This window comes from Sorex fumeus, unplaced genomic scaffold (assembly GCF_029834395.1).
Source record: "Sorex fumeus unplaced genomic scaffold, SorFum_2.1 ptg000058l, whole genome shotgun sequence".
In the NCBI taxonomy this organism is placed as follows: Eukaryota; Metazoa; Chordata; class Mammalia; order Eulipotyphla; family Soricidae; genus Sorex; species Sorex fumeus.
The window spans coordinates 18,379,741-18,523,919 of record NW_026606115.1 but is presented as its reverse complement, the minus strand read 5'-3'; the positions used below and the strand labels follow the sequence as shown (position 1 = coordinate 18,523,919).

Sequence of the window (144,179 nt, the reverse complement as noted above, 5' to 3'; positions counted from 1 at the left end):
AACACTCCCAGATTTCTGTGTTCTTTCAGCCCTGCCTTTGTCTCCGATGTGCTCTCTTCACCTGTTTAGCTCACATAGCTCGTTCACATCTCCTTTTTGAAAGAACAAGACATCTTGTATGCCTGCTCCCTTCCTGGTAGCCTGGTGCCAACTCTTTGTTGAGAATCACGACTCTGACTGCTGTGCCCCTCGTTTTGTATGTCCTGTTCTCCCTGCTGACCCTCCTCCTCATCACATTGTCAAATGGCTCAGTCAGAACACCAATCACCCCCTTCCTCAGGCCAGCAACAGGTTTCAAACCCAGGGTTTCTGGGTGGGGTTCTCATGGGGCAACACCAGTTTATGGACTCCCTGCCTACCCATCAGGATGGAGGCCTGTTGGCTCTTTGTGCTGCAAAGAAACATGTGCTAGCTGGGCAGCGAAGGTGTCAGTGGTTCTGAGTCTCCACGTGGGATTTCTGTGATGTCCACCCTCCAGCCTGTGCAAAGTCAAGTGCCCACCAACACCCTCTTCCTCCTCTCAGGGCTGCAAGGGAGGGGGCTCATAGAATTCCAGGAATAGCGCATAGAAACCTGATAGGATGTGTGTAAGTGGGAGGCAGGTTAGTCCTAGGAATTGCTGAGCTCTTCAGGCTATGTTTACAATGCCTTTTCCCCTAGATCCCAGGTACTGGTAAATTTAACCTGAAGCTAACTATCCAACACAGCATTGCTGGGGGATTGGGGGCCTCAGGTTTAGTCCAGTGCTGAGCCCTCCACAGAGAGGAAGTGACGGGGGAGGGCAGTGGAGTGGCTGGGGAGGGAACTGTGATCTGTACCTAGACCTCTCCACTTTAAAAGACAGCCCAGCATCTTCTCAGCTGAAACCCTTCAAATGAGGACTAGGAGAAGCCCTTGAATCAAAACGAATGTGAATGGGAACAGCTAAGCATTTTCTCTCTCCGCCTCCACCCTCCTCTCCAAATCCCAGAGCTGAAGGATCCAGACAGTGGAAGAAGGGGTGGGGAGAAAAAGCAGGCCTGCCATCCATCTCAGTGGCCCTGACAGTTTCATCATTGCTGGCTCCAGCTGGTTTCCCTGGGGCAAGGGGGCTGGGAGACTGGGTGTGGATTTTGGCCTGCTTAGGAAGGGTGGGGGAAAGCATTCCTTAGTCGTAGGTCTTAAGAGATAGAATGAGAGCCAGGACAGAAGGCTGGGGGTGGGGGCTGCTGAGAACCTCAGAAAGCCTGGATTCTTTAGGGAACAAACAGACGCATTTAACTCCAAAGGTAGATGGACAGAGAGCCCCACTTCAGACCCCTTCCTGCTTCTCCCTAGAACAGAAGATGCCAGTCTGGTTTTCGGTTTCCCATGGGCCTTCCTCACCACCAGCAACCACTCCTCACTTCTCACAGTTCACCCAGATTCCTGAGAAGTGGGTGCAAATCCCAAAAGACACAGTTGACTGTGGGACAAACCAGAGCTCTTGGTGATCCAAGATCGGGGGTTCTAAATGGGTGGTCAGCCCAGATTTCAGTTGCTTCTCAACAATGTCTGCTTCCCAGTTCTTTAAACTCTCTATTTTTTCTTTTTTGGGTCACACTCAGCGATGCTCAGGGGTTGGTCCTGGTTCTGCACTCTGGAATTAATCCTGGCGGTGCTCGGGGTAACATACGGGATGCCAGGAATCGAACCCAGGTCAGCCATGTGCAAGGCAAATGCCCTACCCACTGTACTATTGCCCCAGCCCCCTTTAAACTCTCTTAAAAATAACTACAGCTCAAAGAATGTTCCAGATTAGTCAAACCACTTGGCTAATCCAGTCAGATAATTTGGAGAGGAGGAAGGAAAAGGGAGGCCCCAATGGAAGGGAAGCACTTCTTGGGCTGTGGAACTTGGGTTCCTCTACTGGTGAGACAGTTCTTCAGGGATCTGGTTTCAGGCTGGCGGGTCTTTGCAGGGATTTAGGACTTTATTTAGGGTGATGGAATAGCTGAAGGAGCAGAGGGATGGGTAAAAGCAGAGGAGTGAGTTCCCACACAAGCCACCTCCCACTTCTTCTGCCCTCAGAGAATGACTTCTGGACCAAAATGAAATGTTTAGTTCTGCTCTGATGTGACTATTTAAATTTGGTTCAATAATGTTGGGAAATATGTAGGTGTCTTCCGGGGTTTAATTGGTTTGCAAGGTCTTAAAAAGCACCCTCACTCTGTTTTCAATAAGAAAGGATTGTTGAGTTCTGTGAAGAAAGGGTACAGCAAATTAACAGGTTCAATTTGGATTTCAAATTTGCAGTCTGCTCATTTCAAGCTCCCGCCCTAGATTAAGCTATCTTGGGAAACAGAAGCTGGTTAAGGGGCTATGACCACTGCCCACTGGTCGCTTTTATTGCTCTAAAGATTCAACTATGTCATCCTGTTCAATCAGGCTTTTGCCTCAGTCCTAACCAGTTAATCAACACCAGCACCTGGAGGAAAGGAGGAATGGAAGCAGGAAGGGAGGAATGAAGAAAATGGAACAGGGGAAAGAGAAGGACCCCTCATTGGGTCCATTCTGCTAAATGGTTTTGCCACTGAGCTCTCACGTGTTCCATTTAGCTTCAGAAGGTGTGTCTGGATGACTCACCCCCTCAAACATGGTCCTTATAGAGTTAGATTTGGAGAGGGATGTCTCCCAAGCAGTGCTCAGGAATCCCTTCCCTCTCTATGATTCTAGGCCTACTAGGCCAACAGTTTAATGCAAAGGCCCTAGAAGACAGTACAGCACAAGTATTGGAGTGCTGGGAATCCCCATGCCACTCTACCAGGCCTCCTGGCCTCCAGGGCAAAATCCAGCCTGCACAGAGAACATGTGATGCTGTGGATCAAACAAGAGTTAGTGATACCAGGCGTACACCTTAATCCTTGCACTCCCTTTCCAGCCTCCTAGAGGTTTTTGGTTTTTATCTCTTTTTTGGCGGGGGGTTCTTGAGCCACAGTGGATGATGCTCAGGGATTATTCCCGGCTCTACACTCAGTAAATTACTCCTGGTGGTGCTCAGGGGACCATATGGGGTGTTTGGGATTGAATCCAGGTTAGTCTCCTGTAATATTATCTCTCTGGCCCCTCCTAGAGTTTTGGGGTTTTTTTTTTGTTTTTATTTTTTAATAAAAACCAAAGGTACCTGAAGGCTGTCATTCTCTACATTTGCCTCCTCTGGCTGCCGCTGAAGTGCTGAGTCCTGACTTGTCCATGAGTTTTTATTTTATTTTATTTGCATTTTTTGGTCACAGCTGGCAATGCACTGGGGTTACTCCTGGCTTTGCACTCAGGAATTACTGCTAGCAGTACTCAGGGGACCATATGGGACGCTGGGAATTGAACCTAGGTCCGCTGTGTGTAAGGCAAACGCCCTACCCACTGTACTATTGCTCCAGTCCCTTTCCATGAGTTCTTAGCAGAAAAGCTTGGCCGTGAAGTTTTTTGGATTGGAATCTGTATAAGACACTGGCCAGGGAAAGAGGTAGGTGGGTGGGTGTAAGAGTGAGGAATAAGAACCAACAACTGGATGTACAAAGAGCCTTTCTTGGGCACCATCTTCTATAGGGTGCTACTCCGAAGAATGGGCATGTTCACCCAGAGATTTCTCAAGACAGGGACCTTCCATAATCAGCTTCTGGCATAGCCATCTACCCACAGGGCATGTTTTCTGTGTTTTGCCATCTTCCCTGAAAATTATAGCTGTGGGTCAAAGCATTGTCCCCTAAAGACCCTTGTTAAAATGTATGTTTGTTTCGCCTGAGAAAAGTTTTCATAAATCACGTTCTCTGGCTTTTGCCTGTCCACAGCAGATTCACAAATAAGTGGCAGATAGAAAGAGGAGAGGATATTTTTGCAACAAGGAGAAGAAGTATAATGGGCAGGCTAATTTGAAAGTCCTAATTGTTTGGGCATGGAGGGAGGACAGGCAGGACAGAAGTCAGGGATAAGTGACAATAATTACTATGTAATCCCTGTGTCCCTGGATCTCCTCCAGCCCACAGATGGAAATAAGATTCCTTCAGGTTTCCTCCCCTCTTAGACCTCTGTGTGTCCAGGAAAGGTTTCGTTTCTAAGACCTCATCCCAGGCTGCCAGCTCTTGGTTCTCCTAAAAGAACTCCATCTAGACCAGTAGTTCTAAACTTTGGCTGTGTGTCAGAATCACTCAGGAAGCTTTAAGAAGTTCTGGTGCCAGGCCTCATCTCAGACTAATTACATTAGTATCTCTAGAGGGAAAGGTCCCGGGACATCTCAGGGTTTTAAAGGCTACCCACAGTGATTCTAATATTATGTAACCAGCTTAAAGTAGTAGCTGCTTAGACTTGCTTCTTTTTGCCCCTCCCCCCAAGCCCCCTGACAACCAAAGAGTGATGGACCTTGGCTCTCTTCCTTAATCCCACCTCAATCACCATTCACCCCAGGAACTGGGGAGATCCAGTGATTTTCTCCACAGCAACATAAACAACTGAGTTCTGTACCTACAAAGTCTGTGATTGTTTCCCAGTGCTAGCCTCCCCTCATCTTCCTTAGTTTCCCTTTCTCCATCTACTCCTTTTCCATCCACTTCCCCCACAACCATACAGATCTGTTCTTTTTCACCACCCAGCACTTGGCTCCTGCCTCCCCAGGCTGCCAAGACAAGCAGCTTAGCAAAATCTTTTCCTAAGGACGGCAGCAGTTCTCTCCTTAAGAGGGATTCTGCTGCCAGTTGGTGAAATGATTGAAATTTCACCCCAAATCCACGTGGTTTTGACAAGGATCCTAAACGACCACAATGATATCTCTCTACTGGCTCCAAGAACCAGCACAGACACAGGCAGACACAGGATTCTGCTATTTCCATCCAAGGAAACAGAGCCCAGAAGTCTTGCTGGGGAGGTCCGAAGTTGACAGAGAATATGGAGAGCAACAACCTGTACATGCACCTGAGGGAGTCTGTATCTTTGTGGCCAATAGTCAGATTTGGCCCATTTGCAGACTGACATGACTTTATCAAGTGCAGAGAAAAATGCTGATACATGATATAAAAATATAGAGAGATGCTTTTGCCACTAAAGAGTTCTGAGATGAAAATATGTTTTATTCAGTGGATATTTATTGGGTACTACTGTATGCCAGCCATATATGCTATATATGCTTTAAATTTGGGTGCTGAACAAACCTGTGTGCCTAGTACTGAGAGTCTAGTAGGTTTTAGTCATTCTTTTAAAGAAACACTTCCTCTTAAATTGAAAAGCACTATTGTGGCAGTAGGAGGGGGTGCGGAGAGTAACCCATACACTTTTAAGTTCTAAACATTCCTCTGCACTGGAAATTCTCCTTGGTGTTTTGTCTATAGACCTGGACATCATATTTCCTTTCTGTGCATGAACTGGTAATACTTGAGAAGGCATATGACGAGGCTTTGTTTGTTTTTTTTTTCTTTTTCTCGTGCTTGAGGGGTAGGATTGGGTAGCTACTCCTGGCTCTGTGTTCGGTGATGCACCCTGCAGTGCTCGGAAGATCATGTGGTGCTGGGGATTGAACCCACACCTCCTGCTTATAAAGTATGTGCTCAGCCTAGTGAGTTATCTTTATGTTACATGTGGTTATTATTTTGGGGGGAGTGGAGGGCTTCGAAGCACTGCTCAGAAGACATAAGGGCCAAAACCACAGTGCAGTGAAGGCCCTGCAGTGCTATAGCTCAGAGAACTTTTTGGAGCTGATAAAACCAGCGATTAAACTAAGGACTGCTGTGTGCAAATCATGCACCTTCACCCCTGTACTATCTCGCTCGCCTGTAGTGTTTTTGAAGCCTTTGTTGGACCTGTCTGTAATTCTCTGACTAGACTGTGTGGGTTTGCTGACTCCTGACACATTGCTTTCCAGAGCTCTCAAGTTCTCAAATACTGGATGACTAGCTAGCTGGCTAACAGCAGTTGAGGCTTTCAGTATGCCAGTAGGCAATGGACTTGCTACTCTACATGTACCGTTTTGTTTCACTCTTGTGACAGTGAGGGAAGTAGACTTATTTTTTCAATTATATATTTTTATTGGAGCACTGTGAGATACACAGGTATAAAGTTGTTCATAATTGAGTTTCAGTCATATAGTATTCCAACACCCATCCCTACACCGGTTCACATTGGAAGTAGACTTATTGTCCTCATTTCACAACTGGGAAAACTGCTCACATATTGTTTAGTAGCAGAGTCCAGATTCCAGGCCAGGAGTCTCTGATCCGAGAGCCTTTCAAAGCTCTCCACCTCCTGATGTCAACCACTGAAGCAGGGAAAGCGAACTTCCTCCTCGTCAATAACAACATTATCACTGTCATCATTGCCACAGTCATGGTCACTGTCATTGTGTTGTCATTTCAGTGATCATATTTCAAGAACTTCCCTTGTACCAAGCAACTGCATGAAAATACCTTTAAGATAATAACAATAAAGAGCAATTCTCATAGTTTTTAACAATTACTAAATTCCTATATGTTGAGACACTCTCCTAACCATCCTCTGAGAATGACCCTAATCATTCCTCACCATGTTGCTATGAGATAGATCCTAGGCGTAATATTATTTTATTCCCCAACCCCTTAATCTTATTTTAGAAAGGAGAAAACTGAGTTATAGACAGGCTCATTTACCTTCATGACCTCAATGCTACTAAGGCTAGCTAGTAGCTCTGCAGAGACAAAGACATGCCAAGACTGTGCATTGCCATTGGATACTGTGAGTAGCAGAGCTAGGGTACTGTCTTCTAGCTGAATTGAGGACCTGAACCCCTAGGCTAAACAGCCTCTCACATCAGAGCTACCCATATCTCTGCCCCTTTTCCCCCTTTTCCAGTATGGGAGTACTGTCTGCCACTGGCTTCTGGTCCCAAAGTACTATGTGAGAGCCATCTGCCAAGTGGCAGACTAGTGTGGGCATGAGCAGATGCCTTCCTACATGAACTGATAGCCCAGACTCTTTCCAGCTAGACAATAGGAAGTGCTCAGAGAGGGCCTCCAGGCCAAACCATTTGTACAGCAGAACCTTTGGGAAATATGTAGCTGAGTCCTCGACAAGCAGAGATCAGTTAAATAAGATGACTCTTCCCTTTGCCATTTCTTCCTTCTCATTCTATAGGGTAGAAATTTATAGAGCAAATATTCTCTTTCCATGGCACCTCCATGACACCCTGCCTACAATCTTCTCTTGCCAATGCCTCCCGCTGCCTCCTTGCCCCAGCTCACCCTGAGTCCCTTATCCCATATCTGCTATTAGTGTCATTTGCTCATCATCTCATTTTAGTTCTCTTGCCTGCTCCTCTCTGTCCCAAATCTCTTCACTTTTCCCTGCTTTCACTTCACATTAAGGTTGTAAAGCACTTTGGAAAGTAGTGAGAATGGCAGGATGGTAAATAGAGTTTTATGGCATTTTGCTATCATTGAGCTTTAGAGGAGTCTTTGCAAACCAATGGCAATGCACAGTCTTGGCATGCCTTTGTCTCTGCAGAGCTACTAGCTAGCCTTAGATACAGTATATGGCCGTGTCGAAAATGTATTCTTCACAGATGATGCGAAGTCACTCCGGGTAGAGCAGTATTCACTTCAATAGCAGTTCCCAAATTGGCTTCCACAGTATTCTGAGTAGGAGGGATTAATAGGAACCATGGGGAGAAAAAGATTTCTGGGCACAAATGAATTTGACAAATGCTGGGTTCAGTAAGCTAAACTTTACTTAAGGGTTTCACAGAGTCCTTAACATACTAATTAGAAGCATGAATCTCCAAGAAACTATTTAGAGTTTGGCCTTTCAAATTATGGTCAGAAGATTGGTATTAAGAAGCATCACTTAGCAGCTTACAGGGAATGCAGAACCTCAGGCCTCTCCACTCCAGACTTTTATTTAGAATCAGTAGCCACATCCTTTGGGAAGTACCCAAGCTAGAATACCCTTCTTGGGAATGTCTCCTTGTTCCAAAACTATATAGAAAGACTACAAGTCAACATTTATTTAGAAGTTGGCAATGGATTCATCATACATTACCCAAATATTCACTGGGTAGGATGTTCAGGCCTCTAAATCTTAAGTCACTCGAAAGTCTTCCCATATCCAAGCTCTCCAATTAGCTCATTTCCTGGGGGAATTTCTAAGAAGTGCTGCCTGTGTGCTGCTTGCTCTGTTCTTTGGCCCAGATCAACCTGTTCATTTCTTAATCCCAGCAGCTTCTCCAGAGTACCAGCTAAAGATCTGTGCCTCTAAAGAATGTTTCCTGGTCCCCTGCTGTATAAAATTAGAAAGGCAATTTTCTCGAAGCTGGGCAACTTTTCAGTCCGGTGTGTTCTGTTCAGTTAAGCTGTTGTTGTTTTTCTTTTAGGCCTTTAATCTATTGTGCCAAACATCAAAATAACACTTGCTACTTGGTATTCAGATCTTGAGGCTCATTTGGGGACATTGTTAATATTTGATAAGAAAATGCTCATTTTTTCCATTCACATTTGTGATTTTCAAGTGTGTTGCTGCATTGCATTCATAAACATGATTTTTATTAAGTCTCAAGGCCCCATTTTTTTCTCCCTGGAGAAATACATCTCCAATTAGATATCTAAACGTTAAACAGAAAATGGGCTTTGATAGGTAAGAAACTTGCCCAGAATGCAATCATTCTGAATCAAAGGTGCTGCCAGGCCTTACCTCTGGTAAGGACACAGGCAGAGCTCTCCGCAAGTCTTCTTTGAGATTTGTTACAAGGCATCTTCACAATGACCTCTTCCTTGTTTTGGTTTGATTTGGGGTCCACCCTGTCTGTGCTCAGGAGTCACTCCCAGGAGTGCTCAGAGGTTCACATGATATCAGGGATTGAATCCAGGCATCCTCCATGCAAGTATGTGTTCAGCTCTTTTAAGGCATCTCCTCGGCCCTCTGGGATCCCTTTCTGTGGTTGTCTGGTATTGTCTATTCAGATTGCTAAAAAGGACTGGTGATAGCAGTAGCAGGATGCTACTAAAAGAAACATGAAACTGAAAAAGACAGACCAGCATTAGGCCCCTCAGGCTGAGAGGTTGCCCACTCTGGACTTTGCACACAGTCATATCAGAGCTGGAGTTTCAGTAAAGGGGAAAGAGCCTATGGGAACATCTCTGCATGCTGAGCCTGAAAATCCCAGGTTTCATTATAAGCCTGCTTCATGATGCTATTCTTTGGAGCACCATCAGTTTAAAGCTAAAGGCGAACTAACTTTAGAAAAGTAACTATTGAACCAGTGAGACAGTACAGCTGGGAAGGCAGGAGCTTTGTATGTGGTCAACCCAGGTTCTGTCCCTAGCACCTCAAGCACCGTCAGGAATGATCCTTGAACACAGCTAGGAGTACACCGTGAGCATAGTTGAGTGTATCCCCTCACAACAAAACAAAGAGAAAAAAGGTAACCATAGATAACAATGGCTCCTAACCTTCTCAGTATCAATATTTATTTGTAATGTTAAAAAACATGATACTTCTCTACTGGAATATATTTTTGATCTACTGATAACCCACCATTTAGCTTTTCAAGAATTTTGCCTGCAAAAGATCCATTTTTTTCTTTCCTGGACCCCAAGGCACAAACATTTTCTCTATAGATTTTACTTGCATGGGAATGCATAATGGCAGCTTCCATTTCTTGACCATTTACTGGACACAAATCACAGGATTCAGCAATTCCCATGCATTGTTTCATTTATTCCTCCCAATACCTTATTATCTTCTTCTTAAAGGTTAAAGAAATTGGAACTCAAAGATGCCGGTGATTTACCCATAGAAAGTCACACAGCATGCGAGTAAGACACAAAACCAGGAGGCAAGTCCAGAACCATGAGGCTCCCAGGCTGAGGGACTGACATTCATCCATGAGCACATTAGCTAGATGCTGAATTCTGTGGAGGCAAAAGGAAGGATGAGTGGTTAAGAAGAAGTGGCAGACATGTATGTCTGCCTCATCACTTTGCTTAGCACTAATCATAAATCAGCGGTAAGGTGTGTAAGGCCAGGGTGTAGCTCAGTGACAAAGCAGTTGCCTTGCAAGTGTGAGACCCTAAGTTTGGTTTCCTGCACCACCCAAAACATGTTTAGGCATCATAATATTTTGGGGGGAAAATAGTTACGGTGACCTTCAGGATCCACTTAAAGATCCAGTGCCAGAATCTCCATCTGAACTGACCTCTCTACACACAGCCTTTTGTGTACATTCTAATGGTCATGCTGTTCCAACCATGTCACCCCTTCAAAATCCTTGGCCACCCCAGGCACACCCACTCTGAGGCCTTTCCCCATGCTATTCCTTATACCTGACAGACCCTTCATCCGAACACTTACAGTTATAGGGATTCTTCATTCCCACCAGGTCTTTGCTCATTTGTCACCTTTCTAATGAGACCTTTCCCAACCATCCTGTTTAATATGACAAGCCACTGATCCTCAAAGCTGCATCCTTTTCATGGCTTTATTTTCCCTCAGAGTATTTACAATTCTTAAAAACATCCTACCATATTGTACCTGTTTAGAGGATGCAAACCTCTAAACCTCTAGACCATTAGAGGATGTAAACTCCATGAAGGTAGTGTTGTTTGTTTGTTTGTTTGTTTGTTGCAGTACTGGGAATCAAACCTAGGGGACCACAAAAGCAATGCATATACTCTACGTATCTCCAGTCCTGAGGACAAGGAGGTTTTGGTTTGTTCACTAAGGTATCACTGGAGTCTAGAATTATGTCTGGCAACATAGTAGGAGCTCAGTAAGTATTTAATGAATATGCAGATTTCTTTATATGCACTGTGTATTCCTGTCATATTTATAGATACACAGTTCCTTCAAGATGAATGAGCATATTTATAGATGATAGGACATGAAGCAGGAGTGATCCATATGTAAAATCCCCCCATTTGTCAATCTGGCTAATATCAAGGACCCATGTTTGGGACTCTTGTTGACAGCATTTTCACATTTTGGTATCCATTACTTGAGAATCACAATGACCATAAGCTAATATGAATAAATGAATTTTATTCATCATTCTAATGGCAGCTCCCTAACATTTGGAAAATAGTGCTACATACATGTGTGAGATCTTTTAGGATTGCTTAAATGCTATCTCTAGCATCTGTCAGCCAAGGTTTGATTTGTGACATTGCCAATTACTGTCTGTGTGATGTTGAGTAAGTTGTTTAAACCTTTGCCTCAATGTCCTCATCCTTTTTTTGGGGGGTGGGGGACATACCCTGTGGTTCTCAGGTGCTGTTCCTGGCTTTGTGCTCAGAGTGATCCCTGGCCATGCTTAGGGGGCCATGATATCATAGGTATCAGGGATTGAACCAGGGTTGGCAGCATATAAGGCAAGTGCCTTACCTCTTTTATTATCTCTCGGGCCTCAATCTTGGTAGTGTTATTTGGAGCTCTCAAGCTCACAATTTTGTTTAAAAGATTCTGTGAGAAATATCAGATCAAGAATTTGGAAAGCATATGCCATGTAGTTAAAAACTCCTTAAATAGGAGCCACTATCATCACCACCATTGTCATCATTATTATGATGGTGGGTTATTGATTGACATCAATAGGTCATGTGTTGGATGATATGGATGTGCATCCCTTTTGCAATCTGCTGAAGTCCCCAGGGTTATGAGGTCCCTGGCCAGTGAAGTAGGTACTGTGTATTTGGGACAGTCAAAGAAGAGAGGTTAGTGGCTGGATGAAAATGAGTGGACATGGTGAGGAGAAGCTAGACAAGACCAAGTGACCACAAGTTTTTTAGATTGTAGCTCTATGTATGCATTGAGAGAGGAAGCAAGAAGCTACAAGGAGGCCTTCCAATGCTTCTGAAATCCTGACTTCCCGGAAAGTTGCTCAGGAGGACAGATGAAGATTGTTTTTACCAACTGGCCCTGGTTTAAGTGTTTTATCACCTCTGCATGTTAGTTCTTGGAGTATGATGAGGTGGCTGTGATCCTTCTGTCAGGTCTGTCATTTCAGTGAATTCTGAGCTTCAGGTGGTTAGTTCCCTAGTGCCAGGTTAGGTCTGGGTGACCCAGACAGATTCTGTAAGGTGTTTCCCTGCTCACCACACCCACATCCCACCTGGGGGCTGCCAAAAGCTGCTCTTGGAATAGTCTGTGGGTCTGTAGCATAAAAACAGCTTAAGTCCTGGAGAAAGATGAGCTGGGAGCAACAGAGCATAGCCAGTGGGCAAGAACACCCTCCTCTGTAGCACATCATGGCTGTGCCCTATAGACCAAGAATTGATTGACTGGGGGGGTGGTGGTGGGGTGGTGGTCAGTGAGCCTAGCTGGTTCAAGAGATCAAGCAACAAGGTAAATGATGGAGTGGCATCAAGGTAAATGATGGTGGGTAGTAATAGTCAACCCCTGGAGTTAAACATTATTAGACAGAAACCTGTCTACCCGTAGAGAGAGCATGCAAGCTGTGCCCATGATCTGATTGATTTGATGAGGGAGTTGAGTATCTTTTGTGTTTTTTCGTTCAAAATAGGCAATAGAGCCAATTAAACTTCACCTTCCCAGAAAAGAAATAGGGTAACCCACCTTTGGATTTTATTTTAGGAACTGATCTTTCTGGAAAGATTTTTGAAAAAGGAAAAAACAACAACTCAGTGACACTTGGCAACATGCCAAAAGGAGGATTCTTTCTGACCTTCAGTCAGAAAGCACAAAGTCTTGTGCAAGTTAGAAATTTGTGTATTCAAACCAAGCATCTTAAAAACGATAGCTCTGTCAGTCCTGTGCAAATTGGTTTGGGCTCCTTCCTCCATTGCTCCTGGAAGCCTTGACTCCATCCTTGACACCATGGAAGTGGACCATTTGTAACTGTCCAGTCCCTTTCTGGTTCTTATGGGGAGTTCTGCTTTTGAACCTCATTTGCATCAACAAATGCAGACTGGCATCTGTCAGTGCAGCACCTTATGCCAAAGTGCAGGAGCTGCGATGGGCAACTTTATAGGCAAATACCCTGGATATTGGATTCAAAAATGACAGTGTCAAATTGGGGCTAATTTGCATAGGCTTATCAGGTTAATTACTACAATGTCTCCAGGAACTTGAAAATCCTTGAATTCTTATGCAACCAGAATGCTCAAAGTCTGTTGCTATGAAACTTGGAGTGTAAATTACCATGAATACCATTAATCTGTTCACTAGGAGGTTAATTTGCAATTTGTTGGCAAATCACATGTGGGTCTTATAGCAAGAGTGTGGGTGGTATTTTTGTTCCAACGTGTGGCCCTGCCTGCATGTCTGGATATGTGTGTGTGTTTCTGTGTGTGGACACACACACGTGGATGCACACACTTGCAGTTTTAGCATCAGGTTGGCACTCTGTCGGAGCTCACATCCTGGGTTTTATTACTGTTCTTCCTATCTCACCTGGCTCTTCTGGCACACCCTGTGTCCTAGGGCATGTGTTTTCAGTGTTGGAGGGTTGCTGTGTTGAGTAGTTTGCAGCTCAGTGCCAACTTAGGAGATATTAGTTCCTCCTGAGATAGGATCACAAAGGTGTCCATTAGTGCTTTAGAATCATCTTGTTTTCCCAAAAGGTGCTCTTTTGCATTAATGGTTGTCATGTTGTTTTTTGATTTTGTTTTTAAATTGGGGGCTCCACCTGCCGGTGCTTCTGTTTCTGTGCCTAGAGATTACTCCTGACAGGATGCGGAAGACCATAGGTGGTGTCAGGGATCAAAGCCAGGTCGACAGCATGCAAGGAGAGCACCTTACCTGCTGCACTAGCTCTCTGGCCCTCAAATTTGTTTTTCTGTAGACAGGTTTCTCCTTGTCACCTGGAACTCAAATTCATCTAGAGGAGGCAGGGCCTGGTAGCTGCACCAGGGTAGAAGATGATGACAAAACCATCTTGGGTGTGAGGGAATGGAGGAAAACTATGGTTTCGTGGAGAAGGGGTAGGGAAACAGGGTGCTTCCATGACTGCCCTGTGGTACGGCTCATAGAGAGCAGCAGGAACGATAGAATTCTCAGCACCACGGAATTACCCTCCCCTTCCCCCCATAAATGACTTGCACAATAAAGAAAAATCCCTTCCTGAATCAGGGGACAAACTCTGGGGTGTAACTGAAGGGGTGCTTAGATCCCACTCAAATAGCTCCTCAGGAGCTTTCCGAGGCTCAGAATTTTTTCAACAGTGGCATTGGAAATTCAAATATATTGTCTAGGAAGGAAGAACCAGTGGAGAGCAGGGCCAGAAGCAAATGGGGACATGAAATCTCCCCACTTTGATGTTAAGGATAGATTTCCCCCACCCCATCTTCAATATTTTTGGCGGGATACCCTGGACAGTCTGGAAGATGAAAGCACAGGGGTGTATCCCAGCGGGGCAGGGACTGTTCAGTGCCATCATGGCATGCTGGAAGTTTGGAAAGGTTTTCCAAACAGTTGCAGTCACCTACCCTATAAGCAAGCCTTAGAATAGGCCTGGGAGGGGCACACAAACATGATGCTTGTTTGAAGAACTGGTGTGGGAGGAGAAATGGTACACAGAAGCTGGTTGAGCAGGTTTCCTGGAATCCAGAAAGCTCCAGAAAACATAGCTTCTAAGATTTTTTTTTCAACCTTCCCTTTACATCCCTCACTTCAGTTTCACTCAACCAGCATTTACTCAGTACCTGTTCTTCTGCATGGCATGGGGATATGGTTTACAAGACAAAATGCCCTGTCTTAACCTTATTGAGCTCACAGTTTAATGGGGGGTTAGCATGGGGTACATAACCTTTTCAGTAAACCCTACCTGGGAAGGTGGGAAGGCAGATGAAGCTCAGAGAGATCTCCCTAAGAAGACAATATGAGTTGAGTCCAGAGGTATGTGGGAGGGTTTGCATGGCAAACAGCATTCTGATAATGAAAGTGTTTAATCCCTGTGAACAAGTAAAGTCTGCCTTCTCTGTAGAGGAGGAAATGGCATCTTCCCTATGTGGCACTCACAAGGTTCATTATTGGCCCTAAAAGAAAACCAATTCTGTGGGAAGAAGCATATATGAGTCACTATTTCCTGTTATATTGACCCATGCCAGGGGTTCTGTAATGCTTCACAATTTTGTTTAGGTCAGGCTGACATTTTCAGATAAAGCCATATGTTAAAAGCTTGGAGATAACAAAAGGGAAACTAAAGTCGAAGATAATAATAACTAACATTTGTTGAGTATTTCCTCTGACCCAGGTGCTATTTTAGATATACACTCATTCAGTGCTCGTAATAAGCCCATGAATTGAGCACCATACTATTATCATCATCATGCCTATTTAACAGTCGATGACCAGGAAACTAGACTAGATGGTGGCCCTTAGAAGGCAGTACTTAGTCATCTTTACCTTTGGGGGGCCATTAGGACCCCATTCCTCCTTTCCAACTCCTAACCTCCTACAGAAAGGAAGACTAGTCCAAGTCGTTGTGTCCAGCTGTTCCTCTACCCAGATACCCACCACCCCTGAATAGGGACTCTGCTCCCTGGCTCCAGCTGGACATTTTAGGGTAGGAAACAAAGATTCCGGGTTGCCAGATATGATTTTTGAGAGAAAATAGGAATTAAGATTCTTAGAGCAAATTGATAAATTTTCAATGTTAGCAATGAATTAAAACTGGGGGATCTTCCCCAGAAGTACTTGGCTGGGATCATTCCAGGTAAGAATCACCCACAGTATGGGCCTACTGTCTCAGTATTAGTGCCTGGTGATGCACTGCTCAGGGGTCACCAGAGCTACTGGCAGGATCTGAGGACCAGGCAGTATCAGGGATTGAACTTGTTGCCTCAAGTTAAATCCCTACATATAAAGCCCTTTGGGCTATCTCCCTTATCCCAAATTAAAATTTTTGTGAGGGGGCAGGAGATAGAGTTTGGAAGTAGAGCGCTTTGGGGCCCGAGAGATAGTTCAATGGGTAAGGCATTTGCTTTGCACACAGTTGACCCAGGTTTGATCCCTGGCTTGCCACATGGTCCTTTGAGCCCCTCCAAAAGTGATCTCTGCGCAAAAGCCAGGAGTAAGTCCTGAGGACTACTAGATGTGTCCCCCAAGCTAAACCAAATCAAACAAACAGAAATAGAGCACTTCCCTTGCACATGTGAAGTCCTGGGTTCAATACCCAGCACTGCAAAGAAAATATTTTAAAAATGTTGATGCTGGGGAGCTAAATTCAAATGGTAGAACACATGCCTAACATATACAAAGTCCTGAGTTTGATTCCCAACACCACATGACCCCCAGCACTTATATAGAGTATTGTCCTGGTAGCTCTCCAAGCACAGACAGGCCCACTCAAGAAGTAGCCCTGGACTCCCGCTGCCCAGCACCTCTGAGTGTGGCCCATGTGAATACATGCATATATTTTTGCATAATCAATTTTAAAAATAAGATTTTTTTTGAAAGCACAGCACACTTACTAGATGGACAACCTTTGAGTAATTTAACCTTTTAACTGTCAATTTCCTAAGATGTAAAATGGAGAGAATGCTAGTCACTATCTTAGAGGGTGCATCTCATGAGGATGGAAGATGAGGGAAATGCCTGTCACCAAGGAAGTGATTCTTACACAATAGGAATTAGAATGATGGTTATTCCTCATAGGAGTTCCAGAATCTTAACCCAAAGAGCAAGTCTTTCTAGATAATTGACAGGAAAGTCTCTACCCTTCACTTTCAGAGACCATACCTTACCCAGGGGAATTCAGCACCACCTTTGCCACTGCAGATACTGCAGCCACCACTTATGTTACACCTACCATTTGTATGGCAATAGTCCAGCATGTACGCAGGGAGGTGGGGTATATCTTTCTGCAGCCCACTTTACTCAGCAAACTCACCACCAGCTGACTTTCAAAGCTATTCAGGTCTGGTGAGGAGCTGAAAATACTTAGGGGAATTACTTCAGGTAACGAGAAACTATAGCAGGGAAGTTAGGCTATAGTTCACCTCCCATTATATCTTCAGTTATTCCTGGAATTTCTAAGGTTTTGGTTTTGGGTCCACACCCAGGAGTTTTTGGGAGCTACCCCTGGCTATGCCCTTGGGTTCACTCCCAGTGATGCCTGGGGACCTTATAGTAGCAGGGATCAAGCCCAGGCCTTTCTGAGTGCCTGAGCTCAGCGCATTGAACTATCACTCTCTCTCCAGTCCTTGTGCTGTGCTCAAGGCTTACTCTTGGCTCTGCATAGGGTTAACTCCTGACATTGCTCAAGGGACCATGTGTGGTGTCTGGGATCAAACTGGGCTCAACTTTGTGCAAGGCCAGCACTTACCCTTTGTACTGTCCTTCTGGGCCTAGTCCCCAAGGTTTTGAAGCAGGCTCTTGGCACTAAAAAGTTCACACATGGCTTTGCATCTTTGTTTTAAGCTGTGGTTCTTGACCCTCGCTGAACATTAGAATCACCTGGACAGTTTTTTTTTAAACTTTGCACTCAAAGTCTGACCTTCAGAGGCCCGTGACCCCTTGTCACCACTGTAAACAAAATTACTTCCGAGTATTGATACTTGCACATTTCAGGGTACCAGCTTGGGGCCTCAGAGAGCCATGCCTTAAGTGAATGACATAAGCTTGTGGAATATGATGGGAAAGACTGTGGTCCTAGGCCCGCTGGGCTGTCACAGTGTCTGACCATGCAGGACAGGCCTTCTCACCTCATGGAGCCTAAGTCTCCTCAGCAGTCCCACAGGGATCTGTAATCGCGCCCTCTTTGTTTCCTGTGGGGTTGTGAGGATGCACAGGCTGATTAAACCTACCGAGAAAGGGTGTGGGAAAAGCCCAACCCCCCTCTCCACAGGGAAGGGACAATTATTACACAGTTAGGGAGGGGGTGGGAGGGGAGGTAACAGGCAGTGGGAGCAGTGCTGCACATCCAGAAAAGGCCAGGCATTGTTAACAAAGCAGCTCGCAAATGAGAGCAAATTAATACAGGACCCGGTGAGAACAGAACATTCGCACCGCAGGGGCAAAGCACCCATTGGAGCAGCCAGGCCCTGACAGGGAGAAGGAAGTGCACAGGGAGAGGGAGGGAAGATAAGGGCCAAGCGAGGGGGGTTTCAAGGCTAGGGATGCTTGCAGTGGCTAAGAGCAGAAGGGAAGGAAAGGGGTGACCCTGAAAGGGGGAGAGAAGGTAAGCCTGGAGAGCAGACAGTCTGAAAACCTCTATTTCAGAGGGGTGCCCCACTGAGGAGTAAAGAATCAGCACAGAATTCCGATAATAGCTCCTGGTGCTTCTCCGACCGCAATCCAGTTGGCCTCATCTTCTGGTCACTGCATCGAGAGCATAGCAAGCAGGTTGGTCACCAGGGCAGCAACTAGGAAGCAAGCATAGAGCCAGCCTCTCCTGCTCTATACCCTGCTGCTTTCCTTTTCTTCTTGAAACACCCCGCAACCACCCCACTCAGACTGAGGGAGGAATACAGACCTCAATTCAGAAAGCCCTGGAAGGCTGGGGAGATAGTGCAAAGACTGAATACATGCTGTTGATCCTGACACCGCATCCTCCGCCCCCCCACACACACCGTGAGCACAGCCAGGAGAGACCCCTAGCCCCTAGAAGTAGGCCCTGAGTACCACTGTGTGTGGTCCCCAAACAGGCAAAAAAATCAGAAAGCCCTTGACAAATCTTCCCCCAAACAGGGCCAAGCAGAGGGCATTCGACAAGATTGAAATTCTAGGCTGAGAAAACTAAAAATATTATGTGACCTTTGTGGCTCAGGCTGAGCATTGAGTGAGTACTGAGTGAACAGTCACCCCAGAGTACAGCAATAGTTTGGAGGGGCCCTGACTGGGTCCAGGATTAACCCTGTAGTTGCTGCATTGGATGCAGAACTGGAAACACAACACATGGCATGTTGGGATAGCAGCTGTGTCCTTATCTAAGTGTCAGGAATGGAAGGTCTGAATGCCTGTGACGGTGGCATAAATATTCACCAATGGAAGGTTTGGCCTGACCTTAGAGATGCTGGAATCAGTCACTGAAAGGCATAGGAAATTCACAGGAACCTTGAAGAGCAGGAAGGGTCCTTCCTACACGGCAGGTTTGGGAGCAGTGGACAAAATAACCCTTTCCTCCCTAACAAAATCGGATCAGACACTGGGTGCACTGTTGGCTAGCAGTGCCAGTCCCATGCCCATATATGGTCCCAATTCTTATCCTTTGTGGCTCCCAGGTATATTCAGTGCCATGCTCAGTGTTCCCAAATCGAAGACCACTCTGAATGGAACATTTATTTCAGTGCCAGTTAGCTCTGAATCTGAGCTTGTTAAAGAGGAAGGGGCCCTGGAAGCCAGTTTCATCCCACAGTCTCTTTTGATATGAGGGAAATTGAGGCCAAGACAAAGAAAGCAGAGGATCAAACTATGAATGCCTCATTAAAGCCAGAGCTACGGTAAGCAACGCAATGTCCCTGTTCCTAATGTGGTAGATTTTCTATGCCTTTGCTTTTATTCCAAGTCTTCATTATAGTCAAGGGAAATTGCCAGAATATCCTCCAGGCCAACCTTACACATAGGTAAACATGATGTGATCAAATATGTTTCTTCAATTGCCTGTCATTGTGCCTGAAATTTCACCATGGGTGATTCATTCCTTTGGATCCTGAAGCGTTCTGTTCCTTTATGGGGGGACAGGGAAAGAAGGGGAATTTATCGACAATCACCAAGAGAAAAGCTTTGCAAATTGGAGTCAGACTCTACTGGTGGGAGTGTGGGGAGAGGTGGGGGGGGTTGTGGGAAGCAGCAGCAGCAGCTGGTTCAAGAAAGAAAATGCAGCCTGAGGGAGGACTGGGGACTTGGAGTCCCGAATCTGAATCCAGAGCTTGGCCCTGAGAGGAAAGGAGAGAGTATTGGATACCTCCACACCCATAATTTCCATGGCTCACTGACTTGGGCACTCAGGAAGCATTTGTCCAGGAGACTGCTGTGATTTGGGAGGCTTGAATCACTGCCTTGTGCCCCCTCCCCCCCCCCGAAGAAGGGCGGGAGAGTGAAGGATAACATCACACTGTCTGGAGTGGCCGCAGGGGAACTTTATTAAGAGAAGCAGCCTGGTGAGATGAATGTGACAAGAGAATCTATGAAGACGCTGAGAGGAGCCTCAACCACAAGAGGGTTGGGCGCTGAGCCTGTCAAGGAAGCTGGGTATGGAGTATGTTGGGTATGTTGGTTATTCACCACCGGGGGGGGGGGGGGGGGGGAGGGGACCTGCTGGCTGATGCTGCCTCAACCCAGGCTAGGCTTCCTTTGGTTACTGCCTCTTATTCCAGTTCTCTTTCCACCACAGAGCTGTGCTATACTAGCTCTGGGCATGGCTGGCTGCCCTGCCCAACCTTCTAAGTGCTTCTCATTCCACATGGGTCCAAGCACTTTTATATGGAAGGGAATTCTGAGTGACGGTCCTAGTGGGCAGAAACAGAAGGAGGAAGGGGGCTATCCAATTTGTCTGGGGAAAAAAGCCATGCCCCCCATTTCCTTAGAGTATGTGTTTAGGGTTTTGAGTTTGGGTTTGGGGGAACACACCTAGTTGTGCTAGGGGAGCATGCAGTGCTTGGGATGGAAGTCAGGCCTCATGTACATGTGCCCAGCCCGTTGAGTTAACTCTCCATCCTCATAGTGTGTGGTTTGCACAAGAGAGGAGAGTGTGGTTTGCACAGAGGTCAGGGAGAGTGCTTCTGAAAAGGTGAGAATTTGCCTTGAAACTGCATGTGTGGAGCAAGTGCAATGCCTAAGGTTGGAGGTATATTGGAGGTGGTGTGCAGGGCTGAGCTGAGCAACCTGAAGACCCTCCCAGAGCCTCCACTAGTTCTACTGTTGATAAGCTATGATAAAGAAAAAAAACACTAAAGGGGCCAGAGAGAGAGAATATTGCAGGTAAGGCACTTGCCTTGCATGCTGCCTGCCTGAGTTCAATCCCCAGCACCACATAGGATCTCTCGAGCACTGCCAGGAGCAATTCTTGAGCACGGAGTCCAGAGTAAGTCCCAAACACTACCAAGTGTGGCTTCAAAATAAGACAAAAATCTAAAACAAATCCCCCAGAAAACAATAGAAAAGGCTACCATAAAACCACCTTCTGCTCCCTGACACAACCCAGGCAAAGGAAGTACCTGTGGGCGTCAAGTGTTTTCCAGCCAGAAACATTTACCATGGACGTTATTGTTCCAGGAATTAGAGTGTCAAAGCCAAGAGTAGCTGCTGGTCCACTCAAGCCCCCTGCACAATCACCCGGTTTAAGGCAAGGTCATCACTAACCGAGGTGTCACAGGCACTGATGAGAGGAAGATATTTCACCAACCAGAGGCTCTTGTCCAGGTGTGGGATCAGTGATTCAGGGAAGATGGAATTCAGTGCAATCAATTTGGGAGAGTCAGCCAGGATTTCTCTGAAGCTTTACTTCCTGACAGCCCCCTCCCACTTCGGAGACAGACTAATCCCTGACATTTGTCTAGTAGACTTTATACTTTTCAAAGCTCCTTCCCATCCATTACCTTCCATTGAGCTTTGCAAACACCCTCGTCAGGTAGGATGACGCGCTGTTCTGATCCCTATTTGACCAACAAAAAAACTCAGGTCCTAAAAGGACAGATGACTCAGCCAGGGTCACACAGCTGTTGAATCAAGGAATGAGAACTCACAGTGTGTTTCTGAGCTTCCAGCCATGTGTTCTTTCCACCTCCCAGGTGAGCTCCCCCAGAGAAGCACACACAGTGCCGAACACAGAGGAGAGATAATTAAATCTTTGTACAATCAATGACTGAGGGGCTGAGTGAGACAGATGATTGAGTTGAGCACAGATTTTGCATGCAGGAGGCCCAGGAATGATCCCCACCACAGCACTTCTGGGATCAACCTCTCAACACAGCCCTCGAAGTAACGTAACCACCACTGAGTGTAAACCCCTCTCAAAACTGACTGCTCTCTGCAAGTTACTGTTCCCTATGTGCCAGCCAGTGGCTCTCCAGCTTTTGCCATGGAAATGGTATCTGAAAACATTGTTCTTGTAGAGTGTCTGGATCTCGTACATTAGAACCTTCTAGAATAGCCCCACAGGCTCAGTTCTGGCCTCTGGGATTGCTCCTGGAGACAGACACCTATTGCTGCTTCTGTCTCCTGTAACAGGCATTTTCTGGGTTCTTCAAGGGGAGAGTGTTTATAATCTCCCCTTGAAAACCTTGACTCCCCAGCACATGGCACTCCACTGCACTCACAACTAACTGACCTGGAGTTAACACTGCTCCCCTGTCCCAATCAGCAAAGAGGGGACCAGAACTGTATGGCGTGAGCACCAAGTGACTCAGAAGGCAGGCAATTCTGAATAAAAGAACGCTGGGTTTGGAACCTTAGCTCCACCACGTATTACTAGCTTGGCCATCTGGAGTGCTTTGCTTTGGTCCTCTGAGCCCCAGTTTTATTTTCTGTGCAATGGGAAGGAAGCTGGAATGAGCAAATAGATGTGAAGCCCAGTGCCTGGCACGGAGGAAGCACTCACCAGGGGCAGCTGGATTATCCGAAGGTCTCTGTACTTCGAGCCTGCCCTCTGGCTCCCCCACAGGGATCGGTCCAAGGTAGAGGGCTGCAGGGAGGGGGGCCTCCGCTGTGGATTGCGGGCGGGCGGGTGCGAGGCAGCAGGCGCCGTGTTTACCAGCTGCCTCGCTAGTCCTCCACCTCGGCCGGCCGCGGCTCTGGGGCCGAGCCAGTTACCTCCTTCTTTAAGATTCTAATCACAGCCGGCTTTCCACGGCAGGCGTGATCTTTTTCTTCCTCTGGAGCCCGCAGCCGCTGTTGCCGCTGCCGTCGGGTGCTGAGCACCGCCAGGGACCGCGCAAGCCGGATGTGAGGGGGTGCCTGGGGGTGTTGTAGTCGGCAGGTGCCCAGCCCTTACCGGAGACCACCACCCCACCCTTCCGGACAGTAAGTACCGAGCTCGGAGTAGCTAGCCGCTGGATGGGGGGCTCCACTAGGCAAGGGTCAGAAAGGCGGGCACCTGAGTCTGCAGGGGGCGGGGGAGGGGCTTCGGCAGCCCAGCGCTAAGACACTCTCAGACCCCTCATTAGTGACTCGAGGTGGCTCTGGCAGAGGCGCTCTCTGTGTCCCTCTGTGCTCCCTCTCGTGCGCTGAGCGCCTGCAGTCAATGGATGGAGTTGGCGCGGCTGGCGCGGCATTAGGATCTGACTTCCCACCCCCCACCCCGAACACCCAAAGTGCCGTTCGGGTTATTGGGCAGCTCACGAGTCCCTTCGCAGAGATGCCCAGTGAAGACATTGGAAGGCAAGGCACATGGGGTTTGGGATTCGGGGCGCCGGTGGCAAAGTGGCGGCGGGAACCGTGAGCGGGAAGTTTTCTTCTGGAGGTTGTGGGGGAGGAAGAGAAGGAGTGAGGAGAGGGAGAATGCGGGGTGAGGTGGGGGGGTTGAGGGGGGGAGCAGCAGCAATCGGGAATCTTCTAGGGTCTCTAACCCACTCTCCAATCCCAAATTCTGTCCCAAGTGCAGCCCGCGGCAGAGCCTCTAGGTGCCAAGCTCTTCAGCCTCCCTTCCACCTATAATACCCCAAGAGCTGGGACACCCTGGATGTTCTGCCCTCGCTTAGTTCCCCTGGACGCTTCGGGGGCGGAGGGGAGGGTGTCTGGGCAACAAGCCTACCATAGGAGATCACTTGTAAAAATCTTGACTAGCAGCAATGCGCGAGCGCACATCTGTCACTTTCTAAGGCTGTATAAGATTCAGGAGGGGGTCTGAGATCACACCTTGAAGTTTAGTTATGTAACAAGAGACACTTAATCCCCTTCCAAGACCTCCCTTCTGCTCCTCTGCCCCTAATCACTCATCTCTACTGAGCCATCTGGTGATCACAGGAGTTCCCATGATTATGTGCCTGGGTTTGTGCTCAGTTCTTTAGTAGTAACAATAATCTTTGTCTAGTTGGAACAGTACCTTTGCAGGAGGAGGAAGGGACCAGGCATGGTTTTTAACTGCTTTTTTTTTATCTACTACATTATTTAATTTTCAAAACAACCCTATGAGGTAGATGCTAATATCCCCATTTACCAAATTGAAAACCAGTGAAGTAGACAAGCCTTAAATCTAACAGCCTTAAAAATCAAAAATCACAGAGGACAATGCTGGGATTTCCATCCAGTCTTACTTCAGCATCCCACATTGTTAATTCATCTCTAGTAAAGTAGCATGGTAAGTTTGCTGTAAGGAAACAGTAAAATATAATTTGTTTCCCCGATAGTAAAACGTGGTTGTTCCTTGTTCTGTAAATCTGAAGTCAGGGTCCAAGGTCCCATAAAATTTGAATCAACTTTCAAATTATGCCCAGCATGTTCTCTGGAGAAAGGCAAATCATATAGGCTATGACAGAATCACAGCATCTATTAGTAGGTGCCTCTAAATAGCGATCATAGTAATAACAATAATGATAATAATTACTAATAGCTATTTTTAAAATTTCCCCCTTAATTTATAAGGGCTATTCCCCAAATGATAAGAATACAGTATTGGAGAGTGAACTCAGGGCCTTAGCAAATGTGGGACATCTGCTTTACCATTTGTGCAATCTCCCTGGCCTCACTTAATAGGTATTGTTTATTTATCTTTTGGCTTGGGGGCCATGTTTTGCAGTGCTTCGAGGCTGCTCTCACAGCTTGGTTACAGAGGGACCCTGTTGCAACAAGGACCCAGGACTCTGACATGCAAAGCATGAGCTCTAGCCCTTTGCATCATCTTCCCAACCTTCTAGATATTATTGCTTGAGCACACACTTCATGCCAGCATTTTATGTATATTTCAACTTCATGTAGAAACTACAGGAAGTTGGTGATAACATGTTGGACTACCATGAGCCCTACTCTGTAAATGAGGAAGCTGAGGCTCAAAAGGTCAGATAACTTACTACCAGATTGTGATTCTAGATTCACTGAATCCAGGGCCCAGGTTGAAGGATCTGGAGATAGCTCAACAGGCTGAGTGCATGCTTTCTGTACAGGAGGCTCCAGTTCGATCCCTGCTACTGCACAGTCCCAAGAGCACTGCTTGGTATGGTCCAAACCATCCCTATCCCCCAAATAAAAGTCAATAACAAACCCAAAGACCCTAAACGCCCAGGTTGGAACTAACTTTTGGTGGCTTTGTGCTAAATGCAGAGATCCCCCACATGGCTTTCCCCAGTTCATATATCCTTGATCTATTCCCTCCCCATCCTAGTCATTTGCCTAGAGATCTGCCCTGTGCTTCCTGACCACAGCACTCCTGTCTGCATAAATGAAGGGATTGTACCAGTTGGCAGTGATATGACTTCCTAGAGAATATGGAGTGTTCTGCATGGATTTGGGTTTTGTTGTTGTGCTAAGTGACGTGCCCGTAACATCAATAAGTTGTTATGCTTTATAAGTTTTATTAATTAGACAAGCGTCTGGACTGCTAGCTTGCAGTTGTTAATCTGACATTATGGCTCTATCCGAATATACCTCTGTGAGGAATTATTTTCAAAGAAAGTTTGTAGAGTCTCACTTGCAGTGCTGAACAAAATTATCTTCCCAGTTCCTGGGGAGTGGTGGTGTGGGGGTGAGTTCTCTTTCTTGGTCCATGACATCAATAACAGGAGCTGCAGACCCTCCTGGATAGTAGTATCCCAGTGCCTATTGATTTCCTCCCTCCAGCCCCAAACAACCCCTGTGAGCTGAATGGGAGTGTCGGCAGGTTCAGACTATATTGACTCAGACCCTGAAGTGGAAGGAGGGGTGGTTTTTAACTTTCCACTCTTAACAGCCCTGGCTTAATGATAGAGCCCACTTCATAGAGATCCTATAGCATCTTCTGAGTACAGGGGCCTGAGAGATCCTCTCTCATTTCCTAAAACCAGCAGTGGAAGGGTCTGTAGTACCTGAACTTGATCAATGATTTCTTCACTTAGTTGCAGTCGCTTGACTATCTAGAGGTTCCCTCTCTTACCTGAATCATCCTTATCCCTTTGCTCTCATGCTTGACATTATTTTCCTGGAATGCCATTCCCTGACTGTCTATCTACTGGACTCCTATTTGACTTCACCATCTAGCCAGTGAGTCCAGAGGGAGCTGTGGGGAGGGGCGCTCCTCTGCACGCCTATTGTATTCTTTGCTGCCCCTCGTGGTACCAGGTAAACAAGATTTTATATTTGTTTATATACCTGACCCCAGCTCCCAGCTCAACCTCCCTAAAGGGAAAGACTCAGCCTAATTGATCTCTAGGACCCAGCACGGTGCCAGTAAATGTCGGTTTCCTTACATGAATGAATGCATGAACGAACACTATCTAAATGCTGGTGGAGGGAGCCTCTGAATCCCAGTAAGGGACTCTGCTATTGTTCCCTTATTAAAAGGGGGGTGGGGCAGAACTTGTGTTATTTAACAACGAAATCTAAACTCTGTGGATTTTAATCACTGATTTAAAACAGTATCACAGTAGTGCCAAAACTGAATGCTTGGGGAAGGGCTTATCTGGTTAATAGAGTACTCTGGGTAATGGAGTTAGAAAAAAAAATAATTTCCTTACCCTTTATGGTTCTTTCTCCAATGCCAAATTCTGTTTTTTTTTTTCACCTTGGTCATAAATGGTGTGTCCATTATCAAACCACTGTTACTCCATTGCCTGTGGGTTCCCAAGATTCCTCAATTCTGGCTCCCTCAAGCCTGTTTACCAAGTAAGGAGCAATCTGCTTGTCAACCACACCAAAAGACAAGCCCACAGGTTCTTTGAGGTTTGCTGTTTTACTGCCCTTCACCTCCAGAAAATGGGGATTCCAGCTGGCATCCTGGAGGAGACCCAGTGTGTGGTGCTAAGTTCTACCCTGTGAAATAGTAACTCTGTCGGCTCTTGCCCTGGGCCCTCATCATTATGTGAAAGGTTCGCTAATCTTGTTCCCCCCTTTTCTGGTCTCAGGGGATCTTTCCTTTAGGAAAGACCTTTTCATTCCTTCCTCTCAGCAGGAAGAGACAATTAGGCAGAAGAAAAGGTGTCTCATTGTCCCGAGGCTCTACTTGGCATCTCTGGACACCTTTTGATGGTGTGATGTGAGTTTACCAGGCCTTGCGCACGTAACCTCCTTTGTGAGTCGCTTCTTGGCCTGATTTCAGCCCTGCCTCCACCCTGCACTGGTGGATGGATAGCTTGGAGATGCTATACAGGGGGAAGCCGGGCAGTGCTCCGGTTTGCTCCTTCCCTGGAGGTCAGCCTGGTGCCTACTGGGCATGGAGCCCGAGTTCCAAATAACCACCTGCGTCACATCAAGCAGGCAGGGGCCAGATGAACATCTAGGCAAAGCAGTGGCATAGCTGTGTCTTTCTCTGTCCAGCAAGATGACTAGATGAATCTGCCCAGCTCATCCTAGGCTCCCCAGGGGGGCTGCTAAGAAGAGAACCTTGGGGCCCAGCAGAGCCAGACGTGAGGGAGGGTGGCTTTGTCAGCAGAGAGGGAGGAGACTTTGTCATGGTACCTGCTTGGGCTCCGGCTGCTGACTTCTCAGCTGTGATCTCCCTGCCTTCTGCTCAGACCTCCCGCTGCCTGCTGCCACTGGGCTTCATCTCTGTGCAATCTATGTTCGTCATTCAGCCCCTACTATCATACTGGGTGCTGTCTTCTTTTGAAAGCCTTCCTCATGGCCTTAAGAAATCAGAAGAGGTAAATCCAGGACAAAGGGCCTTGCCATCATTTATATCTCAGGCTGTTTGACTACAGTCAGAGGTTAGAGGCAATTCAGGCTGGGTGGGTGCCGGGCATTTGCGGAAAAGGCACTTTCATTGCCCAACCATGCCACAGAGAGGAAGGAGCCTGCAGCCAGGGCAATTCAGTTTTTCTTTGTCTTCAGGATATTTCACCTGCCCCAGGTGCCTGTGTCACCTTGGAGGTGGTCAGGGCAGGCACTGTTTGAGCCCCAGTTTGTTGGGTGCTGTTGGCAGTTCCTCGTTGGCACATTCTCCATAGCTTCTGCCCACACCTGCTCCCCATCTCTGAACCCACCCCACCCCCCCGCAAGCTCTGTTTACAGTTGAGAAATTGTTAGAAATGGGAGCTCAGATCCCAGTGCTGAGAGAGTTCTGTGTAACCTAGCTTAGTATTCCATGCCAGAGTGTAAGCCCAGCAGGGCCTCAAGAGATATATGTGCCAGGGGATGGAATTTCGAGCTGCTGGTCCCTTCACTAACAATTCCACTTTCCACATCATGCCCACGCTTTGTGGAATTCTCCCCTCTTCCTGCTTTCTTCCTCTTTGATCTCATTCTCTTTCACGAGAAAAATACAGCCTCTCGTGGCTGGGGAATTAGCCCAAGGCAGCCAGTATTCTGGGGCTTGTGTTCATAACCCTCCTTCAGATTGGTGCCCTTGCTCATCACATCGCATCTGGAAAATGGGGAGGGCGTCCAAATGCTGTCAGTATGGGTGCTAATAGCAGGGCCCCCACCGGAAGAATTGCATTCTCCCCACTAAGTCTGAGACCAGAAGGCTCTCATTAGCATGTGGCCCTTTCACAGCAGTGGGAACCCTGAAGACAGAGCTGGGGCAGCTCAAGGACATTTCAAGTGTGGGCAGCCCTGGAGAGGGGCCTTGGAGGAGGACAGCTAACAGTTTGTGAGCTGTTCTCTAGAGGGCCTGCCAGCCTCCTCCAGGCCTGTCCTTTCTCCATCACTGTCTCCGCGGCCCTCCTCGTCTCATTTCTTTTCTGTCAGATTTTCTCTGCCTCTTATCACCCCTCCCTCCTGGCTCGGCCTGGCCCCTTTCCTGCTTCTCTGTCTTCCCATCCGTTACTCATCTGTCAATCTCTGTGTCTGCTTTTCTTAGAAAGACTTGGGGTAGGACATGGAAGGTGGAGACTGGGGTGTCCAGAGCTTTTTTTGAGTGACAGGACAACGCCTTCAAATTCCTGTGAATATTTCATCCCTCTCTTTTGTCCTCCATGCCTTTGCCAGTGACAGGTGAGTGAAGAGGGGGGATGAAACAAGGATAACCCCCACTAATTCTGCCACAACTCCGTGGCAGCAGCTTCAGACCTGGTGACCCACCGTGCCAGATGGCATCAGACTTACATCTGGCACAGCCCTCACATCTGTCACCAGGCTGGCAGCCCCAGCAGAGAGTGTTAGGGAGCATGTCTGGGCCTATTAGACAATATGTCTGAGTCTATTGGATGTATATCTTTAGGAGGGATGGGGAGGAGTTGGAGCACTGGCACAGGAGGTCCTCCGCGGTGTCCGATCACAGGCATTATAGAGTAGGTCATTTCTGAGGCAACTCCCAGCTATTTGGGGGGAAATCAAATGGCCTTGGTCTCTCTCACTCTACTCCATCATGACCTACTAGAACTGGGAACAGGTGGCTCCACTCCAGCCTACTATGGGGAAAGCAGCTCTTCAAACCACCAGAGAAAGAATCCAAGAACCAGCAGTTTTTTCCAGAAGCTGCCCATCTGGGCTCAGCTGAAGAGGAAATGGGAGGGTTGTGAAGATCTGGAGGGAAAGGAGGCAACCCTTGAAATAAGAGCAGAGTGTCTTTCTGCCTGAGGAGTGGAAAGGACCAGCCAGAATCATCCTGTCTACCCCGCACCCTGACCATCTGAAAGAAAAGTTATTGGCCTTTTACAGAAATCTTGAGTCCTGAAAAAAGGGAGTGGTCATTAGACTTCTGGTCCGAGTGCCCCCAAAGAACTAGAGTCTGGTGGCTCCTCCTCTTAGATTATCTAGACTTCCTTGTACTCTTCCTTTCTCTCCATTCTCTTCCAACCTTTGTCTTTCTCCAGAGATGTTGAGGGGTTTCTTCTAAATGGTCCTGATTTGCTATCCAGAAACCTATCTTTCATGGGGTAAGATAGAGCCACTAGGTATTTGATAATGAGTTGTGTATAATGGCCCAAGGATGTGAATTTGTATGCCTCATATTCATTCCTTTCTAAGTATTAAATTCACTTAGAAAGTTTTTTTTTCTTTTCTTTCTTACTTTTTTATTTGGGGTCCATACATGAAAGTGTTCAGGGCTTACTCCTGGCTCCATGCCCAGGGATTACAATCCTGGCAGCCCTTCCCACTATCTCTGCAGCCACAGAAGGTAATTATTTTATTTTTTATTGTTATTTTTTATTTTATTGGAGGGAAGAGGGGTTGGACCATGCATAGTGATGCTTAGGGGTCATTCCCGGTGGTATTCAGGGGACCTTATGTGGTGTTGGAGATTGAACCTGCATTGGCTTGGTACTAGCTCTACAGTCCAAAAACTACTTACTAATTACCTAATATATGCCAAGTAATGAAGATAGCCTTTGGACAAAAGAGTCGGTCTCTGCTTTCCTGAGATTTATGGATAGATAACCTGTAAGTTTATATTTAATGACAAAGCACAGTGAATCTTGTGAAGGAACCAAACAGGTGACTGAAACCATGTGTTCTGCTTATTTCTGCAACAAGGGACATTGTGAAAGCAATCTTGTAGGAGGATGGGGACTAGTAGAGAGTAAGATATCAACAGACATTGAGAGGATAGCATAATACCTGAGGATGACTCAAAATCTAGGTGTGGCAGTGGTGTGAGTGGCTGAGGGAATTGAAGGAAGCAGTGGTGGGAGGCCTCCTCTGCCTACCGCATGAATGTTGCCATGAGTTGGAGTGAGCACACCCATTGTGATTGTTATTAGCAAAATAATGGAAAATATTTTCAAACAAAAACAATCTCAAGTTCTACAAGAAAGTGGACAAATCAAAACCCTGGGACATTGTGTTTTAAAAATACAAAATGGGATGGGGTGGTGAGAGATAGTACAGCTGGTTAGGGTGCTTGCCTTGCATGAAGTGGACTGGGTTTGATCCTCAGCACCTTGTCCAGTGCGTTGAGCCTGCTAGGAGTGATCCCTAAGCATAGAACTAGGAGTAAGCCCCGAGTACAGCCAAGTGTGACCCATACAACAAAACAAAACAGCAACAACAAAAAGAATGTGAAATGGGGACTGAAGCAATAGCACAGTAGGCAGGACATTTGTCTTGCCTGTGGCTGACCTGGGTTCAATCCATAGCACCACATACAAGTCCCTGAGCCCTGCCATGTGTGATACCTCACCACAGAGCCAGAAGTAAGCCCTGAGCACTGCCAGGTGTGTCCCGTACCCCACCACCAAAATAATATGAAATGGGAGCCAGGAGATAGTACATCATCAGGGTGCATGCGTGACCCTGTTCCCCGTATCATAGGGTCCCCCAAGCACCTGGGCCAAGTACTATGGCCCAGGTATCCCAAGCACTGCAGATAAAACAGCATCACATACTTAGACTCTTGCTCTGAAGTGGCAGCAGAGAATCACAAAGAGGCCCCCAGACCTCCTGAGCACAACTTGCGTATCACATCTCCCAAAAAAGAATGTAAAATGATGAAAGCACTGTGAAAAATCATATCATGGTCCCTCATCACTTAAACTTTAGAATTGTTAGGGAATCCAACAGTGTACTTCTGGGTATCTACCCCGAGGCAGAGAAAGTAGGGACTCAGACAGATATTTGACATGCATGCTCATAAGATTTGTCACTACAGCCCCAAAGTAGTAACCCCAAAGTGTCCATAGAGAACTGAAGAAAATTTGTTATACAGACAACGAAATGCTATTCAGATTTTAAAATAAAGGAAATTCTGATGCATGCTATAACATGGATGGACCTTGATGACATTTGGCTCAGTGAAGTAAGCCAGCCAGGAAAGGGCAAATATATGATTTTATTTATGAGGTTCCTAGAATAAAAATACATCACCACAGGAAGTAGAATGGTGGTTGCTAGGAACTGGGGGGGGGGGGGGGGAGGGAAGGGAGAGGAGGAGTTCATGTTTAATGGGTCTAGAGCTTCAGTCTGGGGAGATGAAAGGTTACAGAGAAGTACTCTGGGGATGGCTGCAGAACAGTGAGAATACTCTTAATGCCACTTAATTATACACTTAAAATGGTGGAGATGGTAGCTTTTCTTTTCTGTATCTTTTGGGGGGGGTGGAGGAGTGGGGAAACACTCAGTGATATTCAGGACTTATTCCTGCTCAGAAGCGATCCCTGGTTGTGCTCAGGGGATCATGAACCAGAATCTCAGCAGATGCAGCGACATACAAGGCAAGTGCCTTCCCTCCTAGAATATCTCTCCAGCACTGGCACGTGCCTTTCATCATAAGCAAAGCAAGATTGGGAGTGGAGGGGAAGATAGCACTGTATCACTGTCCTCCCATTGTTCATCCATTTGCTCAAGCAGGCACCAGTAACATCTCCATTGTGAGACTTGTTACTGTTTTTGGCATATCAAATACGCCACGGGGAGCTTGCCAGGCTCTGCCGTGTAGGCGGGATACTCTCGGTAGCTTGCCGGGCTCTCTAAGAGGGATGGAGGAATCAAACCTAGGTTGACCGCATGCAAACGCCCTACCCGCTGTTCTAGGGAAGTTAACAAGGACCTAAAATCCTCATTAACTGGAACATCTACAAGGGAAGCAACAGCTGGCAACAAGGAAGGACAAAGAAGGAGATAGGTGGGCTTTTGGTCTGGGTTTTTGGACTATACTCAGTGGCTTCTTCTTTTGACTCTGCTCAGGAGTGGCTCCTAGAAGCACTGGGGGTAGAGGTGACTGTCCAGTGCTTGGGCTGGAACCTGGATCTCCTGCACTAAACCCTTTGAAGCATATCCTCAGCCCCAAGAAGCAGGATCTTTTGTAGCAGGAAGGAGGAGAAAAGACTGGAGGTGGCCTTGGCAAGCAAGGACAAAACTTACTCGCAGGTCCTAAAGATAGTGAGGTTTGAAAGGAAAGGGCCACAAACAGCTTTCACTAAAAGGAGCTGATGGTCAAGATCTGTGCTCCAGGAATAACACAGAACTTTATCCCCTGGAAAAGAAGGGTGAAGAGCGTGTTGAGGGAATACATTGGGGATCAGGGGAAGGTAGCTATTGACTGGGACTTCCAGAGGGCACAAGTGGAAGTTGGAAGGGAGGAAAGGGCAGGAGTAGGGTCCAAACAGAGCTCTGTGAGATGAGTCAAAGGGCTCTGTAAGATGACTAGATGCCAGCATGCTTCCTCCTGTGGGTTCCGAAGTGAACTGGCATGTGGAGCCTTGTGGGCTGCATCTCTGATATCGAAGGGTGGGCCTCGAAGCACAAAGTATACCAGTTTAAGGGCAGGGTTGCCTGTCCTGTCCCTTCTGGTGTGGTGGCTTCCAGAGAGGCTGCGCTGACAAACAAAACTGGAGCAACTGTCTACTTCCTCATGGAAAATCCTTGTACTAACTACTCCCTGCAGGATGAACTTACCACCTCCTGGGTAGCAGCTGAGCCCACAGTGACTTGGCAGAAACTAGGTGGGAAAATTGATTCTGGGTTCTGACAGAGCTGGCTAACCCTTGCCCAGTGTAGACAGGTATATATCCTACAAGCAAGTGGCTTAATGTCTCTTCCAAACCCTGTTTTCTGATCTGTAAAATGGAGATGATGCTGAACAGCTCAGAATGGCTGTGGGCCCAAGGTTATGAGAATCTGTGGAAGGCATAGCCTCTGGAAGTGGCATCTTTTTTGCATTATTCTCAGAGGTGAAGCGTCCTGGGTTTGGGGTAGTAATACAGCCGGTAAGATGCTTGACTTCCACGTGGCCAACCTGGGTCCCTGGCACCCAGTATGGTCCCTCAAGCCCCATCAGAAGTGATCTCTGCTGGCCCACATTCAAAAGAGCAAAAGCAACCGATGCTGGCGTGGATGTGGCGAGAAAGGGACACTCCTTCACTGTTGGTGGTAATGTCGACTGGTTCAGCCCTTCTGGAAAACAGTATGGACGATTCTCAAAAAATTAGAAATTGAGCTCCCATTTGACCCAGCAATACCACTCCTGGGAATATATCCCAGAGAGGCAAAAATGTATAGTTGAAGTGACATCTGCACTTGTTTGTTCATTGCAGCACTCTTTACAATAGCCAGAAACTGGAAGAAACCTGAATGCCCAAGAACAGATGACTGGTTAAAGAAACTTTGGTACATCTACACAATGGAGCACTATGTAGCTGTTAGAAAAGATGAAGTCATGAAATTTACATACAAGTGGTACAATATGGAAAGTATCATGCTAAGCGAAATGAGTCAGAAAGAGAGGGATAGACATAGAAAGATTGCATTCATCTGGGGGATATAAAGTAACAAAGTATGGGATTAATACCCAAGAATAGCTGAGATCAGCACCAGGAGGATTACTCCATAACTTAGAGGCCAGCCGTGTATCCTAGAGGAAAGGGCAGTTCAGATAGAGAAGGGAGCACCAAATAAAGGGTGTTTGGAGGATCCTCCCAGGAGGGGAGATGCATGTCGAAAGTAGACTATGGACTGAACATGTTTGCCACTCAATGCCTCTTTTGCAGACCACAACACCCAAAAGGAGAGAGAGAGCACAGGGGATTGCCCTGCCACAGAGGCAGGGGGGATGGGGGGATGGGGGTGGGAGGGATATTATCCATGGTGGTGGAAAATGGGCACTGGTGAAGGGATGGGTATCTGATCATTGTATAATCGAAACCCAAGCACAAAAAATTGTAAATCTACAACTGTAATAAAAAAAAAACAAAAACAGAAGTGATCTCTGAGTGCAGAGTCAGGAGTAAGCCCTGAGCCCCACCAATTGTGTCAGCAACAATAACCAAATAGTCCTTAGGATGTTCTTTGGTTGATGAAGCTCTTCAGTTAGGGATAACCAGTTCCCCCATCTATCCAGACCTATTTTTCTCCTTCTCCTAACCTTGCTGCCTTGCTTCACAGACATTTTGAGCCCTCCTAATCTCTATTGGAGTAAATCTAATTCTTTTGTTTGCAAGAATCTATGTGTCCTTTCTCCAAGAGAGCATTTGTATTTTAGCCGGGTCCTTCAATGCAATAACACAGCTAAATAAAAAGCACCCTACTCCTCCCACCTGCCCTCACTCTCCCATTGTCTGAGAATAGCGTTCATTTAGACCCTGGCTTTTCAGAATGTGTTCTGTGAGCCAGCAGCATGGTACTGGCTCAGGATTGTGTTAGAAACTCAGACCTACTCCAGACCTACGGCATCAGAATGATTTTTGCAGCCCCCCTGAGTGATGTATGCACATTCAAGTTGACAGCTCACTCAAATGAGGGCACTTTTTATAGAAAGAAGGATTTATTTCAAAGCCCAGAGGACTGAATCGATAGTACAGGGGACAAGGCACACAGCTTTGCACACAGCTGACCCAGGTCCTATTTCCAGTACCAAAGAGTGTTTCATGTAATCACCACCAGAGTGATCTTTGAGCGTAGAGCTAGAAGGCCTGAGAGCAATGCCAAGTGTGGACCTCCCCCTCAAAAGGGGGGGGGGGAACATCTGGCAAAGCTGCTCCCAAGTCCTGGGGGTGGGACTCCCATTTCTGCCACCAGAGGAAAATGACATCTCCTGGGGCCCCATCCACCATGCTACATCTCTGGAACTTCCTGGAAAGTCAGGCTCCTGTTATTATTTCATTCAGAGGGCTAATTAGCCCCACAAGGCTCCAGATTGTGCCAATTGTGAGGGTAGTGACAAGATTCCCCCAAGGAGCCAACCAAATGCAATGAAAAAGGAGCCATGGGCATGGAAGGATGGAGAAGCAAAAATGAATGCTGGAAGTCTAGCTGTTACCTTTCAGTCTTCCTGCCCCAATATGCAAGGGCCAGAGCAGCAGCTCTGATGGCATCCATCTCCTGCTCAGCTCCTTTTTCCTTTGACCTCCTTCTGCCTAGCAATAGTTGCTAGCAGGAATGCCAGCCCCTTCTGAGAGTAAGGAGCAAAGATCCATTTAGCCCACAGAAGCTCTGGAGCCAGGCATTCACAGGTAGCCATGGTATCTGATGATAGTTGCATTGGGGCAGGAGGTTTCCTGAAAAGTCAGGGGACAGAGCAAATGTTGGGGTCTGCCTCTCTAATGGAAGGAGTTAGTAGGGGGAGGTCCTGAGTGGGATGAAGTGAATGGAATTGAGCTCTGATATTCTGGCAACCCCAAATAATGCTATCCATCATATTGCCACCACTGCACCTGCCTGACACACATCACCTCATAAAATGTTCCTGAGGCCATGATCTCCTTTCTCTCACCTAACAATGCAACAGTGTGGAAGCTCCTAATAAGGTAGGATCAAATACAGGCTTATTAGGAAGGGGGTGGGACATTCTGGCTCGGGATCAAGGTCTGGAGTGTTGCTGTGATGCAAATGGAAAGGCCAAGAAGGTCCAGGATCCCAAAGGAGAGAGAGGTGGATGTGCTGAGATGGGGGTCCAGCCTGAGATGTAGCTCCAGTGGGACCCCTCATGTCTTAGCTTCTCTGGGGTTCCACTTCTCTCTTGCCATTCTCGGAGGCTGGGATGGAGGAGGAGCGGTAGCCTTGCTGCTTCAGCAGGACAGGTAGAAGCAGTTAGAAAAGAGAAAATGTGAAAGCACCTTTGTTTAGGTGAGGAACCAGATATAAAACTGAAAAGAAACATGAGGTTCCAAGTGTTGTTCTAATTAGGCAGAGATGAGACCTTTGCCTGGAGCCCAGACTAGATTAAGTTGCCAGGGTGAGGAGTTCCCTGTGGGAGTCTTAGGTAGGCAGGGGGCAGAATTAAGGTATGATATGTTGTGGGGAGAACAACAGAACACAATCAGCAGGTTCCAGAAATGCAACTGTGGGAAAGCGGCAAAAGGCACGTAAGCTCTGGCTGCCTCATAATTTTGTTCATTGTTGCCTTGGTGGAAGGGACCAGAAACCAAACATCTCTCAAAGTCAAATTGTCTATTTCCCCCAGGAGGGCAGTCACATGGCCTATGGACAGCTGAGCTCCTGCCATCCATCACCACTTGCCTTCAGTGGCAGTCCCAAATCTGTAGGCACTTAGCAAATTGCAGAGGGACTGGGCTATAGTCATGGGAAGATGAAAACCCCAGGAGGAAAGGGACCACCTCCATTTGCATTGTAAACTGACTTTCTTCTCTGCGAAGTGTTAGGAAGAGCATCCTTCTTTGCTCATAGAGGCCTGGGAAGGCCTAGGTGGTAGGAGAGAAGGGCTGCTTACAGAATTCAGAGAGGATCTAGTGAGGGACCATTAATATGACTACTCTGGGGACAGCCTGGGGAACAATGTGTTTCAAACATACGTGGAGATGTGACTTCATTCAGGAGAGAAATAAATGAGTCCCACACTTGAGAAAAGTGGAAGGGAAAGGTCTCTACCATGGATAGGATAAAAATGGTTTCTTAATTCTTTGTGATGCCCTCCTTTATTTTTTTAACTTTTTTTGGTTGATTGAGGTGCTGTGATTTATAATACTGTTAATGATGGTTTCCCATGAATATAATTTGAACATCACCATCACCAGCTTACTCACCTCCCTCCTCAAGAACCCAAGTGCTACTCCCTTTCAAACCCTGCTCCCACCAACTCAATTTGTGGCTCAGTTCTCCCATTGTGTTTCCTTTGTCCTTTGTTGCTACCTTGCTGTGTATCTTTAAGTTCCACATATGAGTGATATTATTCTGCATCTATCCTTTTCTTTCTGACTCATTTCACTCAGCGCAATATTCTCCAGTTCCAGCAGTCACAGCAAATTACCTTATTTTGTTCTTTCTTAGAGCTGCATAGTATTCCATTAGTATATATACCATTACATTTTGATCCATTTATCCATAGTTGGGCATTTGGGTTGTTTCCATATCTTGACTATTGTATAAGTAAATAAATAGGGTCAGCGATGACAGGAAAATTTACATTACATTTCAGAAATACCAAGAAAACCATAAGAGGTTACTATAAACAACTTTATGCCACCAAGCTCGAGAACCTAAAAGAAATGGAAGAATTCTTAGAATCATACAAACTCCCAAGATTGGACCAAGAGGAAACAGAAAACCTGAATAGACCAATATCAAGTAAAGAAATTGAAACCATAATTAAAAATCACCCCCAAAACAAAAAGCCAGAACTGGGCTTCTTTCTCACTTCCCATCACCTCCCTGTCTGGGCCAGTCAGTCAGTTACCCACTTCCTCCAGGGCCCTCTCCAGGTCCTTCATGCCTTTTTCTGTATGCCTCCCTCCAATTTGGCCCTTACACATGGACTTCCTGTACTAGTCTAATTCTCTTGTTCAATGTCCACCTATCTTTCCTTCCACTACTAGACTGGAAGGAGGCAGAATCTGTCACCACTCTTGGATGCCCCAAATCTCTAACTGTGTGAGTAGGCAGTCAATAAATACTTGTGGATGGCTTCACATGCATCCAAGCAGGAAAGCAAACCTCTCATGTCTTGAAAGGCTCTTAGCTCGTTGATATCTCTGGCTCCAGGAGTGTCTCTTTTCATCAGGATTGGTGGTGCCTGAAAGCCCAGTGGAGACTGAAGCGTCCCCATCTTCGGAAACAGAAAAGGACGACGAAGCTGAGGCTGTCATAGCCAGGAGGCGCTGAGTGCAGGACAGTGTGCGCCTGGACCTGCCTTGCCCATGCCCACAGGCTTCGCAGCCTGCCTGACTCTCCTCCAGCCTGCTCTGGCTGGTACCCATGTCGTAAATCAACCGATGTCATCCCAGGAAGAGGCCCTTTGGGGGGCTGAGCCGGAAGCCGAGGGCTCATTTTGGAAGCAGCCCCAGGGGGGAGGTGAGACGGCAGCTGCCAGAATCTTCTCTGGTACCCTCCAAATCTGAGCGCCTGCCTGCCCCCAGCTGCAGAAATGAGAGAGAAAACAAATGAAAATCAAAAAAGGTAAATGAGAGAGGCACCCGCCTGTGGCCAGCCTCATTGCACCCCTGATCTGAGAGGGGCCCTGTTCAGGACATCAGCTTCCAGCTTCTGAGTGACTTCCTCTTGACCAATTATTTTAGAGGAGGGGAGGGGAGGAATCAGCTTCTGAGTTAGGGGAGAATTTACCTTCAGGAGACTTGAGCTCATCCTAGCAGCCCCTTCCTAAGGGGACATACACAGGCCCAGCGCTGACTGGATGCAGCCAGGGCTGACGTGACTCCATTCCCGTTGGCTATGGTCTGTCTGCCTTCCTGAGCTCCATGACAAACAAGCCCAGGACTCTGAATTCTTTCATATAATTACTCTAAATCTCTCCCCACCACACACATAAATAGTCCTACAGCGCCTCTCTAATTACTGAATTTGTGTCCTGATAAACAACCTAATTGCTTGAAACCATTTGCTACTGAGGAATTTGGTATTCGTAGCTAGTCAACATTTTCATCGTGTCAGAGCCTCCAACTTCTTGTACAAAACAAGGACTAGTTCAACAAATTAGCTCCTGGCCTTCTGGCCCTCGTTCAGAAGGGCCCTGCCTAGAACGATGGCTTCTGAGAACATACATGCTGAGTTTATAGAATAAGCCCCATTTATTAGGCCTGGAATCTTAGGGGGGGCAAGGCGTGCCAAGTAAGGGCACTATAAGCCCTGTTCTTTTGATTGTAGCTCCCCCTCCTCTACATGCTCTCTCTTACCCACTGGCCACTCATTCCACAATTTACCTCCTACCCTGCCCCTGGCACCTGGTGACCTCATAAGGCCAAGGGTCCCCACGACCTTGCCCCTTAGGGATCTTAATTCAAATGCTGAGCTCAGGTGTATCCTTGCGGGCAGTCAACCTCCTGCCTGCCTCTTACTGTGACACTTTTATAAAGTCTTTGTGTCATTCCAGAATTTGAGTAACTCAGATTGTGGGCACCAGGAGAACCAGTATCTGCTCTCTCTCTCTCCCAGGTGTTGCTGCAGTGATTTGTCTTCTCTCAGCTCATCTGAGGTTCAGGTCTACTGGCAGCCATAGGACCCAACTCCCCTTCTTGCCCACAGGAGCCATTTCCCAGTTGTGCCATTAACCCAGAGGATATGGCAGGCATTGCATACAATTGTATAAGGTAATGGCCCTCAGCATTAGCACATTTGTTTATATATACCATCTAAATAGTTTGTTTTTATATCTAACCTAAGGGATATTAAAGTCTAAAATTGCACAAAGACTTCACAAAGATGCTCCATATTCTGAAACGACTTCACATTCCTTCCCCATTTACTCGCCTGTTTTGTGGTCGGTTTCTTCAACGTTTGGGTTTCCCTTAGGGAGTTAATAGTCAATTCAACGGGCGATGCTAATTAACCATCAGAATAACCCATTTGCATTATTCCTTCTAGAGTCCCCAATATCTCTGAGGAAAAGACTGACTCTGTCTAATGTCAGGCTTCCTCTGTAGATGAGTGGCTTCTCCTTTCTAGAACCTTCTTTTTCCAATATGAAATGCAAGGTGATCTTTGCCTCTGTCTCTTCCTGAGGCTAAAGGAAGTTAAGCATAGGAGCTCCCGGGTGCGATGGCCAGTACCCTATTCAGTGTCCCTCCCAACTCATTCTGAGGCTTAGTTGCCTTTGCATCTTGTTTTGCTCTCATCTTCCCCTCCCCTCAGTCATGTGATGCCGGAAGAAAGTGAAAATGCTATGGATTGTGAACAGCTGCCAGCAAAGACACTTCGACAAGTGACCATTCAACGAGATCCTATATATGGCTTTGGCTTCGTGGCCGGAAGTGAGAGGCCTGTGGTGGTGCGATCTGTGAGGCCAGGTAGGTGCCCCTCAGAGTGTCCCCCCAGCCCTGGCACCTACCCCCTCAAGACCCACACATCTTCCCCAAGAGCAGAGCTCCCAAGCACAATGTACGGCCCAGGAATTTATGAATCTATGAAGAGTGGGTGAAGACTTGTCAACTGTATGAGGGAATTCGTCCTTAACATGGACCAACAGAAACTCTGCAGCTACTTGGGGCCAAGACACAGGCCACATTGGATGGTTTAGTATGGTCTGGGGCTTCCCTTTTCATAGAACCTTCATAGATGAGCCATATGGCCTCGAATGAAAAAATGCCTATCCAGTTCAATTCAACAAGTATTTATAGATTGCCTACTCTAAGCCCAGTAAGGTGATAGAGAAGCGTGAGACACAATTTCTTCCTATCCCCAAGAATCAAACCATCAGGGAGTGGAGACTGCGCATGATCATGAAAAAGGTCAGCCACTGAAGACTGGATTCAGGATACAGACCGGGGGTGGGAGAGAACGGGAGAGGAGAATGAACTCTCCGAAGGCCACAGTGGCAACAACAATACCATTAAGTACCTACTGTGCACTTTCCATCATCTTGTTTAATCTCTTTTCCCACCCCACCCTTTGCCAACCAAGATACAAGGTGAGTGATAGCATTCCCATGTGACATGTGAGGAAACTGAGGAATAGAGGGAGGGAAATGACTTGTCCAGTGTCATTCAGGTAGGAATCAGCAGAGTCAGGATTGGCACCAGAGCCTGTCTGATGCCACACCAGGAAAAACAGAGATTGAACAGGACCTTAGCCCAGACTCAAGTTAGCCCCTGGTCCAGGAAGTACCATCATGAATGAAGTGGGGAAAGGCTTAAGCACTGTTTTGTTCCCTATCTGCTAGGCATTGACAGTAAAAAACAGACAGCAAGGAGCTTTATTCCTGACTTGCTGGGCCTGAGGCTTTAGATGTTTACAACAGTTTCTCGCTCAGTCAAGAGGAGCAGCCGGAGTACAAACTGGTCTTGCAGAAATTTGATGAATTTTGCAATCCTCCAAGGAGAATAAAAAGAGCTTTTGTGAGCTCTCTCTTCAACTAGAGGGCATAGAGAAAACAACAATTCAGTACAGGCATTCGTGGCTGACCTAAGGCTCTGAGTCAGTCATGCAGTTTGGCAAAGGGCTTTTTTGAGTCTCTGATCAGAAATCAAATTTGTTTCAGAAAGGAGGGACTAGCTAAAACTTAGTAATATTAAGTTTGTAATTTCAAAGGAAACTGAATTCACAGGGCAAAAGAAAGCCCTCAGTCCTTGTCAAACTGGTCAGCTGCACGAGGTGTGAGGACAGAGGGAAGAGTTGGAAAAGAGAAAAGTCAAAGAAAGCCAGGAGACTGGCAGGTACATCTATGCAGAGACAGGCCATATTATAGGGCTGCTTCCAGCCCAGGTGACTCCCCAAGGCAGAGGGCATACTGAGTTCCCTATTTAAGACCATAGGAAAAGAGAAGAAAAAACCTATTACAGAGACCAGAGATATGTGCAAAAGGTAAGGATATTTTTCATTAAATGACATGGTGGAAGGAAGGAATTGGTGAAAGACTGACATTTTGGGGGCTGTATAGAGAGATCAGGGACAAAGGTACATGCCTTGTTATACGACTGAGCCAGGTTCCATCTCTGGTACCACGTAGTCCTCCGAGCATTGCTGGGAGCAGCCCCAGTGGCACCTGAGGAACAAAGGGCCTGAATAGCACCACATCCTGGGCCATAGCACTGAATTGCCTGCCAGGGTGGCCAAGAATGGCCTGGGAGGCCAATCACTACAACTGACATTTTGGGCAGAATGAGATAGAAGGAATTAAATAAGGTGAAGGAACTTGTCCCATTTATCCAATTCCTGCCCATATGAATCAGCTGTTTTAAGAGTTGCCCATGTGCTAACTCGTTTATCCTCCCAACATTTTATGATGGAGAGGTGCCATTATTTCCCCCATTTTACAGAGGAGGCAGCAGAGATACTCAGAGAAATGAAATTTCTTGTCCAAAGTCGCGTTAACCAAGCAAATTTGCAGTTTGGATCAGAGTGAGTCCAGAACTGTTTAGTGGTGAAGAGTGGCCCTTAACCACTGTGTTGTTGGCTCCTGAAGTCACTGTGCTATCAGAAAACTTAAATGTATAGGTTAAGGGCCATTTTTCACTTACGGTGTCTAATCCTGCTGATTGAGCATAGTCATCGCAGAGCCCAGGCCCCATACTCCAGAGTCAATGAGTTGCATATGGGCAACACAGTTGCTTTAAGGGTTCATGGTTTGGGGAATTGGGCAGCATGCTTCTTTGAAGAGAGAGGGGGCAGTTGGGATCTGGCCCTTTAAATGAGCACAAACAAGAGCTAAGGCTGGTCTGAGATGGGGAGCCTTTATGAAACATTTCTTTCTGGTTTGATTTAGGCTGAGAAGCCTTTCTCTGAGAAGCTTTTCTCCAAGAAAATCTTTGCCAAATCCTAAAGGCAGCCCAGCTCCATAGCACTCCGCTACCCCACCACCCTGACCCTAGTCAGGAAAGTAGGGCCCTCAGACACGTCTGCTTGCTTAATCTCAACTATAGCTATGGTAAGGAGAGAAAGTGAGTTTCTGACTGCCCATGATTTATTTAGGGTCTGTGCTTGTTCTTCACATGTATTAGAGAGTGGCCTCTTTCGGTGTTGAAAGAAAATGAAACTCTGGATCTTTTAGTCTATCCCCGTCTCCAGGCAGGTGAATGCCTATATCATTCCAGGACAGCGTGTATGAGTAATGTTCAGGTAAGAAGAATCGTTCCTCCCCTTTCATCCCCTGTAACACCTCCTGAAGTCTGGAAGTCATTCCTTGTGCCTAAACTGATCCTACCAAAAAAGTCCATATTCCTCTGTAAAACCAACCAATAAAGCACTTACAAACCTCACCAAGGACAGATTTGGGCCCTTTTGCTAGCACACCACTTCCAGCCAAAAGGAGTATTCTCTGTTTAAGTTCTTAAGTTCTCAGACTTCTACTAGCCACAGGTGGCAGCAGCAAAATGTTCCAATAGTGCTCCTGTCCTGGTACCACTCTGCCTGCACCATGTTTTGTAGGCTCCAGTGCTTCCGCTCCCTCAGGCACTGCTGAATTCTTGCCCAGACCTGGCCTTTTCCAGCAGTGGCCCTGAGCCCTCACGCCTCTCTTTCTCCTCTACAGGAGGCCCCTCTGAGAACAAGCTCCTGGCTGGTGACCAGATTGTGGCTATTAATGAGGAAGACGTGAGTGAAGCCCCCAGGGAGAGGTTCATAGAGCTCATCAGGTAATGGGGACCTCTTGAGCCTTAGCAAGAACTGAGCAGTGCCCCCTCCTCTATTCCATCAGTGGCATAATAGGGCCAATACTGTCCTCCCTAGATCGGAAAGAGTAGCCTTCCCAAGCAGAACAGCCCAAGTAAGAACTCCTAGCTACCCAGAACTTTAGGTTCGAGCTCTTCAGGATCCTCAGGGACTCTCAACCTCCGTGTTTGTCAACATGTTTCTTATAATGACCCCCTTCTGAACTTGTTTCCTTCTGGTGCCCTCCAGTTATGAAATTTTCACTGGTAACCCCATTGGAATATCTTGGGGGCTCACACAGGGGCCTATGACCTCCAGATGAGAAATGCTGCTCTAGGTGAGCCTTTTACAAAATTGTGAAAAAATTTGCAAAGAACAACCTTCTGTGATAGCTTCACTTTGCCTCCTTCTCCTCAACTACTCCCCTCACCCAAGTCCATCCCCTTTCTTGTTTTGTTTTGCCTGGGGGGGGGGCACACCGGGCAGTGCTCAGAGCTTACTCCTGGCTCTGAGCTCAGGAATGACTCCTGGTGGGCCCAGGGTATCATATGGGGTGCTGTTGATAGAACTGGGATTGGTCACATGCAAGGCAAGAGCCCTACCCTGTGTACTATCTCTCCAGCTCCACCAAGCTCCTTTTCTTTTGAATTACCATGCAGTGGGACAGACCAAATGAGCAGTGAGAACCACACAAACCATAAGAGGAACACATGGAGGAGCTGGAGAGGTAGTGAGCATGGGGCTTGCCTTACATGAGACCAACCCGAGTTTGTTCCCCAGCAACTAATAGGCTTCCCCAAGCACCACCAGTAGTGATCCATGATCACAGAGCCAGGAAGAAGCCCTGGGCACTCCTGGATATGTCCCTAAACCAAACAAAATCAGAACACATGGAGCTTGGCACTTTGTAAGCAGGTCTTATTTCCTGTTTCTCTTCTCCTGCCAACCTCCAAAGTCTGAGAAGAAATTCCAAATTCCTAGCCAGAAGGTTAAAGAAAGGAACTTTTCATTCTGGAAAGTTTCTTTTTGTGCATGATATATATATATATATATATATATATATATATATATAAACTCTCAGTGCCCTTTCCAGATGGGTAATGCTTAAAAAAAGGATATCAGGGAGACCACCATCATCTGTACATGTAAATAATCATACTGACTGTGCCCCTCCTTCCCCTACACTCCCCAGACCATCGATACCTGTGCGAGACATACACACCATGTATAATACATATGCCATGCACAACATATGGGGACCATTCAACACCAGGCATACCATATACTAAGCACACACACCACACACACCATGCATACTGCTTACCATATACAGTACATATTGCACCACATACTCAGCATCACACCATACATTCACACCCCCCACATGCCTACACTCACATGTGTGACATACACACATGCTCCTACTCACACTCTTGTCACATGCACAAACACCCCTCCTCACTCTCTTACCATATGTCCTTGCACATGTGCCTGTACACACACACACACACACACACACTTTTGACACATATCCTTGACTAGATTTGTTGAGAAGAAATAAGGAGGAAGGTGAAGGCTACTAAACTTCACAGGTTAACCTCCATTTTGACAGCCTTGGTAATTCAACTCTCTCTCTGTCTCCCTCTGTCTGACTCTGGCAACTCCACTTGGTTTGTAGTGTTTGCATCCCATTCATCTTTCTTCTATGCCCCAAAGTCCACCTGCTTCCAGAGCCCCACATATGCCCTTCCAAGATAGATTCAACACTTATACTTACATGGGGTAGTATCTTCTGCCAGCTCAGGAGGGTTTTAGAAATACTCCCTCCTGAAATCCAGAAGGTCTTTCTTCATATCCTCCCTCCAGCATAGTATCAGGAAGTGTCTGGTTTCTGGTGACCTTTTTTTTTTTTTATCTCATCTCCAAGTTTAATTGTTGACTACATTCCCCCACCCTTCACCTTTTATCTTTCAACACCACACAAATATTGGGTGAATTCTTAATTACTCAGAAGAATTTTTTTTCAGCCCAATTGCTCAGAAACCTTTTCTGTGCTTTTAGTGGATGTCTCCGCACCCTGTAATAAAGTCACTGCATCTTTTGAGGGAATCCACATCTCCTTTAGAGTCAAGACAGGAGAGAGTACTTTGTTAACTCAGAGGCCAGTAGATCATTCACTTATTTTTAAATCAATTATTATTATAGTTTCTCCTACATAGCAGGCACATTTCTAGGCACTGAATATGTAGCAGTCACTAAGTCATACAAGAACCAATGCCATTGGAATTTATGTCCTAGTAGAAGACACGCTATAAGCTATTGCATGTGGTGAAAGTGAAGATGTAGTATACTAGAAGTTGATGACTGTATTCAAGTATAAAAAATGAAGTAGAGGACTAGAGAGATAGTATGATGAGTAGGGCACTTGCCTTGCACGCAACTTACCCACTACCCATGTTCAATCCCAGACATCCTATATGGTCCCCTGAACTCCTCCAGGAGTATTTCCTGAGTGAAGGGACAGGAGTAACCACTGAGAATTGCCAGGTGTGCCCCACCCCTAAAAAAAAAGCAAAAAAGAAAGTGAAGTAAAGTAAATAAGCTTAAAAGTACTGAGCAGAGTGGATGGATGCAGAGTACAACTTTAGTGTGCCTTGTGTGGGCTCAACTGACAAGGTGACAAAGAATGACTTAAAGGAGGCAAAGATACTGGGAAAAAAAGATAAGAGCCAGTGCAAAGATCTGAAGGCAGGATTAAGGCTGATATGTTCAGGGAGGAGGGGAGAAGCCAGTGTGTGGAACAGAGTAGAAAAAGGGGGAAAGTTGTAATTATTGTGAGAACTTTGAATTATAAGTCATGTAATCTAATTTACTCTCATCCCCTGCCCTGTTCAGGAGTCAGGTTTTCCCCAAGTGTTTTCCCTGGAACACAGCTCGCTCTTCTCCAGGGAACTTCTTAGTCCCTGAAGCTGATTCAACCCTGGACTTTGCTTCACTGAATATGGGAAATGTTCCAAGTCCTTGAGCAGGGGCCTTGCCTTTCTCAAATAATCAGAATCAAGGGCATTTTTGACGCTTCTTGAATACCTTTGTTCCCAGCAACATTTGAAAAAGACCTGCAGAAAGGGGAGCTCCTTCAAGGCAAACTCTTTCCAATTCTTTTAATTCTTGTAAAGGCCTATGTATTCCTGAGAGGGAAATCTTATACCTCACAGCCTATTTGATCATTGACAGAATTCTTGTCAGAAGAGTTTCAGATTCTTCATCCTTTTGAATATTTGCTATCTGAAGAGTCTTGGTTTCCATCTGTTGGTCCCCGGCTCTCATTTTTTTGGTCCTTCAATTACAACAAATCTGCTGAGTATGAGTCATGATGACCAAATGACCTCCTTTGGGTTTTTCCTTTGAATTTCTCTTCTTGCTTAAATACCAAATTGCCAATAATCATGGTACATGGTTCCCAAGTCTTTGACGGTATGCCCTTTGAGTTCCATAATTCAAGCTGTTGGTTTTCCTTGAGAATTTTCTAGTCTACAGATAAAATTTCTCCTAAGGTTTAGGGATTTCTATGAAGAGAATGTGAGGAAGAGCATTTAATTAAAAATACCTGAAAAATAATAACCCCAGAGGTAATGGTAATTTCATCTTCAGCTGCCTGTGTGAACTTTTCTCAATGTTTTATGTCAGCCACCACAAATGATGGGAGGTGAGGCCACCATGCAGATATTCAGATTGCCCTCTGTCCTAATTCATATACCCAAATACAGCCCATGGGAAAGTTCTGGCATTGCTTCTTGTGCTGGATGAATAGAAAAAAAACTTGTACATGATACACTGCTGTTCTCTTCCCTCTTCTCTCTCTAGGAGTGCTAAGGAATTCGTTGTTCTTACAGTTCTGCACATTCACCCGGTGAGTGAACCTTTTTGCCACCTGCCCTCCCTTCTGACTAAGATGAGAGAATACCATGTTGGACAGTGACAGAGACGGGAGGGGGGAGAAACTAGCACCAACATGTCAAGGAGCCAGGACTGAATTAGAATAACTCCAGGGGCTGTAGATATAGTGCAGTGTGTAAGGCACTTGTCTTGTATGCAGTCAACCTGTGTCCAATTTCCCATACCTCACATGGTCCCCCAAGCTCCACCAGGAGTAACCCCTGAGCACAGAGTCAGGAGTAAATTATGGGTAGGGCCCCAAAACTAAAGCAAATGAATTCAATCTTTTTGAAAAATAATAACTTCTGAACACCTTGCATCCTCTTAAGTTCAAGGCTAGAGGATTTTGAGGGTCTTTAGAGTACTATGTTTGGACCTGTACCCTCTGCTTTACCCATTCCTGCTGCCCATTGTGCAGTTCCAGACATACATTCTAACTCTTTCTAACTCTTACCCATCAAAAGTTATCTTCCAGTATGCACCTTCTGTAATTCTTGCAGATTGTGGTCTCTGATCCCATTTATCCCCTCATATAGTTATTTAGCAAATTGTGTACAATGGTTCAGAATCAGTACTCTATGTGTGGGATTTAATATAAAGTTGGAAGACAAACAGGTTTATCTTTGTCCTGGTAGAGTCACAAAATGGTTGTGTTTCTATGGTAAGTCAGATCCCTTTCCTGAACCTGTTTCCTCACCTCAGCAGTAAATTAGGGGGCTTAAACTAGAACTGTGTTTCCTAAATCTGCTTCTGTAAGAGTCACTTATTAAAACCTTCTCCTCAAGAGTTGGGTTCAGGAGTCCCAGTTGATTGAACTCTCCCCCTGGTGGTTACTTAACAGCACTCTTAATTCATATACAACCCCCCATGCAAAAACTTCATGTGCAATATCTGGAGCATTCATTCCGTCTCCAACCTGGCTGCCCCTTCCCAAGATTCCCAACACTGTCCTGCACACCAGTATAATGTCCTACTCCCATCCTATTGCCACAGGATGTGTCCTATCTTTTTTTTTTCTTTTTTAAAAATTTTATTTGATCACTGTGAGATAGTTACAAGCTTTCATGTTTGGGTTACAATCACATAATGATCAAACACCCATCCCTCCACCAGTGCACATTCCCCACCACCAATATCCCCAGTATACCCCCCTTTCCCACCCTCCCCCCTGCCTCCATGGCAGACAATATTCCCCATACTCTCTCTCTCTACTTTTGGGCATTATGGTTTGCAATGCAGATACTGAGAGGTTATCATGTTTGGTCCATTATCTACTTTCAGCACACATCTCTCATCCCAACAGGTTCCTCAAGCTATTAATTTTCTTAGTGATCCCTTCTCTATTCCAGCTGCATTCTTCCCTTTGCTCATGAGGCAGGCTTCTAGCTATGGAGCAATCTTCCTGTCCCATGTATTTACCATCCTTAAGTGTCAGCCTCATGTTATGTTGTTTTATACTCCACAAATGAGTGCAGTCCTTCTATGTCTGTCCCTCTCTTTCTGACTCATTTCACTTAGCATGATATTCTCCATGTCTATCCATTTATAACCAAAGTTCATGACTTCATCTTTCCTGACAGCTGCATAGTATTCCATTGTGTAGATGTACCAAAGTTTCTTTAACCAGTCATCTGTTCTAGGGCACTTGGGTTGTCTCCAGGTTTTGGCTCTTGTTCAGTGCTGCAATGTTCATATAGGTACAAATGTCATTCCTTGTTGGAGATCACAAAGATGAAATGGGGGGGGGCTTCATAAAGAGGTCTGCACTTGTGTGTACCTTGAGGGCGAGAGCAGGCTTTCTAAGGCTGAGATGGAGAGGAAGATTTCCCAAAGATGCACAGTATTTCTCTACAGAGGCAGGGAGATGCTACATTGGTTACGGTACATGCCTAGCATGCATCCAACCTAAGTTTGATTGCCAACACCACATGGTTTCCCCAAGAAGCCCTGGAGGACCCCAGAACTGCCAGGTGTGTCTCTGAAGGCTCCTGAACCAGGGTGGCCCAGGCTATCACCAGTGCTTCAGGGACAGAACAGCCCCCCAACCTCAAGCCCTTGCACCAAACCGCTATACCAGTTGTCCAAGAGTCACTGGTGGGGACCCCAGACATCCCGAGCACCATTTTGGAGGCTCCCCAATACAAAAATAATATATATATATATACATATTGGTTGTGTATAGGTGTGGAACATAGATTCCCCCATTAGAGAGAGGGGCTTCCTATCAAGCGGTATCCTTAACTGCCTTTTCCCACATTCCAAAGCCAATTTCTGTGTCAGATCTCATGCTCAGACATACACAGATTCTCTTTCACACACATACACACATATACACTACACACAGATACACATTAGCATCTGTACCTCAGTTGTAATTCTCAGTTGCTAGTCTCTGTCTCTGGGCAGGCAAATTCTGCCCCCTTATTGAGTGTTATCAACTTGTTTCTCTCAGCACCTTTACTGCCCCCATCCTTTAGGCAGTGGGTAGTTAGCCCTGACTTCCCAATCACTTCTCATGAAAACAGCTTCCAGATCTCTTGTCAAAACATACTTGTGTGGTTTGAATTCCCCACTCTGTTCAGAGCCCCACCGTGGTTATTTTTTATGTCAGTTCTCTTTGAATCTCACTTTATTTTGGAGTCTTTCCACTATTACCTGAGAGAGCACTGACATGTCATTATTGCCAGCTACTGCTTCATTATTTCATCAGATCTTAAATAGGCTTTTATCCTTCTATTTTCAAATAATTGTGCATTCTCGGGAAGTTATAAAGCTGGTAGAGATGCCCCGGGTAATTTTTGGCCCTATTTCTTCCAGTGGTTACCTCTTACATAGCAAAAAATATCTTACCATATCAAACCAAGACACTGACATAAATTCAGTGTTTATATAAGATTCATTACCAGTCTATCCCATATGTGGATTCATATATCTACCAACACAGTCAAGAAACTGGACAGTTGTATCACTAAAAGGCATCACATATCGATCTTTTAACATCATGCACATTTCCCTCTAACCCCAATTTCTGTCAAGTGCAATTCATTCTCCATTTTAGTAGTTTGATCATTTCAAGAATATTGGGCTAGAGACAAAAATACAGGGATTAAGGCTCTTAATTTACACTCAGATGGCCCCAATATAATCCCCAGAAACACATATGGTCTCTCCAAGAACCACCAAGAGTGATCTCTGAACACAGAACCAAGAATTAGTCCTGAGAATTACCAGATATGCCTTCAAAACAAAACAAAAATAAAGACTTATATTAATGAAATAAGACATGTATGTAACCTGTTGGGTTTTTGCTTTTAGGTTTTTGTGGGGGTTTTTTGTTTGTATTTTGCTTAGTATAGTGCCCTTGATATTAATCCAAGTTGTTGGATATATCCATAGCTTATAGCTTAGTGGTATTCCATTGTGTTCCACAATTTGAATGTACCACAGTTTCATTTTCACATATTGAAGGATATCTCAGTTGCTTCCATTTGGGGGCTAGTATCAAGTAAGTTGCTACAAATATTTCATGGTCACGATCCTCCTATTGTTCATCGATTTACTCGAGTGGGCCCAGTAACGTTGTGAGACTTGTTACTGTGTTTGGCATATCAAATACGTCACAGGTAGCTTGCCAGACTTTGCCGTGCGGGTGAGATAACTCTCGGTAGCTTGTGGGCTCTCCGAGAGGGGCGGAGGAATCGAACTCGGGTTGGCCATGTTGGCTGAGTGTAAGGCAAACGCCCTATCTGCTGTGCTATCACTCCAGCCCACAAACATTTATGCTCAAGAATTTTTTAAAATTTTTTTATTAGTTAAACACCACGACGTACAGTTATAGACTTACAAATTTTTGTGCTTGGGTTTCAGTTATACAATGATCAAGTACCCATCCCTCCACCAGCGCCCATCCTCTATCACCACAGGTCCCAGCATTCCTCCCACCCCCCATCCCGCCATCCCACCCTGCCTCTGTGGCAGGGCATTCCCTTTTGTTCAAGAATTTTATGAATATATGTTTTGATTTTTTTCTGGAACAAGTGCAATTGCTGGCTCATCTGTTATTAAGTGTGGATTTAATTGAATTACTATTGTCCAGAGTGACTATAGAATCTTACATTCCCATGAAATATTATATTGAGATGATTTTTGGCTTGTTTTGGGGCCACACCGAGTGATTCTCAGGGCTTATTCCTTGTTCTACACTCAGAAGTTACTCCTGGTGGTGCTCAAGGACAATATGGGATGCCATGGATTGAACCCGGGTTGGCTCTGTACAAGACAAATGAACACAGTACTATCACTCCAGTCTCACTACATACTGAGGTTTTTTAATTATCTATATCTCTGATTGCAATGCAGCTCCATGAGTGTAGGGGACTGCTTTTTTCGCACTGCTGTATCCCCAACTCTTGGGACCTAGTGGCACTTGATAAATATTTGTTAATGAAATGAGGGAAACCCAACTTCCAGCCATCAGAGCATCCTAAACTAAACTCAAGTATCCAAACTTAGAATGAAGAACCTAATACTTTCTCCTTCTCTGTCTCAATTCTTCCATCCCAGTGCCACAAACATTCCCTTGCCCCAATTCGCATTCTGATGGCTCCATATGTCCCATCCATGGCCCCTCTGCCACAGCCAAGCTGCTTTCCTTTCCCCCATTGTAAATTTTTTAGCTCTTGCCACTCTGTGTCCCTGCACTTCTTCTAATACATGTCTGTTTCCTTAAATCCTGACTTGAGACTCATGTCTTCCTAACACCTCAGGCTAAGTTATCTCAATAAAAGTATACTTTAGTCATCCACTCATCAACATTTATTGAATTCCTACTCTTATAGGTAGTCTTCTAGGATGGGTAGATAGCAGTGCATAGGGCAGACAGGGTTCCTACCCTCATAGTTTACATTCTGCTTATTGGCCTTCTACTCTCTAAACTCTTGAAGCAAAGAAGCAGGTAAGCACATACGCTCAGGTTTGATAATGAAAACAATGAACAGCCTGTATAGTAGCATCCATCTATTCAAATTGTGAGCCTCTCATAGGTGCAGGATCAGAGTCTTAGAAAGCACTTTCATGTGCCCAGTTTTAATGCTCCAGATGATCATTTACAAGGAGGTCCTGGAGGAACAATCAGGTCAGTGGAACCCAGGAAGCTTAAGGCAGTGGCTCCTCACCAGTCACTATGAAAGTATCCCTCATCATTTTTATAACATGTGGGGATACAGTTCATCCCAACTGAATGTCAGCCTTATTTCCATGTAGAGTTGACCTTTATTATTTACGGATTCCATGTTTGCAAATTTGCCTACTGCCTGAAATTTATTTGTAACACAAAAATCAATACACACAGCACTTCCCTGCTCATTTGCAGACATGCATTGAGAGTGAAAAATTTGAGTTACCCAATGCACACATGCCCAACTCAGGCCGTACCATCTCTGCCTTCTCAGTTCAGCTGTCATACTAGGGGGCAAAGCACCAGGACAGCAGGGGGCAGTACAGCTTTATACAAGAAGCTCTGACACTGGACCCAGTCCCCACTCTGGCCCCTGTTATTGTAATGACCTCAGGCAAGTCACTTAATACCTTAATACTGCAGAACCTCATTTTCTCCCAGTGAAATAAAGAAAACAGAATACACCTTGATGCGTTGTTTTAGAATTTAAGTGATTATAATATCTATGTGAGATACACACAGATCACTCCTGGGGACAAGGGTTCAGGATTCAGTGAGTATAAAGTTCAGGTATACAGTATAAAGTATACAGTTCAGGATACAGTGAGTATAAAGTAACTTTGTAGAATCTGCCTACTCTGAATAACAAGAGTCAACTAAAGAACAAGAGTCAACTAAAGAACCATTCTTTCTCAAGCTGAATGAAAGCTGTTTGAGGAGTCCTTGCATATGTTTAGTGTTATGTTTCCTGCACCACAGAGCAAAGTCCTGTGGCCACAGTGGGCACCTGGCATCTTATTTGGTGTATGGAGACTGCTCCCTCCTCTCCACTCTCAGCATGTTAAAGTTTCATTACCCCTTCTTCCAGAGGGCAATCTCCTATAGGTGGAGACTACAGCCCAGGAATCTGATTATTAATAAGAGCTACAATTTATTGTGAGAATACCCATGAGGAACATGAAACCAAATCATCTTGAAGGATCCTTCCAGCTCTTACATCCTGTAACTGATATAATATGGAGTGGTTTTATATGATATATATGATATAATATAGAGTGGTTGTATCATATTATATAATATAGAGTGGTTATGTTATATATTACATAGTGGTTCTCAACCCTGCTTATATATTAGAACCACTTGAGAAGAGTTATTCAAAGTTAAGGAGCAAAAAGCTTTGTAGTTCAGTGATAAAGAATATACATCTATGAGGCCCTAGGTTCAATCTCTGGCATAGAAAAAAATGTTAGCAACACTTAGGGATGGCACCTGTGAATTGGTCTTTTATTTATTTGTTTAGAGACCATATTTTGAAGGTATGTGGTGGTGGCAGTAATCAAACCTGGGTCTGGGTTTCCACCATGTAAAGCATGTACACCAACCTGTTTAGCTATCTCTCCAGCCCATGGATTGGTCTTTTTAAAAGGTTCCTTGATGATCCAATGTCACCAACATAATTATAAACATGTAATCTCTTTCACAGAGCACTTTACTTCCTGCGGTATGGGCTTAGTGAGCCTGATAGTTCACACCTAGTGGTGCTTTGAACCACTAGGTGATCAAACTCAAGTCTTTTGCTCCACAACTTGAGCTACACCCTGAACACAGGTGTTCCTGTAGCTGATCTTTGAGTGACCAACAATTCCCTATGACTAAATGAATACCCTGGGACCTTGGCACACAGTATGTCCTTAATAAATATTTTTAAACAGATGAAGGACCATGTTGTTGCATAAATGATGCCTCTAAGCAAGCAGTAATTTCCAGCAAGCAAGTAACTTTAGATGAAACCCTAGATTCTGAAATTCTAGTCTATACCCCCAAAACCTGAATTTCTTCTGCGTATAGCCATCTACTGTATAAAATAGTAACCACTGCAGAAGAATAGTTTTCCAATGAGCTTCTTAGGTATAGTGCTTGATAATTGGTAAGTACTCAAACCATATTTGCCAAGTTGATGAGTCACTGCATTACTACAGAGTACCATCTCTCCTGTTTGAGCCTGATTGGAGGAATGAGGGACACCACTGTGGATTAAGAAGGAGGCCTGTGGGAACTTGTAGTGGTGGGGGAGAGATGGAGAGGATTCAGGATCGATTTTGAGATTGGCATTCAGAGATGCCATTTCACTGAGCCAGTGTGTCTCTTGGGGTCCAAAGAAAGTACCCGATGGTGACAAGACAGCATGAGGTGGGCACAGAATTGGGAAGGAGGCCAGTGTGTCTAAGGAGCTGCTAGCTGGTAGATAAGGAATGAAGGTTGTGTGTGGCCGGGAGCCCAAGGCAGGTGTAGGAAGGGGGACTTGGAAGTTAGGGAAAGCACATCTTTGCCTCTGGACAGCCCTGAGTATGGGAAAGAATACCCTCTAGGGAGACTTATCTGTTTTCTGATGACATCATTATGGCCCTGCAGTGTGTCAGGCTCCCACAGTGGTTGCTGTGGGAATTGTTTATAAGCAGGCGAGGTGTCAAAGACAGCAGGCCAACAGAAAGTAGAACAGGTATCCAAGTCTCATCTTAATATCCTTTCACCATTATCCTAGTGGGGTTCTACTATGAACTCAGTGTTTGGCCATCTGTATGATTCTAGCCTAACTCTGAGTGAACACAGCACTGGAATCTGCACTAATAGAGCCATCAAATTTTAAAATGATCTAAGAATCCCCAGCTCCTGAATTCAGTCATGAAGGTGAGCTAGACTCTCTATTGCTTATTCTTCCCCACTGCTGGTTCCATATTTGCTTTAAGGAGCTTGAAGGGACCCCAGAGGCACTTAGCAATTCTAGTCCAAAATTCATTTTAGCCAGAAAGGGTGACTTTTGTATAATGAGACGCCCAGCTGCTTGAAGGAAAAATGGGGTCAATGAAGATCTTAGATGTCCCAACGTTGAGGTACTCAATCTCTGCTTAATTTGTTAGGACATTTTCAATAATATCAGTTCCTGAACTCTACCCTCATAGTATGCTGTGGACCTGGAAATTTGTTGTTTTAACAAGTATTCCCAGGTGATTCTTACCAGTCAAGTGTTAGAAAAACTCACTGTAAGTTTATGCTAAAAGGTTAGTGCAGGAGTCAGCAAACTGTTTCCATGAAGGACCATATAGTAAGTTCTTTGGGCTTTGTAGGAATATGGGTGGTAGTAGAAAAACAACCATAGGGAAGTTCTTAAAGACAGATCACTGTTGTGATCCAAAGTTATATTGACAAAAACAGGAGGTAGATAATATTTGGCCCATGAAGGTCCATAGTCTGCTAGCCCCTGGGAGTGTGTTGGTTATTTTTCAACATTCACATGTTAACCAGGGCCTTCCAGTTCTCAGTATCTTTATTCAGTTGGGTCAGCCTACTATTAAGAACTTCAGGCATACAACTGGTTCAGGCTTTTTGAGAAATATGAACATTCCTAAACTATAAATTGAGTTTCCATATGACCCAGAAATACCGCTCTCAGCAGTGCCCACCTAGTAGCCCAAAAACACAATGCAGAAAAGTCATCTGCACTCCTATGTTCATTGCAGCACTATTCACAATAGCCAGAATATAGAAACAAGTGCTGGAGAACAAATGACTGGATAAAAAAAAACTGTGGTACATCTATACAATGGAATATTATGCAGCCATTCAGAAAATAAAGTTATGAAATTTGCTTATACATGGGTATACATGGAGAGTATCATGCCAAGTGAAATGAGTTGGAGGGAGAGAGACAGACATAGAATGATTGCACTCATTTGTGGGATATAAAATAACATGGTATGGAAATAAAACCCAAAGACAGTTAAAATGAGAACCAGGAGGACTGGTCTATGGTAGGAAGCTTGCATTTGAGGGAATGCAGTTAGTACAGAGAATGGACTACTGTGACAATGATAGTTGGAAATAATCATTCTGGACAGAAACTGAGTACTGAAAGGAGATAAAGTAATACGCTTGGTAACCTCTCAGTAATATTATTACAAACCACAGTGCCTAAAGGAGAGAGAGAGAGAGAGAGAGAGAGAGAGAGAGAGAGAGAGAGAAAGAGAGAGAAGTGTCTGCTATAGAGGCAGAGAGACGAGTGGACAGGAAGAAAACTGGGGACACTGGTGGCAGAAAGTGTACATTGATGAAGGGATGGGTGTTGTTGGAACATCGTATGACTGAAATCGAACCATGAATAACTTTGTAACTGTATACACACTGATTTGACTTATAAAAGAACTTCAAGTATAGCTGAGGTTTGAAGATTCTTTGGGGCGGGGAGATCTTTGAGAATCCTTGGATCACATTGCGAAGCTGGAGTCACCTGTGTCTAAAGCATAAGGCTAGCCATGACTCGGTGACATGTAGCAGAGACCAGCTGTTAATGAATGAGTCACCATCAGCAATAAAGGCTGAAGTCTGAGAATCTGATGGCGTCTTAGAGACCAGCAGGACAAGGGTCAATGAGGAATGAAGTGCAGACAAGCTGAAAATAGCTCTAAATCAGACACCGGAAATTATTTTAATCCCTGGAAATATTGGCAATTCTGGTTTCTCCTTTATGACTTTGCTCCTATAAATATCTGAATCTTTTGTTTACTGTGGTATCTCTAGGACAAGATCGTATCTGGGACTTTGGGTAGTGAGAAAAAGGCACTGTCGCCCTCTGTAGGTAAATGCAGGAAAGGATACCTGTTGGGAGTGCTTCCTGCGTTCAAAACCATTCAATAAGCTGAGGCAGAACCCGAACCAGTGGTTGAAAGGTTGAGAATGGATTCCCGACTTTAGCCTGCTGAGTGGAATAATGGCTAATCTAGGTCACAGAATATCTGCGTTCTGGTTTCAGCTCCAGTACCCAATGTATTGAGACTTGGAATAAACCCTCTCCTCTTCCTTGGCCTCTATGTCATGTGTATAAATGGAGCACATACTAAATGGCACTTTCAGGTCTCTAGAGCTGCTTTGTTACACACTGAACATGGGAGCATCATCCACTGGCAGATAATGTCAGAGAAAGGAGGGTCACCCTTAGTAGAAGAAAGATTTCAATCTGCCTTATGTTTGTGGCACTTGGCATGGACTGCTATGAAGATGGAGTCAGGTGGGACTGACTGACTATAGCTGCAAATCATTCTATCTTATTCCTTTCCTCTGCTTCTGCCACAGCCTTCTGTCCCCCACCCCCAGGATTTGAGCACTGGGCTGTGCAATACACAAAGGCATTTCTTGACTTCCATGAACAATCAATACTGTAATCACTCTCTGCAACAATCTCCAGCCCGAATTTCACTGTGCTCTAACATCTGCTGCCAACAAATTGTCCCTGTGGCTCAGGATGAGAAATCTACGATTCCTTTAACTCAACTCTTCCCAACCATGACAGCAATTTCAAATCAAACTGATTGCCAAAACAAAACAAAATCAGTCTTTGGGGGCCGAAGATATAGCACAGTGGCTAGGGCACTTGCTTTGCACATGGGCGGTCTGGGTTTGATCTCCAGCACCCTATATTGTCCCTTGAGCACCACCAGGTGTGATCTCTGAGCACTTTGGATTGTGATAAAAAATGAGCCTTTGTAGGCTCAAGAGAAAGCTCAACAGGCTGGAACATAAGCTAGAATGCATAGGGGAGATCAAGATTTGATCCTGTATGCCTCATGGTTCCCTCATCAGTGAGCTGGGAGTAGCCCTTGATTGCCACCAGGTGTGGCCCCCCAAAAAATCAGACAAAAATCATTTATTTTTTAAAATTCTGTACCCAGTCCCACTCCCAGGAATTCAGGTATCATTGGTCTGGGATGGATCCGGGGCTTCTGTGCTTTTACTTAATTTATGCATTTGGTATTTTTTGTCTTTTTCAAGGAGGGTTGGGCAAGAATAGCCGAGATAAGTACCAGGAGGTTCACTCCATGCCTTGGAGGCCAGCCCCACATGCTGGGGGAGAAGGCAGCTCAGATAGAGAGAGGAACACCAAGTAAAGGGTGTTGGGAGGATCCTCCCAGGATGCGAGATGCATGCTGAAAATAGACTATAGACCGAACATGATTGCCACTCAATGCCTCTTTTGTAAACCTCAGCACCCAAAAGGAGATAAATAACAAAAGGGAATGCCCTGCCACAGGGGTGGGGTGGGATGGGGGGTTGGAGGGTGAGAGGGATGCTGGGAGCATTGGATGTGGGGAATGAGCACTGGTGGAGGGATGGGTACTCAATCATTGCATAACTGAAGCCCAAGCACAAAAATTTGTAAGTCTACAACTGTACCTCATGGTGTTTCACTAATAAAATTTTTTAAAAATTCAAGGAGGGTTGGGGACCTCACCTAGTAGTGCTAGGGGTCTACTCCTGATTTGATGTTTATGCGTCACTGCTACTGGGGCTTGGGCACCTGGGGTGCTGGGCTTCAACACTGGGCCTCCCACATACAAAGTATGTGCTTCAGTCCAGTGAGCCATGTCTTATATAAGCAGACCTTCCCTTCCCATAGTTATGTATCTATTTACTTTTTTGTTTGTCATCTTTATTTTTGATATTTTTAATTTAAGAATCACGACTTAAAATACTGTTAATTTCTCAGGAAGGCAATATCTTGGCTAGCATGAAAAGCACTGCAATGAACATAGGCATGCCAATATCTCTTCCAATCAATGTTTTAAGACTCTTAGGTTGGATACCAAGAAGTGGAATTGCTGGATCTTATGAAAGCTCAATTCTTCCTTTTTTCCCCTTGTTTTTTGGCCACACCTGGCTATTCTCAGGGCTTACTTCTGGCTCTGCACTTAGGGATCCATCCTAGTGACACCCAAGGACCCTATGGGGTGCTGGGGATCAAACCCGGGTCAGCAGTGTGTAAGGCAAGTACCCTACTTACTGTACTATTTTTCCAGCCCACAATTCTTTATATTTTTGAGAAGCCTCTATACTGTTCTTTGTAAGGGTTGCATAAGACAACATTTTCACCAACAGTAAATGAAGGCTGTTTTGTATATTGTTTTGTTTTAAAGGGTTCTCCAGGGATCTGGGATAGAGCTCACAGAATTGGAGTGAATTCCTGGCATGCAAGAGGCCCTGAGTTCAATTCTTGGCACTTCATGCCCTCTTTGCATCAGCCCTGGTCACCCCCAAAACCTCCTTTCCTGAGTGTCACAGCCCATAGCCCTGGGCTCAGTATGATTGGGAGCAGACCTCTAACCACCACTAGAGAGGCCTGCAAAAGTAGAAGGAAGTTTCTGCCAGGTAGTCAGGACCAAGACCTACTGCCTGAAATCCTGCACCACAGTGCACCACAGTGGAACAGGTGGCTATTGCAGTCTGCCCTCTTTGGGGAAGGCACTAGCTAGCCCAATTGGACCTATGGGCCAAGACCTGATGAGGATGTTTGTTTCTGATGTGTCTTTATCTTAGAGCCCTACTCTCCTGTGGCTGATCTGGTAAATGAATCTCAACTGCAGTGTTAATGGCAGAAAATAGCTTAATGTATTGCCTTCCCAGCAAGCAGGGACCTTCGGGAGCTTACCACAAAGGCCTTTTTATTGTAGACCTCACAGACTCTGTGCCAAAGCTGGTAGGGGACAGTTTGAACAGGCCTCAGAGTCCTGATTCCACACAACCCCCGCCTTTTCCAATTCTTTCTTATCTCAGACACCCCCAACTTCTCTTTTTCTCATGCCCCACATTTCAATCCATCCACATAGTATCTTGGTTCTATCTTCAGAGCTCTTCTGAATTCTGTCACTCAGCATCTCTAGATGCCCATCCTAGCCCAAGCTCTTAATGCCATGCTACTGCTGTAGATTTCTCGCTGGTCTCCCTCCTTTGGCCTTTATCCCTCCTTTGGCCTTTACCCATCTGTACTCTTCTTTTTTCAGTCATGAATATTTTTATTTCAACTGACTTTGTTTCAGACTATTTTTAATATATGACCACTGTTATAAGAAAAAATTCACAAGTTCACTATCAAATTAACAGTCTCAAATTACCCTTTCATTTATAAGATTTAGTCCTCCGGTGTCAGTACTCTGGCAAAGGAACAAAATTTTCTAAACTTAATCTTACCTTTTTAAAAAAAAATTTGGTTTGGTTTTGGGTCAAGTTTTTGAGCTACTCATACCTCTGTGCTCAGGGGTCACTCATGGTGGTGCTCAGTGGCCCATATGTGGTGCCTGGGATAGAACTGGGATCGGCCATATGCAAAGCAAGCATCTTAACTCCTGCACTATCCAGCCCCTAACATAGGATATAAAGCTCTATAAAGAACTCACAGTGCTTTAGTGAAGTCCATCAACTCAATGGTAATAAACAACTATGATATAATATGAAAATATTCTGCAGAATACCCTCCTGGACTTTTTGCCACACGTCAGACCTGGTCTGCTCCAAACCCTCCAGTGGAGTAAAATGCAAAGCTCTTGCAATGGCTTGCAAGGTTTCATGTGATGCAGCTCCCAGCTGGCTCTTCTAAGCACAAGCTCCCTCTTTGATTGTTCTACTTTCGCTTTGGACTTCCTGCCTCTTTCTCACACAGCCCAGTCCTCCTCCCATTGTTTCTTCCATAAAGGCTCTTTCACACTTCTTTCATGTCTGCTTATTTTTTGTGTGTTTTTTGTATTTTTATTTTTTGGGTCACACCCAGCAATGCTCAGGGATTACTCCTGGCTTTGCACTCAGAAATTACTCCCGTCGGTGCTCGGGGGACCATATGCGATGCTGGGAATCGAACCCTGGCCAGCTGCGTGCAAGACAAATGCCCTACCTGCTGTGCTATCACTCCAGCCCCTATTTTTTACTTTATTTTATTCATGTTTTGGTTTGGAGTCAGACACAGTGCTGCTCAGTGTCTACTCCTGGCTCAGTGCTTAGGGGACCAAGCAGTGCCAGGGATGGAACCCAAGGCTCCTACATGCAAAGCCTGCACTCAGCCTTTTGAGCCATTTCCCTGAACTGAGGTCTCTGCTTAAATGTTGCCACCTTGGAGCTGTCTTCCCTGAATATCCTGTCTCTAAAAGAAGCTTCCCATCACTCCCACCCTCTTTCAAACTAACTCTCCCGGGCATTCTCTTACCCTATTCAAATTGTCCTAAGAGTTATAATTTTTTTTGCTAAAAGTAATTGTTTGCTGTGAATATGCCCCTGTAAATCAGGCACTACACAGACCAGTTGTTTGTTTGTTTATTCAGACCTTGAGATACTCAAGTCTTAGTCCTGGCTCTGAGCTCAGGGATCACTCATGGCAAGTAAGATTCAGGACCCATGGCCAAGGTGCCAGGGATCGAACCCAAGTTGGTTGAGTAAAAGGCAAGTGCTTTAACCCCTGTACTATCTCTCTGACCCCAAGGCTGGGGAATTTTGTCTGAATTCTTGGCTTTATCTCTTTTCACCTAGAACAGTGCCTGCCTCTTATATTACCTCTGCATATTTCTTAGCCTGGTGAATGAACACCCCTGAAGGCATGAGGGCGAGGGCTCCCCTCCCCGGGACTTCTACATTTCCTGGCTGCTGAACTTCAATCCAAAGAGTCCCCAAACTAAAGCTTGTTTGCAGTGTTTTGCTAACCAGGAGTCCTGCTGAGTTGGTGATGGGGGCCAGTGGTAAGAACTAAAGAGCCTAGCTGATTCTTGGAGCATTTCCTGTAGAACTAGAAAAACATAGTGATGGAGAGCCTATAATTAGAAAGTCAGGGCACCTGGATAAAATCCCCAAAGCCAGGGACCAGGAGATAATTCAATAGTTAGTGCATATGCCTAGCCAGCAAGTGACCCACTTTGATTCTTGTTACTACCTGGTCCTCTAAGCACTACCAGGTGTGGCCCTGCAGGTCCCTAGCTCTGTCAATGTGGCCCAGAGAATCCCTAGCACCAAAGAGTCTGAGCAACATCACATCCTCATGCCTTTACATTGAACCACTGGCCAAACTGACTGAGAATCACCAGTTGGATCTCCGAACCTTCTAAGCTCCACTTGGGAGCCCCCCGAATCAAATCAAATCAAATCAAATCCCCAATGTCTCTATTCCCCAGCAGTGTAGAAATTGTGACTGAATTTTTTGCAGTAGTAAGTTTCCTTTCTCCCACATCTAAAATACTATTTTATGAGCTTCTCTCCTAGGGGCAGGGCCTATCTCTGACATGAATAAGATCATACCCATAAATCCTTTGAGATACTTATATTTGAATGTAATAAAAACCTCCATTTAGGTTTATCTCACATTTTTTTACAAAGCCAAACATATAAAATTTCACTGTATGTTATTACTAAAGAATTTTTGCCAACTCCCCTAGGCCTAAAGCATTAATAATGGGATTCAGTTTATCCAAATTTGATTCATGCCTGGCTTTTTCAGAGCTTATCAATCAGCAAAGGATGTACTTAGCATAGCCTTACACCTGCAAGGGCACCAACACTGATTTAGCGACTCATGGATCAGCCGGGAGCATGTCCCCGTTCTGAGAACTCAGAACTCCAAAGTGGCAATAGCCAGGTTATTCCCAGAACTTGATAATTAACCAGCCTTCTGTTCTTTTTCTAGTCCCCCAAGTCTGCGTTCATCAGTGCTGCAAAGAAGGCCAAGCTGAGATCTCATCCAGCAAAGGTCCGATTTTCTGAGCAGGTAGCAGTTGGAGAAACAGATGTGGTAGGTATAGTTTCAGCTCTCTCTCTCCTTTCCCGTTGGTCAGATGGGTCTGACCATGGAGGCCTCTCTCTGGAGGGCCATCATTCATCTGCTGCTCCTCACAGTGGATAGCATTATGAGGGGGGACGTAGAAGGAGAACCTTGAGGCTCTGAGTGAGTAGTGAGAAAGGGGTGATGGTGCCCAGAGACACCCTGGGCATAGTGCAGAGAAGGAATACAGGTCAGTTCCCTCACTACCCTGTGTTACTCTGTGAAATGTAGATCCCTTGTACAGTAGCCTACACCTAGCACAAATGCTCCATAATCATCGGTTGACCACTTAATAGACACAGAAAGGAAGTAGTGATTTTTCTGAAGAGCTGGAGAAAAAAGCAAGAGTGGCTGGTGAAATTGAGTACTGTTCACATTGAAGAAGTCCTGAAACTTGAGACTAGCAATGGGTGAAGCGGCTGTAGAGACATGTGTTCTTATTAAGATCGCAATGCTGGAAAAATAGTACAGCGAATAAAGTGCTTGCCTTATACCAACTGATCTGGGTTCCAGCCCCATCCTGCCTAGGGTCCCACAAGCCCCGCCAGGAATTATACCTGAGCTCAGAGCCATGAGTAAAACTGAGCACAGCTGGGTCTGGCCCAAAAACCCAAGAAAGAAGAAAAAGAACATTTAGTAAGCATCTGTGGTGTTCTCCAGAATATAGGGAAGGAAATAAATTCCTCCTCCCTGCCACTGGATATTGGGGGAATGTTATCTCAAAGAGAGATAACACAAAACACACAGCTGGGGGACATAGTTTTGAGAAGCCCTTGCCATTGTAGCACCCTGTAGGTGGCAGGTGTGGGGTGGGGTGGGGGCAGGGAGTTCAAGTCCCACAGGCTTTCTCACTGCTTTGTGGGGATTATGTGAGCTAAGCTGTCTGCTCTAGAGGAGCGAATGACAAGAGGTGGATGGAAAGTCAAAAGCTATGTGTTTTACTGTCATGGATTATGGTCAGAGTCCCCCAAGAATCTTGTGAAGTTGGTGATATTGCTAAGGGATTCGTTGGGGGGGGGGGGAGGTGGAGCTAACAGGCATCTGTGAGCTTTTTGTGGGCTGTCACTGGAGGCCTGTGGCTTTCGTGTACTGAGGCACAGCTGCAGTCAACAGAAACTAGCAGTCCCCCTCCATCAGTAGAGACACCAGTGGAGTGCTGGGCCCTTTTATCTTTCTTTGATGCAGAACCAATCAGAAGAGATGGAGGACACAATTGTTCTCTCTATTTCCTGCTTCTCAATCTTAGCCCATGCTCTCTTCCAGCTGGTTCCTTCTAAAAGGCTGCAAAGCCCAGAGGGTGACTGAGTCCCACTGGTTAAGTGATCTGCATCATTAAGGGTTGGGGTCCTTCAGAAATGTTGGAGAGAAGCAAGGAGTTGGGGAGCAGAGAGAGAAAGGAGCACTATGGTGTCCCTGCATATCAGGTGAAGCAGACCCTGAGGGTCAAGTCACGAAGCATACATTTGTGTCCCAAATTCTTATTTTATTTATTTATTTTTTAAAAATGTTAGTCACTGGGGGATAAAAAAATTACAAAGCTGATCATGACTGGGTTTCAGTCACACAGTGTTTCAACACCAATCCCTCCACCAGTGTCCCCAGTTTCCCTACCACCACCTCCTCCCAGCCTGTTTCTATGGCAGGGATTTTCCTTCTTTCTCTGTCTCTGTCAGTCTGTCTGTATGCTTTCATCTCTGTCTGTCTCCATCTCTCTCTCTCTCTCTCTCTCTCTCTCTCCCTCTCCCTCTCCCTCTCCCTCTCCCTCTCCTTCTCCCTCTCCCTCTCCTTCTCCCTCTCCCTTGCTTCTCCCTCTATTTCTCCCTCTCCCTCCATCTTGAATTTGTAAAGCCCAGATAAATGCATTCTATGGTGAGTCAGCATTAGAGAATCTTCTAGCAAGTCCCACCTCTCCCCCAAGAAGCCCCTCCTCCCTGTCTTGCCTCTCCTTTCCCCTCTCTCTTCCCCACTCTCCCCTTCCTCCTGTATGACTCTCCATGCCTCACAGCTAGCCTTGGGCAGAATCCAGCCCTCACAGAACAAACTGAATGATAATGCCAGAGTAGGAGTAGCTAGGACTCCCCCAGGGTTCCTTCCCTTGCTCCCAGACAGGCCACTAGCCATAGAATGAAGCTCTTGGAAAGAGACAACTTCAATCCTCCCACTCTAGTTGTGTTCTGAAAATTGCCGGATGTTATAGCAGCATCTACCCCCATCCCTCACCACTGTCACCACCACTACCATGGCCACCCTTGTGGACTAGGACAGCCTTCCTCAGGTTTGGAGGCACCTGGGGGAATCCAGGCCCAGGTGACCCTAGGCTATCTTCTCATTCCTCTCCCTTTGTTTGCCAGAGCTTTATTAAGCAGTCAGCACAAAAATAAATCCTGTGGGCGTTCCTTGCCAACTCTATTTTTAAGCAAAATCAATTAAGTAATTATCTGCGTCCAACCCAGTGTGCTAAATAAAACCTGCCACTGCTGAGCGTCATCAGCCTGGGGATCCAGGGCCTCTGGGCTTGGCACGAGAGAGATCTCAGAATCAGAGAGAGTACCAAGGAGTTGCACTGTTCCAACTTCATAATCTATCCATTTCCACGGGAGCTTGACTGCTGGCTCCCTATTACTGCCAACCACACCCCAACCTAGGAAGACTTGGGTACTCATTTTCATATTTTGTCACAATCTCAAGATTTTCTCTTCTGGCCTCTGTAACAGTGTTTTTCAACCTTATTATGTTTCTGTGCTCCCTGACCCTGCCCTGCAGGTTGGCCCCTTATCTTGTGTCGTGTCACACTATTTACACCGTTTTTACCTGGAGACACAATTTGGAATGTCCTGGAGGACTACAGAGAGCCATATGGCCCCAGTTGAGAGACACTGGTCTATGCCCATCATCTTCAAAATCAAAATCAAATTTGCCTTCTCTAGGACCTAGCTTCTTGAACTGTGTCTTGCAGACCCATGTAAAGTCATATAACTGAACGTAAGGGTCATTTTAAAAGAATTTTTTATGACTTATTGCAAGTGTTCCATTCATGTATCTATTTTCTATGCCTGAATAGCCAAGGTCACATTTCTCAAGCCAAAAGGGTTTGCAAGCAAAAGCTTATAAAGCCCTTTTCTAGGAAACATTAGATACCCTTTGTATGTTTTTTTTAAAATGAAGCAGCATTACATTAAAACAACATGTAACTTTCAGTGGCCAGAGAAATAGTACAGCAGGTAAGGTTCTTTCCTTTTGTGCATTGACAGAGGTTCAATACCTGAGCACCACCCAAAGTGATATCTGAGCACATAGTCAGGAGTACGTCCTGAGCACAGCCAAATATGGCTCAAAACACATATGTGTGTATGTGTATGTATGTATGTATATATATATTCATTTATATATTTTTAGGTGTACATCATTAAAAATCAACATGTTGGGCCAAAGAGATAGCTCAATGGGCTAAGCACATACTTTGCATGCAGGAGGCCTGGATGTGATCCGCAACATTATATGATCACCAAGCACTGCCAGAAGTAACTCTCTTTCCCTCCACAGAACCTCTGGATGTCATGCATAATGAAAAGTAAATAATACCAATATATATGTATACATATTCATACATATACACTGAAAGTTCCATTCTGTCCTTTACCTCTTTTACCTGAAACCTTTACTATCTTATAACTCTTGGTTTGTTTTGAATTTTTGTTCTTTAGTGAATTGTTTGTGTGTACGCATGAGTCACTGTGATAATAGTATGAGATGATAGCCAACTTTTCCATTTTTGCCTCACCCTCTTGGGGCTTACTTAGCACTAGACATACAGGAAACATATAGTGAGTGGCCCTTGAATGAATGAAAGAATCTGGCCATTTCTTGCAGCTGCTCAGTTCCTATGGACCCAATCAGGGATATAGTTGGGTTTTCCTGGTAAATCTAATCTTTCAAGTAAGCATGCATTAAATACCATTTAGCGAGTAGCTATTTATTGAGTTACAAATATGTGCCCAGATTTCTACTCAATGTCAGGACTATAAAGATTGATTCATACTTGACCTTTATGCTAAGTAGATTGTCTAAGACATTCTTCAAAATATGATAGGAGGGACCAAAATGAAAGTATAGTGAGTAGTGCTCTTGCCTTGCATATGGTCAACCCAGGTTCCATCCCTGGCACCCCATATGTATTGCTGAGCCAACAAGAAGTGATACCTGAGCACCAAGCAAGGAGTAAGCACTGAGCACTGCTGGGTGTGGCACCCAAACAAAATCAAAATATGATACACACACTGGAATATATGAGTAAGTGAATAATCACTGTAGAAACACATGGAATCTGAGGTCCAATTATTTGTCCTTACTAACCTAATGGCTTCATAGAATTCATATTTAAGCTGAATTTTGAAAGATGAGTAGGAGTTTTCCAAGTAGGCAAAGGGTGCATTTAATAAATAGTTAATGAATATTATTGAGTACTTTACATGCACCATTCTATAAATAAGTGCCCAGTCCAGAAGAATTCTTGCTAAGAAATCATCAGTTATTCAGAAATGGGTTTGAATGGTGTTTCTTAATTGGAGTCATTGCTACTCACCCTCAAAGAGCTTTCAGACATATTTGAGAGTGTTTAGGGTTAGCCTGCTGATTTACCTCTTACTGGTATTTAATGACTCGGGATCAGAGAAGCTAAGTGTTCTTAAGGAGTTAACCAGACCCTGAATGATGAATTGTCAAATGTATGGAGGTAGAAGAGAACGGTATGGATTCTGGGAATGACTAGGCATGACTCTGTAGACATAGGCAGGGGATCAGTTCAACAAAACTCTATGACTCCACGAGAGAGAGAATAGTCGAGTAAAGGCACAGCTGTGGAAGAGGTCTAGGTGTATAAAGTGCCTGGAGATAAAGCAGGTGAGTGAGGTCTCTTCAGGAGGCCTTCCATCAGGTCCCATGAATGGAAGTCTCTATGAGTCTAAACCATTCTAAACTAGTGCTTTGAACTGCAGCTAAGTATGATTGTGCTATGACATAGAATGAAGGTTGTGCTATGACATGTCCAATGTCCTCTTGAAGAATCTGGCTCTGGTCTTCTTGTAATGTTATCACTGATCTGCCTTTTCCTTTTTCTTTTTGTCCTTCCATCCCTTTGGTTCCCTGAATCTTTCACTTTCTCTTTTCCTTCCTCCACATTCCTTCCTCTGACTTCCCTTTCTTTATAAATGTGCTCCTCTCCTGTTCTTTTCCTGCATGTTCACAGAAAATGATGAAGAAGGAAGCTCTTCTCCTTATCCCCAATGTCCTGAAGGTTTTCTTAGAAAATGGGCAGATCAAGTCATTCACATTTGATGGCCGGACCACTGTTAAGGTACATAGTCTCTTCTCCTCTGGTCAGCATTTCCATCTCTGGATCCATACCCAGCTGCTCATCCCCAGGCTCCTCTGAGTCTGCGCAGAGCTACTTGCTACCCAAATAAGGTGGTCTTGGAACTTCTGGTGCTGACAGCAAAAGAAACACATGCTCTTAGATGAGGGTGATAGGGGAAATTTGCATGTGCATGTGTGCATGGCTACATATGTATGTGTGCAGGAGCATGCACATGCACACACATACCATCCACTTAGGAACTTTGTTGTGTCCATGTTAACCTGGATCCTCCAAAACCGTGCACGGCTAAGGAGTGTGAAAGTCAGTAAAACCATTTATAAAGCCCAAAGTGGTTTCTGTTGAAACAATTATACCTTCACAAGTTTACACACAGAAATCAAGGGACACAATCTCTGGGGAGATTAGCTTAGATATGCCTGACTTTTTTAATCACCACTGTATCTTAAGCACTGAACCAAGATTTTAAAAGTCCAACAACAGCCCCTTTGGCTATTCCTTTTACAAGAGAGGTAATTAATGGGCTGAGGATTTTAACAGCTCAACCAGGCACCTACAAGTAACTTGTGGTGAATCTCTTGGTCCTGAGGAGGAGAGAGGCAATTATAGGATTCATCCCCCTCCAGTTTATTCTGCTCTGGGGCAGAAATCTTCACTGCCGCTTCTTCTGGACTCTCTCCAGAAACCAAGAAAGAACGTTGTGATGCGATCAATGTTTTGCATAGCTAAAGGCCCTTCTTAGAAAACCTACCTCGGTCCATAGCTGTCTAGAGCTACAGAACTGGGGCAAAAGAACCCAAGTAAAAAAATGAGAGCTAGAGAGATGGTACAGTGGGTAAGGAACTTGGCTTTGCACACAGCTGACTCTGCTTCAATCCCTGGCATGACATAGGGTCCCCCAAGTCCCTCCAGGAGTGATCCCTAAGCACAAGACCAGGAATAGATCTGAGCACAGGCAGCTGTAGATCCCCCCTCCCGCCCTGAAAGAAAAGGGGAAAATAGAAACCCCTGTGCCAAGAAGTTCCCTAAGAGGAATTATGGCGTGCTCAGAATTGGCTTTGATTTTGGTTCTCAGCAGGGCTGGAAACTGCCACCTCACAGATGGCTTTTGGGGTTTGTCTGCCTGTACTGTGTGGTCATTCTGATCATTTAGTTTTTTTCTGGCACGTAATGTCTCTGGGTCAGAAATGGCAAGTGTCCTAGTGTCCTACAAGGAAGGGGAACAGTTCCTGCATGAAGATTTGCAATGCCCAATGTGCCAATAGTGTCCATAACTCTTGTTGACTGAATGGAGAATTTCAGTGGGAGAGTGAAGACCTGGAAGCACAACACACTTTCAGGCACCCAAGCATAGTCTGTTGGCTAGTGAAGGTGTCAGTCTGCGGAAGGACCAATGATATAGAAATCAGCCACCAAACAGCCCTGACTCCCAATGAGGCCATCTGTGTCAGAATCCTCTTTGGCATGTGACCATGAGTAGGTCTGTCTGTTGCAGATCTGTCCCCACACGAGAGTTTTCACTATCCTCCTTTTCCCCTTGGAATCTTCTCTTGCCATTCTCCCACTTTGCAGCATCACCCCCATTGTCACTTCTAAGTAACCCCACCTTCCAAGATAGCAGGGTCCCCCAGCTTATGATCTCACCCTGACTTCAGGGAGGGGACAGTAGCTATTCACTGGAACGTGGACAGGCTGCCAAGCCACTTGTCCCAGAGAGGTACCTGGGTGAATTGACAGTCTGGCACAGAGGCCGTTACACTTGTAACACCAGTTGGCAATCTCTGGCTTGGCTGTCTACAATCCCAGTGCAGCCTAACTGCAAAGAAAACCTCATTTGTCCCTGCCAGAGCTTCTACAACACTGGTGTCTCTGTAACTACTTGGGTAATACAAAGAGTTTCAAGTACCCACCAGTTTCCAGCCGGCCATTTAAATGGCTAAGTGTCTTTGCATGTTCACTGAGGGGCATGGTTGGCAACCGTGGCACTAAGGGAACTTTGAATTCCCAAGCCACCTTCTTTCTAGACTTTTGAGGCCTAAGTAATGCACGACCATGAATACACCTGCTGGAGCCTGGTATATGCTGATGTTCTAGCAAATATATGGCAGTACTCTCCAAAATGACACCTGGGAAGCCCCCACGGATAGATTTCCAGACACCCTAATATGAGAAGTAGGGCAGCAGAGCAGACGGAGCCCAGAAGTAGTCAGATTTATGACTGTACACAAGACACGTGACAGAGTTCCACTGCATGGACACATTTTTCATGTTGCTAAATTGATCATCTGTGAAAACTAGCTACGATCAAAAAGGAACATTTTGCCAGTAATTCAAGTCATTGGACTTGGATTCTGAATCCAGAAATAGTCTGCTTTTGAATCATATTGTGGTAGCTTTGGCTTTTGTCAACTCCTAAGTAAAGAGTTGATGGGTGAACCAGAGTGAACATTAACTCCTGGAAGCAGGGAATAGCCAGTGCACAGCCTGGCACTTAAGCACTCGGAAAGTAATTTGTTGAATGGAAAGAGGGAGAGCAGGCAAGAGGGCCATGCGTTTTTGCCATATGGCCAAATTCAGAAACAGTTTCTTCCACTCCTTGGACTGTTGGTATTCCCCAAACCTCTGAGTAAGTTTTATGGGTCACTCTCCTTATTCTGGAGGCCAGAGTCTGGGCTACTATAAAAGTTAGTATCTATCTCTGGTTCATTTTATCAACCTCTGCCTTCTATCCAGGATTTTCTTCATGCTCAGTCCCCTTTTCCCATGTTTGGTACTTAAACTAGCATAGAGATGGAATGGCTCTTTCTTAAATCTCTTTTCTCTTCCACAGGATGTGATAGTGACATTACAGGACCGTCTTTCTCTACGATACATTGAGCATTTTGCTCTTGTCCTTGAGTATGCTGGGCCAGAACAAAACCACAAGTTCCTGCTTCTCCAGGACAAGCAGCCTCTAGCTTATGTAAGTAGCTCTTTTGTCTTAGCTTGATAGCTTTCCACATGGCCTCTCCCTGCTAAAGAAGAGTACCCAAGGCTCTCTCTTCTGGAAAATTCATAATAATATGTTTAGCCAGCTCCCAGAGCTAACAGTTCTCAACTGATGTCTGTAAACCCCACCTCCAGAGGCCTTTTGGCAATATCCTGGTGAACTAAGGAGAGCATAAAGACAATTAGCCTGGCCCTCTAGTAGGAAAGTGTGGGGGAACAGGTTATTGTCTGGCAGCCCGGATGTTGAGTTGACAAGCAGTAGCCGCACTCCTGGCTGCTGAAAGCTCTGCTTGTCAGAGTTTTCTGCCTCTGAAAAGGAATCTGATCTTTGGCAGAAGGCTTCCCTATGAAAAAGTGTCAGCCAATGGAGTCTAATGAGAGCAGTGAGACTCTGATAAGTGTAGTTAGGGAAGGGGCTGAGTGGGGCCAAGACTGGGCAGCTTTTGCCATATGGGAAAAAGTCCAACCCAGGAAGTGCAGAGTATTTCCCCACCAGTGAAACAAGAGAAGCCATGGGTAGCAGGGGGCATGGCTTTTTCCCAAAAGGAAAGGAAGGAATTGGAGAGGAATGCCTGGAAAAAAATGCCTAGATGGACACAAAACACCATTGAAATCAGTTCCCAACAAGCAAATAAATAAGAAGGTATTTTTAAGAAAAGGAACTTCATGTTTAACTCTTGACCCCAAGTGCTACAGAAACGTATAGGTTCCCACCTATGAAGGGAAGTTTGTGAAGGCTTGGGGGGAAGGAAAGCCTTAGTGCCTGCTGTCCTGCCCCTTTAGTATTTTTCTGAATTCAATTGGTTCCCTGTTTCAAGGGATTTTTAACTTGTTTTGTTACGGAAAATCTCAAATATCAACAACAGGCAAAGAAATAAGTAGTTGTAAAATGAAACCTTATTACCCATCCCAGCTTCAGTCTTACTGATATCTTGCCAACTTATTTGAACTCTGTCTTCTAGTGGGATAAGGTAAAGGCCCTCCCGTTGATCGTCGATTTGCTCGAGCGGGCCCAGTAACGTCTCCATTGGAGACTTTGTTGTTACTGTGTCTGGCCTATCGAATACTCTCGGTAGCTTGCCGGGCTCTCCGAGAGGGGCAGAGGAATCGAACTCGGGTCGGCCATGTTGGCCGCTTGCAAGGCGAACGCCCTACCCACTGTGCTATCGCTCCAGCCCAAAGGTAAAGGTAAAGGCCCTCCCGTTGATCATCGATATTTCTCCCAATTTATTTCTCTACTGGAGCGATAGCACAGCGGGTAGGGCGTTCGCCTTGCAAGCGGCCAACATGGCCGACCCGAGTTCGATTCCTCCGCCCCTCTTGGAGAGCCCGGCAAGCTACCGAGAGTATTCGATATGCCAGACACAGTAACAACAAAGTCTCCAATGGAGACGTTACTGGGCCCGCTCGAGCAAAATCGACGATCAACGGGAGGGCCTTTACCTTTACCTTTACCTCCTAGTGGGATTTGAACTCTTCGAGCTGGCTTCTAAACAGCAGCTTCCTCTGCTTGAGGCTGCATCCCTCTGCAAGGTAAAAAACATATTTGACATCATCAGAGATGGGTCAGAGAAATTCCAGAAGCCCTCTCTTATTACCTCCTGTCTTGAATCTTTTGTTCAATTGTCAGTAAAGACCATGTCCTATACAAGTGATTTGAAAACTCTAGTCCCCTTGGCCCCAAAGAGGAAGAAACAACTGGCTCCTACTCACTTACTTCTAAGAAAAATAGGAAGCAAGCCCAGCTGGAGAGTAGGAAAGAGCCCTCTAGCATTGCCACCAGTACTACTTTGAAGAGCCACCAAACTGGCTCCCATCCTTCAGCCACTAATTCCACATCCATTTTCCTCCCACTCCCTGGGATTCAGGTGGTACAGCGCACACACTACCATGGAATGAAATGCCTCTTCAGAATAAGCTTCTTTCCCAAAGACCCCGTGGAGCTGCTGCGTCGGGATCCTGCTGCTTTCGAGTACCTTTACATTCAGGTAGAGTCTGGCTTAGGGTTACACAAACAGACCAATGGACAAACACATAGGCAGGCTGTTCTACTGTCACAGTGCAGTGTCTTATTAGTTTTCTAGCTTTCAGGTAGCTCTGAAGTTCCTTTTCATTTCTGCTACTGTTGTCAGCTCTGGCCAGGTACATTAGCATGGTGATCTATGTTGACCATGCTTCAAAGTTCTGCCTGTCTGTCCAGACAATTTCATTCATTTTCAGATGCCAGCCACCCAGGTAATTGGCAGCCTCAGAGGTGCCGCAGGTCTAATAAGTACATTTGGGTAGCAGGAGGGGATCAAACCACAGTGCCTAGCTCTGGTAGGAAGCTAATTCCCAATTCATTTCATCCCAAAACATTCGCTGGTGTAACAGTGATAATACAGTGGGTAGTCTGTTTTCCTTGCACATAGCCAACCCAAGTTTGATCCCCAGCATCCCATATGGTCCTCCAAGCACTGCCAGGAATAATTCCTGAGTGCTTCTAGTTGTGGACCAAAAACTAACAAATAAACAAACAAACTAAAACATTCACTGTTTTCTCTCCTTTGAACCAAACCCTGTGCTAAGATGCCTGCAACTGGGAGGTGAACAAACGCTCTACTGGGTCACTAAAGCCCATATTTATTTGCACAAATAAATAGGACTCAATGAGTATGTGGCTTTGGTCCCCATGTTAGAGAATACATACAAGTAATGGGTTGGATTTTAGGAAATGTTTGTGTGGGTTATCTTGTATTTTAGGTATCTGCCCATAGGACAGACAGAGCTCTCAGTGAGCAGGAGGAAACCCCTTAAAATCTAACTGTCTCAGCTGGTGACACCTGCAGATGTACTCTGAACCATTGTGGTTGTCCTTTCTTTTCTGACAACCCACAGAGATAAAAAAAACATTTCTCAGACACCCACCAGTTCCATTATCAGTCCTCTGTGGGTCAGTAACTTGTGGTTCTCCTATGATTTATGTAAGCCTACTTTTTATTTTTCTTACTCTAAACTTCTTTCAAGCTTCTGAGACTCATCTTGTTTAAAATATTTTAATTTGGTGACAAAACCATATCCACCCTCTCTCTCCCATATGACAACATGTATTTCAGCTACATTCCTTTTCTTTAATGTTGAAATGCTTTATTGAGGGAAGTTGGACACATAACAAACGTTATAATTTGGTTGCTTTAAAATACCTTTATACCCATAAAAACATGAACATAATTTAGAAGTTAAACCTGCACAACACCCCCAAAAGTTTCCTTGGGCAAAAAAAAAAAAACAACAAGAAAAAAAAAACATTTTTTAGACCCCTTTGTAAATCTTCCCCTATGCCTAAGCAACCACTAACCTGTTATTATAGATTAATTTTTATATTCTAGTTTAGTCTTTAATATAAGCAAAATGAAACAGGAAGTACACTTGGCTTGGTCTGGCTTGTCTCACTCAGTGTATTGGTTTTAAGATCCATCCATGTTGTAGTAATAGTTCTTGGCCTTTTTTGTAAATTGCAGTATAATCAACAGAAGACATATTTTAGTTTTAGGTGTACAGCATAATTGTTGACATTTGTATTCATTTTGTATTGACCTTCACAATAAATATATTAACCATCTTTTCCTAGCAACTTCCAATTTTTCAATATCATATTACTAATTAGGATCAACACAATAATGCATTCCTTTTATTGTTTACTAGTATTCCATGGTACAGGTATACCAAAATTGTTTAGCATGTCATCTCTTTAAGATATTCAGGACATTTCAAGATGTTAGCTACTACAACATTAAATTCTTCAATTTATTGGAGAAAACCCAATACATTTTTTCCAAATTTACTGTACTATTACCAGATATATATGAGAGCTCAAGCTCCTCCACAAACTGATCAGTGTTTGGTCTTGTCTGTATATTTTTATGTAGTTACTCTCGTTGCAGTTTCACTTGCATTTCCTGGTGACTGAGCATCTTTTCAAGTACTTATTTGTCAACATACATCTTTCTGTTTTGTTTTTGAACTTCTCTTGGCGATGCTAAGGGAATATTCCTGGCCAAGAAATCACTCCTGGCTGGCTCAAGGGACCACATGGGATGTTGGGGATTGAATCTGGGTCAGCTGCATGGAAGGCAAGGCACTCTACCCACTGTATTACTGCTCCAGCCCCAACATACATCTTTTTTGATGAAGTATACATTCAAATATTTTGTCCACTTTTTCATTAGAATTGTCTGCTAATGGGTTTGGAAAAGTGTCTTTCGCAAAGAAAAAGCTTGACTTTTTATGAAGTTCAGTTTGTCAATTATTTTGGGTTTTGATTGTTTGGTTTGGTTTTCTGGACACATCTCAAAGTGCTCAGGGCTTACTCCTGGATCTGCCCTCCAGGATTTTGGGGACCATGTGTGGTGCTAGGTATTGAACCCCAGTCAAGAACATGGAAGTTAAGTGCCCTAACTGCTATGCTATCTCTCTGATGCATCACTTATTTTATAAGCCATGATTTTGCTCCATCTAAGGAACATTTGCCTAACCTAAAGTCTCAAAGATTTTTTCCCTTTTTTTTGCTTTTTGGGTCACACACAGTGATGCTCAGGGGTTACTCCTGGCTCATGCACCCAGGAATCATTCCTGGCGGTGCTTGGGGAACCATATGGGATGCTGGGAATCGAACCCAGATTGGCCGCATGCAAGGCAAATGCCTTACCCACTGTGCTATCTCTCCAGCCCCGATTTTTTCCCCTTTTTTTCCTAAAAAATTTATCCCTAGGTTTTATATTTAGATCTCTGATCTATTTTTAGTTAACTTTTGTTAATGGTATAAGTTATGGGTGGGGGGGTTCTGGTTATTGGGGGGTTTATTTATTTTTGTATATGGCTAGCCAGTTGCTCCATCATCTTTTAAAATTAATTTTTAATTATTTTGTATTATAGAGGCCATATCCAGCAGTGTTCAAGGACCATATGATGCCTAGATTAAACTCAGATTCTCATGTGTGAAAGGCTCGTACCCTATCACTTGAGTCACATAGCCAGTCTCAACACCATTTTTGAAAAGTCTGTCCTTTCTATACCAAACTTCTTTTATGCCTTTGTCAAAAATGAAAGGACCGATAATGTGACACAGAGAAGAGCTTAAGTCTAACATGTGTCGGGCCCTAGGTTCAATACCTAGTACCTAAAAAAAAATTGTCTACATATGTGTGGATCCATTTATTCTCTCTCTTTTCTAGTCCATGAATCTACTTATGTGGTTTTTTACCAACATCACAGTCTTTTGATTATGGTAGCTTTGTAATAAATTTAAAATCAAGAAGTGTTTGTCTTCAACTTTGTCTTCTTTTTCAGAACTGCTTTAGTCACTCTTGCCTTGTGAATTTTAAAAGTAGTTTTACAATTTCTCCCACAAATATGCTATCATTCTAATTGGAATTTTATTAAATCTAGACAAGTATTTTGATAGTTTTGACATCTTATAATATTGAGTCTCCCAGCCCTTGCGCACAGTGTGTGTCTACATTTATTTAGGTCTCTAATTTTTCTCAGCAGCACTTTTTTTCAATTTTCAATTGATTGGTCATTTACAGATTTGAACCAATTTAGCCCAAATGATTTCAAAACATTTTAGATTGAAATGTTTGAGTTTTGATTTCTGATTAGGTCAAGCATGTAGAAATAAAATTTATTTTTGGTTCTTGATCTTATTTCTTGCAATCTTGCTAACTCATTAGTTCTAGTAGTTTTGATTTTTTAGACTACATGGATTTTTCCCTACATAGATTATTATTGATGAAGTAGTCCCTTTCACTATGTCCTATGCTATGGTGATATCATTAGAGGCACACTAATCTCTTTGCTCATCCTAATACCACTTCAATAAAATGGGCAACTGGTAAAACTAAGGCTCCATCATTGATAACTGAGATGTTGATCCTCAGAGTTTGGAGAAAGCATGACTTTGGCCAGTAATTCCTTGTTAGGATCATTGTCACTGTCCACTGTCCCCTGTTGTTCATCGATTTGCTCGAGCGGGCCCAGTAACATCTCCACTGTGACAGCTGTTACTGTGTTTGGCATATCAAATACGTCATGGGTAGCTTGCAAGGCTTTGCCATGTTAGGATACTTATTGGAAGGTATTCAAGATTGCATAGGGGAAGACTTCCTCACCAACATTTTTGACCTTCAGACTCCAAGAAACTATGTCTGCCTCTTCTCTCACCATGGGCTTCCAAGTCAGTGTCCTATGAAGAGCCCTTCCTTATATCTCTATTCCTATATTTTCATCTGAAATAATAAAGGATCTCTGTGTAGCTAGGATTGAGCATACACCCCTGGGAAAAGATGAGAAGGAAAAACAGAACAGTGAACTATATACTATGTCTCACTTTTGCTCACTGTGTCTTGCTATTGTGTGAACCTTTCACTAAGAACCAGTATTTCCTAAAGGAAGCAGTTGATTTCTTGAGACTCGATATTGCCTTTGTTGTTTCTCTTGTCTCTTCTTCTGAGACAGAACCTTTCTCTTCCCTTTGATTGAGGAAGACGTCTTGACAAAGAGAGGGTAGAGGGGTTGCTTGAAGAGTGGAAAGGAAACATATTCTTTAACTGATGCATTTGGACCAACCTCTCTTCCAGAGTCGGAATGATGTTATCCGAGAACGCTTTGGAATGGACCCCAAGCCGGAGATGCTTCTGGGCCTTGCTGCCCTCCACATCTATATCACTGTCTCTGCTACTCGACCTAGTCAGAGGATATCACTCAAGAATGTGGAGTGAGTTGTGACTGGATCCTTCAGGGTGGGGGAGTAGGTGGGGTGAACAAAGAGCTCAATGGGGAACCGTTTCAATGTTTGTTTTGTACACATTTCAAGAATGTAGGCCTGGGATTGCTGTAAGAATTTCAGTTCCTCACAGAGGAAGGTAAACCATGATGCCTTGTAGTTCTAGCTTCTTCTAGGGAACGTGGCCAATGTTCCTTTCCTGCCTCCCTCCCTCTTGATCCTTGTCCCAGGCTTTAATCCACCATCTTTGCCTATCAGATTCAATTTATGTTTCATCATCTTCTTTCCTCTGTCCCACATTGTCTTATTTACTAATTTCTTTTTTGTTGCTAATTTTTATTAAAGAGCCATGATATACAAAGTTACTGATAGTTGCCCTTTTGGCATACAATAATGCAACACCAATTCCTCTACCAGTGTCAACTTTCCTCTTCTACTGTTGACAGATTTCCTCCCCACTCCAACCCCCACTCTACTCCCACCTGTCAACTTGATAGTCACATTACAAAGTTTCATGTTGCTGATTAGATACCATGTTTTCAGTTCTGTTGAGTCTGTGTTTCGGGAATATGGCTATACCTCTCACTCATATCACTGGTATAACTGAATCACTGGTGCCTGTTAACCCATTACTTCTTGTTCTCTTCTTCCCTACTTGATTTTACCATCTCTGTCTCTTCTCTAAACAATGGGGTCGCAGAAAATCTAAGCATCCCCATTTTACTACAATACATTTTATCATCCAGTAGTCTGTATTCCACAGATAAGTGAGATTATCCTGTTTGTCTTTCTTCTTCTGGCTTACTTCACTCAACATGGTATCATACAGTTTCAACCATGTTGCAGCAAATTGCATGATTTTATCATTCTTTGCAGCTGCATAGGATCCCATCCTCATTATCCATTCATCTATCATTGGCCACCTAGGTTGATTGCATATCTTAGCTATTGTTCTAGGTGTAGCAATGCATAATGGTATGCATGTGTCCTTTTGAGAGAGTGTTTTTATGTCCTAGGGGTAGATGCCCAAAAGTGGAATTGCTGGGTCATATGGCACTTAAATTCTAAGTTTACTGAGAACTCTCCATACTGTTTTCCACAGGAGTTGTACCAGACAACACTCCCACCAGCAGTGGATAAGAGTTCCTTTTTCACCACATCCCTGCCAACACAGATTGTTCCTATTATTTTTGATATGTGCCATTCTCACTGGTATAAGATAGTATCTCATAGTTGTCTTGATTTGTATTTCTCTGATGATAAGTGTTGCTGAGCATTTTTTCATGAACCTACTGGCCACCCGCCTGTCTTTCTCTGAGAAGTGTTTATTCATTTCCTCTCCCCATTTGTTGAAAGAGTTTTTTAAAATTCTTTTTGTTGATCTTTGCGAGTAGTTTATATATCCTGTTTATCAAACTTTTATCTGATGAACACATGAGTGCAAATATTTTTCCCATTCAGTTAGCTGCCTTTTAGTTTTAGCCCATGCTGTTTTTTTGTTTTTTTTGTTTTGTTTTATTTTGCCATGCAGAAACTCTTTAACTTTATATAGTCCCATTTGTTACTTTTTTTATATTATTACCTTTGCCAGTGGTATCAGATCCTTGAAGGCACTTTTGAGTTCCAAATCCTGAGTGTTGTGACTATATTTTCCTCAACATACTTTAGAGTTTTCTGGTCAGATCTCAAGGTCTTTGATCTTTTTTGAATTGAATTTTTGTGTTGCTCACTAATTTCTGACTTCTTTTTTGCTTTTAGGAAGGAATGGGGCCTAGAACCCTTTCTTCCCCCCTCACTTCTGCAGGGCATCAAAGAAAAGAGCTTCCGGAAATCTCTCTCTCAACAACTGAAGGCCCACCAAACACATCCCTCAAGCGGCACCAAGGTACCCAGAGCAGTTTATTGGGCATTCTGTTCGTGACTAATGGTCATGTGGGGATGGCTCATGGGTGATTTCCCAGAATAGTCTTCTGGGGACCCCTGACTATTTATTGATTCAAGTATACTTTCAGAAAAGATATGGGAGGTCACTGTAGGGAAGCATTTTTCCCCTAAGCCTGAGCCTTCCCTAGGTCACTAAATCGCCAGTTATTGAATGAGTCCAGGGTCCTTAAGCAGAAGGGCCAAAATGCAGAAAAAGAAATTTTTTCCTGTAAATATCTTTAACAGATTTATTCAGAGAACCAGCTGTACGGAAAGCTTGAGACCCTGGAGAAGCCAAGGTTCATTGTGGAAATAACTGCTCTGTCAAATTAATCTTTGGTGTTATCAATCCTAGATGGAGGGTACTAGGAGATAAAAGCCCAACCACAGGGACAAAATCCAACATGGAGAATGGATCACTTGGTAACATTCCACTGACTCAGACCCCTGATGTGCTCTTCTGAACCTTCAGAACTCAATATGCCTTTGCCCCCTGAAGGAGGCCTCCTCCTTGCCCCTTTGCACACCTCTCTCTAACTGGGGTGGCTCAGCCTGCCTTTGCTTCCTGCCAGGGAGGCAGTAGGGTGGTGAGAGACACCAGAATCTGCCAGCATCTGTAGATACAGGACATAGTCGCCCCCATATATTCCATCCCTACCAGATTTTGGCATCACCAACTTGCTTCTGTTTGAAGATGCAAATTTCCCCAGAGACTTCAGCCCTTCCTACCTTGCTTGTGCATACATAATCAGATTGTTTTCATCCAGTGGAGAACATCCCAGATCTCTATCATCTCATCAGCCAACATTTTTTGAGGCTCCTCTAGGTGCTCAGGCTGGGCGATGCAACGACAAAGGAGGCCTGGTTCTCTGCCCTTAGACCCATCCCCAGACAAGTGGGGAAGCCATAGTCAGTTCCAACACTATGTAAAAAATGTGGACACCATGGCAGCACCAAGGAGGGATGGCCCACACATCCCCAAGGATGGTTCAAAAGGCCCGAAGCCCATGCAGGGGATTCCAGAGCTGAGTCTCGAAGGAGAGACAGCAGTTTGTTTAGAGGAGTTGGGACATAGGAAGACTTTGCCCATCCAGGAGAATCATCTTGGCAAAAGCCCAGAATTCTGAGACAGCATGCCATGTGGAAAGATCAAGAGTGACAGAGAATGCAAGGCACTTGCCTGAGAAGAGGTGGGGGCAAAAGATGAGGCCAACTCATGGAGAATATGAGATTTTTGTCATGCTGCCTCAAGGCATGGTAATTTATGCTTCATCTTCTGGCAATCAGGCACCACTGAAGGGTTAAAACAGGCAGTGGAAGTGATTAAGCTGACATTCTAGGAAGCTCCCTCTAATAGCAGTGTGGAGGGGCTGAGGCTAAGTAGTGTCAGGGGCAAAGGTCGCCTAATTGTCACCTTGGCACAGGTGAGAAACATTGAGGAAATGCCATGGGGCTGGAGAGGAAAGGTGGGTAGGTGGGGAAGTGAGTTAAGAAGCAGAATCAAGATGGTTTCCCTAAGGACAGAGAATGGAGGGAGGAGTACAGGGTGACACACAGGGTTCCAACACAAATGCCCAGAGAATGGTGGTATCCCTCACAGAGCCCCATTCATGAGGGGAATCCAGAGGAAGAGCAGACTTTGGATTGCAGGGTGCTTGAGATTTAATGTAGGAACCCCTGCTACGATGACCAGTGTCTTTGTGGCTAGAGGAGAGAAGTATGGCTGACCTCGAGTGTCAGAAATGGGGAAAGGTGTTAGGAATTCTCCCAAAAACAAAAGAAATAAGTTGGAGATTTAATAAAACCACGAAGTCAGAGAAAGGTTTACAAGACCACAGGGAATACTCATGGGGAGTTCTGTTCAAGTTAGAACCTTCTTGCAGTTCTTCGCCCCACCCCGACCAGGACTTCCTCTCACCCCTAGAGTGTGGTTTGCTGACTGTTCTAAGTAATGTCTGTCTCAGATGCTGAAACTCCTTCCGAAGCACACAGATTTGCTTTTCTGTACACCTCCAGCATCTCATTATTCTGGGTACGTTGTTTCCACAGGGCTCCTCGACTCAGGCAAAGCTCCAGTATCTTCGAATTCTGAATGAACTTCCAACCTTCACAGGCGTTCTGTTCAACACTGTGGGCCTGGTCAGTGAGGGGAGTGTGTGTGTGTGTGTGTGTGTGTGTGTGTGTGTGTGTGTGTTTGTGTGGACTGGGAGGGGATGCTTTGTGAGCACTTCTCCATGATAAAGGTTGAAGTCGGGAGGGACTGCTTTCGGGTACCATTCATGGCCAACAATCATTCCTACACTCCTCTCTTCCACTTCCTACTTTCTCTCTCTCATCTTCTGTGGTGTTATGGGTCTGCCTCTGGTGGAGTTTGCCTTCAAAGTCCCTCTCAACCATTTTGTAACCCCCCTTTTCCTCTATTTCAGGGGTCAGCAAACTTTTTTCCATCAAGGGCCAGAAAATAAATTTTATAAGCCTAGCTGGTGAGCCATACGGGTCTCTGCGGCAACCCTAAGGCACACCTAATGTAGCATAAAAGCTACAAGAAAACAGTGTTTCAACCAACAAGCATGACTGCATTCCAATATCTTTTTATTCATGAATGCTGAAATGTGAACCTCAGATTTTCATGTGTCACAGAACATGGTTCTTTGGAGTTCCTCACACCATTTTAAAAATGGTGACACCGTAGTTAACAAGTCATATAAAGTCATTGGGGGTGCAGTAAGAATTTGGCCTCAGATCTCTCTCTGCTTCCTGTTCTTCCCTATTCCCTCAGAGCCCCCTGCTTTGCATACCTCTTTCCCTTCCCCCTTCAGCAGTACCCCTGAAGCAGTGTCCAACTGATCCCAAGACCCTGTCACAGGTGGTTTACCCTAGTGAGAACAAAAGGAAATTCAAATCTTCTTGCTGACTGAATGGTAGTGCTTGTCGTGCTGGTCAGGGTCATGCTGCTATTGTCATGGACTTCGCTATTGGACTTATCAAAGTGTTTGTCGCAGGTGGAAGAGGTTCCTTGGGTGATGCTAATGCTTGGGAATAGGCAGCAGGGGGCTCAGACACAGTGTCACAGTACAGCCTGTCAGGACCACTTAATGGAAACTAGTTAGTCAGGCTCGTAGGTAAGCATGTATATGCTAGGATGTGAGGATCCCTGACAGTTCCCTGATACCTCCCTCAGCCCCAGCACACCTCTTGCCTGTCCTGAACTCATTTTTTAAACATTTTTAAGCCTCCCAAATGATGCTCAGGAAGCCCGAGGACCTCTCGTGTTGATTCTCAACTAACTGAGCTGGCTTTTCATTACAAGGACCAAGAATGTGGTGTTTATTGTTTTTTTTTTTAGTTCCCAGTGGTGCTAGGGGCCCCCAGAGCTCCACACAGAGATATTCAGGGGGACCATGTCATGCAAGAAGTCGGATCCATTTGATTCGATTTTACCTAGCATGTGCTTCTACTTCTGTACTATCTTTCCATTCCCCTGTCTCTTTTTCTTCGAGGGTGTTTTGGTTTAGGGTTGTGAGCCACACCAGTGATACTCAGTGGCTACACCCAGTTCTGTACTGGGGGTAGGGTCACTCCTGGTGGTGCTTGGGTGACAATGAGGTACCAGGGATCCAACCTGTACCTACCACATGCAAAGCATGCACTACAGCACTCACTGCTGAAATTCTTAGAAGCCATTCTTTTGGTAAGACTGCTGTAGTGCCTGTTTTGTAGAGGAGGGTTTTTATTTATTTGGGTGGACATACTCAGTAGTGTTTAAGGATTACTCCTGGTTCTGTGCTCAGAGCACCCTATGAGGTACTATGGATCCAACTCAGGTCAGTAGTATGCAAGGCAAGTACTTTAACCCCTCTACTATCTCTCCAGCACTGTTTTTTTTAAATAGAGATCCTTTTTTGGGGCCAGGGCAATAGGGACCAGAGATCAATACTACAGTGAGTAGCCATGCAAGCAGCTGACCCAGTTTCCATCCTCAGAACCCCATATGGTCCCCCAATCCCCACCAGGAGTGATCCCTGAGCAAAGAGCCAGGAGTAAAACTTCAGCACAGCCAGGTGTGGTCCAAAATAATAAATAAAAAAATAAAGATTCTCTAATAGTGCTCAGGGCCACTATGGTTACACCCAGCAGTGCTGGGGCCAGTGACCATGTGTGGCTAGGCTTCAAATTTGAGGTCTCAAGCATATACTCCACTCCTTTGAACTATCTCCCTGGCTCTGTAGTACCTTTTAAATCACCATAATCTTCTTAAGGAAGAAGATCTTCCCAATTAAATACCAAATCAACCCCTTAGCAACTTTTGGTAAGGTGACTTTGCCAGTGTAGGTTTGATACTGGGTCAGAAATGCATTCTTGAGTCACTGCCAGGGTTTGTTAGTCAGAACCACATACTGGATGCCACCTGTTCAGGTATACCCCCAGACAAAGACCGTGAAAGACCTGTGGCAGAAAACCAAGAGTTCCTGAGGTTTAGTAGGAAGATGGCACTTCACAGGTATTGAAACCAACCTTGTCTGCTTCACAGTCCTGTTGGGGACATGTCTTCTGCTTCCCACTTCACACACCCCTATCCCCACAGCTGCTAAGGCTCAGGTGTTCATCTGTTCATCTGTGCTGATGATCCAGGGCCCACTGCCAGGTCTGGTGCTCTTAGGACATTTTCCCCTCATGGTTGTCTTCCTACCCCTGGCACTGAGCCCCAGATGATCTCAGACCTCTCAGCTGAATCACACCCATTGCCTGTTTCCTAATGTCCCTTTTCTCTTCCTGCTACCTCTTCCGCTTACTCCATCCTTCTGCCTATGGATGCTGCCATGTGTGGGCACCAGGATGAGAAAGAGTCGGCCACCACTCTCCTAGTGGGACCCCGTCACGGCATCAGCCATGTTATTGACCTCAAAACCAACCTTACCACTGTGCTGTCTGAGTTCAGCAAGATCAGCAAGATCCAGCTGTTCCGGGAGAACCAGGGTGTGGCCCGGGTAGAAACTAGCATCATGGATGCCAAGGTAAGCCCAGCTTTGAGAGGTTACTTCTCTCCAGGGACAGGCCTGGGAAACAGAGGAAGACATAAACTTGATAGAGTTTGAACATCTTCTGTGAGTTTAAGTGGTTCTGAAGTAGTTCACACCCTGGGCCCTTTTGCACTGATTTTTCTTTCCTTTCTCAACTGTCTAGGACCTACTATGCTGACCACACATTAGGCCCCACCCCCAGCACTCCCTCCCATGCTAAGCAAATCTAGAAAGTGTCTGATTAACTCATAAGAGCCATTCAGCAGAGAACAAGGGAACTGGAAATAGTGGGGCTACCCTAACCATCTCACTTCCCAGGCCTTCTTGTGTTACAGCACAGAAGAGGGAATTGTATTCTTGTAGAATACAGAGGTCAGTGGAGCAGTCCTGAAGATTCAGGCCATTCTAAATCCTGCCTGACTACCACAGATACTAAAGGAATATATACACATCAACTGGAGCAGGGAGTATATACACATGTGGGAAACAAACAGAGCAGTCCTGCGAAGGGAAAGGAGGCAGAGTCTAGACCTCATTTCACCTCCCAGAACTAAGCTCTTCCAGAACCTCAGTACCTTTGCCATAAATCAACATCTTCAAACTGGCAAGCATCTTTTGCCTGTGCAGAACCTGGCACCCATGGTCAACTTCTCCCTTTATGACCTTCCTGTTTGAATACTCAGTGACCAGCGTGGGTAGGGGCAGGCCTGCCCACCAGCTGGCAGAAGCTGTTAGAGGAGGTACAACTTTCCTTTCTTAAAGGATTTCCCACAGGGAGACATTGTTAGCAGATTAAGAGGTGGAGTGTTTGCTATTTCTAAAAGAGCTAATTATTTACTTTATTTTTGTCTCTGTGAAAGCTGTAAAGCTTTAATATGTTAATCTGTCCACCTGTGAGTTGCTGGATTCCCATTGGTTGAGGAACCTGCCTGGAGCTGATGTATAATAGGCTGGTAGCCACTTCCTCAACCAATGGCTGCTGCCTTCCTTGCATGTTGTTGGGTAATAAACCAAACTGAAAGGTAGGGAACGGGGAGGAAAGACATGTGGTGGAAATGTGGTTTCCTGAATATGAAAAGTACTGAAAACAAAAACGACTCTCCAACTAAGTCTCTGCCAGTGTTCTACAAAGGATGTGCAACATTGGCTGCACAGTCCAATTTCCTTGAGAGCTTTCAAAAGATACAGATGCTTGGGTCCTTCTCCCAGAGACTGTGACTTTATTATTTGCGAAGAGGGTTGTATGAGCTCAGTATTGATTTGTTTTTACTTCCCCCAAGTGATTCTGTTGTAAGCCAGCTTTGACTTACAGCTCTGGGATCAGAGCTTCAGAGGGGCACAGAGGAAATTGTCTGGGTGAGAAGCATTGTGTATAGGAGTGATCATGAGTGAGTATGACTGCTGCTCTGCAGGGTCTAGACATACTGGGGAGACTAGACTCATAGATTCACATGACCTTCCTTAGTAACAAGGCATCAATGGGATCAGGTGTATGGCTTAGTGGTCAGGCACTTGCCTTGCATGTACGAGGCAAGTGGGTTCAATCCCCTGAACTGCAAAACTATCTGATGAACACAGCATCAGAACCTTTATGGAGCTCTGGAATCAGACCAGGTTCAGATCACAGATCTATCACTGCATTTCCAGGTTGTCTCACTTGAAAAAGTGACTTATCCACTCTGAACCCTGATTTCCTCAACTGCCAAATGGAGTGTATCTCAAAAGATTGTATTTTGGGATTAAATAAGGAAATGTATGTAAATGTCTTTTCACAGTGCCTGACATAGTATGTATTTTTTTTTAAAAAAAAGCTCTTTTATTTCTTTCAAAAACAAAGCAGCAATGAAGAAGAGTTAATAAGAAGTAAAAAAAATTCAGATAAATACAGTGTGGAACATGAGGAAAATAACAGGAAAGGGTTAACCAAAATTGGCTTCCTACAAACGAATGTGTTATGCTGAATCTTGAAGTGATAGGCATGGATTAGCAGAGAGATGTGGGATGTGTTCACAGGCAGAGAGCATGCACGGAAATAAGCAAGCCATATGTGCAGGTCGATAAGCATAGTTGCTTGACTGGAGAAGAAAATAAGGAGAAAAGAGATTGGAAAGATCGGGGGTGGGCTAAATAAGCAAGCAAAAAGCTTCAGAGACCACTGAGAGGAATTTAGATTCAATGCGATAGAATAGTGGGAATCCACTGAAGATTTCTGAGCAGAGGAATAACAGAATGAAATTGACTTGGAACAGTGTGTGAGGGGGATGGGAACAAGGCTAGTGTAATGCCAAGGAGGAAAGGAGGGGAGATATGCAGAGGGGAAGTGATAAGTTAGGGTCTGAGCAGAATGGACAGTGGTGCTAGTGAAAGAGGAACAAATCTGAGGGCCACAGAGCCTGGACAGGGGTTAAAGGCTCTTGCCTTGCACTGGTTCGATTCCCCTGTAGCTGACTCTGGTTTGATTTCCAGCACTCTATGTGGTCCCCTGAGTACCAGCAAGGGTAATCCTTTAGTGCAGAGTTAGGTGAAAGCTGTTAGTACTACTGGGTGTGCCCCCTGCAATAAAGACTGAATATAAGGAGCAGAAAGATAGTACAGGGCTTAAGGTTCATGCCTTGCATGTTTTTGGCCCTGGCACCATATATAGTCCCCAGGAGCACTGCCAGGAGTGACTTTTGAACACAGAGCCAGGAATAGCCCTCGAGCACCCCTAGGAATGGACCAACCATGCTCAAAGATATGAAAAAGGGTGAATCTGAAACTAAAAATTCATTGAGTGTAAGTATGCATGTCCATAAACAACATGTTCCTCTCACGCAAATGCCCAGGTCTTATTATGCCTGACACTTCTGGCCTACTCTCTTTATCCTGCATGCACAAAAGAATGGTGTTCAGTGCGCAGCATATAGAGAATCCAAATCATGGGTAGAGAGGTGAAAGATGACTTTAGGGGAGCTCACATTGGTGAAAAGAAAGGGCTGGAGAAGGCTGCACTTCACTGAGAGAACTAGTACCTGCTGATGCCACCATAAAGGGTTTAGCAATTCCAATTATGTGAGGTAGTTCCGGTTATTTGGCAGAGCCTACCAAGCTCCCCGTGGTGTATTTGGTATGCCAAAAACAGTAACAATAATGGGTCTCATTCCCCTACCCTGAAAGAGCCTCCAATATGGCAGAGTTGGGAAGGGAGAGAGGAGAGGCTGTTAAAATCTCAGGGCTGGGACGAATGGAGACGTTACTGGCACCCACTCGAGCAAGTCAATGAACAATGGGATGACAGTGCTACAGTGCAGTGCAGTTCCGGTTATATGAAATAATTGATAAAATGCATGTGGATTAGGGCCGGAGAGATAGTACAGCGGGTAAGGCTCTTGCCTTGCATGCAGTTGACTGTTGTTCAATCCCCAGGACCCCATGTGGTACCCTGAGCTTGCCAGGAGTGATCTCTGAGCATAGAATCAGGAGTAATCCCTGAGCACCGCTGGGTGTGGCACCAAAAATAAAGTAAAAAGAAACCAACTCCAGCACACTCTATTCTGGAGTCACCTGCATCCCATTTAGGGTGCAGCATTTGCCTTCCAGTAAGGGACTCCTCTCTCCTCTTTCACATTTCCTAAATAAAACTATTTAATAGGGCCAGAGAGATAATACAGTGGATGAGATATGTGCTTACAGTTGACCCACAGTTGATCTCTGGCAGTCCATATGGTACCTAGAGTCTGCCAGGAGTGATCCTGGTGTGTAGAGCCAGAAGTAAGCACTGAGCACAGCCAGGTGTGACCCCCCCCCCCCAAAAAGGACATAAAACTCAGAATTGTTCACTTTATATTAGAATGTTTTCTACTTTGTAAAAAGATTTCTCAGAGCTGGAGATATAGTACAGTGGGTAAATTGGTTCCCTGGCATGCAGCTGATGTTGGATCTATACACGGCATCCCATATTGTCCCCCAAGCCTGCCTGGAATGATTCCTGAGTACAGAGTCGGGAGTAATTCCTGAATACCGCTGGGTGTGGCACAAAAGCAAAAACAAAAAAAAATTCTCTCGTGGTGTGGGCAGAATAATGATCTCCCAAAGATACCCTTGCTATGGATATGCTCTGTTACATGACAGGAGGTTAAGTTTAAAATAGAGCTAAGTTTAAAATAGTTCATGTGCCAGAGCAATAGTACAGTAGGTAGAGTGCATACCTTGCATGTGGCTGACCCAGGTTCAATTCCTGGCATCCCATATGGTGCTCTGAGCATGCTAGTAGTAACCCCTGAGCACCACCAGCTGAGGCCCAATATCCAAAATAATAATTATTATTATTATTGGGATAATAATAATACACAAATTTGAAAATGAGAGAAAGAATACGAAGTTTTGATCTCTGTCGCCAGTCAAGAATCGGGGACGTTGTCTCATTTGCCAAGACATCGAAAATCAGATGGGCTGGACACGTAATAAGATTCGAGATGGCTGCTGGACTAGAGCCATTATCGACTGGATTCCACAGGACGTCAAAAGATCGTGTGGCTGTCCACCTACAAGATGGTCAGACTTCTTCGTCAAGACCCTGAATGATCAGTTTGAGGCTTTTCGTGTTCCTAGAAAGAGCAGATGCCATTGGGCTACACTAGCACGCAACAGGGACAAATAGGGACATTACTGGTGCCCGCTCGAGCAAATCAATGAGTAATCGGATGTCAAGTGATCAAGTGAATAAAAAAATAGTAGAGAAAGGTTAGGATGAGAGAGATAGTATAGGAGGTAAAGTACCCTTGCATGTGGCTGTTTCTGGTTAAATTCCTGGCACCATAAATGGCCCTCTGTGCACCACCAAGAATGATATCTAGCCATAGACTCGAGAGTAGTTCCTGAACATTGCCGGGTGTGGCCCAAGAAACTGAAAAATAAAACAACAAAATAAAATAGCGTCACATAGCTTGTATTTTCCAGGTAGGCCTGGGGAAATCACGAGTTCTAAATGAAAGTCTCTGTGATATATAATGAAGGACTCAGCTGACCTTGCTGACCATTGAAGGTAAAGGAAGGGGCCATGAGCTAAGGTGTAGAAAGGCTCAAGAACTTGGGAAACGCCATGTAACCCACTCTCCCCTAAAGCTTACAGAAGGGACAGTCCTGCTGACCTTTTATTGTAGCCCAATGAAACTTGTGTCAGATTTCTGAGCCCCAGAACTTGGGTGAAAATAGGCATGTATTATTTTATGCCATTCAGTTGGTGTTCATTATAGGTGCAACAGGAAGATAATACTCTATGAGACTCCTTCAACAAGGAAACTCTCATTCACATGCATTAAAGACATGATTTAATTGATAAGTCTGTTCCTACCCAATTTGCGTGAAGTGAGAAGCATCTGGAATCAGAGATGCCTGCTCTGTGAATCACTCATTATAATACAGTGCTCTATGAAATAGACTTGGTAGTATTCTTTTCTTTCTCTGATAAATCAGCCGGAACAATGATATAGTGGTGGGAGGGAAAGAGGAAAGTTGAAGCTGAAAAGAGAGAATCCTGTTTCTGGGTTTTGTTTTTGTTTTTCTTTGATTTTTGTTTGGAGGTCACCCCGACTGTGGTCAGGGTTTACTCCTGGCACTGCACTCAGAGATTACTCCTGGCAGTACAACAGGAGCATATGTGGTGCCCAGGATTGAACCTAGATTGGCTACATGCAAGGTAAGTCTGCTTACTGTTATTTCAGCCCAAAACCACATGTCTGTTTGGCAGTCCTCGAGTACAATCTTCCCACTGCCAAGAAGCATGCTAAACCAAGTGGGAAATATAGAGATAGAAAAAGAAACAGAAACAAGCATGGCTCTTTGCCCTCAAGAGGTATGCTGTCTGATTAGATATAGAGTACAGTGGATAAGGCACTTGCCTTGCACATGGCCAACCTGGGTTCCCTGCACAGCACCACATGTGGTTCCCTGAGCATCTTTGGGAGTGATTGCTGAGCACAGAGCTAGGGAGTAAGTCTTTAGCATAGTCGGATATCTCCCCAAAAAAGTAGAGAAAAGAAATGAGCTAACAGAAAGCATACAAAAAGAGCTACCATGGGAACGGTAGATAGCAAGCACATGCAAGAGTACCAGAAAGGATGAGATTAATTCTGGCTGGGGATTCAGGAACTTCCCTAGAGGCACTTTTTGTCAGCACCAGTAATAGCTGTGGTTACTAAGCAGTGTCTCTCTCCAAACATGCAGACAGTGGAATCAATTTGGGAGGACAAGGTCTGAAAAAGTCCTCACTGAGCCAAGAAAAAACAGTCCTACTACTAGTATTACTGGTTTACCTGGGCTCAGTAGTTTACTGTCGTGCTGGAGGCAGCTTGCACAGGCACATAAGTGCCCTTCTCCCAACTGTACAGTCAGTGGTAGATAACACATGGCTAACTGGAGAGTACCTGTTGTGGAGTTCCAGGGAAAGGAGCCAACACCTCAGATCAGGACTTCAGAAAACAGGTCATTTAATGGGTACACTGAAAAAAACACTGCATTTCCTTAAAATGAAACCTGGAAATTAGAAGCCATACTCAGTCCATACCATTTCTGCAAGGGTTTGGTGAGACTGTTTTTTAAGTGACCTTTGTACTCAAGCTTTGTTTGCTTTGTTTTAGGGCTGTATCCAGATGTGCTCAGGGCTTACTTCTGGCTCTGCACTCAGGGATCACTTCTGGTGGTATTCAAGGGACTGTATGGGGTGCCAGAAATCAAACCCAGGTTAACTGTGTACAAGGGAAGCAGCCTACCCACTGTACTATCTCCCTGGCCCCTGGAGAAGCCATTTCTTTTTTTTAAATTGGATCACTGTGGGGTACAGTTACAGACCTACAAATTTTTGTGCTTACATTTCAGTCATACAATGATTGAGTGCCCATCCTTCCACCAGTGCCCATTCTCCACCACCAATGTTCCCAGTATCCCACCCACCCACCCCTGCTCCCCCCCATCCGCCGTCTCCGCCCCACCCCCCACCTCTGTGACAGGCACTTTCCCTTTTACTCTCTCTTGGAAAAGCCATTTCTGATAATGATTATGAAGGGGACTTCTAGTAGTACGTGGGGACCATGAGGCTACACCCAGCAATAAAAGGAGATGTAGAGGACAGATGGAACCAGGTATCAAACCCAGGGCCTCACACATGCAAGGTACCTTAAGGCACTTACCGCTTAAGGCACATCTCTGGCTCCAAAATGAAGTTTATTCAGAGCAGTAGCTCTCTGCTCTTACTGCACATGAGAATAAGAGAGTGGGGAATACAGGGAAGAGAATCATGTGGGGAGATTCAAAAATAACTGTCAGACCATTTATTTATTTGATGTTGGGTCATACCTAGTAATGTTCGGAGTCTACTGATAGTCACACCCTTCAATGCTCAGAGGTCTAAAAAGTGGCAGTGATTGAACCTGGGTCTATGGTTGAGCAATCTCTGCCTCTTTGGCAAACTGATTAAACTGGAGTGTAGTGAAGACACTTCGGCTCCATTCTCCTTCTCTCCTTTGCCATTGACAGAGGTCTTAGGTGTATTGAGTTACACTTTCACACAGCTCACTTGCGTTTAGTGGAGCAACATGTGATAGTATTCAAGAATCTTTTTGTTGGGGGGTGGGAATAAATGGGAATAGGTGGGAATATCAGACATACCCATGGTTCTCAGGGATAGTGCTGACTCTGCTCAAGGGTCCCTTCTGGTGCTTCCAGGCATCAAAGTGCAGTTGTCCACATGCAAAGCAAGTACCTTAAACCCTGTTCCATTTCTCCAGCCCATATTCATATATCTTTTCTCCAAGAGGCAATAGCTTGAGCGTGCCTCAGTGTCATACTATTGCCCTATTGCCCCATACCCTATTGCCCTAGAAGCATATTGGGGGTGAGGGTTGGGGCAGAAGCCATTAAAGAAATACTTCACACAATATTTTGTGATCCAGTGTGCCTCCCCTCTTTCCAAAGTCACACTTTATGGTTCTAGAGCTTTCTGTTGGAACAAGCATTAGATTAGATGTCAAAAGCATGAAAAGCTTATTTAAAATAAAATGTTGTTATTGTAGGTTTCTTTTTTGGAAAAAAAAATCCAAACTCTTTGCTTGCCTGCCACTGATTTAATTTTTACCCCTGCTGGCAAAAAAACACATCTGTGTTCCTTTTCCAACCTGAATTTGCCTCATGCTGGGGCCCAGCTGGCTGGGTGGAAGTGCAGAGGAGAGGCCTCTTCCTGGGGTCTTGTGCTGAGCCAGCTGGGTTGCACTTGTCCTTTCTGCCCACAATTTTGCCTTTGTGCCAATTTGATAGCATTAGGCTATCTTTGTTCTTTTTTAAAGTATTACATCGCTATTTACTGACATTAAATTATACTTGAGATGATGAAGTTATGAGACTAGGCTTCATCGATCTCCTTTTTAAAAATCCCTGTTGGACTAAAGAGGTGGTATGTCAGGTAAGACACTTGCCTTGCCACCAGGCAACCTGAGCTCAATACACCACATATGGTTCCCTGAGCCCGACTAGGAATCATCCCTGAATGCAGAGCCAGAAGTAGGCCCTGAGCACTGCTCGATGTGTGCCCCCCAGTCCTATTGCTTAATAGATGAATGTAGCAATTTTTATCACGTTGTCTTTGGGGTTATAAATAAGAGGGAACACTAAAGTGAAGTCAGACAGTTAAGTCAATCATCTCATTAGTCACTCAGATTCCAATCTACCATTATCCAACTGACCAGCTAGGCAGGCAAGACAGTTTACCAACCAGTCAGAGTGTCAGGCTGTTGGTCATTGCCTGTTCTGCAGTCAGCTTGTCCATCCGTCTGTCAGTCAGGCAGCCATCAGCCTGTACTGTATTCAAATAATTCTTTATTCCACATATCAGCTAGTGTCACTTCCTTGGAGCTACTCTCACCAGTTTTGAGATCAGATTAGGCATACAAGTGCACATCCCACCCACCCACTCATCCTGGACATGCCAGAGAGACCTAAGTTTCTGTTTTCTTAATTTTATTTTGTACTAAAACACCATGATTTGCAAAGTTATTTGTAGTTGAGTTTTAGACACACTATGTTCTAGCACCTGTCCACCACTCGTGCCAGTGTCCCCAGATTCCCTCTCATCTCCTAGCCTGACTCCTTGAAAGGCACATTTATAAGTTTCCTTGTTGTGGTTTGGGTCTCCGGCCTTCAGTATTGTTGACTCTGTGGTTTGGATATATAGTTATACCAATTCTCTGTGCCACCAGTGTGCCTGCGTTTCTTGACCCCATCCCCCTGTTACTTCCTGTCTGCTTCTTCTTGCTTCTCCCCTCAATTTCAATCCCTCTCTGTCCTTTCTCCTCCTGATATTCTGGGGTCAAGGGTAATCATATTATCCCCTCTTCTTATTTCCCTTTTTAATACCTCGCATTCCCCCATTCAGTTATTCTTTTTACTACAGATAAGTGAGGTCATCCTATGTTTGTCCTTCTTCTGGCTTTCTCCATTTCCATGATATCCTCTAGTTCCATCCATGTTGCAGTGAACTGCATGATTCCATCGTTTCTAGCAGCTGCATGGTATTCCATTGTGTATATATAATATTCTTAATAATCTACTCATTTGTTTTTGGATCCCTAAACTGATTTTATATCTCAGCTGTTGTACTCTGTGCTGCAATGAATAATGGTGTGCATATGTCCTTTCCAGAGATACATATCTTTGTTCACTATCCTCTCACTCTTCTCACACCTGTGGCAGGTTTCATCTGTGGGATCATTTCATTTACATTGTATGTGAGTGGAAGAGATAGTCCAAGGGCTAAGGAGCTTGCCTTGCATGCGACTGACCCCAGTTCAATCCCTGATATTGCATCTGGTCCGTGAGCTCCATTAAGAGTGATCCTTGTGCACATAGCCAGGAGTAAGTCCTGAGCATGGTTGAGTGTGGTCCACCCTTATCCCCTGCAAAAATTTAATTTGCATCATATGCTGGATGATGAGCTACATGAAGGCATGAATTGTGTTGGCCCTGTTCTGGGATGAATAGATGCATCTCATTTTGTGCATGAGCCATCTAACCAGTGTGTGTGATAGCTGGCTATGTGGCCAGAATGTGGTGCATAACCATTTAAGTCAGATGAAACAGCATAGCCTAAGACTGGAAGGGATAACAGAACATAACATCTCTGGAAAATTGTAAATAAGGTATCATTGCTGGAAAAATATGAAAGGCGATGATGGGAGGGGTGTAACAAGCAGAGTTAGTGGTAAATATGGTTTGAGTTGTAGATTGAGTCCAGGTCCTAAAAGACGGGCAGGGATGAGAGATTGTATAGCCATAAGGACATGTGATAGGCATGTGCCTGACACATTTGATTCCTGTCACATGATCCCTCAAGAATTACTGGATGCATCCCTGAAGACCTGCAAGATCTGGCCCTAGAGACCCCCGGCACCACTGAGGTGGCCCCCAGCACTGCAGAGCCCAGGCAGCATTGCATTCATGGGTCCTTGCATAGAGCCACAAGCCTGGTTAACTAGGAATCTCCAGTAGGTCTCCCCAGACCTCCTGAGTATCACTTGTGAGGACCCCCACCCTAAGAAAAACCTGTTACATTCAGGGGAAGGCAGTTGAATTTTAGGTTATGAGCTATTGAAAATGTTTATTGATACAGTGAGACATGTTTTAGAAAAGATCTTCAGGCAGTGACACAGAGGTGGAATAGAGGAATGAAATGGATAGAGACTGGAGGAAGGGAGCCAAGTTTGTGGCTCTGGGAGGATCTGAGGTTAGGATGTAACCACCTTTCTCATCACAGAGAAATTTCCATAATTTATACACACCACTGCACCAATAAAAAAGGCCAGAGGTGACAGGATCCGGAGGCTGAGGGGACTCAGTATGTCAGGGCCCTTGTCACCCCTTCACGTGTACCTCAAGAATTGCTGATCTTGGAGGAAGTTGGTGAGGTTCTGAAATAAATCAGTGTCAGCTGGTCTGGTGGTAATGTCTGTGAATGTACCTGAGGCAAGCTTAGCAAGTCTTATGCCCTCATAGGAATACTGATGGCAGCTCTCCACATCTAAAGCTATGTGCAGTTTCCTCCTGCCTTTGGTAGCAGGAAGTGAGGTATAAAGCGGTAGCTCACACTCCCCATCCATTCCATTTCCCTTCTGTCTGTGCTTTGTTGTACAAAAAGTGGACCATTCTGTTGTGACAGAGAAGTTTCATTAACTAGAGATACAAACTGCCCCTCCCCCATTCATTAATGTGTGGACACCATTGCACATCACTAGTGTCTCACACTTGACTGTGCCTTAACTTACACAAATTGCAACACCAAGATTAATGTGTTAATGACTGCAAAGAGACATCCCTCTACTCCCTGTCTCACCAGTGAATGCTTTTGTTATCAGGTGCAGATAGTTCTTTTTCTTCCTAATGGTACTGAACGAACACCATTGGAGCAAAGTCACTAACCCATTGGCTATGGGGCAGCATTTACATTACATGTGATGACATGAAGTATAAATGGATCTACAATAACTGTAAAACAATTTAATGATATGATTTTTCCTAGCAAAAGGTTGTGTGATATAGACAGAACACCATGTGTGTTCTCAGTAGCATTTAGTTCCAAAGGGAATTTGAGTGGAGATGGTAAATTTGGAATGCCCAGAGCAGAAGAGCAAGTTGAGGGCCTAGTGGAAAATAACTGAGGGCTGAAGAATGAGTCTGAGGCATAGATCAAGGTGAAAGGTTTTACAAGCAAAACTGATCAAAGAGAGAGATGGAGATGGTCAGAGGTTATAGAATAAGAACACAGTGTCACTTTACAGAAACAGAAGCCAAGAGAAAATTTCCCAGAGGAGGGGTTTACTGTTGACCAATGAAAAAAGCTGAGAAGTGTGAAAATGGACAAAAATAACTATATTTAACTGGAAACAAACTTTACTTTTGGATCAGATGACAAAATACTTTCCATAAACCCAACCTGATATACTATGTTTTTTAAAATTAAGTTTTATTAGAACACTGGCATACCTGTTTGTTTAGATCATTGCTTATCTATGATTTTTTATACTGCAATGGCATAGTTGTTACAACAGAGCCTGTATGACCCACAAGGCCTACAATATTTACCATCTAATCCTTTACATAAAATATTTGCCAGGGCAGGATAGACAGTACAAAGATTAAGGTACTTGCCTTGGATATGATTGACACCAGTTCAATCTTCAACATCACATATGGTCCTGAAAGTACCACCATATGTCACTCCTGAGCAAGAATAGCCAAGAATAGCCCTGGAGCCATCTAGGGTGTGGCCCAACCTTTTCCTTCACCTACCTCAGCTATCCCCCCTAAAGACAACTACCATTAATCTATGAAAGTAGATTTCTTAGTCAAATAAGTCAGAAATGTTGGAATACTAAAGATGGAAGTCCTACCCTATATATTAATGGACTAAAAGATCTGATAATTCTATTCTGCTATTCTGTTTTTCTTTTTGTTGGGGGAAAAGCACATTCAGTGGTACTCTGGGGCTGTTCAGGATGCAGTGCTTGGGAGGTGTTGCTCCCTATGGTGCTCAGGGGACCGTATAGTACTGGAATTGAAGGTAGGCCTCCCACATGGAAAGCATGTATTCCGGCCCTTTGAGCCATCTCCCTAACCCTGTGAGAATTATTTTTGTGGGGGAGAGAACCTCCCTTACTGTGGTCAGAAAGCCCAGGAGCCTCACTGATAATTCTCCGCCAACCAGAACAGTAGTTCAAATTCAAAGGCACTGTGGTGCCAGGGATTACTGCTCTGGGCCACCCCAGCAGCACATATAGGCCTCCAGAGCTGCACCCAGTGATGCTTAAGGGACCCTGTGGTGCTAGTAATAGACCCCAGGTTGAATGCATGTGAGGAGCATACCCTGAGGAGATATTACAAAATCTCCTTGCCCAAAGAAGTCTTTTAAGTCCAACTCATGTGGAGCTCTGTTTAAGCCAATGTTTCACACATCTATCTCTCCAGTGAAAGCTTTTAAGGAATATGATTGACATCTCGAAGATGCTTGAGGAAGTAGAGGAAAGAGGAGCATACGGGTTTAAACAAGGCTACAGAGCGGAAAGACTTTAACTCAGATGGCACAGTGAGGACTTGATTTCATGAAATGTCTATATCCTGGGAGCAGGTCTGCATTTCTGTGGTGGGAGACAGGGGTGATAGAGATGAGCAAGGTAAGGTTGATGTACTCAAGGCACTTTCCATCTACAATGGTCCCCAGTTTAATTAGGTTCCTTCTACCCTTGAAACACAAATACAGCCACACAGCAGTTGGGTGTTGGTATATAATTTTCTTCTTTTTCAGGAAAGGTGGTTCATTAAGTGTATAATTAAAAGTTGATTTCGTTTTGATACCTCAGTAAGAGTTTACTATAAATAAATCCTCAAATCAGAAGAAATTGTCAGACCATGTGCCTCAATTTGGAGTTCAGAAAGCATGGTTTCCATTACTATGCAAGTCGTATTTTTTCTTACTCTCATTCTCCTTGAAATGCACCTGCTTCCCTCCTTCCAGTGTCCTCATGTTGCTTTTCATGTCCTCCAGCCCCTGGTCTTGTTGATGGAGTGGCCTGAAGCCACCAACTTCGCCTGCCTGATTGCGGGGTACTGCCGTCTCCTGCTGGATTCCAGGAAGATGGTCTTCTCCAGACCGTCCAGCCAGCCTCTTCCACCTCCAATGATCAAGGCAGGTAGGGCTCAGCCTCGGTTTTTGGTGTGCTGGAGACCCTTTAGACCCCAGAGATATACCGAAAAGAACTTTGCTGCTATAATGTTCACCTCATTCTGCCAATGGCTGATTTCTCAGTTTACCCAGTTGATGGACCACTGTGTCCTGCCTGGGACACACTGAGACAAACAGCTGTCCTTAAGATGGGCCTATCCCACCTGGGATACCTATAACAATATATTATGTTTAAATCAGTGAACAAATAGAAGAGAAAGATAGCAAGCAAGTCACAAACAGACCTGATGAAAGAACTGCATTAGTTCTCACATAAAGCTTTAGAGGGACGCAAGCTAGGAGAGCTGCATGGGTTGGTGACATAGCTGAAGTGCAGGGGGTAGGGAGTGTTTAAAAATGAAAATGAAATCCGTTCTTTTGTTCATCAGAAAGGGCACTAACTGAGCTGTCTGATTTTGAGACCAGGAGAGACAGGGCTAGGAAAGACTGAAGACCCAGAGTAGCACTGTAGCACTGTCCTCCCATTGTTTATCGATTTGCTCAAGTGAGCTCAGTAATGTCTCCATTGTGAGACTTGTTGTTACTGTGTTTGGCATATCGAATGCGTCATGGGAAGCTTGCCAGAGTAGAGTTCAGAAAGTCTTGAAGTTAAGAGGTGGTGATAATGAAGAACCAGCTTCCCTGTTAGGCAATTCAGCGCCCCTCCCCTCGCTGTCCCATAGGTGCACAAAGAAGGGGCTTGGGGGAAATTCACCCAGTCCAGAAACTGCTGCTCTGAATTATAGTGGGAGAAGGAGACCAACTCAAAAGAACACTACATCTCACATTCTGGCAGCCAAATATCAAGGATTTTCACAGAGAATTATCATCCAGAATTCACCCTCTTCATGCTAAAGACTCTATCTGCACTTATCTTGCCACTTACCACTTGACTGTTTTTTAAATTTTTTCAATTTTATTTTCATAAAGTTTTTCACAATTATTGATTGTAGCACTGTCCTCCCATTGTTCAGAGAGTTGCTCAAGTGGGCACCAGTAATGTCTCCATTGTGAGACTTGTTGTTACTATTTTTGGCATATCAAATACACCACAGGGAGCTTGTCAGGCTCTGCCGTGTGGGCGGTATACTCTTGGTAGCTTGCTGGGCTCTCCAAGAGGGACAAAGGAATCGAACCCGGGTTGGCCGCATGCAAGGCAAATGCCCTACCCGCTGTGCTATAGCTCCAGCCCAATAATTGATTATATTCAATATTTCAACACCAATCCCACCACCATTACACCTTCCCACCACCATTATTTTGAATTTTCCCATCATCACTCAAGCCTGCCCCACAGGCAGATGTTAAATAATTTATTTTGTATTGCTTGTTATGAATAGTATGATATGTCTGTAAGGGTCTGTCTCACAGTGATTCAACAAAAAAGTAAAAAATTAAAGTATGAGATGTTATGTGGCTGATTTTGTGGCCACGTGCTCCTGGAATTCTAAAATTTTAAATAATTGGGGTACAGAGACATCTCTGCAGTGAACTGCTCCATTACGAGATTCATTTGTGAATCTCTGGATCATGCACTACTTGGCTTTTCTTGAAGGCTGTCTTGATTTACTGCATGGTCATATAGGATTTAGAGCCATGTTTTACAATACCACACCAGAACCATCAGGAGGCCATCAGCAGTCACAGATGTACTTGGTGGGGGTGGGGGTGCTTTCTCTTTACTTCAGAAAAGTAGATTTACGGACTAGAGAGTTAATACAGTATGTAACACTTGCTTTGTGTGCAACTAACCTGGGTTTAATCCCCAGCACCCCATATCCCCCCATAGCTCTTCCAGGAGTGACTCCTGAGTGCAGAACCAGGATTAATCCCTGAGCACTTCCAGGTGAAGCCCCAAAACAAACCCAAAAGACAAAGAAAAGGTAGATTTCTGAGTCTGAGGAGGGGTGGTCTTGGGTAACTTTTTTTTTCTGAAAAGGGGGCAGAGAGATATCATAAGGGATTAAAACACTTACTTAAATATAGCCAATTCTGGTTCAGTTACTGGAACTCTATGGTCTCCCAAGCATCTTTGGGAAGTGACCCCCGAGCACAGAGCCAGGAGTAACCCCTGATCCCCACCAGGCATCCCTCCCATCAAAAGAAAAAAATAGTGGGGGCAGTAAGCCAAACAAGATTGGGAACCTCTGATCTAGATGGAAGTATTTGATAATGAAAATGGGCTCCTGATAGATGATCTGGCCTTTAGGAGTTTGTGTACCCCCAACACTCGTCTCCTCATTGTCTCTCCTTCGTATTCACATTACACGACACCATCCATAGAAATGAGAAGGTTGTCCACCAAATACAAATTTGGAGAAGGATAGATGACCCCAAGACATAGGAAGAGTGCCCCATATGGAGAAGCAAAGGAATTGACCCAAGTCAAGCTTCCAAGTGGGCAAACTAATGAATGACCATATGATGGAAAAGCAAGTGGCATTAGCATTCCCCTTGACAACTGTACTCCTTCTCACTGTCATCACATCCTGATAAATACTTTTTCTGACTAAGCAAGTTAGGGAAGGAGAAAAAGACAAGGGAAGAAGAGATACGAAGACTGTTGCCCAGCTAAAGACTAGATGTGGAAGTAAAGATCACTGGGGTCAATAAAGATAACTTACAGAAGGCCCCAGGGTAATCTCTAGAGACCCACCTTACCCACCTGCTAAAGAGTTTCTATCATCCCAGTGGCACCCTAGGCAGTGCTGTCCATAAACAGTGTCCTTGCCATGAGGCTAGTGCACCCACTGAGGAATGCAGACTTCCTGTATCACTCCAGTCTCACTGCGTACATTGTGTGTTGCAGTCCTCTTGAGTCTCCAAAGGCAAATCTCTTCAAAGACACACCTTCTAGAGAGTCCAAGGCTGCCTGAAAAGGAGGCTTCTAGCACTGCTGCTCCCGATTTTAGAGCCCTTCCCTGATTCCTGAGAGGCCCTTTGGACCAGCACAGTGATAAGGTCTCAGGATGCCTCTGCACAGGCTTCTCTGTCCACATAGGAACGAGAAGGACAACCCCAATGTCCCCACAGCTTTACCTCTAGGGGTATGGGAACTCTGGGTCATTATCGGGCCTTTTGAACTTACTTAAATATACACTTACTTAAATATAGCCAATTCTGGTTCAGTTACTGGAACTCTATGGTCTTGGTTGGTTCTTCAGTTCATGCATACATATTCCCAACACATCACACACCACTAAAGTACCTGTCTCCCTCTACCAATATCCTAAGGATACCTTCCACACACCATGACCCCAACCATGTAAGCTCAGTTCTGTAAACCAACTCTCCTGTTCTGTTACCTTTGGCCATTTGTTGCTGCTTTGGCATTTCCTTCCTTCCTTCCTTCCTTCCTTCCTTCCTTCCTTCCTTCCTCTCTCTATCTTTTTCCTTTCCTTCCTTCTTCCTTTTTTCAGGTTTACTTTATTTTTTATTTTTTTATTTTTTTATGTATATAACTTTACCTACTTTTATTTTATTTTTTAAATTTTTATTAGTGAGACATCATGAGGTACAGTTGTAGACTTACAAATTTTTGTGCTTGGGTTTCAGTTATACAATGATAAAATATCCATCCCTCCACCAGTGCCCATTTCTCACCACCACGGATCCCAGTATCCCTCCCACCCCCATCCCCCCCATCCCACCCTGCCTCTGTGGCAGGGCATTCCCTTTTGTTCTCTCTCTCTTATTGGATGTTGTGGTTTGCAAAAGAGGCAATGGATGACAATCGTGTTTGGTCTGTAGTCTACTCCTTCCTTCTTTCTTGATTTTTTTTCATTCATTCATCATCCTGTTATTCGTCGATTGCCTCGAGCAGGCCCCAGTAACGTCTCTTTCATCCTAGCCCTGAGATTATATTCAAGGCTCTTTAGGAGAATGAGACCCATCATTGTTACTGGTATTTGGCATATTTGGTACGCCACGGGGAGTTTGCCAGACTCTGCCCTGTGGGCAGGCTACATTCAATAGCCTGCAAGTTTGTTTCTTGATAAAAAAAGGATAAAACTAGGGGCCGACATGATATTACTTGACTTGCATGTAGCCTACTGGGTTCAATTCCCAGCATTGCATATGTTCCCCCATACCCTGCCAAGAGGGTTCCCTGAGTGCAGAGCCAGGAGTAAGCCCTGAATACCACTGGGCATGGCCAAAACAAAAAAGTAACTAAAATAATTAATTAAAAATTAAAAGGACTGGGACTGGAGTGATAGAACAGTGACTAGGGCATTTGCCTTGCATGCGGCCAACCCTGGTTTGATTCCCAGCATCCATATGGTCCCCTGAGCACCACCAGGAGTAATTCCTGAGTGCAAAGCCAGAAGTAACCCCTGTGCATCACCGGGTGTGACCCAAAAAGCAAAAAAAAAAAAAAAATTAAAAGCACATAGCACAGCGGGTAAGGCGTTTGCCTTGCACACAGCCAACCCTGGTTCAATTCCTCCGCCACTCTCGGAGAGCCCGGCAAGCTACCAAGAGTATCTCGCCCACACGGCAGAGCCTGGCAAGCTACCCATGATGTATTTGATATGCCAAAAACAGTAACAACAAGTCACACAACTTGTTGTGAGATGTTACTGGTGTCCGCTCAAGCAAATCGATGAACAACGGGAGGACAGTGCTACAGTGCTACATAACAACAAGATTGTAGGCATATTTTTGCCTTGGAAAAACTTCTTTAATTTATTAAGGTAAAGGTAAAGGCCCTCCCGTTGATCGTCGATTTGCTCGAGCGGACCCAGTAACATCTCCATTGGAGACTTTGTTGTTACTGTGTTTGGCATATCGAATACTCTCGGTAGCTTGCCGGGCTCTCCGAGAGGGGCGGAGGAATCGAACTCGGGTCGGCCATGTTGGCCGCTTGTAAGGCGAACGCCCTACCGCTGTGCTATCGCTCCAGCTTTAATTTATTAATTGTAATTTAATTTTCAAGTATTTGAACTTTTCTCCATTTTGTAATGTTATTAATTTCCATTTTCAAAACATCCAAGTCTGAGAGGATAGTTGATATGATTTCTCTCTTTTTTATTTTATGGATATATGGTTTGTAACCCATCAGTGTATCTTGGAAAATGTCCCATGTGCACTAGAGAATAATGGGCAATCAACTTTTAGAACACGAATGGCCCTATATATATATATGTGTGTGCTAGGTCCATCTCTTCATTTCTTCCTTCTAGGCCTGTGTTTCTTTGTTCAGTTTTTGCCTAGTTCATCTATCCAACAGTGATAGGAATATTGATGTTTCCTACTACTACTGTGTTACTATCAATATCTTTATTTATGACTATTAGAATCTATTTTAAGGATTTTGATGGCCCATCATTGGGTACATATATGTTTGAGTATGAGTTTTTTATGTATTGATGTCTTAATCACTATGAAATGACCATATCTGTTTCTTATAGTAATTTTAATTATAAATGTATATTGTCTGATATAAATATGACCACTTCAGTCTTGTTAAAGGGATTATTTGCCTGTAAGATTATTTCCCAGTCTTTAACTTTGAGCCTCTGTTTATTCTGACAGTTCAGATATGTCTCTTAAAAGCAACAAAAACTTGAGTTCACTTTTCCAGTTCATTCTGCCATTCTGTGGCTCTTGATTGGAGCACATAGGCTATTGATTTTAAGTGATATTATTGAGATGAAGGAGTTTACTTCCATTATTTTTTATTATTAATTTTTATTAGTGAAAAAACATGAGGTACAGTTGTAGACTTACAAATTTTTGTGATTGGGTTTCAATTATACAATGATCAAATACCCATCCCTCCACCAGTGCCCATTTTCCACCACCATGGATCCCAGTATCCTCCCACCCCCATTCCCCCCCATCCCACCCTGCCTCTGTAGCAGGACATTCCCTTTTGTTCTCTCTCTCCTTTTGGGTGCTGTGGTTTGCAAAGGAGGCATTGAGTGGCAATCATGTTCGGTCTATAGTCTACTTTCAGCATGCATCTCCCATCCTGGGTGGATCTTCCCAACACCCTTTATTTGGTGCTCCCTTCTCTATCTGAGCTGCCCTTTCCCCTAGAATGCCCAGCTGGCCTCTAAGCCATACTTCCATTATTTTTGAAGTTGTGGGAATTTGTGAAGTTAGACTTGTCTTTCAAGGAAGCTCTTTAATGCCTCTTGCAAAGTTAGTTTCAAGGCTATGAATTTCCCAAGCTATTGTTTATCCATGAAACTTGGTATTGTTCCTTCAAAGTAGAATGCTAATCTAGCTGGATAGAGTATTCTTTGTGAGGTGTTCATTTTATCGATTTTAAAAAAAAAACCCTATCCCAGTATTCCCTACTGACCTATAGAGGCTTTCTCTTCTTGCCCCACAGCAGTTGTTGGCTGCAAGCTAGCTGAATTCAGTGCTCATCTGACTAGGCTTTAAAGGATTCTCTTAAATCAACAGCTGAAAAATACAAGCAGCTGTTAAAAACTTCTCCTTGGAGACTCAGGAAAAAACAGGAAATGGAGACACGGAAGAGAAAGGATTACCTGTTGGGATTAATCAGTAGTTCCCCCAAAGTTAGTATCAGACCAAACTGTTATCCTACCCTATTCAATTATTCACTCAATAACTATTTCTTAAAAAAAAGAGTGTCACTCTAGGCAGTGCTTTGCGCTATATCTGGCAATGCTTTATATCAGTGCTACACTCTGCCCTTCTCTGAAAGCCATTCTGTGCCAGAGATCAAATGTGGGTTTCACACATACTAGGCATGTTCTCTATCACTTGAGCTACATACATCTACAGCCCATGAATTTATAGACTTATTTTTTGTGGATCTTTTACCTGGCAGTATTTGGTGGCCACCAGGCCCACACCAGACAGTCTGTAAGGGCAAATGATGTGGTATCAGGGGTTGAACTCAAAGTCTGAACGTGCTAAGAATGCTACTACTTAATCAGTATCCCATGCTCCTTCCTTCAGTTATGATTTAAGTACTCATTATGAACCAGGCACTGGAGGAAGAGCTGTGAATAACATAAATTTTGCCTTCACCAAGCTTACAATCTCGTGAAGGGTTGGGGAATCAGGTAATTAAATTCAGATTACTACTTTCAGTCCAGTAAATACCCCCTGCCTTAATGAAGGAAATTCAGTGGCCACAACAGAACTAAAACCATACTTGAAGGCACCACTTAGAGCAAGGCTCAGACAGATGTCAATTTGCTACCTATATAGGCTGGTAGGAGATGCCAAAATATAAGCCTTGGGGGACCCTAATTGGGGCCACAGTTGGATAAAATCACTTCCCACTTAGCATCGTAGTTTGGTACTAAGATAACTGTTAGAAAATGAATTTGATCTGATGAATTAAATATTCTGCTCACTGGCTAATAAATTTATCTCATGCTTGGCTTACCAATTTTTGTGTAGTTAAAAGTCAGCTACATTCACAGAGTGCTAAAGCTAGACTGAACATAATAGTATCTATTTGTTGATGATTCAGAAAGAACAGGATGTTTTCACCATAACTCCAGGTCTCCGTTATTATGGCCAGTAATGATCATTGGACTGTAGAATACAAGGCCAAGTAATAGGAAGCTGACTGAGTCCGTGCCATGCTGACTTTGTTTATATATAAATGGTGTATATTTTGGAACATAGCTCAGTTGGATAACCATGCTGTTCGTTCAAGCCGATTTTTTCAAATCAGTTTTTGAGTGACTGAATACCAAGGGACAGACTAGAGCAGCCCCTTGAGGAAAGCTGATGAATAGTTCAAGGCAAATTCACCAGCTGGGACATGTGTCACAGTGCCCCAGCCTGCAGCCATCAGCACCTGGATCTACTGGCATTTCTAACCTCCTAACTGGAGACACATTTGGAGCTTCTCTGGGCACATATTTTTTTCTTGCATTTTTGGTGCCAAAATCTGCAGCAATTATCCAGTCTTGTGCTGCTCCTCTGACCTGGTAATCACAGTACCAAGTGGTAAGCTGTCCATCACCTAACCTTGAGATGCTTTTCGTCGAACACAGAGGAATCCTCTTTAGAGCCCTGGTCCTGGTCTGAGAAAACTTGCCACCTGCTTACTGGACATGCCCCAGGATCTGATGGGAACAGGTGGTGCTGGTTGCACAGCTCTTATAGGTATTTGGCACCTGGAACCTGTGGACGATGCCCTGTGAGTGCAGGTATCCTCAACTGATAGGCTTTGCTCTTGGCTTAGTGCTGACCTAGTGCACTTTTTTTTTCTTTTTGGGTCACACCCAGCGATGCACAGGGGTCACTCATGGCTCTGCACTCAGGAATACCCTTAGCGGAGCTCAGGGAACCATATGGGATGTTGGGAATTGAACTTAGGTTGGCCACGTGCAAGGCAAACACCCTACCTGCTGTGCTATCACTCCAGCCCCCTCACCTAGTGCGCTTCTTTCCCAAATCTCCAAGGGTTATATATGTAATACCCCAGCTGAGCCAGATTTCTCACATCCAGCCAATAAGACCTGAATCAATTCCGCTCATTATGCTTACGCTGAGTTTACGTACATTTGTTTGTTTAGTGGAGGGGCACACTGGCACTGCTAGGGGCCATTCCTGACTTTGGAGTCACTTCCTGCTAAATTTGGGGAAATATGGGGTGCCAGGGATTGAACCTGGACCTCCCACATGCAAAGCATGTGCTCTAGCCCTTTGAGCTATCATATTTCACCAGATGATTGTTGCCACTGCCTAATCCTCACACCCTAATATTCAATAATACCAGCAAGGGACCAGAGAGATAGTACAGTGGTTAAGGTGCTTGCCTTGCACATGGCCAACCCAGGTTTGATTCCTAGCACTCATATAGTTCCCTGAGACCAAAAGAAATGATCGCTGAGTAAGTACTGATCACCACCAGGTGTGAACCCAAAAGCAAATTAAATAATACTGACAATTTTTACAGTTTCCCATATTGGTTGCACCCCATTTTGGGGCTCCCCAAATTTTGGCACCCAAATCTGTAGCAATTATGCAGTAAAATGCAGCATTTTCCCGAGCCCATACTAGCTTTACAGAACCACTGAAATCTCTGAGAAACAGAAAGGGCTGAAGTCAGAGTGACTTGAATTCCGCTCCCAGCTTCTGTCTGAGCTGTGCAATCATGAGCAAGCTCCATAAACTGAATGTTTCCTCATCTGTAAACTACAGACAATAAGATCTCATGAGGGATTTGACAGGATTATGTAGGATGAACCCACAAAGTCTTTTCACAGTGCAGAGCACATTTCTGCTCTTTTTATAAACATTGAGAGTCCATGATTTGCCCAATGCTGTTTTTTTTCCTTTTTTTTTAATACATTGCTGTGGAATAGTTTGTCCTTTTAATTCAAACAGCTTTGATTTCGTGTGTATTGAGGCCCTGTTGTTCTGATCTAGCACCGTACTTTCAGGATGGTTACATAAGCTCCAGTGAAATGCACCATTGACACCTTAACTCTGCTAAAATTGAAATATGAAAGACATTCTGTGGTTTTGTTTTCCCACATCTTGACTATAGTGATGATGAGAGGGTAATAGTCAAAAACCTGGGTTAGGGGCCGGGAAGAAAATAAAATAGGTAAAGGGCGTGCCTTGCACGAGGCCAAACTGGGTCAAATCCCGGCACCCTATATGGTCCCCCGAGCCCCGCCAGGAATAATTCCCAAGTGCAGAGCTAGGAGTAAAATATGAGTACTGCCAGATGCAGCCCCAAAATCAATACATAAAAATAAATTTTATTTTGAAACCTACCATGTCATGTATGACCTAGAGCACCTTGGGAAAGTTCCATAAGCAACTAAATATGTTTCTTTTGTGAAATTGGAATGATGGTAGCCCCTGCCACATTGAGTTGTAAGGATTAAATAGGGTCAAATGTGATGACCTTCACCACAGTCGGCACATTTCTGCTGAGAAAATAGCAAATTCACTATGCAGCCTGTTCTCACAAAAACCTGGGGACCCAAAGCAGATACACAAAGTGCCATTCAGAAGTATGCATCTATAGGCCAGGGTGAGAGTTAAAGCACTTGCCTTGCATGCAGCTGATTCTGGCTCCACCCACAGCATTTCCTGGTTCCCAGAGCACTGCCAGGCGTGGCCCAAACCTCCCCCAACCACACAAATAAACAAAGAATGTGTTTCTGTGGAGAACACACAGATGCACACACCACTTTTTACCAAAAGCTGTCGATTTACTAGGCTTGCTCTTCAAGCCCACCTGCGTTCTCCCTGAACATGTACCTTGCTTGCTTATCTTGAGGGCTCTTTGCTTGTACCTTTTTCTACTCTGGAGAAGCCTGTATTCTCTCCTAAACACATTATTTTCTCTCTCATTCCCTTTGCATCTTTCTAAGTAAGTTTTGCCCTTTTGTTCAATAAAAAACTATCCTGCCTTTTCTTTTTTTAAAAAAGAAAAAGCTGCAAATTAAAGCATTCTGCCACCTGCCCCATAAAGCAGACAGGCTGGCCTTGCAGGAACACAGAGAAGTAGTATGATTCGAGGGGTTCTATTGACTGCTCCCCAGACCCTCCTCCCACATATGCACCTCCAAGTGTGTCTATTCCTCGTACATCTGACACATTCAGAAGCCATGCATCCTCTTAGAAGCTTTATTCCTTAGGGTCCCTCCACTGACCATCCTCTTTCAAGATACACTGCTTATATATCTATCTCTGGAGTTTCCATCCATTTCCATTGGTAAGAGAGTAACTGTACTAATTCAAACGCAAAGTTTTGGGTAGTGTGTATAGCCTGTTTCACACCTTCCTACTGAAGCATGACTAACTTGCCAGATTCATTTACTTCTGCTAGGTTATGTGGGTTAGAAGGGCTTTGGAAAGGATGAGGGTGCGAACAAGAACCATGCTAAGATAGGGTGTGAGCAAATCTCACTTCTGTAAGTGTGCTTATAGCAAACGAGTTCTCAAACCAGACATGACAGAGTAAGCATCCAACTGTACTCAGATACTGAAGGTGTTGCCCACCCCACCATGAGCACAGAACCAGGAGTAATCCTGACCATTACGAGGTGTGGCCCAAAAACAAACAATTTTTTTAAAAAGCAATTAAGGCAATTAGTAGCTTTGGTCATTCGATGTTCCTTCCTCACCTTTCAGTGTCAGCTGTGATGTTGGTCAGTTGAGTCCACTTCCTCTAATGTCCAGCCACCAGGTGGCGCTCCTGGTCCCTGCTACCTGGGCCAGAGGTGCCAAGGGGACTCAGCCGCACTCTGGGCACCGGAACTCACCTGTTGCTTCTCTTTCTGGATTTAGATTACATGCACAGTGCCCACCGCCCTGTCACTGGGGGCCACCTGGGGAAAAAGGAGAGTAGTTATGTGGGCAGCATGGGAACCAGCCCCCGGAAGCCGAGCCGTAGCACGTCCCCGCCTGCCGACTCTGAGCTTGTCAGCTTTTGCTACCTCCACATGCGGGAACAAAGGAAGGAGCAGGAAAGCAGAACGGATGTCAACGAGAACTTAATCTTCTTCGAGGAGACCAGGCCCCGGACCAAGTCTGACCCCACGTCCAAAAGCTCGGGCCAAGGTTATGACGTGGTCCCTGATGACTTTGATGCCACCAGTCTAGACCACGAGCCTTGTGCCAGTAGGGCCCGGTCCTACACCTTGGACAATTCCCTTGGGGCTGAGGCCCTGAATTTCTACTGTGACTCTTGCAAAGCCAAATACCAGGAGCCGCCGGGCCCCAGCAAAGGGGGGCGTCCCAGCTCCTCACGTGACAATATGGTAGACTTGATGTCCCTCCCACCACCAGGGAGCGAGGAAGAGGAGGAGGAAGAAGATGAGAGTACTGCTCTGTTGCCAGCCATCGCAGCTCCACCCCCTGGTTTCCGAGATAACAGTTCCGATGAAGATGATTCGAAGCGCCGCGCTGTCCAGAGCCAGGAGCAAGGTCGCCACCTGCGAGGCCTCCTATATGACGAGATTCCAGTGACACTGATTGACAGTGTACAAACCCGGACTGTCCGCGATCACGCCCAGGAGCTAGATGATGCCCTGGTGTCCACTCTGCAGGCTCTAGAAGCCCTGGCAGCCTCCGAGGATGGGCCGCATCCGCCACCCCCACAGACTGCAGGTAACAGCTGGCTCCCTTTCTGTCTTTTTTTTTTTTTGCTTTTTATTGGGGGGGGGGTCACACCCAGCGATGCTTGGGGGATACTCCTGGCTCTGCACTCAGGAACTACTCCTGGTGGTGCTTGGGATAGCATATGGGATGTCGGGGATCGAACCCGGGTCGGCCATGTTCAGGGCAAATGCCTAACCCACTGTACTATCACTCCGGCCCCTCTGTCTTTTTTTTAATGTGTCGTTTTTGTAGTAAAACAAAAGCATGAGAATGAGATTCCTATTTCCTTTCTACATGTTATGGACCTTTCTAAATGTTATGGATTATTAGTATTTTCTGTTTGGGGGCCACCCCTGGCAGTGCTCAGAGCTTATTCCTGGCTCTGAACTTGGTGTATCACTCCTGGTAGGGCTTGAGGGACCCTCTGCAGTGCCATAGATCAAACTTGGGTCAGCTATGTGCAAGAAAGAACCTCCCCCACTGTACTATGTCTCCAGTCCTTACTTTTTCATTTTAGGCACCTTCATTGACAATACAGTCAGGGATAGGGTTTCATGCACACAATGTTCCAACACCACATCCCCCACCAGAGTTTCATCTCCCGCAACCTTTTCCCAGTCCCTGTGCCTCACCATGCTTCACTCAGTACTGTAGATTTCCCCCTCCCTCTTGCCTTTTCTTCCCTTCTCCTGGCCTGACAGGGCCTGCACTCAACAGTGCTTCTTCCCACGCTGAGTGCCAGGGCACAGTGTGCTAGACCTGTGGATAGTCAGAGGTCATTCAAAGCTGGCCAAGAAAACATGAGGTTGCCCTGCTTCAGTTGGTGCCCTACCTCTGGCCACTCCATTACTTGGGAATGGCCTGCTGTGAGATCCTAGGGATTGTGGCTCCAGGCAGTTATGGAGCCAGACCCAGGTGCAGGGTCAGAGCAGAGTGTCAAGGTACAGAAGACAGGCAAAGAGCCTCTGACAGGCACACAGCTGGAGGAAAACAAAATGACCGATGAATGATTTGGTGAACAGGGATGCTGGGAGGGGAAGGACATCTCTGCTCATGGCTAGCATCTTTAATCTGCCTAAAAGCAGGGGGCTCTGAGTCAGGCAGGGACCTATCCTGTTTTTCTCACTCAACTTCAGCTGCCACGTACTCTCATTGAACCTCCCTTTTGTCATCATCCATGGTTTGGATAATAAAAGTCACATCACACAGGCTTATTGTGAGGATTAAATTCATGTGGAGCGCTTAAGCACTGCCTAGGACTTACTAAAGACTCAGTGAGCAGTAGCTGTTATTATTCATTATGATTTGCTTGGACAACCAGACGATCCAGACAATGCAGCAGCTACTCCCTGTTTCCAACCCAGACATGCATCTTGTAGCAAAGCTTTCTTGGCAGACATGCACACATAGTCACATCTACACCCCTTCCTCCACATGTATGTTCTACACCCCTTCCTCCACATGTATGTTCTAAAGAAGAGGTTGGAGGTTGGAGAGAAAGCTCATTTTGGAAACTGTGTTTTGCTTATAGGAGGCAAAGCACCACATCAATCCCTGGCTGCACATGGTCCCCCAAGAACTGCCAGGTATACATCCCCTGCCTCAAAAAAAGAACAGGTTAACAGAAAACAAGAAGAGGATGGGAAGGAATAAGAAACATGAAAAAGCATGTTAGGCAGGGGTAAGTGTGCACAGAGAGAATGATGAGGACAGAGTCAGAGAGAGCTTGGCTGTTCAGGGAATGTACCAATCTCTGACCTTCCTATCTTTGAGGGCATATTTGGTATAGGGCCACATCCATATATCTGATCCTTGGGCTGACAATTTCTCTTTGCCAAGGGGCTCCACCACTAGTTGCTTCCAAGCTCAGGGTCCATATAGCACCCAGAGAAAGGACAAATTCAGCTAAATGGCATCAGCTGCGAGGGTCCTAGACAGGCCTAGCCAGACAGAGGGACCAATCTTTGCCAGCCATCTTCAGGACAATTAACAAAAATGTCCTAGCTGTTGAAGCTAAAAATAGTGACGATTAGCATGTTGTTTTGCACGTGATTTGCATGTTAATTTGCCATCAAACTATTCCCCCCCTTCTCTTTTTCTCTTTTATGCCTCTTTGGGATTCAACCCTCTTCCAGCTGGCCTTATATTGTTCCCTCCACCTGTCTCACCCTCCACCCGCCCTCCACACCAGGCCTCCCTGGGTCTGGTCTCCCCAGCTTGAAACCCTGTGGTTCCACTTTGACACCCCAGTCACTCGCTCTGTCTGGCGCACTTGGATTTGGTGTGAGTAAGCACAGCAAGCCCTGTCCCTGTTTCTGCAGGTCTGATTGTGCTGGCCACAATCACCCCTGAATCATCGCTGGACTCAGGCCATGAGACCAACTCTTCAGAGCTCACTGACATGTCAGAGATGATGTCTGCCATGAAACAGCACCAGAACACCACCTACTTCCTGGCCCAGCATCTCAATAAGGACAGCCTCCTGGCCCGCAAGGATCTGCCCTTCCGGATCCAGAGCTGCGCAGCACAGGCTGTCCTCACAGCCCCCTACTCTCTCGGCCGTCCAGATCCCAACTCCTCCCTCCAGCCCGCCGTCACAGGCCAGAGTCCTGGCCCCCCTGGCGCTCGGAGGAAGTTGCCACCGTCAGAGATGCAACCACAGCGGGAGAGAACATATGCCCTGGCCGTGCACCCAGCACTGTCCCCACAGCTGAGCGAGCGAAAGACTCTGAGTCTGCTGCCCCCTGTTCCCGAAGACAAAGGGCCGAGCCACTCTCGGACAGGCCTCGAGATGTCCCTGAGGGCAGCTACTCCAACCCTCAGTGAAGAGCCGGTTTCTGAGCAGAGGGAGAACCTGCCCAAAGAGGTCCGGGTTAGCCCCAAGCTGACCCTGGACTCAAAGGGCAGTGTGACCCCAGCTATCATTTCAGCCACCCTCCAGCAGGTCGTTCAGACTCAGAGTCTAGGCAGCTCTGGGAGTGCTTTGGGGAGCAGCAGCCCTGGCAGTGGAGAAAGACGCCTGGAAACCAGTGCAGGAAGGCCGGAAGTGAGCCTGCTGGGCGCCAGTGGCAGTAAGAATTTCAAGTTCAAAATGAGCCCTGGTGCACCAGAGACTCCTCGGAATGCACAGCAACAGCTGAGCACTGAAGCCTCCCCTGGAGCCAGGGCCACCACAGACAGCCGGGCTGACGGCCTGCAGCTGTCCTCTCCAGAGGACCGGCTGCCTGCTCCAAATTTCCCAGCCAAAAGTTATCTTTCACGAGTGAGTCGCGAGGCCACCGGCAAGCCAGCTCTCGGGGAGGTGGCGGGCAAGGGCGGGCCAGAGGGTGCTAAGCCTGCCCCGTATAAGCAAGGCAACATCCCCAGCCAAGGGGAGAAGGGGCAGCTGGAGAGCACACTTCAAAGCGGCAAGCTTGAGGAGACCGGTCTGGTCCCCTGCACCAGCTACCCCTTGGCTCTGCAGAGCCCCAGCTGCCAGCCCCGGGGCCACAGCCCCAGCAGCCAGCCTCGAGGTCCCAGCCCCAGCTGCCAGTCCCGAGGCCCCAGCCCTAGCTGCCAGCCCCGGGGCCCCAGCCCCAGCCGACAGTCCCGAGGCCCCAGCCCCAGCTGCCAGCCTCGAGGCCCCAGCCCCAGCTGCCAACCTCGAGGCCCTAGCCCACTGAGGCCCCCGGCCCCCGGCCGCCAGGTGAGCACCATGCCCTCCAGGAAACTCGAAATCACCCTGGATGGAGCTCCCTCGGCCTCCAAAGGCTCCACCAAGTCCAAGTCCTCACGAGGACCGTTCCGCCTCCGCAGTTTATTCTCTGCCACTTTTCCGACCCGTCAGAAGAAGGAGACGGATGAGCGGCAGGTCCAGCTGCAGAAGGTAAAGCAGTACGAGCTGGAGTTCCTCGAGGAACTTCTAAAGCCGCCCAGTCAGGGGGACCTAACGGCCCCCGAGTACCTGCAACCCCCGGCTCCTGGCCGCTGCAGCTGCCAGCTCCGCAGCAGCCCCGTGCAGCAAGGGCCCGGCATGTTGCGCGAGCAGAGACGCAGCTGCGACTGCAAGCGAATCTGCCGAGGGGGTCGGCCTCAGGCCCCCCAGACGCCAGTGCCCAGCCTCCGGGGAAGGGAGCAGGAGAGACTCCCCCCGACCCAGCGGCAGCCAGAGGCCGGCCCAGGCTTGAGCCTCAGCAGCCCCATCACTGGCCGGCATATCCGCTCTAGCAGCCTGGAATCGCGAGAGTGCCGATCGGACCCCGAGAGCGGGGTATCGTGCCTGACCACATGTGCCTCGGGGGGCGAGTGTCTGGGAGCTCCCAACTACCGAAAACTGATGCGCCGCTATAGTATTGGGGAGCTAGACCCGGGAGACAGGGCCTCACTGACCTCGGACATCTACCCACACCCACCCCTGGGCATGCTGCCCCGGGAGGCCAAGGAGGTAGAGGCAGGCCTCCCTCTAGGCGTGGGTCCCAAAAGCAAGTGTTTGGAGTCCCCAACCCTGGGAGACCCCTCCTATGTCCAGGTGAGCCCTGAGACCAAAAGCCCCAGACCAGTGGCTGTGTTCTCACTGCCAAAAGAGGTGTACCGGAGACCCGCCGAGCTGGACGAGGAGAGTGAGAGCGGCAAGTGCTGTTCCATCCGCTACTGCTTCTACTACCGCAAGTGCGACATGGCTGACGATGCCAGTGATGGCAAGGACGAGCTCTCCTACTCCATCCCCATGAAGATTCTGCCGGGCATGAAGCTGGATGAGCAAGTGATGCCAGTGATGAGCAGGACCCTACAGGTGCTGGACGCTACCACTTGCAGCAGCAGCAGCCGGAGCCGGAGCCCCGAGGCGGCCCCAACCCAAGAGATTGACCTGCGGACATCCACATTCGAAGGGAGCCTGGCCAAGATCAATGCCCTGCGGGCTCATGCCTATGGCCTGCCCGACGGCTTCCTGGCAGCCCGGCTGGACACCAACGAACTCCTGACCGTCTTGCGGCAGTGCGTGGCCAGTCCTGAGGCCCGCGCCCCCAAGCCCTACGTCTCGCAGCTCTCTGAGTACAAGCTGGAGTTGGCTCTGAAGTTCAAGGAGCTCCGGGCCTCCTGCCGCCGCGTGGCTAATGTGGACAAGAGCCCAACGCACATGCTGGCAGCTATCACGGGCAGCTTCCAGGTGTTGAGCAGCCTCATTGAGACCTTCGTGCGACTCGTGTTCATCGTGCGCTCTGAGGCCCAGCGCCAGGAGCTGCTGGCCAAGGTGGAAGAGGTGGTGAGGAACTACACCTTCCTGCTGCGCGCAGCTGAGGAGTCCACTGCCCGCAACCTTAATCAGCAGCAGCAGCAGCAGCAACAGCAGCAGCAGCAGCAGCAGGCGGCGGCAGCAGCTATCGGTGTGACCCCTGGGCACCCACCAGGCTCCCCAACGTCGGCGACTGTTATGAGCACATTCACCCGCTCCTTAAAAACCTTTATTAAGTAGGGCATCCCCGCCTAACCCCCTCCCCCAACAAGGCCCCGGGTGTGAGCTTTGTGGCCCTTGCATCTTGTGGTGAGTGTGTGTATGTGTGTCTGCTGGACCAGTCTATGTCCACGAACCTTCAGAATCCAGGGGGGTGGTGACCTCCCTGGGTTACGGCTGACCCTGAGGCCCCTGGGCCTCGCCCCCCTGGGTGTCATCACCCATTCCCTGGCCTCTGGGCCTCACTGTGAGGGCAAAAGCCCCTCCTCACTCTGCCTGCTGCAGAGTTCTATGTTCTCTCTTCTCTGGAGCCAGGAAGTGCCGTGGGGATCACTTCCTGCTCCACTGGGGCACAGACGGTGGGGGAGCTGGTGCCTGAGGCAGGCATGCCTGGGGGCCTTGAACTCCTGGCATCTGCTCCCCTCCAGGGACCAGTGACAGAAGCAGCAGGCCACAGTGCTGAGCAGTGGAGAGAGGGCACTCGGCCTCAAGGGGCCCAGCCACCCTAGGCTCCTACTCCCATGGCAGGAGCCAACCCAGAGGGGTCTGCCCCCCCCTCTATTGGCGGTGGTAGGTCTGCTAGAAAAAAGCCCCACAGGGCCGTGGATCGCCAGTGCAATCAGCTGGCGGCCTCGGGAGCCCTCGCCCCCAGGCCCAATATCTCCACACCAGCCATCCCCAAAGCGCCCTGCCCCTCGCTGATGGGCAGGGGGGCTCAGTCCACTAGGGAGCAAGCATCATGGATGGGCCCCCCTAGTTTCTGGATAAGGTACCTGATGAAAACGTCTGTCCTGGGGAGACTCACTGCAGGCCTTGGAGCCTGCCTGGCCCGCACAACCTGGCTTAGTGCTGGGGCTGGCATGGGGTCCTTCTCAACATCTCTCTACCAGACAGACTGTCCTTAGGAGTTCGACTTAGCTACGGCTGGGGGGTGGGGGGAGGGGGGTGGGGGGAGGGGTGGGGGGTGTCGATGACTATATCTTAAACTTCTGGAAGCTAGCGTGATATGTTATTCCTGAGTATATGCTTTTGGCTGTGTTTTGACCCTGTGGATTTGTCTCTCTAAGAAAAGAAGCTGAGCGCCTTATCGGGTGCAGTCTTGCACCTCTCTCTCTCTCTCTCTCTCTCTCTCTCTCTCTCTCTCTCTCTCTCCTCTCTCTATCTCCCCTCCCTCTCTCCTCTTTCTCCAACCTCTCTCTCTTCTCATTCTTTCTCCTCTCCTCTCTCTCCCACCTCTCTCCTCTTTCCCCTCTCTTTCTCCTCTCCTCTCTCCGCTTTCTTCTTTCTCTCCTCTCTCATCGCTCTCCTCCCTCCCTCTCTCCATCTCTCTTTCTCCTCTTCTGTCTCTCCTCTTTCCTCTCTCTCCTCTCTCCCATCTCTCTCCTCTTTCTCCTCTCCTCTCTCCTCTCTTCTTCTCTCCTCTCTCCCATCACCCTCTTTCTTCTCTCTTTCTCCTCTCCTCTCTCCTCTCTTTTATTTCTCTCTTCTCTCGCTCTCTCCTCCCTCTCTCCAGAGATATCTGGAAGGGAATTCACACTGTTTTGCACCCTCCTTGACACACATCTACTGCTGCCTCCACCGCCCGCCTCCAACCTGCCTGGGAGTGAAGACACGGAGTCCCTAGCGATTTTCCCATCGTAGGGAACAAAGAAAGCCAATGTTTCTTCTCTGTCAATTGCTTCTCATCCGCCGCTCCATACGTCAAGTGTCCTGACGCTCATGCCTTGTGTTTGCCTCTCGTCATGGCTTGAGAGGTCCGTGTGAAGCCTCCCTTTCTCCTGTGAGTTTTATAAAGATGTACACTGTGCTTCACCCCTGCCAGCCCTTGGTACCCCTTAGTGTGATACAGCGTCTCCAGCCCCTCTCCCACACCCACTGGTGACTTCTTCTGGCCAGGATTCAGGAAGCTCCTTCTGCAGAAGCTGCCTCCCCCCATTCCTTGCCTTTTCTCCCATTGGATGGAATTGTGTAATGGGCCAGACAGGCAGCCAGTGGGGGGACCTGTTTCTTCCGCCAGCAGCTGCAAGCCTTGAGTGATGACGTGGTTTCCTCTTCTCCCCACTTCTTGATCCCGCGCCTTGGCCACTCAGGCCCGCCTGTGTCATTCCACCTCATCTTTCACCCCCATTCTTCACCTCTCCTCCCGCTTCATGGAGAGGACCCATTTTCTAATGTCTGTACATAGTATATATATATACAACACAAAATATATAAATTATATAAATATATATGCTCATTTATGTCTTCTTTTTCAAACAAGAATGAGTACATCTGTTGCTCTTACTATCTCCCTCCCCCATAAAGTCTTGGTGGTGCCTCTTTATGGATTTCCTTGTATCCTGGAATTGGGGGTGGAATGGTGACTGCAACTGAGTTCTTCCCCCTCCATTCCCTTCTCCCATCTGCCCAAGTGAGGGGAGCTGAGGACTGTGTTCCTCCTCACTGCCCTCTCTTTTATTTATTTTTTTTTGTTTTTGGGTCCTACCCGGTAGTGTTCAGGGCTTACTCCTAGCTCTATGTTCAGAGATCACTCCCAGAGGGGCTCAAGAAAACCTGTTCAGTACCAAAAACCGAACCCAGGTCAAGCCGCATGCAAGGCAAAAGCCTTAAATTCAGTCTTGAGTCTCCAGCAACAACGCACTGCCTCTACCCCCAGTTGAAGCCTCCTGCACAGCTGATACCTAATAGCCAGAGGGAATACGGTAGAGGGACACCAGATGCTCTGGGAGCTAGGAGATGAGGTTTTAGGAGAACTGTCCAGTTGCTAAGCTACTTGCTTTCAGTGAAGCCTGATGAACTGCCTGTTGGTGAGACCAGTGACTCCCTGGCAATAGCTTCCAATAATTTATTGGGCTGAAGGGGGTATTGGGATAGTATAGAAGAAGCAGGTCCCATGCAGAGTTATCCTCTCTCCTCTTTGACTTTTCAGAATTATCTAGTGGGCATTTGCCTTGCACACGGCCAACCAAGGTTCCATCCCTGGCATCCCATATGGTCCTCCAGCACTTCCAGGAATAATTCCTAAGTGCAGAGCCAGGAGTAACCCCTGAGCATCGCCAGGTGTGACTCACAAAAACAAAAACAGAATTTTCTAGTGGTTGGGGTGTGTGTGTGTGTGTGTGTGTGTGAGAGAGAGAGAGAGAGAGAGAGAGAGAGAGAGAGAGAGAGAGAGAGAAAGAGAATAGGTGGGGTGAAGGTTCTTGCCTTGCACACGGCTGACTTCACATTCATTCCAGCACCACATCGGGTCCTCTAAACACCACCACCAGGGATCACATCTGAGCCCAGAGCTAGGAGTAACCCCTGAGCACCACCAAAACAAACTCTCAAAACAACACATATTATTTATCTAATGGTGAGAAGTAAATTTGTTTCTCCTGTTCTCTTACTTCCTCTGGTAACCACAGCAAAAAATATAATTTTGAGGTTCTGGGGTCCATATATGGTGGTGGTTAGGGTTTACTCCTGGTTATGCATTCAAGAATTGCTCCTTTCAGTGTTCGGGGAACCATACAGGATACCTGGGATCAAATCTGGATGTGTTGCATACAAGGTAAGTACCCTACCACAGTACTATCTCTTTAGCCTCTATGATAAATACCTTTTAAATTTTCTTAATTTAGAGACCATTTTACATGGTTTCAGGCATACATTGCTCCTATGACACCATAACCCCATCTTTCCACCAATGACCCCAAGTTTCTTCCTACCTTTTAATCTAACTTTTTGACAGATACATTTTTAAGTTTTATTATTTGGTTTGTGTCCCATGCTTTCAGGAATGTTGAGTCTAGTAGTTTAGATAGACTATGTTACTATGTTCCCTATGTTACTTCTAGACCTCTTCTGGATTACCCCTCCATTTATCTCCTTTTCTGGCAAGAGGCCAAGTTTTGCCCACCTTTGCTACTGACCATTCCCTAGACATTTTATTCTGTTGCGGGGGGAGGGGGCGCTTGGGCACACCTAAAGATGCTCAGGGTTACACCTGGCCCTTCACTCAGGAATCACTTCTGATGGTGCTCAGGGGTCAATATGGGATGCCAAGGAAAGAACCCGTGTTGGCCGCATGCAAGGCAAACGCCGTACACATTTAGGCATGTTATTCTATATAGCAGAGTTTAGTAAGAACAATGATAGCCCACTATGCAAACTAGAAAAAGACTTTCCCTGCCCCTCTGCCCCCACAATGGGTTTGAAAAAATAAGCACCACTTGCATGTTGCCCACCACTTGTCTAGCTCACTAAGTGCCCTTACTATACCCATGCCTAGTGGCCCTGATTAATCACTTCCTCCCGGACATTGGCCAGAGATTCTTGCTAATGTCTGCAAAGACTGTGGCTAATGTGGTTTGGAAGCCAAGCAGGTAGGAGGAGTCAGAGATTGCAGCCAGCCTGGGTTCTGTCTGTGAAAGAGCTCCACACAGCAGGATAGGTCTGGCACTAGAGGTGGAGCTTTTTGACAAGATCCCCACCAGGGATCCCAGCCTGGGACTCAGTGGAAGTGACTGTAACCTGAGGCCATTCTCAATATGACCTCACTAAACAATCCATTAGCATAGATTTCTCTAGTCCTGCACTACACCAGTAGGTTCATAGAGTCGAAAGTGCTCTTCCTCTCTCTTCTGTCTGTTAGTAATAATTGCAGCAACTAAAAATATCTGTTGATAAATTATGTATTTAGGGGGCTGGAGAGATAGCACAGGCATTAAGGTGCTTGCTTGACATGTACACAATTGTCTCAGATTCAATCTCTGGCAGTACATATTGTCCCCCATGTTCCATGAGAAGTTATTCCTGGCTGTGAAGCCCAGAGCACTGCCAGGTGTGACCCCCCCAACACACACACAGAAAAAATTATGAAAGAAAGAAAGCACTCTTTTATCTATGGCCAGAATGAGACCCCTGCACTCACACACAGTGAGTCCTAACACACAGTAGGTCTTCAAGGAAAGTTGGGTGGAGAAGGTGCTGGAGAGGTAGTACAGGGGTTAAGACACTTGCATTGCACATGACTGACCCCATTTTTGTATGTTGCCCTGGTTACTGCCACGTGTAACTGCCAGAGCAAAAAGAAAGGAATAACCTCGAAGCACACCCAGGTATGACCCACCCTGCCAAAAAAAAAAGTTTCGGAACCAGATAGTACAGAGGTTAAAGCACTTCCCTTGCACATGGCCAAGCTGGGTTTGATTGCTTGCACTGTACATAGTCCCCACGTGCCACGAGTGTTCTCTGAATGCAGAACCAGGAATAAATCCTGAACAGACAGGCGTGGCCCAAAATCCAAAAGAAAAGATATATCAAATGAGATAACTGTTGCTAGAGAGGGCCCTCAGTCCTCTGGTTCTTGGCAGGCCAGGGAAATGCATTCAGATGAGAGACTGAACAATCTGGTACCCTGCCAGCCAAGGAGGAGGAGTTGGGTCCGTTGCGTAGCCTTCCACACACTCAAGTAAATGTCCTCAACTCCTTTCAAAAGTTTCAGCCCTAGACTGCTGCAGTGAATGGCCCTAGGGCCACAGGAGCCTGGGAGGAGGCCAGAGTCCCGCCAGCATCTTCCGTGCCATGAAGCTGGATATTGAAGTGGATGCTTGCCAGCCACCAGGAACAAGTGCTTACCCGGGGCCTGCCTGCTCCCACCTCTCTGACTTCATCCAATTAACGAAAAATGGGTTCATGCTGTTGGCCTGGGCCCAGGCTACCCAGGGCGCTTGTGGCACAGTCACATTTTGCTGGAGTCTCATTTTTCCCTCAAGCTGTTGTCAGAGCACTGTGGATAATAGGCAATTTCATCAGCAATGAATTGAAAGGACCTGCCTCAGCCAGAATTTTTCCTTTCCGAAGCAGGGGAGTAGCAGCAGCCGACACAGGGACCAGGCATCTATTCACTTACACTTGAATTCCTCCAAGAAGCCATTAAGATGGAAGTAATAACTCATCCCAGTCCCCATTGTCCCTGCAGGAAGCCAGACTGTGGATGTGTGACTGGAGAAAAAGTACCTCCAGGGGGGTGGAAGGAAATGGCCTCTGAGATTCCATCCCTGGACTCTGGCACATTTGTCCTGGAGTCTGGCAGGGGATTCTGGGTTCCAATTGATGACCAGGAGGCAAAATGATAGCGCTTCAGGTCGTGCGCTAGCCTTGCATGTGGCCAATGCAGGTTCAATTCCTAGCACCCCAAATGGTCTTCTGAACCCTGCCAGGAGTAATCCCTGAGCACAGAGCCAGGAGTAAGCTCTGAGTACTGCCATGCATGGCACCCCACACACACCCATCCAACAACAAAAATTACCTAAACAGCTTGATGCCGCCCTTAAATGGAGATTATAGATTCCTTGGTACAGAATCCTCATGCTTGTAGTGATTCCATCCCACCCATGCCTTCACACCAACACACAGTTCCTGGCTGCTGCCCACACTCCCAACATGACAGAGATGTTTTCAGCTGCAGGGTCCAAAGGTATCGCATAAGAATGAATTTTAGCTTCCCTGTATTTATTTACTGTAATGTCTTCCCTTCACTGAGGAAAAGGGAGAGGAGGTGATTCCTAATTCTAGTTTTCCTGCTTTGGCTAAAATTTCATACTATGGGATTTTTCTAGGGCCCAGAAACATTGATTCCCTCCCCTTAAAGCAAAACTTTTCCCAGTGTATGACCACTTGTTGTATGCCCAGAAGAGTGTGAGGTACCTGATAGATGTGATTTTATTTCATTTTCCCAGCAATCATTTCCTAGAGATTCCATGATCGTTTCTGTTTCTCACAGTGTAACACTGAAGCCTAGAGAGATTAAGTTACTAGCCTGAGTCACAGAGCTGCAACCTGTGATTTTTCAAACCTAGCCCATGTCTTCAACTGCTACCCTCTAGTTATCACTCTACTAGTAGTTCATACTGATACTAGTGACACCTTAAAAGCCCCCTAGAAATGGGGGTGGATGTGGCCATACACATCAGAAGAAGATAGCCTACAATTTCTGCTCTGAGTTCACGCTGCTTGGGAATAACAGGTATGAGGTGTCACTTAAATCACTTAACTTCCCGTTAGTCGTCGATTTGCTCGAGCGGGTGCCAGTAAGGTCTCCATTTGTCCCTGTCGCGTGCTAGTGTAGCCCAATGGCATCTGTTCGCTCCGGGAACATGAAGGGCCTCAAACCGATCGTTCATGATCTTGACGAAGAAGTCTGACCATCTGGTAGGTGGGCGGCCACGCGGTCTCTTGACATCCCGTGGAATCCAATCAGATTGGATGAGGTGTGTGATACTTAAAAGCCCACCTTTCTTTTTCAGGGAGGGCTCCTTGGGGTTTTTTGTTTGTTTGCTTGTTGTTGATATTTTGGTATTGGGTAACACCAGCAATGTCAGTGGACCATTCACTGTTCTGGGGATCGAACCAGGGTTGGCTGCAAGTAAAGCAAATGCCTTAACCTCTGTACTGTATCTCTGACCCTGGGCTGCCCTAATATCCCACTTACTCCCAGAACCAGGGAGAGGAGTGATATGTGTGTATGGAAATGTGTCAGTAGAATGGTTATGTCTTTTAAAAGTCTCCAGTATGGACCTTAGGTAGCTCAAAAGCAAGAGCACAGGCTTTGCATGCAGGAGGCCACACTTACACTTGAATTCCTCCAAGAAGATCTGATTCCCAACACCATATGGTCCACCAAACACCACTAGGAGTATCGCTTGAACATGGAGCCAGGAGTGACCCACAAGCTCTATCAGATGTATCCCAGAAAACAAATGAAAGACTCACTGTCTGGGAGCTCTGGAGAATAGTTAAGTGACTTAGAATACCTGCCTTCAGGCATAAGGTCATGAGTTCAATCCATTTTGTCCCACATTTGTGCAGCTCAATGCCAGCAACTATGCTGTTTGAACCTAGTAGTTCTGCTCTTATTCTCTGTGCCGTAAGCGTTTCCCAGTAGCACTGTAGTCAGATGTGTATGGCCCCCAGAACTAAGAAGGTGTAAACCCCATGGGCATTACTAAAAGATGTGCAAGACCACAAATAGCCGACGTCAATGGATGGGGGTCTGTAGTTAAGCAGTAGAGCAATTGTTTTGCTTGTGTGAGGCCCTGGGTTTGATCCCCACACCAGCATAAGAATGGTTAATTAGGTTCCCTGTGCATGTGAAACTCGGACTTGAGGGCTGGAGAGATAGTATAACAAGATAGGCGCTTGCCTTGCATGCAGCCGACTCAGATTCAATCCTGGGCACTCAGATCCCCTGAGAACCCTCAGAAGTGACCCTGGAGCACAAATCTGGGAGAAAGCTCTGAGTTCTGCTGAGAGTTTCACATACACAAAAAAAATAACTTAGGGTCTGAGTCTTGAAAACAGGGCCTTGAGAAATTGTAGCCATTCGACTGGCTAGTACTCCTGATTGCACTTGCACTATTCTCAAAGATTTGGGAGGGAAATATCATGCAAATCCTACATGAAGTAGTTTTTAGCAAAGATATTATAGGAATGAATGTAAAAGGCACATAGCAGGTAAGGAATACGTTCTCTTTCAAAGACATTTGAGGCTCGTGTCTGATACTTCTGTCTATAGTCCCATGCCTACCAACCTGGTATTCAAGTTCACTCTTCTCTTCCACTAAACATATTTTGGTGGAAATGTTTGATACATTCAGGATCTATACAATGAGCTAACTGATGGAGGGTATGAGCTCCAAAAGGAAGCCATCTATGACTGACTTGTTTCTATGGATCTAGGCACAGGCAAGGGCCAGGTCCTTTTTCAGGGATAATAGACTGGCAAAATGGGATTCCAGAAAGGACCATCAGGAAAAGATTGCACAAGCACTCTCAGAGCCTCCTTTTCTTCCCCACTTTGACCAGTAGCTCCTGTGACACTATCACTTAATTGAGGGTCAGCCCCGGACACAGACTAAAGGGAGCCAGATTCCCTGCAAGCTGGAGATTTCCGCATCTGCAATGAGCAAGCAAACTAGGGAGGCCATGTGGGCTAAGATGAGCAGTTCCCCCCCGAATCAGGGCTCAGTTCTATTTTCAGCCTAGACGCTGACTTGCCATATGATGGGGTACAAGTCATTTCACCTCTTCGGGCATCTTCGGTAAAATGAAGATGACGGAGTTTTCAGCCTCCCTCTGTGACTCAGGATTAATGAGGTGGTGATGAAAATGCAGCTGTAAAAATCCTGAGTCCTGGCTGTACAATCTTAACAAGTGCAAATGGAACTGCCCCATCTGCAGCTGGTCCACAGAAACTAATTAAGCTGCCACCAAGAGGCTGGAACAAGAAATAGTGGTGGAGAGAGGGTTTCCTTTGATTATTCATTTTATTCATTGTTCTCTGTCAAAACAAGATCATTTTCCCAGTCAGCTTTGGCCCTCTCCTTTGGAATGGGGAAGGCTACCAAATACCTCAATGGAGAACCCCCAGACTGTAGTGGACCCAATATGGGGGACCCAGTGCTCTTCTTAGGTTTTGGCCCAAACCCTAGCTCATTTCTCTGACATCCTCCTATTTCTTCATTTTCTAATTGAAGGAGGCTCACTCTTCTCATTTGTCTTCACTATTGATCTTAGGTAATAGAAATGGTTTTCAACTCAGAACTCTTAATCCCACTTACCAGGGACAACTTCATTTTTTATCTCCTGTGTCCAGTGTTTTGTTCCACTCCACCCTCACAGTTTGGTAAACTACAAGTGTGTCGAGGGCAGCAGGAGAAAAGATTTTGAAAGACCCCTATGGGATAGGGCGAGGAGTGAATAATACAGGGGTGCTATCCTCATTAAATTAAAATAAATCCCATTAAGTGAAGTATCATCAGGTACTTCATTTGTCTCACAGTCAATCCTGGTTCCTTCCCCTGCACCACATCAACACTGGAACATGAGCCAGAAGTAGCCTAGAAGCTCCACCAGGTGTGGCACCAACAGAAAACAGTCTCACAGTGGAAGAACTAGTTCGGTTCCCAGGATCCTGGCAAAATGGCCTATACCCCCAGTCATCTTTCCTCCCCCTTTATTGCCAGAACAATCTGTTCCTCATGCATTTCTCTGACTTCTCCAAGTCTTCCAAAGTTACAACCCTATAGGCCTGCCCTCCTTTCCAAATAACCTCACCTCTCCCTCTTCCTCTCCCTGGTATTTGGGATGTATATTAGATTTTGAGCTATCTGTTTAACAAATAAAGCAATGTGTGCCGCGCCTAAGAGTTTCCTCTAAAGTAAGATCCAACCAGATCCAATATGGGAGGCAATGAGTCTCCTGTATGCATGCCATGTGACCTGGGAAATTCATTTGCTGGAAACGTCCCTCAATTATGGTATTAGAACAGTGGATAGTGTTGAAGCCAGAGAGGTGACATGTTCTCTAACTTCTGTAGGACCCTCATGATTCAGGTCCTCAGACCAATCACTTGAAAACTACAGAGCACAACTCTACCACCCCCCACCCCCCCCCAGCCCTGACACACAAATAAATTTGAGACAAATCTGAAGTATGGGCAAACTGTTTGCAGTTTCTTGGAAGTAACTACAATTTCTGCTTCCTAGTATTATATTATGGGCCAAACATTGCTCTATGACAACAGCAGGGGTAAACTCCTGAGCTCAGGCCTTTGGCAAACAAGGACAAAGGGAACTGGCAGGATAGTGAGAGCAAAGGCAAACATTCTTGTGCTTTTCCTCAGCTGGCACAAAGGGACTGCACCATGACTTAAGGGTCCTAAAAAAAATCCAAAGAATCAAGTAGAAATTGGACATATTTCCTCCCCGCTGAACAATGAAAGAGAACTGGATTTGAATTACAGTTTCCGCAACTTGAATAAACACATTAGTTAGCTCAACTAAATAACAGAGCTGCAAGAGCTCTTGGCCAGAAGCCACAGACTTTGGATTGACTTGTAGATCTTCAAAGAACTGGCTGTATGGGCCTTGGGCATTTACTTTCCCTCTCTGAGAATCAGTTTCCTGCTCTATAAAATGAAGGTTGGGTGTGTGGAGGGAATACAAAGGTTAAGGCATATGCTTAATATGTGACCAACCCCATTTGAATACCTGACACCTCATGGTCTGGAGAGAGATTCATATAGCCTTAAAGACCCCTGAGTACCACTAGGTGTGGCCCTGAAGGCCACCGAGCAGGCCAGAGTGAGCCAGGTAATTCCTGGCACTGAAAGGCCTGGACAGCACCGCATCCTTAGGCCTTCATAATGAACCCCTGACCTGGTTAGCAGAGAATCACCGAAGGGTCCCCCAAACCTCCTGAGCACCTCTTGTAAGGTCCAAAATTTAAAAGGAAACGTGGTGAAAAAAAACACAAAAAGGGTGAAAAAACAAAATTTTAATGAGTGGGTTAAACTAAAGGATGTATATGCTCTTTTGAAACAAAGCATATTTTTGAGGCTGGAATTAGGAGGGTTAAGGGGTTATGTTGGGGGCTGGAGCGATAGCACAGCGGTAAGGCGTTTGTCTTGCACGCAGCCAACATGGCCGACCCGAGTTCGATTCATCCGCCCCTCTCGGAGAGCCCGGCAAGCTACCAAGAGTATCTCGCCCGCACGGCAGAGCCTGGCAAGCTCCCTGTGACGTATTCGATATGCCAGACACAGTAACAACAAAGTCTCCAATGGAGACATTACTGGGCCCGCTCGAGCAAATCGATGATCAACGGGGGGGCCTTTACTTTACTTTTACTAAGGGGTTATGTTAAAAAGGTTGGCATTTGACTGGTTCAGCCTTTTTTGAAAACAGTATGGACGATTCTCTGAAAATTAGAAATTGAGCTCCCATTTGACCCAGCAATACCACTCCTGGGAATATATCCCAGAGAGGCAAAAAAGTATAGTCGAAGTGACATCTGCACTTGTTTGTTCAGTGCATCACTGTTTACAATAGATGAATCTGGAAAAAACCTGAGTGCTCGAGAACAGATGACTGGTTAAAGAAACTTTGGTATATCTACACAGTGGAATACTATGTAGCTGTTAGAAAAGATGAAGTCATGAAATTTACATACAAGTAGTACTACATGGAAAGTATCATGCTAAGCAAAATGAGTCAGAAAGAGAGGGACAGACATAGAAACATTACATTCATCTGGGGAACATAAAGTAACAAAATAGGAGACTAACACCCAAGAATAGCCAGATAAGTACCAGGAGGTTTACTCCATGGCTTGGAGGCCAGCCACACATGCTAGGGGAAAAGGCAGCCCAGATAGAGAAGGGCGCACCAAATAAAGGGTATTGGGAGAATCCTCCCAGGATGGGAGAAGCATGCTGAAAGTAGACTATGGACCGAACATGATTGCCACTCAATGCCTCTTCTGCAAACCACAGCACCCAAAAGGAGAGAGAGAACAAAAGGGAATGCCCTGTCACAGAGGCAGGGTGGGACGGGGGTGGGGGGATGGGGGTGGGAGGGATACTGGGATCCGTGGTAGTGGAAAATGGGCACTGGTGGAGGGATGGGTGCTTGATCATTGTATAATTGAAACCCAAGCACAAAAATTTGTAAGTCTACAACTGTACTCATGGTGTTTCACTAATAAAAATTTTTTTAAAAGGGTTGGCTTTGTCCTCGCAGGCAGCCAACCTCAACTCAATCCCTAATAGCACATGATCCCCTGAGTACCACCAGGGTAAACTCCTGAGCACAGAGTCAGAAGTAGCCCCAAGCAACAGCAAGTATGGCTCCAAGCCCTCCTGCACATAAATGCATATTTTATCTGTATTCTTTTTTCAAATATTTTAACTGAATCACCGTGAACTCACAACCTCAGCATCACTCCACTCGCACTGCCATATAAGTACTGCGTGCTAACCGATTGCGCCACTGGAGCTCCACCGGGTAGGGCGTCTGCCTTACACGCAGCCAACATGGCTGACCCGAGTTCGATTCCTCCGCCCCTCTCGGAGAGCCTGACAAGCTACCAAGAGTATTCGATATGCCAGACACAGTAACAACAAAGTCTCCAATGGAGACGTTACTGGGCCCGCTCGAGCAAATCGATGATCAACGGGAGGGCCTTTACTTTACTTTACTTTACACCGTGAACTAGTTGCAAAGTTTTCATGTTTGACTTTCAATCATTTATCTATATTATATTTATGATTTTTAAAACAAAATCAAGTACTTCTAGCATCACCCAAATATTCCTTGGCTCTGTACTTAAATGAAGAGAGCTCCCCAGTTCATAAAACTTAAATGCCAGCCTGGGATGTAACTTCTCAGTAAAACATGTACCTTGTGTGTGTGTGAGACCCTGGGTTTGATCCTTGCTGTAGAATCCCTACTTGATCCGTGCTATAGTCACCATACCAGCAAGAACTCAAACACTGGGACAAACCAAAAGCACAGTTAGTCCTGCTATTTCCATCTCACTCACTTAATCCAGTGGGAGTAAAATTTCCCATCTCTTAAATTCCAATATGATTCTAACTCGTTGAGATGCTGACTTTGTACAATAAAGCCTAAAATTCACAGAAAACCAATTTGTGGGAAACCGAGGTGAATAAAAGGCAATGAAATGATCCAGCCAAAACAAATCCTAAGGTGATTTGTTATTTTGTTTTGATTTTTTATTTGCTGGGGGGGTTACTGCTGTCTCTGCAGACTCAGGGACCCCTCCAGCAGAGTCAGGGGACCATATAAAATACCAGGGATTAAATTGAACCCCGGTCATTTGTGTGCAAGGCAAGCTCCCCACCCACAGTGCTATCTCTCCAGCCTCAGGTGACTTAATTTTTGAGGGAAATCTACAACAGAATTTACCTTTTTTTTTTTTTGCTTTTGGGCCACACCATGCAGTGCTCAGGAGTTACTCCTGGCTCTGCACTCAGGTATTTCTCCTGGTGGTACTTGGGGGGATCATATGGGGTGCTGGGGGTCAACCTGGGTTGACGTGTACAAGGCAAATGCCCTACCTGCTTTTCTATCTCTCTGGCCCCAGTAAGACTTATCTTAAGACTTTCGTTGTGTCAAAATGGCTCAATGGACTGAATATATGCCAAGCATGAGGGAAGCGCAGGTTAGATGCCCTTCACTGCATGTACCCCCAAGCACAGAACCAGGAGATGCACTCTTGAGCACCACTGGGTGTGGCCCCCTAAAACTAAGGCAGACCTTTGCAGAAGGAAGTCCTAGTCACAGCTATTAGACAAAAAAGGGAAGTTAAAAGGTTTCAGATACAGAAAGAATTCAGGTACCTGGGGCGAGAGCAATAGTACAGCGGGTAGGACACTTGCCTTGCACACGACCAACCCGGGTTCAATCCCAGGCATCCCATATGGTCCCCCAAGAACCGCCAGGAGTAATTCCTGAGCCCAGAGTCAGGAGTAACCCCTGAGCATCGCTGGGTGTGACCAAAAAAAGCAAAAAAAATTCAGGGGCCAGAGAGATAATACTGCAGTAAGGCACTAGCCTTGCATGTAAGTGACCCAGGTTCGATCTCTGGCATCACATTTGGTACTTCAAGCACCATCAGGAGTAATTCCCAAGTACAGAGCCAGGAGTAACTCCTGAGCACCTCCAGGTTGGCCTCAAAACCAAACTAAACAAACAAACAAAATAATTCAAGGTAATACTACTCCAAATAACATGTCATTACACAAAGAAAACCTTAAAGACTCCACACAAATTCTTAGAAGCAGTAATTCCATATAGTACAGTAGCAGACTAAAGAATTTATGCACAGAAATACACTGCATTTTATCTGCAAACAATGACATAGAAGATAATTTTTAATCCTACTTACTATTTTGTCTCCAGAAAATCAAATATCTATGACTCAACCTAACAAAGAATTTGACATTTATTTAGTGAAAGCTATAAATCACAACTAAAATAAAAAGATGCAAGGGAGTAAAAACACACTCATTGTTCAAGGATTGGAGTAATAATTACTGTTAAACAGTGCTCATCAAAATTGCCATGATATTCTTTTCAAGGACCTAGAATGAATACTTCTAAAATTCATACCAACCATAAAATTCCCAGGACAGTCACAGCAATTCTGAGAGAAAAAGAAAGGAGGCATTGCATTCCCTGCCTTTAAACTACACAAAAATGTTATAGCAATCAAAAGTGTGTGGTATTGGAATAAAGACAGGCTCTCAGACCAATGGAACAGAATTGAGAGCCCAGAGGTTACCATCAGAAATGTGTGGTTAATTTATGACCAGAAATCTGGGTCAATTAAGTGGAGCAGGGAAAGCTTCTTCAAAAAATGGTGCTGTGAAAACTGGTTGACCATGTGTAAATAAAAATGAAACTGGACCCCTTTCTCATATCATACACAAAGTTTAACTCAAAATGGAGTAAATACTTCAGCATTAGATTCAAACACATAAAATACCTCGAGGAATATATAAACAATTCTTCATAATAAGAACGTAAGAACAGTATTCAATGATTTGAATCCCTTGGAAAAACAATAAAAGCAAAAATAAGAGGACAGATTAAATCAAGCTAGAAAGATTTTGCGCTGTGAAATGATGACTAAAATAAAAATATACTTATTAGAGAAAATAATTGTATATAATACCTCTGGCCTAGAGCTAATATTAAAATCATATAAAGCACTCATAGTGTTCAACAATAAAACAACTGTATCAAAACATGGGGAAAAGATATGAACAGACACTCCTCAAAGAAGATATACACACATCTCACTGACACCATTTCCCTTGCACGTGGCCAACCTGGGTTCAATCTCTAGCATCTTATTTGGTTCCCCAAGCAACAAAAGGAGTGATCCTTGGGTACAGAGCCAGAAGTAAACCCTGAACATCACCGGGTATGGCCCAAAACCAAACAAACAAAAAATTATTTTCAAAAATTTTATTTTACTGAAGTATTTTTGTATAATTTCATTAATCATTTAGTTGTAACAAGCAATATAAAATAAATTATTTTGTGCCTGTTAATGGGGCAGGTGTGAGGGTAGGGTGGTAAACTGGGAACAATGGTGGAGGGAAGATCACACTGGTGAGGGGATTGGTTTTAGAATATTGCATGCCCATAACAACTGTATTATTAACAACTTTGTAAACCACAGCATTCAAATAAAGTAAAAAAGAAAAACAAAAGAAGATATACAGATCGCTGAAAGGCTTATGAAAAAATGCTCATCATTACTTATTAGGGAACTGCAAATCCCAGTGACAATGAGATAGCATTTCACACCCATGAGAAATGGCATACATCTAAAAGTCTGGGAACAGCCAGTATTGAATATGTGGTGAAAAAGGAAACTTCATTGACTTTGGGAATGTCATCTGGTTCAGTCTTTATGCAAAACAATATGAAGACTACTCAAAAAATTGGGCTGGAGTGATAGCACAGCAGTAGGGTGTTTGCCTTGCACGTAGCCAACATGGCCGACCTGAGTTCGATTCCTCTGCCCCTCTGAGAGAGCCCAGCAAGCTACCGAGAGTATCTCGCCCGCATGGCAGAGCCTGGCAAGCTACCCGTGATGTATTCGATATGCCAAACACAGTAACAACAAAGTCTCCAATGGGGACATTACTGGGCCCGCTTGAGCAAATCAATGAATAACCGGAGGGCAGTGATTACAAAGTGATTACTCCAAAAAATTAAAATTATAACACTCACTTATCACCCAGGAACTCTTGACATCTAGTCCAAAAACACGAAGACCAGTAACTTGCCAAAAAGAAAAATAAGAAAAAGAAAAGAAATAACATAAATAATAATAATTTGCAAAGCTTTGTATGCACATATGTTCTTTGCTGAACTATTTACAATAGCCAAGATCCTGAGAAATTCAAGTTCCCAAGAACATATTAGTGGGTAAAGAACATGTGGTAGGAGCCAGAGATAGTACAGCAGGTCAGACAGATGCTTGCATTGCACATGCCTGCTAGGTTCAATCCCCGGCACCCCATACGGGCCCCAAACATCCTCCAGGAATAATTTTTCAGTGAAGAGCCAGGAGCACTGCCTCTGGGCATTGCCAGGTGTGACCCAAAAACAAACAAACAGAAAGCTGTGGTATAAGGGCTACCAGGGAGATAACTCAAAGTGCTTCACTGCATGTTTTGCATGTGGGAGACCCTAGTTCAATCCCTGGCACTGCATGATTATCCTAGTACTGTTAGATCCCTGAACACAAATGAATGTGACCCCAAAAGAAACCAAATAATGTTTAAGGAGTTGTGGTCTGTATACACAATGGAATAATACTCAGCTATGAAAAAAAGCTGTGTGTTTTGCTACAACATAAATGGAACTGGAGGGTGTTGTGCTAAGCGGAGTCAGGAGAAAGACAAATACCAGATCACCCCATTCATAAATGGAGTACAAAGAAACAAAGCAAGGGAAAAGACTTTGACCAATGGAGAAAACCTCAAAGAAATGGCCAACAGTGCTGAGGCTGCTGGATGGGGAATTAATTACTCCTGGCGGTACTTGGGTGACCATATGGGATGCCAAGGATCGAACCCTGGTCAGCCACATGCAATGCAAGCACCCCACCTACTGTACTATTGCTCTGGCCCTAAAAGAAATTTTGTAAAATAATGGTCAGACAACTGGTCATGCTCAGAAACCAAGGCCACACGCAATGGTGTACAGGAGCACCATGCTAGGTACTGGGGTTTGAACTTCGTACCTTGCTAACATGCACTCTGCTACTGGAGCTACTTTCTATGCCTTTAAATGCTTTCCTTTCTTTGTTTGTTTTGAACTCCACGTGCAAAGCAAATGCCATATCTGATGTACTATTGCTCCGACCCCTCTTGTTTGTTTTGAGCCACACATAGCCAACCTGGATAGTATACTGGCTTGGGGCACCATATGAGATGCCAGGAATAGAATTCAGGTCAGCTGCATGCAAGACAGATGCCCTACCTGCTATACTATTGCTCCAGCCCCTTAAATAGATTTTTAAAAACCATCAATAATCACCTTCTAATACATCTTTCATGTCAACCCAAGTTCTCAATTTAAATTCTCAGATATTTAATTTCACCTTATTTTGTGTGTATGGGGAGTAACCTGGGATCAAACCCAGAATCTGTGCTCTAATGCTGAATTTGGCTACCTGAATTTTTCTGCTGAATTTATCTATTTGTTTTTTAAAATAAATCTCTCACATATTTGCCATTAATCCAACAAGTATACTTATGCAGAAGCATACGCTATACTATCGCTCCGGCCCCTTAAATAGATTTTTAAAAACCATCAATAATCACCTTCTAATACATCTTTCATGTCAACCCAAGTTCTCAATTTAAATTCTCAGATATTTAATTTCACCTTATTTTGTGTGTATGGGGAGTAACCTGGGATCAAACCCAGAATCTGTGCTCTAATGCTGAATTTGGCTACCTGAATTTTTCTGCTGAATTTATCTATTTGTTTTTTAAAATAAATCTCTCACATATTTGCCATTAATCCAACAAGTATACCTATGCAGAAGCATACACACAGCTAGAAGAATCATTTTCTAATCAAATATGTCGAAAGAGTAGTAAGGTTTCAGAGTGATTTGGCAAGGTGCTAGTGAGATTGGTACAGTATAAATGGGGGTGCCATCTGATGTATGATTTCTTACCCAAGCAGTGTGGGTTTTCTCCCATATCTCATGCTGGAGTTGTACTTGATTGTATTGCAAACTGTCATCCAAATCCAATGAAAATGAGACAAGAATGCTTCTGTTACTGGCCAGACATCACTGTATCCTGAAAGTATTTTTTAAAGTTTTTGTTTATTTATTTATTCTTTTATTTATTTTACTTTTTCCAGTCACACCCAGCGATGCTTAGGGGTTACTACTGGCTCTGCACTCAGACATTACTCCTGGCAGTGCTTGGAGGACCATATGGAACGTTGGAATAGAATCCAAGTTGGCCAAGTACAAGGCAAATGACCTACCCACTGTACTATAGTTCTGAATCTGTACTGTCTTCTTGTCCTTTCTTTTTTTGTGTTTTTGAGACCACACTGGTGGGAACCTACTCACTACTCAGTGCTCAGAGTTTCCTCTTGGAGGTGCTTGGGGGACCATGAAATTCAGGGAATCAAACCCAGGCCTCTTGGATGAAAAACATGTTCTTACTCATATCCAGGGCCATGGAAAACAAGGATTAGGAGGACTTGTCAATGGTTGAAAATTACCACAAGTGTGTGGCAGCAGAGGGTAGTTAAAATAGAGCAGGGTCCAGTAAGACAATGGTTGGAAATGATCACTCTGGAAAAGAACTGAGTGTTTAAAATAAGTAAAGGATAGACCAACATGATGGCCACTTAATACCTCTACTGCAAACCACAACACCCAAAAGGAGAGAGAGAACAAAAGGGAATGCCCTGCCACAGTGGCGGGGTGGGTGGAGGGGACGGGGTGGGGGTGGTGGGAGGGATGCTGGGACCATGGGTGGTGGAAAATGGGCACTAGAGGAGGGATGGGTACTTGACCATTGTATGACTGAAATGCAAGCACAAAAGTTTGTAAATCTGTAACTGTACCCCATGGTGATTCACTAATAAAAATATTTTTAAATAAGTAAATAAATAAATAACTAAAATAAGTAAAGGGATATAAATGATAACCCTTCATCATCTGTGTTGCAAACAATAATGCCTAAAAGGAGAGGGGGAGAATGAGGTGCCTGCCATAGAGGTGGACTGGTGGAGGTGGGGAATTTGGGGACTTGGGGAGGAAACTGCGAACATCGATGTTGGAAAATTACACTGGTGGAGGTATGGGTGTTGGAATACTGTATGACTAAAACCCAATCATGCAATGCTCTATCTTATGGTGGCTCAATTAAAATTAATAATAATAATGCATGTTCTCAGCCCAATGAACTCTCTCTCTCTCTTTCTGGCCCCATCAGCCCTGAAAGTCTTATGAGAAGACATGGTAAGGAACAAAGCCAACCACATACAGCACAAGGGCAGAGAAAGAGAGATAAAATGGAATAGAAGTAGCCAGAGAGTCCAGCAGGTAGGGGACTTGCCTTGCACATCGCTGACCAGGGTTCTATCCCCAAAGTCCAATCCCTTGACATTCCATATGAACCCCCAAGTCATCCAGGAATGATTACTGAGTAAAACACTCAAGAGTAACCCTGAGCACTTCCCAGGTGTGTCCCCCCAAAAAATCCAAAACCTGAAATATGTACTGCTTATGGTTTTTTTGCTGGTGATGGTGATAATAGTTGGTTGGTTGGTTGGTTGGTTAGTGTGCAGTGTCAGGGATCAAGCCCAGGGTCTCAAACATGCAAGGAGAGAACTCTACCACTGAGCAATGTATCTAAATTATTTCAAATGAATGCACATGACAGGCATCCAAAGCTCAAAAGGCTGGAATATTCACTTAGCATGAAAAGTCTAAGTTTGATCTCTAGTACCGCATGACCTTCCTGGCACCACCAGGAATTACTGCTAGCACCAAGCCAGGAGTAGTTCTCTCCCTAAAAAATAAAATGAAGGTACCACAGAGATGATACAAAGGGTAGTCACTTAACTACCCTGTGACTGTGGCCACTAAAACCCTGGCTTGAATGCTGGTATCACAAGATGGTCCCCCAACCTCCACCATAAGTATCTGAGTGCAGAGCCAGCTGTAGGCTTTGAGCACCACAATATGTGGTCCCCAAACTAATAAATATAATAATAAAATAAATGCATCCAGAGGTCAGGAAAATAACCCTGGGACCCTGGGGTTTGGGTCTTGGAGTTCAATCCCCAATGTTACACGGTCCCCCAGTGTAGCCTCCTGATTACAACCAGGTGTGATCCACCAAAAAGAACATCCACCTCATGGATCTATTCTAGAGGCTGTGGAAGATACGTGGCATCTACCTTCAAAGAGCTTGCTTTCTTTCCAAAGATAGAGAATGAGAGTTCGGGAGTCTAGGGCCTAATGGAAGGAACAATAAATAAATACCTCATTGTTAGTGAGTTTCTCATGAGCTGCAGCACATTGGGTCCTCTCTACACATGTGATGGGTTTGGTGTTGACCTTGGAAAACCCTCCCTTGTGTCGAAAAATATTCCCTCCCATCCACTTTCACATTGAGTTCCTATTGGCTGTCAAAGTGAGGTGGGATATAAATGATGAGGGTAGGTCATACTAGTCCTAAGAGGGGAAAATGGAAACAGTGACAGGAGCTAAAAAAGGAGGAAAGGTGTGCAAAGTAATGCTAATAAGGAGATGAAGAGTTTGCTTCAGGAGGACAAGGAGGCCCAGCTAGTTGAAACTGATGCTGGAAGGAGTCCCCACAAGTCCAGAAAAGGAAGATTGTTCTGCAAGCACAATTAACCCTGAACAATGCAGATTCAAACAGCACAGGTCTATTTGTATGTGGATTATTTTTGTAAGCTGACAAGTGTATAATACTGATGTAAGACAGTACTATAAATACGTATACATATACTTTTAAAATTTTTATTTTCTTCTTACTTAATCACTTAATCACTTAACTTCCCATTAGTCGTCGATTTGCTCGAGCGGGCGCCAGTAACGTCTCCATTTGTCCCTGTCGCGTGCTAGTGTAGCCCAATGGCATCTGTTCGCTCTGGGAACATGAAGAGCCTCAAACCGATCGTTCATGATCTTCACGAAGAAGTCTGACCATCTGGTAGGTGGGCGGCCATGCGGTCTTTTGACATCCCGTGGAATCCAGTCAGTAACAGCTCTAGTCCAGCAGTCGTCTTCAAATCTCATTACGTGACCAGCCCATCTGATTTTTGACACCTTTGCAAATGAGACAGCGTCCCTGATTCTTGATCATCGACAGATTTCAGAACTCCGGATTCTCTCTCTCATTTGAGTGAAACGTGATATTCCAAGCATAGCTCTTTCTATTCTTCTTTGGGAGACCTGAATAGCGTTCTCATCTTGTTTGCGTAGGGCCCAGGTCTCTGAGGCATATGTTAATGCAGGAAGAACAGTGGAATCAAAGAGATGTACCCAGAGCCGGAGGTTCTTCGTCCTCTTAGCTATTTCTTCGACGTTCTTCAAGGCGTTCCAAGCCGCTCTCTTCCTCCTGTGCAGCTCGGGTGCCAGGTCATTTGTCATGTTGACTTCTCGACCTAGGTACACATAGCTGTTGCATTCGGAGATGGTCGTTCCATTGAGAGCAAATGGGGCGTCAGGAACGAGGCTGTTTCTCATAAACATTGTCTTCGTAAGATTCAGCTGTAGTCCTACCTTTCCACACTCACGGTCAAAGTCGGCCAGCATTTGTGCCGCTTGGCTGATGTTTGGTGTTATTAAAACAATGTCATCAGCAAAGCGGAGGTGGTGTAGTTGCCGACCATCTATCTTCACTCCCATTCCTTCCCATTCCAGTCGTCGCATGATGTTCTCGAGGGTAGCACTGAAGAGTTTCGGTGAAATGATATCACCCTGCCTCACCCCTCTCTTGACATCAACGGTCACTTCTTTGTAGAATGGTGAGATCCTGGTAGTGAATCCGCAATACAGCTCACGGAGGATCTTGATGTATTGGGCTTGAATGCCCTGATTGGCTAGGGCTTCAATGACCGCTTCCGTCTCAACAGAATCAAAGGCCTTCTTTAAATCAATGAACATTAAACAGAGCGGCATCTTGAACTCCCGAGAAACCTCAATGGGCTTGGTTATCGTGTGGATATGGTCGATAGTGCTGAATCCTTTGCAGAACCCGGCTTGCTCGCATGGTTGTCCTTCATCTAGTGTTCTGCCAATCCTATTTAGGATGACTTGAGTGAACAACTTGTAGATGACAGACAGTAGGCAGATCGGCAATAGTTGCCAATGTCATGGATGTCTCCCTTCTTAAACAGTAGTACGGTCCTGCTGGTTTTCCATTGGGACAGAACCTTGCATTCAGACAGGTAGCGTGTGAAGAGCCGAGCCAGTGTATTGATGAGTACTGACGGCAGGTTCTTCAGGTGTTCAGGTCTGACCTTGTCTGGGCCGGGTGCTGTTTGTTTCTTTACCGACGAAATGGCGTGTCGGATTTCGGAAGGGAGAACATTGGGAACGACATATCCATCCTGTGGAATTTGGTATGTCGGCAAGTGGACATGGCTATCAAAGAGATTTGAGTAGAAGTCATGGATAATCTTCTCCATTGCCATTCTGGAGGATGTGATGGATCCATCAGGACGTCGGAGGGCAGTCATCTTGGTCTTGTAGTTGGCGAAGGACAGGCGGGCGTTACGAATACTTTTCCCAGCTTCTGCCGCATCTACCAGCACTTCTGCTCTTCTCTCCTTGAGGTCTTCCTTGATCACATCTCTGCACTGCTTTGCAAGCTCGGACGTTAGCTTGCGGTTGCCTGAGGCATGCGCCAAACCACGCTGCCGAATTAGCTCAAGAGTTTTCGAAGATAGGCGATTTTTTGTGGCTATCTCTCTCTTGGCGTTCCTCGCACATTCATGGAGGTGCTGAACCAGTCGATCATATTCCTCGTCTATGTTGTCAACAATGGCATCTTCCCATGTTGCTGCAACAGTGCCAAAGAGTTCCCAGTTGGTGGTCGTTCTGCGAGTTCTCTTTTTGAACTTTGCAGCCCTTTCTCCCCGCTCTGTGAAGTAGAATTTTGCACGAAGGAGACGTGGTCCGATCCCGTTCGAAATTTTGGGACAACAGCGACATCAGTCAGGCAAAACCATTGATTGAATATGATGTGGTCTATTTCGTTGTGAAATCGTCCACCGGGAGACTCCCATGTCCAACGTTTAGATTCTGCCTTCTGGAACTGTGAGTTACCATGGATAGTTTTGTTCAACATGATGAACTCAGACAGTCTCTCACCCTGTTCGTTCCATTCTAGGCCATGGGTCCCGATGTGAAGTTCTTCAGCTGATCTTCTCGGTCCTATCTTGGCATTAAAATCACCCACAATGATCTTGTAGAAGGTGTGGTCTTCTTTATAGAACTTCTCCAGCTCCATGTAGAACTTCTCGATTTCTCTTTCATCATAATGAGATGTTGGTGCGTAGACAACGAAGATAGAAACTGCAGGCAGTGAGCCACATCTATTCAAATGTAAACGTCCGATTCGGGTTGTTAGGCATTCGAATGAATCAATGCTCTTGGCCAAGTTTGTGTTGACAAGGACACCGACGCCTCCGACACCTCTTTTATCGCATGTTCCGAGGAACAATTCTTCTCCAGTGTCGAAAACAGCATGGTGAGATTCGTGCCTTCTTGTCTCGGTCAGACCAATGATGTCATACTTGATCATTCGCGCTTGTACCATCAGGTCCTCAGTGGATGCATCTGGTGCTAGCCTACGTGCATTGAAAGTACAGACGATCATTTTTGTCTTCCTTCATTGTGGCAGCCTAGTTCGGCCTTGAGATTTTGTCGGCCTCTCCTTTCTTATCCTTCTCTCCTTTCTCATCCTTCTCAGTGCTGCCATGTCGGTGAAGCCTTCAGGGTCAGGTGAATGAGACCAGTTGTAGTTACTGGTTTTGGCATATCGAATACACAACGGATAGCTTGCCAGGCTCTTCCGTGCGGGCGGAATACTCTCGGTAGCTTGCCAGTCTTTCCGAGAGGGATAGAGGCTTTTGGGGCGACCTCTAATCACCCTTGTAGGTGTTACCATATTTGATCTATATCAAATATGGTACGACAATTCCGGAAGATGGGTATTTAGTGTCTTATGATGTGTGATGCAGCCGCTTCGCAGCCGCACGGGTCCAGAAAGCGTCCTGGATTGTGGCGATGGCTGGGTAGTGGAGGTAGTGTCTTCTTACACCTTATGTAAACACTGTGGTTTACAAAGTTGTTCATGACGATTTGTTACATTCAATATACTAACACAAATCCCACCACCATTGCACCTTTCCACCGCCATTATCTCCAATTTTCCCAACCAACCCATAAGCCTAATTCCATAACATGCCTTCAGTAATTTATTTTGTATTGCTTGTTATAATTTTCTAAAATAATGGCCAAACTTTCTTAGGAGAAAGTTAATGAATATTATGTATCTCACCATGGAGCTATTAATCCCTTGTATAAGATCACTAAAATGTTGTTACAGGGTAAGCCTTCTGTGTTGATATTTTGTTAATCGGGATTGCATGCCTTTTACATCCCATCCAATCCAATCTAGTGTACTACTCCTGGTTTATCAGTGATATAGAGTTTGAGGTGACATGAGTTTCACAAAGCCCAAAATTTTTAACGAGGTGATACAACTGGAATTATATTTTTAATTGGGTGGTGTTTGGGGGCACATGCATGACTGCCAGGGTTTCTGGAAGTACAGGGAGATGGGGGACGATAATACATCCCCTACTCTGTGAAAACCTGGAGATTTCAGTCACAAAACCCACATACCTGAGTTTTTCAGCAGATAAATTTCTGGATGAGGCTCATCTTGAACAGAGGAGTCCAGTCAGAAGCATGGCGCAATTGTGGAGTGTGGAGGTTTTCAGATGCGAGGGCTCTGTTTTGGCAAGCACTGGGCAAATCACCACCCCCACCCCACCCCAGGCTCCAGAATACCCTGGACAACTCAGCCTTGCATGGGGTCCAGAAGAATATCTGAAACTTGTTGATCTCTTTTGATATTTATTTATGAATCTCTAGGTCATGGCCCATGAAAGAGTGTACATCTTCATATAATTTTTTGGTATGAAACACTTCAAAAGCTTGCATTCATTCTTGACCAGATACATGCTAATCTCATCTATTGTTCCAATTTTAATATATGTACTGCCAAAGTGAGCAATATATGTAATTTTGGTACCACACCAAGCTCAGTGCTTGGGGAACCATTTGGTGCCAGGGATCAAACTCAGGGTTCCCACATGAAAAGAATGTACTCTCCTCATTTTGAGCCATCTCTCCAATTCTACATCTATTTCCTTATAAGGATTTGCTTAACGTTTTCTTTTTTTCTAGCTTATGTTATTATATGAATATGGTATACAATACATAAAACATTGAAAATATACTGGTGGGGGCCAAAGAGATATTATAGGGATTATGACATTTGTCTTTCACAGTTTGATTCCTGGCATTTTATATGGTCCCTTGAGCACTGCCAGGAGTGATCTCTGACCACAGAGCTAGAAGTAAGCCCTGAGTACTTCTTGGTGTGACCTTACAATCAAAAAAAATTTTTTAAGATAAGGGGGAGTCAAGTTACAGTCAGATTGTTAAAGGAAGATAGTTTTTATTTAAAAAAACAAACCAAAATGATAGTTTTATTGAAAGAGATTTATTTAGAAAGATGTAACGGAAGTGGGAGGGAAGCCAAGCTGTGTTGAACCAGGTTGGTCTAATCTCTGGGCCCAGATCTCTGGAGCTTTCTTGGGATAGGAGCAAATTGAGTCACCGCCCTGTTGGAAGGCCCAGTGGTCCACCTACACAAGACTTCTGCCAGCAAATAAACCGCCAAGCTGCTGAATCATCCCAGTTCTACAGCTCAGAGAGCACAAGGCCACATATCTCCAGATTGCACAGTAGTGACAATTAGGAGCACAGAAAATTAGATGGTAAAGTTGCATGCGAAGACTGCTAAGCTCAATGAGCAAAAACAATAGCACAGAAGGCTCAACTAGTACCTAACACAGCTCAGTAATCCTCACACGGTGACCTTAGTAACATCATTATGAGATATATGTTGTAGCAAGCAATATAAAAGTAAATGATTTTGTGCCTGCTAAGGAGGCATGCTGGGAAGTAGGGTTGGGTGAGTAACTGGGGATGGGGATGTTGGTGAAGGAAAGGTGACGACACTGTTGGCTGGATTGGAATATTGAATACCTGAAATTACTGTATTGAGAACAACTTTGTAAATCATAGCATTTAAATAAAATTTTAAACATTTTTAAAAAGAAAATTGTGAGGGAAGAGAGAGGAAGTACATGTTCAAGAGAAAACATGAACCTCTCCATAGTTGGAAAAGCAAGCAAATACATAAAAACAAGCAAGTGAGATATGTGTTCAAGGAAAAACACAGGCTTGAGGAACCTACACTCAGATATTTTTACTATGTAAGTGCCCACAGACCAGAAGTAGTTCAGAGTTCAACTTCTTCCCTCTCGTCCTGCATGGGAGGGGAGGAGAGAAGAGTATTTCTGTTTTTGAACTTATTTCTTTTCATATTTGTCAAGTTGTTTGAAAAAAGGGGACATGTTGAATTCATTTCTACAACCCAAAAGCTGAGCACTGTACTTTATTTATAGTTGCTAGCCCACAAAAATACCTGCAGAAAAAAATGACTGAACAGAATGATGAATTTAGACTTCCTTTTAATATCTGGGTTCTCTCAGCAAGGCAGATGGGCACAAAATACCCTTCGGGGATGGGGGAGGGGAGCCC

At 45.3% G+C, this 144,179-nt stretch overlaps 1 protein-coding gene across 1 annotated transcript; it reads left to right on the top strand.

Moving 5' to 3' along the window:
- Positions 1-39,770: 39,770 nt before the first annotated feature.
- On the top strand, positions 39,771-117,813 carry FRMPD3 (FERM and PDZ domain containing 3). The gene is made up of 15 exons (XM_056125715.1): positions 39,771-39,866; positions 40,408-40,562; positions 43,742-43,844; positions 47,725-47,770; positions 63,459-63,563; positions 68,839-68,946; positions 71,795-71,926; positions 73,821-73,940; positions 78,570-78,706; positions 80,474-80,600; positions 82,688-82,777; positions 85,474-85,653; positions 99,224-99,368; positions 110,651-111,472; positions 113,785-117,813. The coding sequence occupies exons 1-15, from the start codon at positions 39,838-39,840 to the stop codon at positions 116,913-116,915; spliced, it is 5,430 nt and encodes a 1,809-aa protein (XP_055981690.1). The 5' UTR covers positions 39,771-39,837; the 3' UTR covers positions 116,916-117,813.
- Positions 117,814-144,179: the final 26,366 nt, after the last annotated feature.

Excerpts from the sequence above, each read along its gene's own strand:
- FRMPD3 (XM_056125715.1), top strand. The coding sequence starts at position 39,838 with ATGGCAGGCATTGCATACAATTGTATAAG. Across the intron at positions 73,941-78,569 it reads TCGAGTACCTTTACATTCAG|AGTCGGAATGATGTTATCCG; the intron begins GTAGAGTCTGGC and ends CCTCTCTTCCAG. Across the intron at positions 80,601-82,687 it reads ATCCCTCAAGCGGCACCAAG|GGCTCCTCGACTCAGGCAAA; the intron begins GTACCCAGAGCA and ends TTGTTTCCACAG.